Below are 113653 nucleotides of genomic sequence, written 5' to 3'. Positions count from 1 at the left end.
ACACACACGTGCACACATCACACAGATGCACGCGGCAGACGCACGCACTTACGCAGACACGCGTACACGCGCAGGCGCGGGCGGATGCGTGCGTCCCTGCGTGCCTCTGTGTGTGCTTTGGCCCCAGGCCCGTCCCCTCTCTTGCTCTCCTACTGAGGGCTCAGAAGATAGCCCTGAACGGTAAGTGCTGACTCTAAGTAGGTAGCTGGGAGGCTTAGCTCACTGAGAAGAGACAGGTGATTCAGAGCGCATTCCAGGGAAGCAGAGAGAGAACTCTGCAAAACTGAGAGGGCCCGTTTCAAACCCAGCCATTCGCACCCCTGGCCCTGCCACCCGGCGCCCAGCTGCCTCTCTCTCCTTCAGCACTAGTGGCACTGAGCCGTCCCCAGGGGCAGGTCATGGCTTGGGGGTTCTTGACGGTTCCTGATCTCCTTGGGCTAGGCCAGGAGGGAGACCCTGGGCTCAGGGCCGGTGGGAGAGGCCTGGGGCAGCCAGACTGGGGTCCCACAGGGGCTCCTGCTCAGCCAGCTCCGAAATATCCCAGCCCTGGGCCCAGAGTCATTTGTCTGCTCTGCAAGTATTCCTCTAGGAAAAGAGCAGTGAACAAAGAGGGGGAAACTCCTGCTTTCCTAGGGCCGCCCCTCTATTGGGGGAGGCAGGAAACAACATCGGGAAGTGCCAAGTGCATCGCAAGGTTTAGCTGGAGGTCAGGGGCTCTAGGAGGAAGAAAGCAGAGAGATACCTGTCCATCAACAGGGTGGTCCTGTAGAGAAGGTGATGCTCGTGCTGAAACCAAGCAGACGGGAGAGGCCTGGCAGGTGTGTGTGGGGCACGGGCCACGGGAGAGGGAGGAGCTTGGTCCGCCCTTCTAGGGACACGGGCTCTGGCCTTCCTGAGGGTTTTGAGGAGGGGAGGATGGGTCGGCCAGGTCCTTAGGCCAAGAGGGTCCGAGGGGTGTGGGGTGCGGGAAGCAGGGCGCCTTGGCAGGAGCCCTGGCCTGGGGGTTGGGAGGGGCGGGAAGGTTGGAGGTCAGGATGGAGTGCAGAGTCCAAAGCCGTCCGCGGCCTTCGGGATGTGGAGCTTTGAGGGGCAGCCTGGGCTGGAGGCTGGTGCCCTGAGGCCCCTGGCCTGCCCTGCCCGCACGGCCCCTCCCCGTGCTGAGAAGCAGGAAGCACGGAGGAGGCGTGCGGCTCCCCTGGGCACCAGCCCTTCTCAGCCTGGGGGGGTTGCTAAGTCGGTTACCAGAGGGCTCCCTCTCCCCTCCCCAGCAAGAGGAGGGGTGGGGGCGGTAAGGCCCTGTCCCCTCCTTCCTGCCCAGACGCCAGCCACCACGATCAGGCCTACTGGGCCCGGCGGGGGGCTTCACGGGGGCCCCCTGCCCTGCGTGAGCTTGGGGTCTGTCTCCTGGGAGGGCTTAGTGCCCATGGAGTGTCTGTGGACTGGTCCCCCGGCCACTCAGAGCGCAGGCAGGAGTGGGAGGGAGGGAGCAGGTGCCTCCGTGTCTCGGGCGGGAGGGGGTCACAGGTGCGACTGGGCCCTTGGACAAGCACGTGGGTGGCGGGAGTGTGTATGCGGGCGGCAGAGCGCTCAGACGCGGACCCAGGAAGGAAGCATCTGTGAGCCTGGCTTCCGGGTCTGTCCATGAGTTCTTTTTTTTCTTTAAAATTAATTAATTAATTTTTGGCTGTGTTGGGTGTTCGTTGCTGTGAACGTGCTTTCTCTAGTTGCGGCGAGCGGGGGCTACTCTTCATTGTGGTGCGCGGGCTTCTCGTTGCGGTGGCTTCTCTTGTCGCAGAGCACGGGCTCTGGAGCGCAGGCTCAGTAGTTGTGGCTCACGGGCTCTGGAGCGCAGGCTCAGTAGTTGTGGCTCGTGGGCTCTGGAGCGCAGGCTCAGTAGTTATGGCGCAGGGGCTTAGTTGCTCCGTGGCGTGTGGGTTCTTCCCGGACCAGGGCTCGAACCCGTGTCCCCTGCATTGGCAGGCGGATTCTTAACCACTGCGCCACCAGGGAAGTCCCTGTCTGTGAATTCTTACTGAAGGTTGGTGGGCAGGCAAGGCTGGTTCATGCTCGAGTCAACTCCTGCGGAATCCTGAGTCAGACAGGAGACCAGGCCTCCCCATGACCCTGGAGGGGGGCAGCGCTTCTCCCTCCACGTGGCCTCATGGCCACACAGCTCAGCTGCTTTCTGGGCCCAGTGGGTCTGGGATGCTCCAGAGGCCAGATTCGCTGACCTTGGACCAAGCTCTCTGTCCGTGGGACGGGGAGGACAGACCAAGCCGGCAGCTGGTAGGGCCAGGGTGATGGGTCCTGCTGGGCCAGGGGCCTCTGATCTTGCTTGTTCCCTGCCCCTTACCCCCTGCCTGGCGCCAACCCCAAGCTCAGAGGGTGCAGCCTGGCCTGAGCCTGCGGCAGAAGCCAAGGACAGCACGCAATGCCCCCCCCCCCCCGCCCGCCCCCCGCAGGTCCTGGTGCTCCGCCCTCCCTCCCCGACGTTCGCATGAACCTCCCGGTTCGTTCCACATTGCGCACGGTGGTGTCCTGCCTGCTGCCTTTACGTCCATTTGGGTTGGAGTGGGCGCTGCCCAGCCCGGTCACTGAGAGACTGGGCCTCCGCAGGGGAAGGCTGGGCTCAGGTGAGGGGCCGTCACTCGCTGGGGGATCTGTGATGGGGGAGGTGGCCAGGGCAGGCCGGGAGCCCCGTGGTCACATGCTTGATGCACACGTGTGGTGAACACGTGTGTGTTTCAGCGTGCTCCCCCTCAGGCTGACACGTGCACATGTGGCTTGTTAACGCACCTCTGGGCCCCCTCAGGTCTGCACGGGGCAGCACCCCGCCGCCCTGCTGTGTCTCGTCTGCGCGCCCGAGGCTCTCCCACAAGGCTCAGAACCCCGGGAGGGGCCTCTGCCAGGGCACTGTCCACCGCCAGGGCACTGTCCACCGCCAGGACTTCTCCGTGGCCTCTGGGGTCCTGCTGTGGGCGACCCCTGGGGAGGCCTGGTGTCCGCAGGGCTCTGAGGGCCCTGCAGGACCCGATGCTGGGAGGGCTTCTGTGGCAGGAGTGCCGATCAGCACGTGGGGGTCTGCGAGGGGCCACGCCTAGGGCTGGGGAGACGGTACAGGGGGGCAGTGCCGGGGAGGGGGCGGGGCTCGGCCGGGCAGGGGCCCCGGGGAGGCAGCATCCTGGGCTCTGAGCAGGGCTGGGCGTTGGCTGCACAAGCGAGTACCTGAAGGAGGGGTGCCACCAGGACCAGAGGGAGGCACCCGCAGCTCGGGGACCCGGGTCTCCTAATGGTGGGGCTGCCCTGGACGCCCCCCCAGCCCTTGGTCCTGTGCTCGCATGAGCTCTGCTGGGCCACATAACAGACAGTGTTGCCTCTCTGCGTGCCCGGCCCGGGGTGGGGAGCCTCTTTCCAGGGCTCGTGGGAGGACCATTTTGTTGTCACCCTGGCAGCGGTCAGGAGGGGGGGCTGGACCCACCGGCCCAGCTGAGGACTGCGGCTCTACCCAGCCTAGAGCCATTGGCTTGGGGTGGGGGAGGGGCTTCTGGCTGAGGGTCTGAGCTGGCTGGAACTGTGAGTGATGACTCAGGTCTAGAAGCCCTTTGTCCTGGCCCTTTTGGTCGTGTGTCCCGTGGGACACACATCTCTCCTCTCTGCCCGACCCTCCACAGAGCCCTGGGCTGGGGTCTGGGACCACCCTGTCACCCCCACGGTGCGCTCAGCCCTGGGCTCTAGGGAGGCTCCCTTCCTCCGTCCTCAGGGATGGCAGGTGGTGGGAGCTTCCAGCAGGAGAGGACGACCTGGCAGGAGCGGGTTTTCAACGTCTGGAGCTTGCACAGCAGGCCTCCCGCAGCTGTGGGTGTGGAGGTCGCGAGGGCGACTCGACTCTGACTCTCGGCTGGTGCCGGGGCCCAGGTGAGGCCTGGGGCCTGGGCGGAGCTCAGATTTCCTTGCCTGGGACCTCAGCCCCCATCTGGCTCCAAATTGTGGGTCGCAGTGGGGAGGGAGGGACAGCCCCGCTGACCCGGTTGGCCTGGCCTGCTGGGTCCTACAGCATCTGTGGGGAGAGTCCAGCTGCATAGGCCCTGGGCACCGGTTTTTTTGGCGCTGGGGGAGGACAGAGGTTTGAATCCAGACAGGGCAGCTCCCCTCACCTCACCCACCACAATTTTAGCTTCCGTTGGCATCAGCCGGGAACTCGGGAGGGTGGGAAGGCAGCACGTGTGCGTGGGGACGTTGCCTGTGCAGACAGCTCCTTCGTGCCGTGGTGGTGGACTTGGCAGTGGTAGAGAGGAGGTCAGAGGCTGGGCTGGGCGAGGGTGTCTTGGGAGGGGCCAACGTGGTCTGGGAGGGCCCCTGAGGGGAGATCAGGGTCCGCAGGGGCTGTGGGCATGGAGTTCATGGCTCCACCTTGGAGCAGAGCAGAGCCCAGCCCAGCCTGGGCACGGAGGAGCTGGTTGACGTGTGGCGGTGTCAGCCGGGACCCGGCTGCGTGGTGGCCTCTTGCCCCGATCAGGGCCACCTTCTTGTGCCCAGAGGCCCTGCAGGTACTTCAGGGGCTTCTTCTCTATGTCCTTGCCGGACTGAGGCCCGGAGTGTGGCCGCTGTGTCCTCAGAACTGCGTCTGGCGCCCAGGACCTGGGTGTCTTTGCTTCCCGGGCCTCTTCTTGGTGCTCCAGGCACTGCCGGGTCCGGAGGAGGCTGTGGGCCCCCCACCCAGCCCTGCTGAGTCAGCAGCAGGGCCAGTTCCCACCCGCCCCTGCCCATGTGTGGGTGCTCCTGTCACCATGGCAACCCCGTCCCAACAGGTCTCGTTCAGGGACATTTCCCCGTGTCCACTTTGTGTCCTCTCGAGGGCCTCTCTGCCCGTGACCCTGTCACCGCCAATGTCCCCGTTTTGGGACGGCGGGTGGCCGGCCCCCCCCGTTTACCTGTGACTGTCCACGTTTCAGGCCTGAACGTCCACATTCCAGGAAACCCCTTGGTCCTGGACAAACCACTTACCCGGGGGGCCTGTCTCGGGGGGGACGTGAGAGGATGCTGCCCCCAGGGGAGGCTGCCTGGTGTGGCCAGGCCTGGGCTTGGCCAGAAGACAGCCCCTGTCCCCCCGTCGCCACCCAGGCCCGAGGCCCCTCTGCTGATCCCCTTGGTCTGTCTCCTCTGGTTTAAATGCCTGCTGTGTGCCAGGCACTGGCAGAGCCCTGGCACATCCGTGCCTTCTCCATCCCACGGTGACCCAGGAGGCAGGGCTGCTCTGGCCCCACTTCACAGGCGAGAGCAGGAGGCTCTGGTGGGGGGTCCCCTGGCAGGTGCCATCCTTGAGCAACAGGCAGGTGTAGCTCCCGAGGGACCTGCCGCCGTCAGCAGTGTCCATGGGCGGACGCCCAGGGGCTGGCCCCGTGGTGCTCTCAGGAGCCTGGCAGATGCTAGAGCGGCTGGAAACTCCGAGGCCCAGCTTCCTTCCCAGGGTGGAGGAGTGTGGGCTTGAGCAGAGCTGGCACTTGTGCTGTGGAGACAGGTCTCCCCTGAGGTCTGTCCACACCTCCAGGCGACGGTCGGGAGTGCAGGTCTAGAGCCAGCTCTGTCCTTGCTGTTGAGTACCCAGGGTGAGGTACTCAACACCTCTGAGCCTCCATTTCCTCACCTGTCCAGTGGGGATCATACTTCTCCGGCCTCACAGTGTGGAGAGGTTAAGTTGAGATGATGCGGGCAAGGGCTCTGCCCCACTCAGTGCCTTTGATGCTGGAAGGAGCCCCGCCCCGGTCCCACCTGCCCGTGCTGCTCTGGGCCTGGTCCGGGGTTTCAGCCTTGGGCTCCGGCAGCTAGATGGGGGCTTGGAGTGAACTCTGGCCTCACGTCCGCTGTGAGTGGGACAGGAGGCCGTGTGAGGGGGTCACCAGCGTGTGCAGGGAGCTGGGAAACCTGGTGGCCAGCCGCTCGCCCGAGGTGTGGAGCTCTGTCGTGAGGGAAGCACCTCGAAGCCCCCCTCTTCCAAGAGGCCCTCCCGGATCAGCTCTGCCTGACCACGCAGGGGTAGCCATTTTCCCCAGGGCTGGGTGGGTGGGTGGGGTCTCTCCATTTCCAGCGGAGCCGGGTTCTCATCGTGCAGCTCAACCCTGACCCCCAGTGGCCAATTCTGAGCACTGCTGCCGAGGATTTGGGACCGATGGCCTGGGGGGTGACCCAGGGGGATGTCCTGTGACCTAGCCCAGGAGCCTCACCGCCCTTCCCAAAGTCTAGCCTGGACACACCCAACGAAGGCCCCATGGTGGAACCCCAGGCTTGGTGGCAGGGCTTCATTCAACCCAGGTGTGCGCTCCTGTTGAGGGGCGTGGCCCAGGGATTCAGGGAAGCCCCATCTGGAGTTGGTCTTCGTCATGCTAGAGGCTTGTCTGGACGGGCCAGCCCTGAGAGGTGGCCTCTGAGCTGTACTCCTAGGGTTCAGGGAGGGATGGAGGAGCATGAGGGGGAGCGGGAGAGGCTGGGGTGCGTGGCTGGAGTTGGGGAGGGGTGAGGCGGCAGGGCAGGCAGGGCTGCACTGGGAGGAGACCTGGGGCCAAAGAGGGTTTTAGGCAGAGCAGTGACACGGTCACATTGCGTTTCAATGGCTGCTGGACAGAAGGTGGACGGAAGGGTCGAGGCTGGCAGTAGGTGGCTGGTGGGAAATGGAGCTGCTAAGACGCCAGCCTGGTGGGGAGGAGAGCCCTGGCAGGCAGGGCCTGGGGACGGACTGGCTGAACGTGGGGGTGTGGCTTGGAGGGCAGTTGTGGGTGCCAGCAGCCCTGAGGGCAGGAAGAAGGGGAGCCCTGGTGCTGGGAGACCTAGGCCGGACTCTCAGCTGCCAGCTGACATGGTGATGGGGGAGGTGCAGAGGTCTGTGGGGAGGGGCTTAATGGGTCTCAAGTGTCTAAACTAACCTGGGCCCCTGTGGGGGGCCTGGACTTGGTCCCTGCCTGAAGCCTCAGTTGGCTTCCTGCTCAGCTGCGCAGGGGCAGCGGGGAGCTTGGAGGGCAACGCTGTGTGGTCAAATCCTACATTTCCAGATAGCAGAGGAGAGCAGCCGGGGGTCTTTGGAGGCTGGAGAGAAGTCTGGGTAGCCGGAGGCTGCTTGGAGCCAAGAGGTTAGACAGACGAGGCAGGAGCTGAGGGCAGCCACAGGGCTCAGGCCTGCATAGCTTGAGGGGCTCTGGGGACCTGATATTTCTGTGTGAAGGTGTCATCCAAGAAGGGGGGCTCGTGTGGTGGGCACGCAAGTATGCAGAGGCACCTGTGGTGTGCGTGCACGTGCTGTGTGCATGCCTGCGTGTGGACCTGTGTGCGCGCGCGCATGTGCGGTGTATCCACACACGTGCACACACTGCATGTTTTGTGTGCACGCACGTGTGCGTGTGTGTGTGGTGTGGTGGAGTCCTCCCTCCTGCCTCCTCCTAGTCTCTTCCTTTAGTCCCTTCTCTACTTGGTAACGAGCGTGATTTTTCTAAAAGCCGGTAGGATCATGTCCTGTCTCTCTCTGAAAGCCTTTGCAGACTGCTCATGGAAATACTCATGAATGAAATGATGTGATCGTGTTTGGGAATTGCGTCAAGATGATCTTGCGGATGTGGGTGTAGAATAGACGAAACAAAGGTGGCCGGAGCTGATCTTAGAGTTTGGCAATGCCCACGTGGGCGGTACTGGTGTTCTTCTCTCTATTTTTGTGTGTGTTTGAAATTTTGTCAGGATAAATTGCAAAAGACTTTGAAATGTCAAAAAATGTATTGGGTGTCCTGTTGGCTCACTCTTCCAGATTTTTTGTCTTTCATTATCTTTGAACTGTTTTATAGCTCTGCAATGGCAGAAAATTGATAGTAATGCAAACAATTCTTGTTCATAGAAATGCAAATTAATTTTGTCCAGTGGAAAACAATTGATGATTGCCCTTTGGGTACTGACCGGTCTTGCTTGTACTTACAAATTCATTTCAGGATTCTGGGTTGCCCGTGGATGTGTCTGTGGTTTGGATTCTTCTTTGATCTGGGTTGTAAAATGTTACTGGTTTCTTCATTAATGATTGCTGTGGGGTGAATTGTGTCCCTAGAAAGACATGTTGAAGTCCTGACCCCCAGTCCCTGTGAAGGCGACCTCATTTGGAAGTCAGGTCTTTGCAGATGTGACTAGTTGCATTCAAGTCCTTATTAAAAGAGGGAAATTTGGACACAGACACGGAAGACACAGGAAGAACGCCAGGTGATGACAGAGGCAGAGATTGGGGTGATGTGTCTGTAAGTCAAGGAACATCTGGGGTCATCAGAAGCTGGAAGAGGTGAGGAAGGAGCCTCAGCTATAGCCTCCGGAGAGAGGGTGGCCCTGCCCACACCTTGATTTTGGAAATCTGCCTTCCAGACTGTGAGAGAATAAATCTCTGTTGTTTTAAGCCCCCCAGTCTGTGGGCTTCTGCTAGGGCTGGTAGGGGGGCCAGGAAACACAAACAGTGCACGCGCCAGGGTGCTCCAGACAGGGAAGAAGGCAGTGCAGGGCCTGCAGGAAAGGCGGAGCCTGGTGGGAGGTGCAGCCTGGCCCGGGATGGAGGGGGAGGTGGGGGTGTGGTGGGGTGGGGGTGTGTCACTGGGAGGAGTTTGGACATTTTCCCGGAAGGCAGCATGAGGCTTTTGAAACAAAAACCAAAACCCAACTAATTCTAGAAAATGGTAAAGGATAAATTTTTGAAGGTAAAATCTTGGCCCTCGTGTCAAAAGCTATTATTTCACTCGCTGTGTGCTAACTCCCGGGCCGAGAGCAGGGTGGGTGTCTGTGCGCGGAGGCTCCTGCAGGGAGGCCAGGGGAGGCCGTGTGGAAGAAGGCTGGGCGTTGAGGGTGGCTTAGATGTGTGCCTGTACGGACACACGTGTGTTTGGAGACAGATCACGAGGCGGATGCCCCCGCTGTTAGACGCGCTGGAGGACGAGTGCGCTGCAGTGTAGCTGCGTCACTGCGTGCGCGCTGCAAGGTGGATGCATTGGGGGAGGTGCAGGGAGGACGCTCTGCAGTATAGACACACTGGCTGCGGTGCAGACCCCGCTGTGTAGAAGCATGTCTCCCGTGTCTACTCACGGCCGCTCTGAGGCCTCTGGCTGGGCCTGCGCCCCGGGCAGAGCAGGGGCTGTGGGCCAGGGGGGCACGGGCAGCCCATGTCCTCCCCAGCCAGGCCTGCCCTGGCCCCTCTCTCACATCCTGCGGGGACCCTCCTCCTTGCCCGTGCTCATGATCCCCCGGCCTGAGCTCTGTGCTGCTGGAGCCCCGGGGGCTGGTGGGGGGGCGTCAGGCCACACTTCCTCCCCGGGATCCACGGCCGTTCTAGAAAGGTCCCTCACAGTGAGCCCGACCACACAGAACTGGGCCCAGGTGACCCTAACCCGAACCCTAACCCCATTTCAACAGGGTCTTGGGGACCCCCCTGGGTCCCCAGACCAAGTCCCCTCCCTCACCCTCCAGAGGGGGGCAGCGTCTCGCCGCATTCACCCTCAGGACAGCTGCCAGCGTTCTTGGGGCCCCTCTGTGGGGTGGGCGGAACACGCCCGCTAGACTCTCAGAGAGGCTGCCCCCAGCCCCGGCCACCAACACTTCAGAATTACTTGGGGGTCCCCATCCGCAGGCCCCAGGGTCAGAGCCTCTTATCCTGAGTGGATAAGCTAGAGGATTGGAAATTAAACAATGTGTATTTAAATATTTTAATATATTTTATTTTTATTTTTTTGGGAGGGGGAATAGGCTGTACATGCAGATGGTTCAAGAAGAAAATGGCCCAGCAAGGAGGGACGTGGTGAAAAAGAACCCCTCTCCCCCACTTCCCCAGGGACCTGTGGTCCCTCCATCAGTGGCCTGCGGGCCTGCAGGCCGTTCTGAGCACCACAGACAGCTCACTCCCACGGGCCTGTCCACACGGGGCAGGGCAGTCCCGTCCACAGTGTTGCTTAGCCCTTGCTGATGGACATTTAGGTGGTCTTTTTTTCATGGACAGTGTCACCAACGATGTCCCTGGACCTGTGCCTTTGCAAGTGGCGGGCAGGCTTTAGGATAGACTCCTGAACGTGCCGGGCAGTCTTCACTTTGAAAGATCTGCTGCCACATTGCCCTCCGCAGAGCTCGCCCCATACCTGCCCACGTCAGTGAGTCAAGTGGTTTGTCCCCCATAGCCTCCCAGCATAGCTGTGTTAGGAAACCTTTGGATCTTTGCAATCTAAGAGCATCTCTGCTGTTCAGAGTTGCATTTCTCGTACCGTGAGTCAGGTTGAACAACTTTTAATTTATTTTAAAGTTATAGTTTCCCTTGTTCTGTAAACAGCCTTGACCCAGTTTTTTTTATTGGATTGTCGGACCTTGTCTTATTGATTGGACAGGCTCTTTACATAGTAAGGCTTTATCCTTAGATATTTGCAAATATTTTTCCTCGTCTGTTATTTGACTTTTGCTTTGTTTAAAGTAGTTGTGCCATGTAGAAAATTTTAAACCATGTAATTTTACAGTTTGGTTTTGTGAGCTCATAATATGCTCTGCATTCTTCCTTCCGGTACTTTTATGGTTATTTTTAAACATTTACATCTTTGACCCACTTAGAACTTATTTTGGTATAAGATCCGAGTTAGGAATCTGTGTCAGGTAGGGTCCAGTAGCAGAAAGACGTCATCCTGAAATTGGGAAATTTGAGGAGAGCTGAATAAAGGGATTAAGGTGTGGGCAGGGGGTAGAGAAACCACTAGTGAGAAGTGGGGTCCACCCTTAGAGCTGAGGGGACCCGAGAACCTGCCCAACAGGAGCTGAGACCTGGGAGTGAGGCCCGTGCAGGGAGGACGGCGCCCTGATCTCCTGGGGGCTCCCCGTTGGACAGATCCCACCAGCAGCCCAGAGGCAGGTGGTCCACTGGCACACCTGCAGGTCACCTCCGGCTCTGGGCAGGGTGGGCCTGGCAGGACGCCAGACACGTCAGCGCAGGATGGGGAACCAGGTATTGTGCCAACACACTGACTTAGGAATGGGTGGCTCGAGGACTCCCCAGGGGACTTGGACAGAGCCCCCCAGGGTGCAGGGTGGGGTGAGGGGCTAGAGGGCTCGGAGGCCGAGGGGAAGGGCCCGTGTGAAATGAGCTGACCGCGAGCTGGACCCGTCTGTGATGGCCTTTCCTGCCCGGGACTGCCCAGTAATCTGGTCCCTGGGGCAGTGGGGCTTGAGGCTGGCGTGTGGAGATGAACAGAGCAGGGTCTGTGGGGCTGGGGAGGGGTCCCCCCTCCTCCCAGAGGGGGGACCAGAATGAGGGCCCCTTGCTGCCCCCTCCGTCCTTCACTCATTTGTTCGTTCACTCGTTCAGCACACCCAAAAAGTTAGGATGCTCCTTGATGTAAAATTCAACATTAAAACAACGTTAAGCCATTAGTTGGTGTAACAAAGTCCTAAGCATTGACGATTTGCCCCAGGATGACAATTTGGAAACTTCTGGGAGAAAAAGCCCAATTATTAAAACAATTGTTTTTGGCACCCTGCTTTGATAATGCCCTGAACACCGGGCCTAGCTGTTGGAAATTCAGGGTCCAGGTGGGCGAGGTCCTCGTGGGCGGGGCCCTGACGTGCAGATGCGGGGATGGGAGAAGGAGCCTGGGTCTGCTGCAGACGCAGAGAGGGGCTTGACCGTCGTCCAGTAGGAGCTGCTGATGGCGGCGCCCGGGTGTGTGGGGAGCAGGGGACCCGGGGCCACCGAGGGTGGCGCAGAGCAGCGTGGGGGCAGCGTGGGAGGCGGTGTGCAAGGGGGTGCCGCACAGCTCCTGGCCGGGTTGAAGGAGAAGGTTCCCTGGGGCGGCTGTGGGGAGGGTCCAGGACCACAGGAGGCCCACCCCGCAGGCTACCAGTGCCCTGGCTGGGGAGGGCCATCCAAGGACAGAGACTGGTTCTGCTGGTGACAGCAGAATTCGGGGACCCAGACGGCGGGCTGAGGGGCTGAGCCTGGTTTTCCTGGATGGAAAGTTTTAACAGCAGGACAGTCTGGACAAATCTTTATGAGCTGACCACCCCCCTTGTGTATCTTTGTTCTGACGTGGGTGAGCTAAGTGGCAGCTGTCCCACAACCGCCCTCCGCCCCCCGTCTGAGGACCCGGGGTCCTGCGGGAAAGGTCAAAGTTCAAGCTGCTTCCCCTGCCTCAGACCAAGGGACCTGTGGACACAGAGGGCAGCCCTGCCCACCATGCCGCCGGATCCCAGGCGAGGTGCCTGGCTCCGTCCTGCTGGGCGTGCTGCCACAGGGGACCCCCCTTGTTCCCTTGTTCCAGACAAAATCCTCTGCACACCCTGGGCCTCGACCATCATCTGATTTCCACGGTGGCCGTGGCCCTGGTGTCCGGGGCAGTGAGGGCGGGTCACCCGTGCGCTGTTTACCTGGAGCGAGGCTCCTTCCTCCTTGTTGGTACGAGGCTGATTGCTCTGCATTTTCACGGTAAATTTGTTTTCTGAGTCGCTGTTGAAATTCTGGAAGCAGAGAAAATGCATTTGCTCCATCACCTTCCGGATGTGACAAGTCCTATAAAATCTATTAAAGCCTTTAATGAAATCCCTGCTCAGAGCTGCTCTGTGAATGAATGTGGAATGAGAATTTAAATGAAAATGTTTTTGTAGTCTGGAGGCTTTGCCTGGGAAGAAATTAAAGGGGCAGCTCACCTCTGTGCCATCATTCTCAGGCTTGATGAGTGCTGTGCTTGGTGGCCCTCTGACCGGATGCTGGGGGCCTTCCTCAGACCCTCCGCGCAGAGGGGAAGGCGGGTGCACCTGCGGGCCGGTATAGCCACCTGTGGCTGGAGATAAACGCATTTACTTATAAACAGGTGCGAGCCCTGCACTCGCAGAGCCCACAGTCTTGGGGGACAGACGTGTCCAGAATAGGTGTCAATGCCCAGACAGCGGAATGCAGTGCAGGGCTGCTGGGGAGCTCGGAAGGTCCATCTGGGGTGGGGAGGACAGGGGCAGGGACAGGAGTGGGGGTGGCTTGGCTGCGAGCAGATGCCTTCTCTCCCCGTGAGCTGAGTCCTGCCCTGGGGCCCTCAGACACGCTCAGCTCCCAGGTCTCTGGCCAGCCCTCCCCACACTGCACCCTCCTCCAGGCACCCCTGCCTGGGGGGAGAGACACAAACATGCAGAGCCTGCCTCAGGACACCAAAAAGTGCTTGTCTTTCCTGCTTTCTGGGGTGGCAACGTCGCCCCTTTCCTTCTATGATGACAAGTTCTAAAAAACACCCAGAACGTGTGCAGCACAGCGTGCCGAGGGGCAACTCTTCCCAGAGGAGGCCCAGGGAGCCCGTGCTGCAGGCAGGGGGACCGCGTGGGGAGCAGGTCCAGGGGTTAGGGTGTAAAGTGTTGTGACCGAAGGAAAGAGGGGAGCCCCAGCTGGATGTGGAATTTGTTTACCCAGCAAGGGTTACTCCCCCAGTATGGGGAAATACTTACAGATCAACAAGAAAATCACCACTGAATAGAAAAAAAGGCAACACAGGCTGTGCAGAGATGAGCTTTCCAGAGAGACTGGCAGCGGAAAGCTGCTTTTGGGGACCTGCTTGCTGCCTCCGTCTCTCCCCAGATGAAGAAGCGGCCCTACGGGTGCTGAGTGATCCTTGCAACCCTCCTGGGGGGCGGGGGCAGCAATGTCAGTGGGTGTGAAAGGGCGGGTTTGGTGTGCAGAACGTTCCAGGCACAGGACAAGCCTCTCCTGCCCTCCTTACTGTCCTGAAGTCCTGGGCCCTTGGCCGCCCAATCGGAAACTTGAGTGTGGGTCCCTCCCGCCAGTCCCTGAGGCTGTCTCTACAGCTCCTGCCTCACTGGTCACCTGGGAAACACATGAGGTTGGCAAAAGGGACAACTCAGATACTCCAAGTGTGAGTGGGTAGACGTGAGTGGTTGCTGCGGCATGGGGACCACATCTAGCTCCAGCCCTGCAGAGCCTTGTCTGTGCACCAGGGCTACCTGAGGCACCCAGGGTCATCGGCTGCACCCAGCAGCAAGGAGACAGGGTCATTAAAAACGGATTTGTCATGACAAAAAAGTGGACCTGGGTGTCCCTCAGCAGGAAAACACAGAGGTGTGTGTTATTCATGCTGTACAACGCCACACAGGGGTTAAGATCAGCCAGATCAGCCCTGATAGACCTCAACAGCAATGCTGATCGGTAAAGGCAAGTTGCAAAGGGTTTTGTTCTGTGTGATCACATTAACTAATCTGCAAAGAGTGTTACGCGTTGGTCTTGGATATGTATGTAGATGGTAAACCAATGAAGACATGCGGAGAGATGATACAAACCAATTTCAGAGATGCTCCTCTGGGGAGGATGGCAGAGTCCCGAGCGTGTATCGTCATCTACGTGTTGATGGTATGGGGGGTGGCGTGAGGAGCCAGCTTGCTGAAGGAAGTTGACCCCCGGCTGGCGGAGGGAGTGAGCGGGCTGTGGGAGCTGGGCGGAGGGAGGGCTTTGAGGGTTCCAGGCAGCGTTCAGGATGAGGGAGCGCTACAGAGAAGGGAAGGGTACCGGGCAAAGGCATCTGGGGAAGGTCGCGAGGGCCAGGCGGACTGTTGCTGAGCTGGTCACACCCTGTCCTCCAGGCCCACCGGCCCAGTTGGAAGGACACTTTGGGAACCTGGAGCCCAGGGGGGACGTCACCTGCGTCACAGCCCGGCTTCTAGGAGCAGAGGCTGTAGGGGGTCCTGGGAGGGGTCAGTTCCTCTCCGTCCAGGCTTCAGGGGCCTGGTACCGCTCAGAATAGGGCTGGGTACAGAGAGATGGGTTAGAGGGCTGGAGAGCGGAAGAAAGATCACCTTCCAAGGCTGAGAGCGCACTTAATTATGCGTCGCACACAAGACATTTCACCAAGTAAACAGAGTTTTAAAGACTGGCTCAGTCATGGAGAGCTGTTTCCTGTGGCTCAACAAGTTTATAATAAACACAGTTAAACTTTTATTTATGGCACAGCTGCTAATTGCACCATAAACGTTTTTTCGTCAAGCAATTGCTGTTTACTCACTTGCCAATCAGCTCGTTATCTGGCTCTCTCTCCCCGTGCTCCCAATATTCCCGCTTCCAAATCCCGCTGCTTGAAATGTCTCCCTGCAGCTGTCCTCCAGGCCCACCGGCCCAGGGCCACGCCCGCCCACCCCCTGGTGGGCACCCCCTCTCAGCCCCCGAGCCCACTCTGACCTGCCGTCCCTGCCCTGAGGGTCTCTCGTGACCAGGCACAGCGGTGGAGGCCCTGCAGGATGGCCCTGCCGAGCTGTCCCTACGTTCCCCCTCCTCCAGCTCTCCAGCCTCAGAGCCCAGCAGGCCTCGCCTCCTCTCTCTGCCCGTCTTTATCGCAGCCCCTCCGCTTGTCGGGGTCTCCCCACCCATCTCTCCACAAGACCGGGAATTACATAAACCTGACCCCTGGGTCCCCAGCGTTCACCCCTTCCTTAGGCAGTGATCCTGGCGCTCAGCCCCCGCCTTCATCCCCCCAGGAGGTGCTCCGAGAGAGCAGAGGTAGGTCTCACATCTCTTCATACCTTTGTCCCGTCCTGACCACCGCCTGTGTCCTGGGCGTGGTGAGAGCCCTTCTCTAGGCTGGGCCCCTCAGGGGCTCTGGTCCCCTCCTTCCCACGGCTTCTCGGCAGGCTGGCCCCCGGGCGAGCCGTGTGGTGCTGAAGCAGAGTGAAGCCAGAGCTGGTAGACCCTCTGGGTGGAACGGGCCTCCCTGCCATCACGCAGACACGCTGACGCCTGCCCCCGCCAGACAGCCGCTGGGCCTTGGTGCCTGAACGCTCTGGGTGACCTTCTGAGTGGGATTTCTAGAGTCCTCTCCAGGCACCTCAGGACAGGGACATTGGCTGGGTACATCCTGTGTGCAGATCCTCCAAAACCTTCCCCCGAGGGCCCCCCCTCCATGCCGGCGGTCCAGCCATGTTGCAAGGCCAAGCTCGGGAGGGCATATTTGCTCTGGAGGCTCTTGGGAGGAAAGGGAGTGAGGCCATTCCCATCCCACCAACCCCTTCATTTCTTAGATCCAACATGGTTAGAGCCACCTGGATGAGATGGGCGTGTCCAGACTGAAGCTGGCTGGTGGGAAAGGACTCCAGGGCCCCTCCCCCCAGGGGCTCACGCCAGGAAAAGGGAAAGACCAGGTTCAAGACAGGGCCTGGAGGCCAGTGGGTGGTACACGGTGGGGTCACGTGGGGAGCCCCCAGGCTTTGGCTCCGTGCCAGGCTGAAGCTGATCTGTCGTGACCCCCGGCCCTGCAGCAGCCTGGGGCTGAGGCTGCTGGTTTGCGGACCAGGAGCCAGTCCACAGGGCTGTGCAGGTCCCGAGTCCACAGTGACGCCCGGTGGCCGTGACTGGAGCAGCGCCACCTGGGCTGGGGCAGTACTGGGCAGGCCCACCGCAGTTTTGGGCAGTTGGGTGTGCGTGTCTGAGGAGAGGCTTAGGAAGGGAATCGTAGACTGTGTGCTAACCGAGGGTCTGGAGGCACGCACACTCACTGGGAAACAAACCCCCATGCCTGCCTCTGTGCTTTGAGCTGGTGAAGGGTCATTTCCTACCCACTCCCCCTCCCGCGTTTCCTGGTCCCTCCCCTTGGGGTCCAGGGGACGATCTGGCGCAAGCTGCTTTTTGAGTCCCTTGGCTGGGTGAGGGGACAGAGCTGTCACCACCACACCAAAGTGCTGCGGTGAACAGAGGGCTGTGGCGTCAGGTCCAGTGACTGATGGGTGAGGACTGATGCTTGTCAGGGGTGTTGGTGGACCAGGGGTTGGGCTGTGTGTGGCCCCGGGGCCTGGTGTGGCGCCTCAAACCCCCTCGTGGATCCTGCACGTGTAAGGAGACTGGGTCCGGTCCCGTCCAGTCAGCCCCGGCCTGTGTCCAGTTCTGGGGTCGGGCACTCCCTGGGTTTGAGTCTGGCCCCTTCAAACCTGGCAGGGGCTCGGGCTAGGCCGGGGGTCAGGAAAGAAAGAGCCGCCCTGGCTGAGACCCTGGGCGGCTGAGGGGCTTCAGCTTGGCCTGGGGGATGGGCCACTGACTTCTCAACACCATCCTCCCCTTCCTTCGCCCTCCCGGGCTCTGTTTTCAGTCAGTTCAATTAGTACAGCTTTAAAGCAATTAGGGAGAATGGCAGTCAGGCCGCGCTGCGGGCCATGTTGAGTGCGCTCCTGCCCCCCCTTGTCCCCCAGCCTGGCAGCCTGGAGGGTCTGCAGAGGGGAGGGCGGGCAACCCAGGGGAGAGACCCCGACACGGCTGGGACTGGAAGTGGGTGAGTAGGGAGAGACAAGGAACAGAAATCCGTGTCCCCTGGGACCCCGGGGCTGGGCTTGCTTGCAGAGGAGACAAAGTGAGGGTGCTGGTTAGAAGCTCAGCCCCTGAGCCAGGGTGCTGGGTGCAAATTCAGGGCCCCCTCCAATCAACTTCCCCTCCCTCCCCCTCCCTCCCCCTCCCTCCCCCTCCCTCTTCCCCTCCCCCTCCCTCTTCCCCTCCCCCTCCCTGCTTCTCCCTCCCCTCCTCCTCTCCCTCAGTCCCTTTGGGAGGGAGGAGGAGGAGGAGGATTAAACCTCTGCTCTCTGGTGTTGAGGCTGCAGAGTCTGTGACATTCCTGGCTGTCACAGCCACTCAGATTCTGTGGTCTCTGGCCGCAGGGAAGGAGGGTGCAGCAGTTTTCTGAGGAGGGGGAAGTGTACCAGCCTCTGACCTCACTCCATGGCCTCCAGGGGCCCCTTGGCGGGGTGGCCTCTGTTTAGGGCTCTGCACTCTGAGCACCAGGGCAAGTGGGTGCCTGGCCCTGTGCCCCCGCACGCGGCAAAGGCCTTCTGGGCCAGCTCCATGGCCGCCTGGCGGAGGCGACCCCTCGAGCTGTGGACACCCTGCTCGGAGGCCTGGGCCTCCCCTCCAGGTGTGGGGCTTGGCGGGGCGGGGCAGGTGCAGGGTCTGACTGCAGACAGAGCCCTTTGTGTCGGGACCCCTGCCCCCCCAAGCCTTCCGGCCCTGCCCCTCCACACTCCCCCAGCCTCTCAAAGGAAGCCTGTGCTGGGAGCCTCCTCTGGGAGACCCCCGGCCAGCGCGGCCTCCCTCAGATGTGTGTGGAGTCAGCAGTCTACCACGTCCTTTCCTCCTTCACCTGTCTGCACTGGCCCAAGACTGGGCAGGCCCTGAGCTGGGCGCGGGGTGAGACAGGCCCCCGCTGCCCCCTCCTCTCCCAGGAGTTGGATTCTGAACAAATGGTGACACAATACTTGGTCCATCTGTGACAAAGGCCACCAGGAGGAGGGGGCCCGGCCTGGGGGAACTCTGAGGATGCCCTGACCTAGTCTGGAAGGTCCCAGGAAGGAGCTGGGTGGGGCAAACCCTGGGAGGCAGGAGGGAGCCACGCTCCTGAGTATGGCCCCGGCTCCGGCTCCGGGGAGGGGTCCGGGCTGAGGCCTGAGGGCAGGTGGAGGCTTGTGCTTTGTTCTGAAACCGAAGGACCTGATGGGCGGTGGCGGCGGTCAGGTGGGTGCAGGGAGGTGCCGGGCGTGGGCATGGGGAGGGGTGGGCCCTTCCTGTTCTCCAGCCAAGGGAGGGGCTGATAGGCTTCCCTATGGACAGCTGAAATGGTCTGGAAACGAAGGGGACTGGCCACCGCCAACTCTTAGCCTGACACCTGCGTCCAGCCGCCCCGCCCTGCTCTGGCCGTCCACGCCCACACCTACCAGCAGCCTTCACTGGGCCCCATCGCACTGGGCTGGGGCACAGGCCCCGTGTCTCCACAGCTGCCGCTGAGCAGATGCGTGAACCCGAGGGGAGGGCTCCCCGAGGAAAGTATGCTGAGAGGTACAGCGGAGCGGATCTCACAACCCAGTAAAGTTCTATTAGGAAGGGTGGGACCACCATGGCGCTATGATCAGCTCCAAATAGAAGCAGCTCCTTTCTGACCCGCTGCGCCTGTTGTGGGGTTGAGGGCCTCCCGGTGGGGAGGGGCTGCTTCCTGCCCCCCTCTCCACTCTGCCGAGGCTCCTGCACAAACACGGGAAGGCGGAGGGGCCTTGGCGGGTGCCTAATGGCCAGCACGTCCTCTCCCGGTGCTCGCTGTGCCCATTACAAGTGTCTCACTTCCTGATGAGGCAGTTTCCCACAAAATGGCCCCACGTTGCAGGATAAACGTGAGGAGCCGCTAAGGGGAGGCAAGCAGAGGCGACGCTCAGATCCGTGGAAGGCAGTCCGGCTGCAGGCAGCTCGTGGCGGGGCCCTTGCACGGCCTCTGCTCAGGTCTGGGGGAGGGACCCCGCAGGCACCAACAGGCACCCACCCTGAGCAGAGCAGACCAGACGCCTGCCTCGCATGGCCCCTAGCTCAGTGGGAGAGGCACAGAGAGGCAGTGCAGGGGCCACGCCCCGGGGTAGGTGCGGGGCAGGTGCGGGGCAGGGGGCTCTGACGGGCTGGCTGCAGGGTTGCAGGCCGCTGGAGGAGGGATGCTTGAACGGAGACCTCGAGATGCAGCCTGTTCCCTCGCGTGGGCAGTTGGACAGCGTCCCTGCTGTGGCCAGCAGGTGCAAAGGCCCACGGGAGCTGAGACCCAAGAGACCTTGGTCTGGGGGAAGCACATGGCCCATGTAGAGGAAGGCCTCATAATCTGGGGAGGGAGATGTAGGCAACACAATGGGCCCTGAGCTGAGAGGGAGGTGGGCACCAGTGGACCTTGGCCTGAGTCTGGGCGCACACCCACCAGATGGCAGCTGATGGGGGTGGGTCCACAGGGGCCCTCCTGTGGGTGACTGGCTAGACCTGTAGCTTCTGGGCTTTTTTCCAGCCCCACGCCCCTTCGTGGGGGCAGGAACGGTGTGTGCACGCAGATGTGCATGCACAAGCACACACACACACACAGATATGCAAACACCGGTATGCACACGCACACATGAACAGATGTGCACACAGTGAGCACACAACAGACAGGCACACACGTAAATGTGCACACACACATAAATGTGCACGTACTCTTGTGCAAGACGTGCACACTGACATATGACCACAGATGCGCCCATCCAGACGTAAACACACGTGGACGCGCACAACACACTCACGAACGTCCCCTCTGCGCAGCCCTGCTTCTGCCGCCGGCTGTCACTTCTCCCTGTCCTGGGCTCTTGCCCCAGGACAGCGGAGCTGAGGGCGGAGAGCGAGCTCCTGAGGCAGAAGGCCTGGACTCTTCTCTGGGCCTTGGCGCCCTGGTCTGTGGCCGGGGACGCTGGAGCTTGGCTCACAGGTTGCAGGAGGGATTTGGTGCAACAGTGCAGGCGAGGGGCTGGCCTGGGCGCTGGGTCCGGGTCAGGGTTAGGAGGCTCCCTGGGAGCTGAGAACTTTCACCTCTGAACCCTGGCTCAAGAACCAGATCTACGGACCCTTGGAGGTCTGGCTGGGGGTGGGGGCTCCAGCACTCTTGGCTGGGCTCCGGGAGCCTGTCCACCAAGCCCCCGGGATGGCTAGTTCACTACACCCTTGCGGGGTGGTCTGCATGAGGCCACCGTGGGGTCAGGCCAGCAGTCAATCCTGGAGGGTCGAACTGCTCAGGGGTTCAGCCCCGCCACCCCCATGGCGGACACGGTAGCTGGAGCTCCCACCCCAGCCCACTGGGTGCAGCGGCCCCTTGCAGGCCCTGTGCCCCAGGGGCTTGGGGGTGGGGGCAGGACTCACTGCTGTGGGGCTCCTGCTTCCAGCTACAGGAACGTGGACGTGGCTTTGTGGCCACCCTGGGTAGGAGTTGCGAACTGAGACACGGGTGACCCCGAGCATGGGGGTCCGCAGACCTCGCGGTGGTTGGGGACAGTTGTGAGGGGCGCCTCATGGTTTGGGCCACTGAGGTTCCTGTGTCTTGTCGTGGCTTCCTCACCCCTGCTCTAGGCTCCGTGAGGCGCACAGAGGCCCAGACGCTCACAGTGGGTTCCAGGCCGACCTGCCCAGGGGAGCCCTGGGCCTTCAGGAGCACACAGGCCCCTGGTGTGGAGACTGAGTGAGCGCCCGTCTAGGCATGAGGGGCACCGAGGCTGGCCAGGCCCTTCCCGAGGAGGTGCCGGAGGACGGCGGGGGCGTGCCACGGAGCTTGGTCACGGCTGAGGCCACGGGGCTGGGGTGACGGGACTAGTGGCAGGGAGGCCTCTGGGGGGACCCCTAGGGAGCTGGCTGTGGTTGAGGGGAGAACACCAGCACAAGACCGGCCGGGGCTCGCAGGGGAGAGCCTCGGAGCCACGGCAGGACGTCAGGGCCTCGGCCACGGGGGCAGGGGGGAGTGGGGTCCCCATGGGCGGCCGCCGCGGGGCCTGAGAAGGATGGAGTGAGCTGCCCTGAGGAAGCTCGCGGGACCAGTTGGGCCAATCGGCGTCTGTTTGTTCATTTGACAGGCATTGAACAAGTGCCCCAGGTGGCAGGAGCGGCTCGGGGAACCTGGGTCCGTGCCCTGGCACCCTCCTGAGGGGCTTGTGTCTCTTGGGGAGAGCCAGCCACGCACGAACCCTCCAGGCTTCTGCTACGTTCGAGGGTGGGAAGCGTGGCATGGCCAGGGCGTCCAAGGTGCTTGGGTTGGTGAGAATCAGCCCTGTTGGGAGCCCGGGAACACTCCGGTGTGGCTGCAGGGATGGCGGGCTCAGCAGGCTGTGCGGGCCTCAGGGTGACGGGCCTGGGCTGAGGTCGAGCCCAGAATGGGCTTTGGAGTCAGGCCGTGACGGCCCCTCCCCTGCATGGGGGGTGGGTCTGGGCTCATTCCTGTGTTGCCCAACCCCGGCTCCTCTGTTCACAGGACGCTGCTTGGCTGCCAGGAGCTGCCCACCCATCCTTCCAGGGTGAAGGTGGAGGTAGAGGCGCTGATTCCCAGGTAAGCCTCCCGCTTGGGCTTTCCATGTGTGTCGGCCTTCTCCCTGGCATGGGGAGAGCTCAGCTTTTTACAGACGTGATCATGAGTGCTCGGTCTTGCAAAGGGCAACGGCATTGCTGGGACACTGCAGGCTGCCTTGTTAATTTGGAGCCTAATGTGGTGTCTGGAGTCGTCTTTGATTTAGATACAAGTGGCAGCGTATGTCCCGTGTTTCTCGGTCCCCCTCAGGGTCAGGCTGGGGGGCGAGGCAAGCAGCGAGGGCGCGGGGCAAGGTGTGTGGAGCCCTTCCGCGCGCCTTGCGTCTCCAGCTGAGCCTCAGCCCCCTTGAGCCCGACCCCAGGGCTTTGCCTAGTCTCGGGACTCGGTGTGCCTGGCCCCCACCACCCAAGCCCCGCGTGTACACGGTGCACACGCGTGCCTGTCCTGTGCTCCCGTGCCGCGTGGGTGACCCTAGGGGACGCTGGCCTGGGTTTTGACCTTCCAGCAGGTCCACCTCGGCTGAAGCAGGATGGCGCACTGGGCCGTGGCTCTGCTGTGGCTTGATTCCGTGGCCCTCAGAGAAGCCCTCTAACTTCTCTGAGCCCATAAAACAGGTCAGATCAGTCTTACCTGAAACATAGTGACGTTTCACTGGGGTAACTGTGTGGGCACCTGCTGGGGGGCAGTTACTGGCCGCCGCCCTTCCTCCTGCCCCTGCCGGACGTGAACTCAGACTGGCCCATCGCCGCGTTTCCGCGCAGCAAGTAGCTTCAAGGCCACGCAGGGACTGCCGTGCCAAGGTCACTGCAGGCCCACAGTCCGAGCGTCCTGTTCCTCGGCCCTGAGGCCCCCAGGCCCCGGGTGGGGGCCAGAGCCCTCGCTCCTGTGGTCCTGCTCATCCCTTCTGGGGCGGCGCCTTTGGCCGCTCCGAGCACGTGAATGTCACCCCAGGTCGCCAGGGCTCCCCTGAGGCCGCCCTCCTGACCGACACCTTGCGCACGTTGGGTTCCTCAGCCCTCCCTCCCCCTGTGTCTGTGGGATTTGCATACAGGTGCCCCTGCCTGTGCAGCTGAGGGGCTGGGGGCGGAGCCAGCAGCCAGGCCGGGAGGCCAGCAGCGCCGGAACACAGGTGGCAGGACAGTGGTCCCTCGGAAAGCGGGTTTTGTTCCCTTGCCGCCTCCGCAGAGCCGCAGCCGGGCTCCGGTGCTGCGGGAGCGGGTGGGCTCTGGCGTTCGGGGCCTCTGGGAGCCCCTGCAGCGCCGTCACGTCCCTCTGCGGCCTTGTTGTGCCGGCCACCGTCCGAGCCTGGGGACCGGGGAACGGGGCACAGCCTGCACGGGCTTGTGTGAGCTGAGGACCCGCGTCTGCTGTAGACGGACGGCTCGGGGGTCCCTGCCGTTGCAGGAGGACCCTCAGCCCAGGCTGCACGTTCACAGAGCCTCCCCGTGAAGACTTTCTCCCAAATGGGGTGGTGCTCGGCCGGGCAGGCTGGCGAGCTGGGCGGTCCGTGGGCGGCTGTGACGGTGCTGTTGTCTGAAATGTGTGTTAACCCAACACCCGCCTGTGAGAAAGCCGACTGTGAAAGGGATGAGCTGTGAAGGCGGATGTTGGGCACGCACCCCAAGTTCCGTCACACAGCTTCGAACAGCCTGGAGGCCCCCTGCATCAGAGGTCTCCCGCCGCCTGGTTACCGCCGTGGTGAAGAGCTGGGAAGGGGGTCCCAGGCTCACGCACCCCTCCCAGCCGGCTCTGGGCCCTTTCCCAGCAGCCTCTCCTGCGTCTCATATCCCGGCCTGCGCTCCTGGGGCTGGGGTGGCCATGCTTGCCGGCCTGTGCCTCTTGCCTTCCCGACTCAGGGATGTCTGGTGTGTGGGGTTGGGGTCGATGTTGTCACACGGGCCTCTGGCTGGGCAGTGGGCGGCCTTGCCTGGATGTGTCTGGGGCTCTGGAGGTGTGTCTCTGGTGGGGGTCAGGCAGGTAGGGGCACACAGGGTTCTGGGCTCCGGGGCCTTGTGGATTGTCACACTGTGGCCCCCGGTGAGCCATGTCCCCTGTGCCCAAGCCTGGATGGAGCCCTTCCCACCTGTGCTGATCTTCTCCAGCAAACCGTGTGCTTATCCATCCATTCGTCTGTCCATCTGCTGTCCCCCATCTGTCCACCCACCTGAGCTCCATCCACCCACTCACCCACCCACCCACCTACCCATCCATCCATCCATCTACCCGCCCACTCACCCATGCATCCATTCATGTACTCATGGCAGAGTTGGGGCATGGAAAGGTCAGGGCTATTGATGGGCCAATCGCGGTCTCATCCAGTAGGTTCGGGGCTCTGCCTTTGTGTGCACAGGGTTTGGAGGGTTCTAAGCTGCTCTAACCGGTGAAGGCTGGGATATCCAGAGTGTGAATTTGGTTGGGGACCAGGGGACGCTGTGGTCCTGGGGCACTGGGCAGAGCTGCTAGGCCTGGCCTGCAGTCCTAGGTCCTGGAGGCCCTGTGGTCCGTCTTCCCTGTGGTCATCCTGGTGGGCTTCAGGCGCCTGCCCAGGGGCCCCTAGGCCATCTCTGCTCTCTCCCACCTTCTGGCTCTTCTCTTGTTCCCTTCAGATGCCTCCTGCTCACTCCAGGCAGGGACTAGAGTGAGGCCTCAAGACCACTCCCTTTGCCCACCCTCCCCCTGCCCCGTTCTCCCTTTGAAGCCTGGGGTGAGACCTTCCTCACCCAGAGACTTTCCCCAGCGCCCCCCCTTGGGGAAGTGGGCCCCCGAGGTCTCTCCTTGTGGGGCCGAAGGCCCAGACTCTGCCCTGGGGACTTTGGGCCCTCGCGTCCCGCAGCCACGTCTGCAAGGGGGCTCCCCCGCTGCCTACCCCGCCGGGGGCCCTACGTGTGGAGGTGCGTGGCGCCCCGCTCCCCCTCCTCAGGGCATCCTGCCTGGCTCCCTCGGTGGGATTCCTGTGCTTGTTGGGGTGACAGGGGCCGGGGGGAGCTGACACCAGGATCTGTCCCCCGAGAGCAGCTCCGTCCAGGGCTCCAGCTGCCCCTTCTCGCTCTGGGCTCCAGGACCCCAGCCCTTACCCCAGGGCGCTCCTCGACTCACCAGGGAAGCTGCCCCATTATCCCCAGAGTGTGGCGCTGGCCCCAGGCTGGCTTTGGTCTCCGGTGCTGGGCGCGGCTGGAACCACCCCAGCACCAGCATGTCCTGGGCTCCAGCCCGGCTGTCTCGGGATTGAGTCTGGGGAGGGAGTGCTTCACCCGATGTGGCTGGGCTGTCGTCCTCATGTCTCAGCCTGCGCCCACCAGCTCCACCAAGCTCCGTCCTTGTGGCCATGGGGGCTGGGCGTCCAGGTGAGGGTGTCTCCCCGCTGGGGCTCTGCTGGGAGCCCCCCTCCCCAGAGCCCGTGTTGACATTGGTGGGCTGTGCTCTCGTGGCAGCTAATAGGCAGAGGGCACCGGCCCAGCCTGCCATGGCAACCGCTGCGGCCTCGCTCTCGCCCGGGCTCCTGCGCGGCTTTATCTCTGAGGCCATCTGTTCCGGGAGAGAATTCCAAAGCCATTTAAACAGAGCCTGGAGCCCTCTGTCCCCCTGCTCTTGTGCACACACACACACACACACACACACACACACACGTGCACACGCACATGAAGATGAGGTGTGACCCCTGCAGGGTGCAAGGCCTCGAAAAGGACAAAATCAGGGGAGGCTCCTAGCCAGACCTCGAAGTGAGGACAGCTGCCGTCCCCGAGCCCCGGGGCCTGTGGCCTTCTTGCTCCCTCACCTCTGTCTGTCTGTCTGAGCCCGTCTGCTTTCCTCCTCCCCTCTCTGTCTGTCTGTCTGTCTGAGCCCGTCTGCTTTCCGCCCCCGCCTCTGCCGCTTCTCCCTTGTGTCTCCCACCACTGTGCCCATCCCTAACCCTGGCCTCCAGCCCACTGCCGCCTGCCCCTCTTCCCACCCGGTCGGTTGCGTGCTCCTCCTCTTGCCCCCTCGGTCCGGGCGGCACCGAGCCCATGGGAGGCTCTGGTCCCCGCAGGCTGGACGTCCTGCAGAGTCACAGGGCCAGCTGCTCAATCCCTCCTTGGTCTGGGTCCCTCTGTCCCCTCTCTTCCTTCCTCCCCTCCTCCCAATGGCCAGGACGGGACGAGGGGCCACCAGACCTGCTGTCAGCTTCCTGGGGCCCCACGCTTGGGGTGTGGCCTCTCAGCTGGAACTACAGACCCTCACTCTCTGGGCCCCTCACTCTCTGAGCCCCTCACTCTGGGCCCCTCACTCTCTGGGCCCCTCACTCTCTGGGCGCCTCACCCTCTGAGCCCCATGCTCTTTGGGCCCCTCGCTCTCTGGGCCCCTCGCTCTCTGAGCCCCTCGCTCTCTGGGCCCCTCGCTCTCTGGGTCCCTCGCTCTCTGGGCCCCTCGCTCTCTGAGCCCCTCACTCTCTGGGCCCCTCGCTCTCTGGGCCCCTCGCTCTCTGGGCGCCTCGCTCTCTGGGCCCCTCGCTCTCTGGGCCCCTCGCTCTCTGGGCGCCTCGCTCTCTGGGCCCCTCGCTCTCTGAGCCCCTCGCTCTCTAAGCCCCTCGCTCTCTGAGCCCCTCGCTCTCTGGGCCCCTCGCTCTCTAAGCCCCTCGCTCTCTGGGCCCCTCACTCTCTGGGCCCCTCGCTCTCTGAGCCCCTCGCTCTCTGGGCCCCTCGCTCTCTGGGCCCCTCGCTCTCTGAGCCCCTCGCTCTCTGAGCCCCTCGCTCTCTGGGCCCCTCACTCTCTGGGCCCCTCACTCTCTAAGCCCCTCGCTCTCTGGGCCCCTCACTCTCTGGGCCCCTCGCTCTCTGAGCCCCTCGCTCTCTGAGCCCCTCGCTCTCTGGGCCCCTCGCTCTCTGGGCCCCTCACTCTCTGGGCCCCTCACTCTCTGGGCCCCTCGCTCTCTGGGCCCCTCACTCTCTGAGCCCCTCACTCTCTGAGCCCCTCGCTCTCTGGGCCCCTCGCTCTCTGGGCCCCTCACTCTCTGGGCCCCTCACTCTCTGGGCCCCTCGCTCTGGGCCAGTAGCCCTCTGATGCCAGCCTGCAGGGAGGAGATGTGTGGTCTCTCTGGGTCCATCTGGACCCGGGTGCTGAGCTGGGCTGTGCTTGCCCTACCCCGGCTGCCCCCGACCCTTAGCTGAATCTGCTGAGAGCTGCCTGCAGACCCCAGGACCACTGGGCTCCAGCCTCCATCTCGAGCCCTGAGGGTCCTGCAACCTGGAATCTGGCAGTGGCTGCCACCCTTGGGGTCAGTACGCGCAGAGCCCAGCCGCAGTGCCGTGTTCCCAGGAGACGGCTCCTGCCGTGGTGCTGCCCCCCCTCTTCTGAGCAGCGGGCAGGCCTGTTCGTGGCTCGAGTCATCACTTCCGGGGCCCCTCCTGCCTGAGGAAGGTGGGGTGCATGGACCTCTGCAGTGCCGGCTGGCGGCAGAGCCGGCAGTAGGGGAGCCACAGGGCAGACCCCATGGGGCGTCTGGGGCACACGTGGGGCTCTACTAAAGCACCAGCAGAAACTGGTGCCAGACCAAACTGCCCTCCCAGCCTGCGTGCCTCATCTCCCCAGGAGCCCACCACCAGCCCCTGGAGCACATCCTGCTCCTGTGTCACTTCGGTCCTGCAGGGCTGGGGCCTGTGTGAGTCTCAGCTGGGAATATGGCTGAGGGTCCTGAGGGCTTTCCTGGCGCGGGCTGGCTGTGCTCAGCTGACCTGGCTTCTGGTCAAGGGGAGGGAGGGGCCACAGGTGCCCAGAGCCCAAGAGAGGCTGTTGTGACCACCACCCTCGACAGCCCTGCAGGTGGGGAGCCCTCCCGGGGCTGCTGGCCAGAGGTGAACGCTCCTCAGACTCTAAGGGGCCCGCAGGTCACCTGGGGTCTTGCTGGAATGAGGATTCTGACTCAGCTGTCCAAGCTCTTGTCCCGTCTTTGGACTCTCGTGCTGGACCCCCGATCCCTGAGCGCACTGAGTGGGGGGAGGCGGATGGAGGCGCCTGAGGCCCCCCCGAGGCCCCCGGGCCTTCAGAGAAGACACTGACTTTGTCTCACTGGACTCTGAACTTGTCCAAGGGCTTTTATCATGTGCTGGATTATAAGGCCATTTGGTTTCATTAAGGGAAACAGCACAAGTGTTCCGAGGTTGCCCCCGTTGTTCCTCTCGGTAATTAACTCCTTAATTAACTGCATCCAAGGACACATTTCCCCAGGGTTTGGGGACCTGGTGGACTCAGAATCACTCGCTGCAGGAAGCTGGTGTCTCCAGGTTTGGGAGGCCGGTGTGGGAGGTGACGGGAAGTGGTCAGCAATGACTCAGCGCAGGCCGACGGGTGCGGCCCCAGCTGGGCACCCGCAGGGCAATGTCCCTGATGCCCTCGCTCTGCAGACGAGTCAAGGAGGGTTGGCTAATGCGAAGGAGGTAGGCATATCTGTCCCTTCAGATGAGGGACCGTGACAGACATGGAAGGGACCTCCTGCCCAGCTTCAGCATCCCTTCCCCGTTCACCCCTGTTCCCCATCAATCTGCCCCAAATTCCCCCCATCTTTCCCTGTACCGCCCCCCATCTGCCCCTGATCCACCCCACAGCTGCCCTTGATCTGCCCCCGATCTGTCCTGATCCGCCTCTGGTCTGCCCCCCATCTGCCCCTGCCCTCCCCTCTCTCCCTGTTCCCTCACCAGCCTCTCCGCACATTTGCCCCCCACCTTGCTGCCCTTTGGCCAGGTGGCTCACCTTTATTTCTAACCTCATCTTGCCCCTGAGCCTCCGACCGGAAGCCATGTCCTGGGGTCAACAGGGCTGTCAATCCCCACAGACCTGCTCTCCCCCGTCAGCCCCTTTCGTTGCCCCTCCGATGGCTCAGGCCAAACCCTGGAGTCCCATGTGTCCCTTGATTGGCCCCCACAGACCCTCAGCAGCCTGTCCCTTCCCCCTGCCTGCATCCTAACCTGGGCAGCTTCCCCCTGGGACCACCCGCTTGCCCGTTTCCTGCCCAGCTGCCCTCACTGGAGGCCTCACGACAGGCGTGGGTACAGTCAACTGCTGGCAGTCACGGGGCTGTGAGGGGACAGGGGACAGCCCGGGTTCTGTCCAGCTTTCCCTCCTCCTGGCTCCAGGACAGTGAAGCCCGCCCCCCCAGCACGCATCCCTCTAGCTTGCGAAGCAGCCGGGGGTGCCGCGACTCCCACTGGCCTGAGTGCAGCATCCCCACCACCCTCAGGCTTTATTTAAGGGGCGGGTCTGTGAGGACGGGACCAGCCCACCCCCCCAGGGGCCAGATCTGAGGCCTTCTGCTCTAGAGGAATGTCGGAGGGGGACCCTCGGGGCTCATCTGCCCCTTCCCACCTCCCAGGGGTCATCCTCCGGCCCCTTCAAGGCCTAAGAGAGCCCACCCAGCCCCATCTCGCAGGTCTCCCCTAGAAACAGTGAGTGTGGGGTTCTTGCCGTGGGCTTTAGCTGCCGCGGGCTGCATGGGCCTCACCTGTCGGGGGCAGACACCTGCACATAGGCAGGGGAGTACCCAAGCTGAGGGTGCGATGGAGACGCGAGGAAGGTGACACCTGAGTGGCCTCGGGATGAGTGGGAGCTTCCTCCCAGCACCAGGGAAAAGCTGGGAGGGTTCAGCCAGGTCTGGTGATGGCCGACCTGATTGCTCCAAAGGCCCTGGTGTGCGGCAAAGGTTCACTGACATGGGGTAGGGCAGGAGGGGTCACCCCAGAAAGGCCTAGTACATCCCACACCGACACGTGCCCCTCCCCTGCCCCTGTGGGTCCCCCTCCTAACCCCGCATCCCTGAGGGAGTTGGTCCTCTCTTCACCTTCCCGCCTCGCCCCAAGCTTCACACCTGGGTGGTGGGGAGTCCGTTGTCCGGGTCCACAAGGGCCTGCCCCCTTGGTAGGCAGTGTCTGTGTTGCAGGCAGGTCTCAGGCTATCCAGACCTGATCCCACCCCACGTGTCGTGACTGGTCTTTGACTAGGTTTCTAGCCTAACTTGGTCTGGGGTTAAGTGGGGAGAGAGGAAAGTGGGAGGAAGAAGAGGGGCGGGGAAGGGGGACAGGGAGAGAGAAAGGGAGGGGGAGGGGAGGAGAGGGGAAGGGGGAGGGAAGGGGAAAAGTAGGAGGAAGAAGGGGAGGGGGAGGTGGGGGGAGGAGCAACTTCGGGAAGGGCCCCTCCCATCCCTCACTTGTTGGTCCCTTAGTGTGAAGGGGCTGTGTCTTTGCTCCCCCCACCTGCAGGCGGGGCTCATTGTCTGGGGCCCAGGGCCCTTTTGTGTGGGCCAGGGAACCTCATTGGCAGGGCATCGATTTGTGATTATCTGCTCCTTGGCCCTGATTGGCTGCATGAGAAGGGAGCTCTCCAGGGCCCTGGGACACAGAAGTTTGTGTCACAACTTTTTGCAGCATGAAGTGACGGTGTGTACAAGCTTCGGAGTGGAGGTGTGTGTGCCCAGCCAGGATGACACTCTGCGGGACCTTCCTGGGTGCGTACCTCCCCCCTCCCCACACTGAGCGCCCCCCCCCCCACCGGCAGCCCCCCCCCCCCCCCCCCCCCGCCTTGTTCACAGGTTTCTGCCAAGACGCCAAAGGGGCTAATTAGATGTGTGTCCCCATCAGCTCTCAGTGCTCTTTTCTGGGCAGCCGAGGAGGTGACAGACACATGCTCCCTCCTGAGCAAGGCCAGGGCCCTTGGAAACTGATGGTGGGGCTGGCAGGGCCCTGTGAAGCCTACCCTGTCTTTGGGAGGCGGGGGGGCCGTGGGCGGGGTGTGTGTGACCAACGTGTCCACCCAGGACTCTGTAGTAAAATGCTTCTCTGGGGCTGCTGCTGCTTGTGTATCCGTCACAGGCAAAGTTACTCTGTGTGTGTGAGAGACTTTGACACAGTGCAGTACTCTCCCAATCACATGTGTGTTTGTCTGTGTAAGTGTGTACACAGTGTCAAAGGGTTGGTGTGTTTGATATCTGAGCACGAAACAGTCTCACAATATAGCCAGAGTGTGTGTGTGAGTGTGTGAGTGTGTGTGAGTCAGCCCAGGGTGCTGGAGAGAGTGGCCCTCGGTTTTGTTTGCTCCATCTGCCAGAGCCTGCCTGGGGCAGAGCCCCCCCCCCCGCTCGCCCTCAGCTGTTCGTATACAATATTAATGCTGACCATTGCGGCTCCACACACAACGGCCCTAATTGTCGTCTGCAGCTTTAAGGCGGGCGCCCATCTGCAGGGAAGCTTTCAGAGGGAAAGAAGAAAACCCTCACCCCCAGCTGGTCACCGGAGAAGGTGGTGCCAATTACAGATGCAGAAAGTTTAGACCAAAATTACTTGAAAGAGTTTTTATGAAACAAATGAACTGACACTTGGAATGTCTGTGTGCAGATCTGCACAAGTAATTACACTTTATTTGAAATGATCTTACCAGCTAAGCGATCCTTGAGCCTGCCTGCCCAGCTCCCACAAAACACTTCCGAAGCAAGTGCTGCACGTTTGGTTTTGCGCATCTCCCCATTTTCTCCCGTGTGGCGTTTGAGGACCCGCCAATCAGGCAGAGGGTGTTTCCCTGTGGATCTTCCAAACTTAAGAGCCACGAGCGTCCTCCCCACAGATCTTTCATGAAGTAAAGCTTAGAGGAGCAATGCGCTCCTTGCTTAGTTATGGAAAAGAAAAGATTTTATGATTTAATATACTCCTGACAGTTTCCCCCTGTGTAAGAAAGAAGGTTTTTAGTGACACCTTGCTGCTGTCACTTACAAGCAAGGCTGGGAACCTTGGTTTGGAATCGCCTCTTCCGCCGCCGCCGGGGCTCAGCGATCACGGAGTGCAGGTCCCGACTGAGCCGGGAACAAAGGGCCCCCGGGCGAGGGAGCGCTGTCCAACGTGCTGACCAGACCCAGGCTGGTCCGGATCCCACCACTCGTGCTGAAGGAAGCCACCCAACCTTAAAACTCGCCGGCTGAGGCCCTTCCCTGCTCCCTTCCTGTAACTCCTCCTTGTTCTCTTGATGGAGTGGGAGGAAGATTTTGAACCCTTACACATCAAAACCTGTCCTCTGAACCGGCTCTTGCAACTATGACCTCCTTGGCGCGGGGCTCCCAGGGCTTCTCCCCAGGTTCTTGGAACAGGCGCCAATTTGCAGTTGCTGAGCTCGTTCGAATGCTCCCTGAGCAGCCTCACGTGGAGTCCAGAGGCCCCACTCCGGACCAGCGGGCTGCACGCCTTGGGAAGCCTGGTTATTCAGCGGGGAGGCGTGAGAGCTGCAGGCACCCGAGGGTGTGAGCAAATGTAAGTTGCTGCCTGCAAAAACAGCTATGTCATCCCAGGTCTTTTTGTTGCACGTACTGATCTCTTCTAGCTGTTACCTCTGCTTGCTGTTGTTTCCTGAGTTTGACTGCTCTGTATCTGAATTAAATGCTTTCATGAAACCCTGGGTATTGTTGGGGAATTGGCTGATTCAGCACCAGCCCTCCCTTGATTCCATCTCCATCCTGGAACAACGGCGTGCAGGGCTGTCTGAGCCTGCAGCCTGCCGATAAGAGTTTAATAGAATTTCTGAATGCCAAAGGTTTGGGATGTAAAATATCCCAGCACTCACAGCGTGTCCAGAGGAGACAGAAAATGGCTTTTCAGGAGAGCTCTTAACTGAACGTGTCCTTCTATGCTAATGGGTGTGAGCTTAGAAAAGAATAAAAACAATGTTCGGCTGTCATGGCAGGGGCCTCAAGCTGTTCTCATTTGGCTGATTAATATTTCATCCTCAGTTTGACCAGTGAGGGCTTGCCTTTATTTCCTTTTGCTCAAACTAAAAGATCACTCTGAGTACATTTTATTTGTTGAGAATAATGTGTGTGTATAAGAACTGAACATACTTGCTTTTCGGATGAAGCTTGTTGGTTTACATGTAATGTGGAAGCAGCTCTGCAAGTCGAAAATAATTGCTTGTGGAAGGGTTTTAGCTGACCTTCAATAATGTTCTCTTAGAGAAAGCTAAATGTTTTAGTTCTGTCTCATTCACGCTTTTGGTGGCCTGAGCGCTTCAGTGCTAATGAACGTAGGGGCGTTTTGTTCCCGCATAACTTACCAAGAACTGATATTTACTGTCTGTCGCAATCTCTGCACCGAACTTCTGGGCCACGGGTCTCGCTGGCCCTCGGGCTGGCCTGTGACAGTGCATTCTGTGCAGGTGTCTGAAATTCAGCTTGTGTCGTGTTTCACAGTACAGTTTCTGACAACCTGATTGCGATAAAGGACAATTGTTTGCTAGCTTTATCTGTAAGGAAAGGGACTCAATAGCAAGCAGGAATACCCTGGCTCCTGGGTCCTCTTACTGAGGACAGTCCTACACTTACCCTCGAATGTGGAAAACAAATCACAAACCCAGTACCTAAAAAAGCAGACAGTTGGGCTGCTTAAAGAGTGGGTGGGCACTTCCATTGTGCGTGTTATGAATTTTTTTCTCTCCTGATTTTCATTGGCTGGCTCCTTGCAGGCAGTTTGAAAAAAGACTCAAAAAGATAGAACTTGAGTGGTGTGCTTCCCTCTGGCTGGGATAAACTTAGTGGTTTCAGGGTGTAGGATACTTGTGGCTTCGGGAGTGCTCAAGCTTTCTGTGAGAGGGTTTTATTATTTTTAGACTTGAAACAAAAAGGGAATGTGTGATAAAAGCAAAGCACCTTTTCCTGATCTACTCTTTGTGTATGTGACTATGTTTTGGTCTGTGGCCATAGGAACCTTTTATGCACTTTAACAATATATACATATCCATTTAAGTCACTGATACTTGAATATGCAGATGAGCCAATATGTAACCCTCCTGGCTCATCTGAGTAATAAATTCTGCAGTTCGTTCTTTATGATGGTAGGTCATCTTCCTAACCACCAATAAATATTGTAAAGTACTTTCGCCGCAGCCGTGCTAACCCAGGGCATCTGTCATTCCGGTTGCTGCTATTAGGAATTATTGGACTGAACCACTGGTGGAGAAAGCAGAGGGGGGTGAGCCTGGTGACTGTGACGCTCCCTGCCCTTTTGTGTGTTTTGCATTAAAAAAACCCAAATCGTGCTGCATATTAATTATGAATCAGTGTGGGCCAGCGCGGGCACCTTCTGTTGGCTGAGGCTTGGAGCGGGAGACAGGGGCTCTGCCGGCCTGGGCACCTCTCGCTCCCCGTCAGCAGATCCATCTTTCTGATGCTATACTGTAAATTTATTTCACCTCGGAGAGTAAACAGATATATTGGAGCCCCAAGGGTTCATGGGTAGCGTATTTACAAAGGAGCCTCTCCGCCAGCCCGTGCCACCGCTGCTAATGAGAGCGGTCATTAAGTAAATGAGACGTCGCCTTTAGCTGGCTTAGGAGTTCGCACACTAAAGGGAGAGGATATTTAATTGAAACCCGCACACAGGCTTCCCCACATGCGACCACCGGAAGGGAGGCAGCTGCCTTGCCTCTCCTCCCCGAACACCCGCACCCCCATGTAAATTTCATGATTGCTTTCCGTGATGTCATTTTGAAAGAGGACAGACAATAGCTGTGGGGAAAGGTAAGTCAATGTTACGTTCTTTCGCTGACAAAGGCAGATACCCAGTGCTTGGCTTTTCCCCTCGGGTGGAGACGGGGAGAGGGTGCGCAGAGTTAATTTCTGACGTGAAGGCTTTCTTTGCTGGAAAAGCAGGTCTGGGGATGGCTTTTTAAAGCTGCTCTGTTGGACCGAGTCTTTCTTCTCCTCCTGGGTCTGCCCGCGGCCGTTTTCCTCCGAGTTCTCTGTCCCTCCTTGGCTTGCTCATGCGCTTGGCCACTCTGAGAATCTAGGGGACACATTGTGCCTCTGACAGAAAAGACATTGGGGGACCTTGTGTCGAGACGAGAAACTTTGTTTGCTTTTCTGAAAGAGAAACACAGATGTATCTGCAGCCGTGGGACCCAGGAGCTAAGTTCCCCGGGAGAACGCTGGCTCCTTAAGCAGAAGACCTCTCTCTCGAGGGGGACGCCGTCGGGACCTCATGTGTGCTCCCACCCAAGACAGAGCAGAGATGGTCATGTGAGCGTCCTGTCTTCGCGTGTCACGTATTTCTAAACTTAAGGAACAACAACTAGGGTGCGTGTGTCTGCAGGATAGATGCCCTGCAGTAAATATCGCTGTCCCCTCGGCTCCTTTTCTCACTATGTGATCGGGGTCACAAGCGTGGTTGTTTATAGCGTTAGCATAACTGGATTTTTATATTTAAAACTAGAAATCAGGTTTAGGCAAGAAGTCCGTGTGAGCCTTGAATGATGTGATGCCGTTGCCTGTAGGGTGATGTGTTCTGGGCCGTGGACTTTGTCTGCTGGATTCACTTTCCTCTTTGTGAATCAGGAAGATAAACAAGCTGCCAGCGGCTCCTGGGCTGTGGTGTGGCGGGTCCTTGTTGTGAGAGCTGCTCGGAGTCACCGAGGGCTTCTCCGCTCTCGGCACCACCTTTGCATCCGTGGACATCATTGGCTGGTAAAGTTGGGCTTTAATTTCTGAAACAAAACCTCTGAGAGGTGGGTCTGGTAGCAGGATGTGGGCTCTGTCTTGGGCCATCAGACTGTGTCACTGTAATGGCGATAAAGACAGCGATAATTATCATTATCCTTTCGGGAGAGCGAGATGAGGACTTTTGCCCCAGTGGTTAAAAAAAATCAGAGAGACTTGAGGGCATCTCTGAGGCTAGTGGCTGAGTGAACAAAAGGCAGGAGAGTGTTGGGGCGAACCAGAGGAAGCGAGCCCTCCGCCTCGGTGTGAGAGGGTGTGCTTGGACTTTGCCCTTCCGGCCCAGGGAGGCTGGGTGGGCGCTGGGGAGAGGTCCAGGCTCCTCACCACCAGGGCTCCCCTCCCGCTGGCCCATGGCTGTGATTCTCACCTCCTTCCATATGGCCCTGTTAATTAATGGTAAACAAAAGAATGGGAGAGCAGGGATTGGAGTTTTGTGGTGCCAGCGGGGAGAGAAGGCTGGCTGAGGACTTCAGGGCAATTTATTTGCAAAGAGAAGGAAGTAGCTTCATGAACCCTCTGTCCTGCAGAGCTGGAGACTGAGGCCCCTACAAGGTGCCCCTACCTCCTGGGCACTCACAGGGGTGTCCGCTGATCCAGGGGGCTGACCAGGGTCCTCAGAGAGTTGGACTTCGAGGCCTTTAATTCTGGAACCCCCGGGCTCTGACCCTTTTGGACCATGGCCCCAGATACGGGCCTGGGAACTCACTGAGGGCAGGGGGCTGCTTCTGTTTAAAGTGTAACCCGGGGTGGGGAGCCTGTGCGACCCTCAGGCAATTCCCACAGGTCTGGAGGCAGACCCAAATATTCGGAGCCAATGCTCCAGAGCCTCTTGGAAGATTATGGCAAAGGCAGTGGTTGCCTGTTGCCCCGAACGCTCCTGATGCCTGAGGGAGTAGGACCCGCCCTGAGATGTCCCCACACAGCAGGCAGAGGCTTTGGGTCTGCAAAGTGGCTCTGCTCCTGGGGCCACAGAAGGTTGTCCTGGAAAGCCCTGCCAGTGCCCAGAGGCGTTCGGGAGAGGCTGCAGAGAGTGTGCTGGCACGGGACAGCGCTCTGGGCCCTCAGACCCCCAGGCAGCTGACCTGCAGCTGCCCGTTCTGGCTGGAGCTTGGCCTGTGCCCTGGCCTTGGCCGGGGTGGGCGCGCTCCCCGGTGCTGCCCAGAGCCAAGGCCCTTCGTCTCTGGGCCCTGCTGTCCTCCTCTGGCCTGGGGTCGCTGAACATGCCCGCGAGGACCTGGGTGACTCTGTGTGATGGGGGTGGGGCATTTGGGGTGGGGGCAGAGGGGATCTGAGCCAACTCTGGGAGCTGGTCCGGGAGCCTGGGGTGTGTGTGCCGTCCAGCCCCTGCTGGTGGTGCCCAGCCCGGGCGATGGTTGCACGGTTTGGAATGCTGCCTTGCATGGCCCAGCGCTGGCAGAGACGGCAGCACAAGGGGCCTGCAGACAGGATGTGTGAGAAGTGTCCCTGGGCCTCGGGCCGCTGCTCTGATGGCTGGCTGGGGCCGAGCTCCCCCTGGTGCACGAGGCACTTCCACTCGTGTGAAGAGAAGGGGGGGGGAGGGGCTGCTCACCCCCCCCCCCCCCGCCCCCGCTCACTGCCTGGGCTGGGGAGGGGGGCCAGGAGCGCCCAGAGCACCTTGCTCAGCCCTGGGCCCGGAGTGGACGAGGTGGCAGCGGCGAGGGTGTCTGCCGGGTGGGCAGGGGCTGCCTTGTCACCTGACCCCCCAGGCAGGCAGGGCACTGGGCAACCGGTCAGCCTTGCGCGTTGGAGAGATAAACACCGGTCCCAGGCTTGGAAGACCCGTCCAGATCCCCTTCTCGCTGGCGTTTATCTTGTGGAAAGCTGGGCTGGGGAGCCGAGAGGGGCCTGGCTGGGGGCCCTCCCTCCCCCCCACCCCCCGCCAGCTCCTAACCCTCCCGCCTGCTCCTTCCTTGTGAACTCACTCAGAAGTTAGCTGTCTACAGAGGTAATTTTAACAGGAATTTTGTGGTGTGAGTTTACAGGAAGACAGTCTTTGGGAGCCGGCATCACAAGGAGATTACTCAGCCAGGAAAATGCTGTTTCCCGGAAGGAAAGAGAGCAGCTGCCACCGGTGCTGCCCCCGCGTGGGCTTTCTGCTCCCTGAAGACCCCGGGGCCACCCTCTCGGGACCCCTCCCGGCTGCTTGCAGGGCTTCGGGGTGGAATGTGTCCTCGAGGTCCCCGGCATGCGTCCCGTCCTTCACAGATGGCTGAATTCCCCCAAATGTTGCTTGAAAAACCCTCAAAACAAAACGAGGGATGTTTTCCACCTGACTTAAAGTGCTTTGCTCTCAGACGTGTTTGGGCTGGCTCCAGGGGGACGGAGTAGTGAATACTCGCCAGCAGGAAGCACGGCTCGAGGTTGGCCTCCCTCTGTTGGGAGCCTGGGGTCCATACTCCCTCCTTTTTTCATTTTTCAATTTACACTTTAAAAAATGCAGTGTTATTTTAATCAGATGCAATGAAAGTAACTCCAAGGACGGTTTAACCTGCCTCTGTCTAGGATTAGTCCTGGCCGGAGGGGACAGAGCCCTTGCCCAGTGCTGGCTGCTCTGCGTCCCCGGGCCTCCCTTCTGCCGCTCAGGCACCTGGAGGGGCCGTGTGGGGTTGTGCGGACACGTGTGGTGTGTGAGGGGTTATTCGGGACTGCAGCCTGGGAGCGGGGCCCGCGTGGAGGGTGCGCCGGGGACAGGCCCGAGGTACCGCGTGGCGCAGGGCGGCGGGCAGGGCGCAGGCGTGTGTCCATCCGGACGCGCCATCTGGCCGAGCTGCCGCCAGACAAGCCCTCACGCCTGGCTTCACACCTTGATCCCGCTCGGTGTCGGTCTGAGGGCTCCTGCGGAAGCCATCTGGGGCCTCTCCTTTTCCCCCGTTTTGTTGCCTAAAAACTCCACATTAAAGCAGCAGCGTGAGAGAGAGCTCCCCGGGGCTCAGGCTGGACGGCTGCCCTCCCCGCGGCCTGCAGCCCCCGAGCTCTCTCGGCTCAGACTCCGGACCCAGGGCCCACCTGCTCCTGCCTGGGAGTGAGGGGGGTCCGGCTTCTCCGTTCTTCTTTTTCCCCGGGCCTGCTTTCCTCGGTCCTCGAGGGTTAGACACCTCGGGTCGCAGGTCGGTGGCGCGTCCCTAACTTCCTGCTTGCCCGGCGGTGCCCCTTCACTCTTCACACCTACAGGGTATAAAACGGCTTGGCCCCCGTTGTCCCCTACGGGCAGCCCGGTGGTTCCTGAGTGAAGGGGCGGCACAAGGCGTTTCACAGACTCAGAGCTGCACCTGTGACATAACTAAGGTGCTCCGAGTCTGTAACTGTACTAGGACTCCCAGGCTCAGTGGTTCAAAACGGCCTGCTTGGTTACCAGACTGCTAACTGAGCAGTGAATTGGTTTGTTAACCATCAGTATGCGTGTGTAATTATGCAACTTCTCACTCAAGTCCCAGACCTGCACAGCCTGACTGCCCAGCACCCCAGACCGCCCAGGAGGTCATCCTCAGACCACACTGACCCTCACTGCCCTTCTGGCTGCCTTCCCGCTGCGTGGGAGCCGTCCTTGGTCTGTCTCCAGCCTGTCTTCCAACCTGATTCTCCACCCCCCATCTGGGCCACCCCAAGATCCCTGACCCATCTCCTGTCTCCTTTCACCTCCAGCTCCTCTTCCACGGCCTCTAACAGACGCCGCCCGGGCCCCTTGGTGGACCCTCCCAGGCGTCACAATCACACCCTTAGGTGTCCAGTAGTTGAAACATCTCAGCTATCGTATTGGATCAGCCTTGTGGGTGTCCCCACTTCCCTTGCAGGAGGGCCTGCAGGCCACCAGGTCGGGGCCGCCTGGCGGGCAGTGCCCCAGCGTTCGGTTCTGGTCCATACGCAGGTGCTGGCCTGGGTGCCCTTGTAAACGCGGGCACTGAGCTGCCAGTGCTGGGCTGGAGACAGCCAGGGAAGGTTCTGAATCAAGGTGGGAAGAGAGTCCTGAAGTGTTCAGTTCTGAGTTTTCCCTCCACCATCTGTGAGTTAAGACCCTGTTGGCCTGGGTGTAAAGTTAGACTCTGTTGTCCAGACTGAGGGGCGTTTCTGTTATTACCTTTGAGTGGTCTGATTAGGTTCTGGCTAAATTACTTAGATTTTGGTGGATCTCCTTTTATTTCATGAAGCCCACGCCCCAGCCCTGGCTTCCTGGGGTTTCAGTGTTGTTTTCTTTGGCCGCACCGCGCGCGGCAGGTGGGATCTTAGCTCCCTGACCAGGGATTGAACGCACGCCCTCTGCATTGGAAGCACGAGGTCTTAGCCACTGGACCGCCAGGGAAGTCCCATGGGGTCTCATTTTGCACCGAAGCATGCTAGCTCTGAGGTTTCCCCTTCCCCCCCACATAAAGCAGCACTTCTCACGCTGTGTGAGGGTTGTGAGGAGCCGTGAGCTTGCCGCCTTCCTTCACCCTGCAGCTCTGATGCTTCTGGAAATGCCACTGAAGCCATCAGAGAAACCCGTGGAGACCCCGAAGTCAGTGCATCAGCCCAAAGGGAGAGGAAAGGCGGGTTGTATTTGATATTGAATTGCATTAGCAAACTTTGTAGCCCCCTTGAAGGCTACAAACGGGTGTGTCATGGGACCAGCTGCAGACTTCTGGGCCCAGGCTTTGCTGGGTCAGCTGCAAATCACATGTTCATCTTCTGGGTTCAGAACCTGCTGCCTGGTGTGGTTTAGGCCCTGCATGCCCCAGGGTCTGAGCTCTCAAGCTCAGCCGCAGCCTGCGCCTCTGGCATGCGGGGGACCCCAAACGGGCCCTGATGTGAGAGAGTCCCACTCTTGCTGTGATGCCATCCCGGAGAGCATTCTGACAGCTCCTGAGCACGCGTGTCAGCGTGGGGGAGGCGGTGGGGGGCACAGGACCTGGAGGGGCTCTCCCCGCCGCGCCATGCCCCCTCCCGGCGATGGACCCCTTACTGCCCGGAGCCGTTTGGAGGCCAGCTGCTTCTGGGCTGTATGGTTTGTGTTCTCTGCAAATTCTGTTCCGCGGGTCGCGCTCTGCGTGTCGCGCACGCCCGTCCAGACTGGGAAATTCGCGTGCGCAGCCCCCCAGTATTTCTCACTTGAAAGGCAGCCGAGTGGGCGGTGTAGGAGGCTGACAGGTGGGTGTCTCTGCTGGCCACGCCTCCCCCGAAAATCAGCCGCCACGTGGGGGCCATTCTGAGCCCTGGGGCTGGGGCTCCAGTGTCAGCCCCCCGGGGTCGCTCTCCTCCCCCAGACAGGAGTGCTTACGTGTCCTGGAGTTAGAGGGACTGGGGTGGGAGAAGGAGAGCGGGACTGTTGTCGAGCCCGTCCCCCGGGCTTCGAGGCCCCAGAGCTGCTCGGACCTCCTACCCTCCTGCCGGTTTCCTGTCCTTCTGGACGGGACACGAGGCACGGCATGGACAGACCTTAAGGGAGCTGCGAGCAGCTTGGATTTATCCTGTTTGTGCAAGAGGCAGCCCGTTCTAGTCGGGTTAACTGCAAGAGCCTAAGTAAAGTGCGGTTTCAAGGCAGAAGGAAGAGGCTGTCTTCCCTCTCCTCAGGCCGGACAGCTCTGCCTCCTGCAGGGGGAATCCCGGGGACCCTGCGGGGTGTGGGGGGCACGGCGAGGACGCGGTCAGTCGGGTGGGTCAGGGCAGTGGACGCCCCCAGCCCAGCGCCTCCTGTGCACCCAGTAGCCGTGTCCATTTCCCAGGCCCCTTCTCCAGCTTCCCGTCCAGGCCTTTCCTGCTGGCCTGGGGGGTTGAGGGAGGGCCTCCCCCCACCCCCCCCCGACTCCTCGTCTGGGGGTGAAGCACGTGTGCCTGGGTGGGGGTCGAGGTCGGGGTCACCCGTGTTGACCCCTAGTGCTGAACTCCATTTGGGGTGCGAAGGCCCTCTGTGAAATCCTGTGCATCTGCCTGGAGCAGACACTGCCTGCGGCCCGCGATCCCCGCACCTGCCTGGGTGTCGGAGGCCCCGCTCCACGCCATTGTGCCTCTCCGGGACGCGAGGCCCCCCACCCCTCGTCACCCGGGGCCCCTCCCCTGCTGGCCGGCTCCCTGACAGGCCGCCCGGGGAGCCAGTCCTGCGATTGGGTTTGGAAAGTCTTCATTACTGCCTGGCCGTGGAGCTGTTGTTGTTACAGCGTGGGTAAGGTTAAAAGAAATAATAATAATCATATAAGAAAGACCCAGCCACTGTAACTGCCTGAAACATGCTATTTGCATTTTTAAGGAATCACTTCTTTGAGACAGCCTGGGTGAAAGGTCACTATTTGCATATAAATGGAAAAGAAAGTGTACGATGCTGGAAGTTACATCTGTATTATTTTCTCAGCAGTGAGCTGCTGTTGGAGAGATTAGGGGACGTGGCTTGCGTTTGGCTTTTATTGAATAGAGAAAGCACCAGCGAGGCTGATTTAGAAGCAAAATAATGAGAATCGTGCAGAGCGATGGAACTGCCGGCTCCCCTGCCCCCAGCTCTCTTCTCTCATTTTCACCTAAACTCAGCAAAAGCAGGTCTGTCTTTGCTCCACTCAGCAAGTCTTCATTTTACTTCTCTCTGAATTCCAGCAAGAAAGAAAAAAAAAAGGAAAGAAAAAGAGCAAACCTTGCCCTCATTTCCCCATCGGCCCTGTTTGCATTTCCTGCCAAAAGCTGGTGCAGTGGGTGGGACACCAGTGCTGCCTCCAGACCCTGGAATCCAGGTCACAAACAGGCCTGGAGCAGAGAAGGGACCGGGGGAGGGGGAGAGGGGGAACGGGGAGAGGGAGAGGCCGCCCAGGTCCGCGCTCCTGGGGGCTCAAGGTGCCCCACCTGTCCTGTGCCCGGCCTGGGACCCGCAGTGTCCAGGGCATGGGTGCCACTCCCGTTTGGATTTTCCAGGCTGTCAGACTCTCCCCGGGGCACGCCCTGCCGCCGCTGTCCCCGCCTCTCCAGGAGGTCCCTGGGAAGCCAGCCTTGACCCAGGACATTTTTGCCTCGTGATCTTCGAGGAACAGTCCTGGGACTTAGGAAGCGGGAGACGGGCCGCTGGAGGGGCCTGAGGAGCCCCCGGGCCCCGGCTGCAAGCTCTCTTCGCAGAGGCCTCCCCTGACCACTTGTTACTGAAATCACACCCCACACCATGCCATTTTAAAAAATATTTTTTGAAGCAATCTCAAACTCACAGAAACTTTTCAAAGGGTGTTTCTCCTGACCACTTGAGGGTGCGTTTGCCACTCTGTGCCCGTCACCCAGAGGGGTTTGCCACAGAGATGTTCTCTAGAACCACTGTCACCCAGGGTCACCTGGCCCTCAACAGCGTCTCAAGGTGGGGCTCGGAACCACACGGGGTGCTGGTCTTGGTCAGGCGTGACTTCCCCCTCGGAGGGCGCTGGGCGCCGGGTGAATTGTCCTGGGGCCTGGACGTGGGCTGCTTGGTGACGCCCAGGGGTAGCCCTGTCCCCGGGTTGGGGGCTGTCATCCCAACGTCTCTTGCTGCAGTGACACTTTCCCCTTTGCGATGAATAAGTTATTTGGGGGGAAATACCACATTCCTCTTCACACTACCAATGTATTCATTTTGATTGACCTCTGAGTAGACGCACGGTTTATTTTATCTGGTGGATTATAGTTATTATTTTGATGCTCAGATCATCCTGCCGGCCGGGGGCAGCCCGCCAGTGCTGGCCTCTGTGTCCTTCTGATGCATCTGTGACTGTCTGAGCGCTCTGTGCCCTGGACCTGGAGCCACGCCTGCACCTAGCGTGGATGTGCTGCCAGCCTTTCAGCGGACGCATGCGTGGACACGCACGCATCTGGCTTTGTTTCTTGCTGAGAACCACACGTTCACACTGACGCCTCTGACTCCAGTCCCCCGGGATGCATTCTAGATCTCTCCCTTCCCGCGTGAGCGGCTTCTTCCTGCAGCAGTGAGGGGCCCAGTCTCCTTCGTATGCTCACTTGATCAACCACGTGTCTGCGCCAGGCCCCCCTCGCCCTTCCACACGCGCTCGCCTGGCCTGTGGGCTCTTGACACCCACCCCCGGGGGACGCCCCACCCTCCACTCCGGGCCGGGCCTTCATGGGCCCCGTTTGCCCGGGACTGTGGGTTCACAGGATGTGGGGCAGGACAGACCCAGCAGGACTTACGGCCTCAGGACCAGAGTCTTCTGCCACTCCCCACCCCAGCCCCCGGCTGGCTCCCCCTGCGTAATGCTGAGTGTCATCTTCATTCATTCATTTTCACTGCTGCGAGCAGTCACACACACCAAGATTATTTCTCATACAAGTTTTGCTTCTCTTGTAGATAACTTTCCCTGTCCCCTCTACCAACTTTCTTAGTGTCCAGTGGGGAGCATGCTTTTGAGGCTGTCTCTGGAGGTGTTTTCATTCCACTATTTTCCTTGATTGATATTTTGTCTGGGGCCAGAGGGCAGAGGGAGTTGATTTTCAACCTTACAGTTTGCAGGTCTGGCTTTGCTGTTGGAATGCCATCCCAAGGATATCTTCCGTGTGTGACCTTCCCGCTGTGGGAGCTTTCAGGCCCTCTCGTTTCTCCCGGTGTTTTAGAATTTCACAGTGCTTGGCTTGGTTGGAGCAGGTCTTTTTTTCATTCACTGTGTTGGGCACTTGATGGGCCTTTCAATCTAAAAATAGAATTTCCTTTAGTTTTGGGAAATTATTTGTTCTTATTTAGTACATGTTTCCCTCTCATTTTCTTGGTTCTCTCTGGAACTCGGGGGTTGGCCATTAGGTCCTGTGCGGCTTTTCCTCCTTTTCCCCCATCTCTCTGTCTTTTTCTTTCTTTCTTTTTTTGGCTGCCCCGCACAGCATGCAGGATCTTAGTTCCCCAGCCAGGGACCGAGCCCGCGCCCCCTGCAGTGGAAGCGCGGAGTCTTAACCACTGGACCGCCAGGGAAGTTCCTCTCTGTCTTTTTCTTTCATTTACTTTTCTAGCATGTTTCTTTGACTCTCTCTCCCAACTCTTCTACTGGATATTTCATTTTGGTTTTGCATTTTATTTGCCAACTGGGGAAGACAGATGTGACGGTGTGAAGCCTTCTAAAAAAAACCTCGCATACCAATCTCTACCTGCTACTGCCGGGGCCAGGCCACCTCCACTCTGTCCCGCCGTCCCTGGCTCTGTCCTGCCTCCTGCTCCTAGCTGCTGTCTACACTGCAGAGGAGGGGCGCTTCCTACTATGCTTCCTCACTCATCCACTGAAGGTTCCCGGATGCATTCCACACCCCACCCTGTCCAGGGTTCTGGCCCACAGGTCTCAGGAAGGTCCTGGGAACTCCCTTTGACGCTGGAGGGATGCTAAACCTCGTCCTGCAGCCCTGGGAGCTGTGCAACGTGGCCTGGGCCCTCCAAGCGCCTCCAAGGACTTCCCGTGTCTGGGAGCACCGTCTGCACCTCAGGGCTTCGGGGTCAGAGGTCCTCTGGCTTCAGAGGGTAGAATTCTGGGCTGTGGCTCCACAGCCCCCGCTCCCCGGCCCAGTGTCTACTGTGACCTGTGGTCAGTTTTGTGTGGGCCTTGAATTGTTGCTACAATTTTATTCTAACCCTTTTCTTCCTGCCTTTCTGGGCTTTGCCTTAAACCTGAATAGCCGGAAGGGGAGGGAGAATGAGGATTGAGATGAAAGGAGGAGAGAATTTTTCCTTTTAAATGGAAGATGTGTTTATATAGTCGTCCTTGGGTCTCTGCTGGGGATCGGTTCTGAAGGCTGAGGAGGCCTGCCCTCTCCAGGACAGCGGGGACCCCGGCGTGGCGGCCCCACTGATGCACAGGCCGGGCACGGGGCCATGTGGTCAGTCGTGGGGGTGAGGGAAGGAGAGATCGGCTGCAGCCCTGGCTCAGCCGTGAGCTGCCGACGGTCCTGACGTGGCAGAGAAGGGCTGCGTGCGCTGCTCGGGGTCACGGTGTCCCTGCTACACAGAAGCACTTGTCTTCTCCTGGCCTGTGTCCCCAGAGCTGCTGCGGGGTGGGGTCTGAGACGCCTCGCCCTGCCCCCCAAGGCCCGTCCCACACCGCTGTCGTTAGCCGTCCTCTTCCTGCACCCCTGGGCCCAGCCCTACCTCATCTCCAGGTGGGCCCAGGACACAGGCCCACAGAAGCCGGGCTGGGGGAGCCAAAGGCAGCCTGCTCGCACCTGCTGCCCCGTACGAGGGTCTTGGGTTGGGGGGGGTCTCACTGACCAGCCCCAGGCCTCCGGGCCAGTGGCTCACACATCATGGAGGACGCAGTTCACCTCTGGTCCTGCAGCTCCTGTAGTCAGAAATTTATTTTTGATGTGAGCCTCCACTGCATGGATCTCCTGCAGCGCCCAGAGCACACCGAGCCCTCCTGTGGCTGGACGGCCCTGGCAGTCGGGGCATGCCTCGCCCGCCCTGCGCTCCTGGTGTGGACGGGAGCCCCTGCCCTGCTTGTTTCCTCAGGTTTGCTCGCTTGGGCCGACCCGCGGGCCTCCTCCCTCTTAAAAGTCGGTCATTGTACCCGTGTCCGGGTGGGAGTTCCGTGTGTCGAGAGCTTGCCTGTGGGGCTCTCACCATTATGCTCCCTCGTGTGTGCCGTTGACTTTTAAAAAACAGCTTTACTGAAATATAACTTACTCGTCACAAAATTCACCCATTAGAAGTACACAGTTCAGTGGTCTTAGCATATTTCTAGGGTTAGGCATCGATCACCACAGTCTAACTTCAGAACGTTCTCGTCCCCACAGAAAGAGACCCTGTGCCCGTGAACAGGCGTGCCCGCTGCCCCTCCCCTGAGCCCCGGCACCACTAATCTACTTTCTGTCTCTATGTGTTTGCCATTTTTGGACATTCTCTAACTAAGGAACTGTACAGTCTGGGATCTTTTTTTTGTCTGACTTCTTCCACTGAGCTTCTTCCCCTGATGCTTTTGAGGGTCACCCACACTGGACCCTGGACGGACACTTTAACCCTTTTTATTGCCAAATACTATTCCGTCATATCTTGCGTCGTCCGTTCAGCAATTGATGGACATTCGGGTTTTTCCCACTTTTTGGCTAGTATAAATAAACCTGTGATAAAGAGTTGGGTACAAGGCTTTGTGTGGACATATATTTTCACTTCTCTTAGATCTGTACCTGGGAGTAGAATTGCTGGGGCCTATGGTATGTCTATGTTTAATATTTCGATGAACCACCAGAATGTTTTCCAAAGCAGTGCCATTTTACACTCCCATCAGCAACGTATGAGGGCTCCAGGGTCTCCACATTCTCCCCAACACTTGTTATTGTCTGTTTTTAAAAAAAAAAATTATAGCCATTTTAGTGGGTGTGCAGTGGGATCATATTGTGGTTTTGACTTGCATTTCCCTGATGACTAGATGATGAGCATCTTTTATATGTTATCTTTGGAGGAATCCCTATTCAAATCCTTTGCCCACGCCATGCGGCTTGCAGGATCTTAGTTCCCCGACCAGGGATCGAACCCGGGCCCCGGCAGTGAAAGCACCGAGTGCTAACCACTGGACAACCAGGGAATTCCCCTTTGCCTGCTTTAAAATTGGGTTATTTGTTTTATTCTGGAGTTGTAAGAGGTCTTTCTATACTCTGAATACAAGTCCCTTATCAGATATGTGATCTTGCAAATGTTTTCTCCCAGTCTGTGGGTTGTCTCTTCACTTGACTGGTGGTGTTATTTGACTTCCCAAAGTGTTAAACTTTGATAATGTCCAGTTCATCCATTTCTTCTTTTGTCGCTTGTGTTTTAGGAGTCCTGTCAAAGAAACCACTGCCTAACTCAAAAAGTCAGGACGATTTACTCCTGCGCTTTCTAGGCGTATTAACGCAGATGTTTGATCTCCGATCCACTGTGTGAATTTTTACGTATGGTGTGAGGCGGGTCCGCCTTTATTGTTTTGGTTATTCTATGTTCCTTGATCTGCCATATCAGTTTTAGAATCAGTTTATCAATTTTTGCAAACAAAACAGAACAGCTGGAGAGGTCAAAAGTGCTCAGATGCTGGTGAGATTCAGAAAATAACAGGCAGGATTCGGGGCACAGGACAGGCTGCGAGCAGGGCGGGGAGAAGTCAGAGGAGGCGGCGGTAGGACGGCCAGCAGAGCAGGAGGAGGAGAGGCTGGGGGCGGCCGGGAGTAGCCCAGGCGAGGAGGGAGGGAGCGAGTATCGGTGCAGGACGGGCGGGCGGCCAGGATGTCACCGGTGACCCTTCAAGCGCTGCTGCTTTGGTGGAGGGCTGGGAGCTGGCCTGGGAGCAGGGACGGAGGCAGCTTCTCGGGGTCCCTGAAGAAATCGGGTGGTGAAGCGGGTGGAGATGTGGAGCCCCGGGGCTGGGGTGCGGAGTCCAGACAGATTGTGTTTTGTGAATGCGGATGCCTCAAGCTTGTTGTAGAGTCGAGAAGCCCCAGGAAGGGTCCAGTTAGGGCAGGTGAGCAAACAGTTGAGAGGAAGATGGTCTATGGTTGCTTCTCCGAGGACACTTTAATTGGCATTGGGAAGAAGGGCCTGACAAACCCCGGGGGGGGAGGTGGGCTCAGCCAGGATGGGACAGAGCGGGGACAGAGGAAGGCGGGGCATCAGGGGCTGACAGGTCCTACTGGGTGGGGGCATGGGAGAGCCAAGATGGGGGCTCCCTCTAAGCGAAGACCCTCCTCCTTTGCTTGCTGGGTGGAAGGCCGGTAGTGACAGCTCTTGGTTCCACAGGCAGGTCACCGGAGACACACAATCTAGTGAAGACTGAAAACATTTTGACGGGAGTTTCTCTTGAGTCCACAGGGCCTCTACTGCCTTCAGAGCTAAACAATCCACATGCCCAAGTGGCACGTGCTGGGGAGGCCTGATCTGACCCTGAACACTGGCGTCATTAGGAGAGGGACAGACCTGACTGTGGCCCCAGGAGGGCGATGCCGGTTGAGCTCCCGGGAGACTCCCTGCCCTGCGGGCTCGAGGGCGGCTGTTGACAGGCCTGGTGGCTTTTCTGAGCTTGTCTGCCAGCCAGAGTGAGTTTGGGGCCTCCGTGGGGTCAGGCGCTGACGTGACATGGAGCAGGCCGTCCCGAAGCGAGGCCACGGCCAGGGCCACCGGCTCTCAGGCGGCCTCTTTGTTCTGTGTGTCTGGGAGCAGGGCTTCCGACAAGCTCACTAGAGACCTGAGAGCCCAGGCAAAGGGCCGGTGTTGAGGAAAGCCCTCCCCACGTCGGATCCCGGGCGAGGGACGCAGAGCCAGCCTCACGCGGCCGCCGTGTGCCAGGCGCTCAGGCTCCGATGCCTCTTCCTCCTGCCCCACGGCTGGCGGCCGTGGTTTGGGCGTGTGTGGGCGTCAAGTGCGGCCTCTGTGGCAGCCGGGGTGCCGCAGCTCAGTGCGTCCACACAGCGGAGGGCTTGTCTGCGGTGGGACGTAGGCGGGTCTCAGCAGGGGACCAAGGGGGCCCCGGGGTTATCTCCAAGCAAAGAAGAAGCACCGCCACACTTTACTGTGGTGACTATGGTTTGCTACCAGAAAATTCCCGGGAAAAGGAAGGAATCGTGTCAATTACGGACCCACGTCGTGTGGTTCTGGTCTCGGGGCGTGTGACTCCTGCAAGTTCCCTCCGCCTCCCAGGGCTGGTGCTGAAGACATCGCTGGGGTGCTGTTGTGAGGGAGATGCTGGGCACCTGTTCTTTTTACTCTTTTCTCTTGAGCTTTACAGACCATCGTCTTTATTTTATTTTATTTTTATTTATTTATTTATTTTTGGCTGCGTTGGGTCTTGTTGCTGTGCACGGGCTTTTCTCTAGTGGTGGCGAGCGGGGGCTACTCTTTGTTGCGGTGCGCGGGCTTCCCATTGCGGTGGCTTCTCTTGTTGCAGAGCATGGGCTCTAGGCGCGTGGGCCTCAGTAGTTGTGGCACGAGGGCTCAGTAGTTGTGGCGCACGGGCTTAGTTGCTCCGCGGCACGTGGGATCTTCCCGGACCAGGGCTCGAACCCGTGTCCCCTGCATTGGCAGGCGGTTCTTAACCACTGCGCCGCCAGGGGAGTCCGGGGTAGATGTTCTTAAGGCCCTCTTGTGTGGCCTGAGCCGGCGCGGGGCACAGGGAATGCAGGAGAGGCGAGGATTGCCCTGAACAGGGCTTCGCTTCAGGAGAGAGCGGCGAGGCCCCTGGAGCTGGTGCCCTCCCGTCACAGAACACAGAGGCCCCTCGGCACAGACCCGCGCCCTTCACCTGCTGGGCTTCTCTGGGAAGCGTGTGGGCCCGAGAGCAGGAAGACCTGGGAGGGGGGCTTCCAGGACACCTGCTGGGACGCCGAGGGGGAGCGAGCCATCCTGCTCACGGCAGCACAGATCTCAGGCTATGTCCTTCCCTCCAGCTGCCAGGGAGATATGCCCAGTTACCCCACTTATTCACATATGTCACCATGGTAAGAAACTCCGCTGGAGCCTCGCAAATCAGCCCAGGGTGAGGGTTCCTGCAACGTCTTCTCTGACGGGAGGTACGTGTGGAAAGGGAACCCCATTTGTGGCCAGGGGTCTCCCAGCCTGCAGTGTCACTCTAGATGCAGAATTCCTACCACCCGTCTTCAAGTGCGACGCACACCCCGTGGCCAGAGCCATTCTTGTCAGCTCACCTCCCAAGTTTCCTCCCTTCCATCGCCTTTGGAGGAGACTGTCTGCTCCCTCCTCACCGCAGATGCTGTTTGCTGCCTCCTCCTCCGGGGTCCGGGGCCCTGGGCGACCCCTGTTATAGGTTTGGGTGGGTGGGCCTGGCTCCCCTTACAGTCTGCTGGTGGCCGTGGGGTAGCTGGCCCGAGATGTCCGGTTCACACCTCTCTCGTGCAGTCCAGTCCTCAGGGGCGCCCCCTGCAGCTCAGTGAGGGTGAGGCACACAGTTGGTGCACACAGTAGGTGCCAAATTCTGGTGGTATTACCCATTCCTTTGAAGACCGTGCATTAGGCCGTCTCCTTGACAACCAATCTGCTTCCCTCCTGTTCTACTGGAGGTCAGAGGAGGCCCTTTAATGGGATGGAGACGTTTCCAGACAAGAGGGCAGTGTGGCCGGAGCACAGGGCTGAGAGGGGCAGGAGTGGTGGAATTATAGCAAAACAGCATTGGGGATGCACATCAAGAACGTGAGGAAAGAAGGATGATGGGTGTTACAGCAGTGTGCCTGACCTGCCTTCAGCAGAACCCAAACTCACTTCCAAGGAGAGGCAGAGAGCAGAATGCAGGAATATTCATTTCCTGTTTTTATTGTTGGTTACTTCATGACCTTCCTTTGAAACGCTGCAGTTGTAGAAAGCTGGTTGTCATGGAAACAAGGGAGTGCCGTGCACGGAATAGGTACACAATGCACTTCTTTGTCCGGTCCAGCTGATGCCTTTAGCCTCTGCTTTGACGTGTGAATTTATGTGAGGAATTAAATATTAACTGGAAGTATTGCCCTGGAGAGAGGCAGAAACACAGGGAGAGGAACGATGCCGGGAACCCTGGCAAAGGGGAGGCAAAGCGTTGGACCTCACCTGACCTGTGCCAGCCCCCTGGTCCGAGTGGCTGTTAGTGGAAATCCACCCCCACTTCCTGACATGTTCCATGAAACAGTGCAGGAGCTGGGACGATGGTGCAGGGGTGAGGGTGCTAGAAGCCCCTGAGGACTGTCCGAAGCAGAGAGTGATTTTCCCCCAAGAGCTCCTGTCCTTTGTTCCGGAGACGGTCATGGGGCCATGACCTTGGGTGTCTTTCTGGCGGATTCCAGAAAACAAGGATCGTATGAGTGCTGTGTACAAGAGTGGCCCAAGTTTCTCGATTTCTCCCCTTGAGCTGGCACAGCTGGCGTTCATTAGGTTTTCTTTTTCTGACTCTCAGAAAATGAGTTCCGGGGTGAGCTGCTGAGTCAGAGGTGGACGCACGGAGACAAGACCGACAACTGCAGGACCCCGAGACTCTTCCTGGGCGGACACGGCAAGGTGAGGTGCTTGGAGCGCAGCCCCCAACCTGGGGCCCCTGGGTCCGGGCAAGGGTCCTTCTCACTCCTTGGCGTGGAGCATGGAGGTGACTTTTGGTCTAGTCATTATCAGTCTAGATTAGGCAAAGAATAAGTGGAGGCTAGGACCATCAATGATCTTGTCACTTTAAAATTAAAGGAAGAAAAGTGACTCTGAGTAGAGTAAAACTAAAATGTGACAGCAGGTCCCACGTCTGCCAGGTCCCTGCTCTGGGACCCGGTCCCACCTGGGCTCCCCGGTGCACTTCAGTACTTGCTGTTCTCCCCGCTGCTCGCTGGGCAGCCTTTGCTGCAGGGACTCCTGAGGTCCGCTGGTCTGGTTTATTGCAATCTTCCCAAGTGGGGGCCTGTGGTCCCCTGCTCATACCTGCCTGGAACTCGCTGGTGGAGGTGACTCGGGCACTCCACCTCCACAGGGATGCTCCAAGCCCAGATATCACATGCACTCATAGCCACACCAATCCTCTAATTCTGGATGTGCTCACTCCCCATGATGTGCTCTGGGTGAGGCCAGGTCCCCAGGCTCAGGTGACCCTCAGAGATGGAAGTGTGGGTGACAACGGGCTTGGTGGGCATCCCTTCCCAGATCTGAGATTCTGATCTCTCATATTCTTTGACATGTAGACGCTCTCCATCAAGGATCCAAGCCATGACCCAGAGCATGGCCACCAAGAAGTGGCAGCCCAGGCTATAGACAGGCAGGGCTGTGTAGTTTTAGGCGGCAACCTCATTTGAGGGTGCTTGTATTTTACTCTTGAAGCCCAGCATTTTTCTTTTGAATCTGGCGACTGGAATGCACATGGAAGGGGTCTGTCCTAGCACCTCATCCAGCACCTCCACTCACACTCTTATTCCTGTGTGATCGTCAGTGCTCTGCTGAGCCACGTTTGAGCCTGATGCAAAAGGAAAAGACAGTAATGTTGGCCTGGTCTTTATTGAAAGTTTTGTTATTTTGCTCATCATGGAATTTTTGCATTAATTTAGATGTTTTAAAATATTGCATTAAATTATTATTTAATTTGATCACTTAGTTTTGTTTCCCCCTTAAATTTGCACCTGACTGAATGCCGTACTCGCCTCACCCATCTGGCCCTGAGCACTCAGGGATCACGTGACCACGAAGCGACTTGATTTGAGGCCAGGGGCTCTGGGGGCCGTGTCTTCACAGTGGCTGGCGTTGTGTAAGGGACAGGTAGGAAGGCTGCAGTCACCCCGCGGCTCAGGTGTGACAAGCTTGGAGCGTGTGGGACCTGCTGGGGACATGCCCGTGGCCACGCTCAGCTTCTCCCCCAGCGCCGACTGTCTCACAGCTGCTCCGTTAGGGTCATTTCCTCTAGTTGGGCAGACAGGGCCAGAGGTACTGCTCTGAGCAGAGAAACCAAGAAGAGTGAGCCAGAGGAGGAGGGACTATGGGGCTGGCGCGGGGGCACCTTCTGACTGAGGAGGCCGAGAAGGGGTGGGGGCACAAGAGGGCAGAGCACGCGCAATGGCAGGGCTGGCCCGAGAAGGAGGCGGGGGCCTGGGGAGCTCGGTGCCTGGAGGGCAGTGGGGGCAGAGGAGTCCTGTGTGGGAGGTGCTCACAGCCGCCTCGGCCTCTGAGTTCAGCACCGGGCGTGTGGACAGCTCGGAGGTGCGTTTGGAAGGGGATCTTAGACAAGATTAGGTGGTTGTGTGCTTTGTGGGAAGTGCTGGGCATTGGGCTTTTTTTTTTTTATAAACTTAAGGAGAAAAGGAGTAGGTATGGATGGTAGGACGTTAAACCTCTTCTTGACCTTGAAGAATGAGGCATTTGGGCCCCAGATCATGGGTGTTCGGTGGATGACTAGCGATATGCAGCCCAGGGCAGGGTGGTTGCACAAATGCTCAGCGGGGCCTCCTTCCCGCCACCCCAGTGGACGCTCCCAGCGAGGGAAGGAGGTGGCGCCGGGTGCGTCCTCTGACCTGCCTCCTTGGATGTGGCTAGATTTCTACCCTGAGAAGGTGGAAACTCCATTTATGCTGAAGTTTTAGACAGATGGACCCAGGCATGGCTGCTGTATCAGGGTGTCTATTATGTAGCTATAATTTTAATGTAGGGGTTGGAGTGAGCCATGACCCCATGCCTGCAGATGCCAGGAGAGCCCCTCCCAAGACGTGTGTTAAATAATGCTCCACGGGGTGTCCTTTCTACAACCCAAGGAGAGGGCTGGTCTATTCAGCCGCCAGTCGGTTGAACAATGGGTGGAGTGTCAGAGATTTTCAGACACACAGTCAGGCGTCCTCCAAAGGGGACACAGCCGTCACCGCCAGGAACCAGGGGTGCTGTGACAGCTGTCAGGAGGTGCAGGGGTGCGGGTGTGTGGTTTAGCCTCAGCCATCAGAGAATGGAGAGCAGGATGTATGCTGAGGGTCCCTGAGACAGCAGGGCTTCAGCATCTTCAAAGCAGAGGGCTGCTCTTGGGTCTGTCCCTGCTGCGGCTTGCGGGCTGGGCTGGGGGTGGGGAGGGTTCCACTGCAATGCTTGGTGGGAGAGGGAGCAGGGAACGTACTTGAAAGCTGCTCTGAAATCCTTCAGGGGAGCGTCTCCCCAGAGGTAGGAGCATGGATTTGTCCCAACACTCTGCCCCCAGGCTGTGCGCACGGTGAGAGAATAAAACCAGCCCAGACCGTGCCCCTCCTCTGCCCTCCTCTCCCCACGTCACCCCCTCCTTCTAGGCAGGCTGCCTGGTCCTGCGAGTCAGCAGACACTCCCCCTTCTCCGTCTGGGTCTTCCCGGAGGAAAAGGGACGCTATCACCCAAATAATCTTGTGCATTTTAAAGTTGCCCTAAGTCCGTTCTAATCCCCAGCTTTGCAGGCTGTTGGAACGCATCCTAAGTAAAACGGAGCCCTGGCCTGAGTTCCCGGACTTCCTCCTCCAGCCCAGGGCCAGCGTGAGTCCTCTGTGGTCCCAGGCGGCCTGGACTCTCCAGCAGCTTGGGGCTCTGGTCTCTGCTCTGATGGCTCCTGGACACCCTCCCCAGCTCCAGGATCTCAGAGACGTTTCAGATTGTCCCAGTTTGTCTGTCCATCTGCCTGTTTGTCTGACCTTCCACAATATGCCCCGAGCAGTGAATGAGGTCTCTGCAGGGAGACACTGACCTCAAAAACATGAATGGTTGAGCTTATTTCAGATGGAGCTGAGCAGGCCCAGGGGGAGAGTGAGAGAGGGGCTGCAAAGAGGGAGGACACAGGCCTGACCACTGAGAGGTGCTGGCCACCTAAGGGTGCACCGTCTCCACGGGTCAGGGGCACCCGCCCCCTGAGGCCCTCTTCCCTGAATGTCCTCAGGTCCTCTCTGATCCACGGGGCCTCCCCACTCCCACCCAGGCTCCCACGGCTGAGCAGCCCCTTCCTCTTGAGCTCCCCGCCGACGCCCTGACATCTCCCCTTCTCTGGAGTGAGGGACCTGCTGCCTCGGGTCCCATAGCTGGTGCTACTCAGGCCAGGACAGCCTGCAGGGGCCAGAGAGTCAGGCGACGTCCAGGGCTGCTCAGGGCCAGGCTGCAGCGTGGAGTCTGGTTTTCGTCTAGCCCTTAGCCGTGGTGCAGAAGGGCAGGGACGTGGTGTAGGGCGGAGAGGGGGCGAGCTCTTCAGCTGTGAAGGCCCCGGGAAGAACCAAGAAGAAAAGAGAATGAAAGAGAGACAGAGAGAGACATAGAGAGGGAGACGGAGACAGGGACAGAGGGAGAGAGCCAGAGAGAGAGATTCAGAGAGACACAGAGAGACAGACGGACAGAGAGAGGCTGACTGAGCAAGAAAGAGAAGCGGGGGAGGCGCCCCTCCGGAAACCACCTGCAGGCCCCTGAACCTGGCAGGGGGTGGGCAGACCTGCGTTCTGGGGGTAAAGCTGAGGATCGGCACAAAGCCCGCTGGACCTCTGACTGGACGTTCCTGGGGGAGAGGCCACCCTGTCAACTGCGTCACTGGCTGTGCGTCTGGATTCTGAGAGCCCCTCTCACAACCACAGCCTAAGAAGCTGCTGGTTTCAAGGCTGCTCGGCACGTTTGCTCTCTTGGTCCCCAAGTTTGTAAACATCCAACTCGGGAACTCAGGTTTGGCAAGGGTGCCATGTGGAAGGGGCTGGTTTTTGTAACAAGTCATTGTGAGAACCGTTTACATTTAAGAAGAGCTTACACGATTACTCTTGACTTTCCAAAAAATACAAAACAGAAGCAAGCATTGCCACCCCCTTGAGTGAGACCATCACGTGACACAACAGAGCAGATTCAGAAGAAGGGTGAAGAGACTGTTCTCGCTGGTTAAGAGATGTGGTCGGGGCTGCCCTGGGGGCGCGGTGGTTGGGAATCCGCCTGCCAGTGCAGGGGACACGGGTTCGAGCCCTGGTCCGGGAAGACTCCACATGCCGCGGAGCAACTAAGCCCGTGCACCACAACTACTGAGCCTGCGCTCTAGGGTCCACGAGCTGCAACTACTGAAGCCCGCGCGCCTAGAGCCCGTGCTCCACAACAAGAGAAGCCACCGCAATGAGAAGCTCGCACACCGCAACGAAGAGTAGCCCCCGCTCACAGCAAATGGAGAAACGCCTGCGCGCAGCAACAAAGACCCAATGCAGCCAAAAAATAAATAAATAAATAATAAAAAAAAGAGAGATGTGGCCAAACGGGGTGTGTTTGCGTTTGTAAATTATTCTCCCATAGTTTTCCTACTGAAGACAGAACGACTGAAATATTAATTAGAGCGAAGAGCTGGTTTAGGGAACCCAGGGCAGCCGTAGACAGGCCGCTGGTGGCGGAATGCAGTTGGCGTCACAGAAGCAGTGTGGACCAGTTCTTGAGAGATCACTAGCCCCACAGTGGGGGCATTGAGGCCGGCTAGGCCGGGACGGGGCCTTTCACCCTCCAGGTGGGAGGTCACTCAACTATGTGTGGGCCTTTCAGAAACAGACTTGACTGGTTTGTGCTTGGAACAAGGGAAGAATTTTAAAAAATAAATTAATGAAAAATTGGGAAGTGTCTCACTGTCTTGGCCTGTCTTGCTGTGGTGGTGGCAGAAGGCGGGGCGGCCAGCAGGCTGAGCTACCCATCCACACGTGAGGCACCAGTGCTGAGGGTGGGAGGGTGCAGAGAACCACCCTTGGAGAAGGAAGACAGTAAAAGCCCAGTGGAGCTGGCTCAGAAATCAAGGTTTCCCTGCTTGCCCGTCGATGGTGGCATCCGCCTCTTAGAAGCTCATTCTCATATTGAAGCGCTAACCCTAGTTCTTCCTCCCGTGGTTCAGTTTTTTCCCTTTTCACATCAAAGCTCCGTGCACTGGAGAGAACTTCTCACTTATTGACCATTTGATGCAGATAAATTGCAAATGGAAAGGTGCTTGGCAGAATGAATGCCACAGCTGTCAGCTCTGTCAACAGGAGCTTGCAGTGTGCAAGCAGCGCCCGTACGCATCCTGCAACCCTCTCTGTTCTGTGCTCTTTGAATAATTTATCTTCAGGAAATCCAAATTGCCAAGGCACGCTTTAACCTAGCAGAAGGATCGCCAATTTCCTTGGGAAAACTGACAAAAAAAAAAAAAAAAAAAAAAAAAGCTGTAGATTGCATTTCAGCTGAGAGTGGCCTGGCAATCAGCCGCCTCGGCCCCTTTGTGCCACTGCATCGGAAGCCGCTGTGCTGGGCTCAGCGCAGACGACATTTGAAGGCTCATAAATGTAATGAAGTCCCTTTGACACCTGCTCCTCTCTTCACTTTAAATGTGAGCCATTGGTCCATGGGGAACTCTGCTTTAAAAATAGAAATTATAGTAATTGTCGTCCGTGCTGTCGGGAGGCTGTAAACGCATAGCTCTCAGCTCTACCGCCTGGAGTCGACGGCTGCATAAATTACCCCAGGTTGTGATTTCCGTCCTTAACACAGCACATGAATCTTTGTACATTCGTGCTGCCCGGGGTGGGGGGCTCACTTTGCAAGTTCTAGCTTACGAGCTGGGGAGTTAATGGGAGGAGTCCCTCGTCTTTCTTCCTGAGCGGGACCTTAGCTGCTTGCCCCGTGCTGGCCTCTGGGGACTGAAGCCCCGCTCCGGCTGCTCCTTTCCCACCGCCTGGCTTTGCTCTGATGGCCTCTTGGGGGCCTGGGCGGTGGGGCTGCTCCCTCCCCTCGCTGACCACAGGGCACACCTGCTGGGAAGAGGGCCCCTTCTGTCGCCTGCTCCTGCCCAGACCCGGCTGAGGATCCCGTGTGATGACCTGTGCCCCGGGGGCGTCCCTGCCCTCGCGGGGCTCTGCCTCGTTCCCTGGAAGGACAGGGCGTGGGCAGCAGCCCGCATAGAAGTGGGTCTGAGGCAGAGAATGCGGGGCAGGAGCTGATGGGCTCAGGCAGGGTGGCCAGAGGACGTGCGGGGTCTGGACAGTGCGGGGTCCCCGTGCCCCTCGAGGGCCTCCGCTCACTCTCTCCTGGGGGAGTCAGCATCTCTGGGAGGGTGGCCTGTGTGTCGGGTCCAGGTGACACCTCGGCCTGCACTCCTACCAGCTCTCACCCCTGTCTGCTTCCCGCCTCCAGAGCCAGTGCCGTGGCCGTGGGCCCTTGGCATGTGGCTGGTCAAACTCAGAGGGGCCGTGAGTCCAGGACATGTGCAGGATTTCTAAGAGTTAGCACTAAACAAAATCCCGTTCATAACTTTTTCTGTTGATACTGTTGAAATGATAATGTTTCGGAGAGATTGGGCTAAGTAAAGTTCAGTATTAAAATCAATTTCACCCGCTTCTGTTTACACTTGTGACGTGGCTGTTAGAAAATGTTCAACGATGTGAATGGCCTGCACTCTCTTCCACTGGGCAGTGGTGCCTGGAGGCCCCTGTGCTGCCGGGAGCGCCCACGCTTCGGGGTGCCCAGCTCATGTTGAGGACGATCAGGTCCCCAAGCTCAGGCTGCCCCCCTGGGCTCTCCGTGGGACAACGCACGGTGGACAGTGCCGCGCTCAGGTCCCAGGCACCTGTTTCTGACAAGATGACCCTCGAGTGCCGGGGTCACCAACCCCCAGGGGAAGCTGGGCTCTCAGCACGGCGGGGTCAGAGTCTGTGGTGGGTGGTGTCGCCAGGGGACCGTGTATTACGACACCCCGACGTTAATGAAGCCTTGGTGGCTGCAGCTTCCTCCTCGGATGTGAGCCTGGGGGCAGCAGGAGACGAGGGACGGGGCCAGCGGTCTCCGCCCCGAAGCGCCTCTGCCTCACCTGCTGCGCGCAGGTCCGCAGGCCATTCCTGCCCTGTGACCTGTCCTTGTCTCCTGTGTCAGATTCACAGGCGCCGTTGAAGCTTGAGACAGAAAACGCCTGGAGGTGACGCTGCAGACACAGGGGTGGCTCTGCCGTCTTCCCGTTGACAGCACAGTTGTTTTTACTTGCAGATGAGCTTAGAAAATGACGAACAGTTGTTTTTACTTGCAGATGAGCTTAGAAAATGACGAAAAGAGAGCTCGTACAAGATCCAAGGCCCTCCGAGGTGAGTTCCACCCTCCCCTCCCAGCAGAGTCTGGCCTGGGCCGTCCACAGCCTGTCTCTGGCCAAGAGTCCCAGGTCCTAAAGCTGTAAATGCCACTTTCCGCAGCAGTTGTCCTTAGGAGGACAGAATCCCGCAGCAGTGCCTCGCCCCTGGGACGCTCCTCCCCTACACTGGGCACCTGGTGGCCTCAGGCTTCTTCAGCCTCAGGGTGCATTTGAGGGCCACGGCCACTGGGGGGCTTTTGGCCCAGATGCACCTGCTGGGGAGGAGATGAGGTGGCAGCCCCGGCGCTGCAGAGTGGGGAAAGCAAAACCTGGTTAGACCTGTTCTGTTTGGGAAGGAGAGGCCTCCAGCCTCGCACCACCAGCCTCTCTGCCTCCCAGGAGGTTAGTCTTGGCGCTGAGGGCATTGGGATGTTGCTGGGTCGAGCTGGCACTGGGGTGGGGAGAGGGGCTGAGGCCCTGCTTGCTCGGCAAGGACCAAGTCCCGACACCCTGGCCAGCCCTGCCACCCCGACCCCACAGGGCACACACTGCTCCTGGGCGTGGGTGGCCCTCAAGGAGGGGCCAGACGCCCCGAGCTTCTCAAGTGTCTGCCAGGCAGACTCCTGAAAGTTCTTGTCCCAGAGGCCCCATCACTGAGGGACCAGGTGCTTGGGCCACCTGTTCTCTTCTCCAGCCAGCTTCACCCTCTGGGTCCTCTTTCCAGCCAGAAGCTGACCTCTCCCTGAGATTAGAGAAAGAGATGCTGTCCCAGGGAGCCTGTCTTAGCTGGGGCCTCTGTCCGGCTCTGCAAAACCAGCAGCCACCGGTGGGGGGGGAGGTCTGACATGAGCACCGGCTTGGAGGAGGCAGCTCCTTCTGTGAGACCCTGGAGGACATTCTAGGAGGCCAGGGAAAGCGGGGTTCAGGACGGAGGTCGCCCCCGCTCTTCAGTCGCTTGTGCTGTGAAGATACACATGCCTTTTCAGTTCTGCTTCCCACACGAGTTTCCCTGTTTCTCTTTCTCTCACTCAGCTCCCCCAGAGCCCACAGGTGCCGACCTCAGGTAAGAAAGGTTTCCTGCCCGCACCCAGCATGGTGCACGCCTGTGATCCCGTTCGTCCTAAACGTTGCACTGGGTGCTTGGAATTGAGCAACCGCGCCCGGGCCCCTGCTTTCCCTGATGAGGCCCCTTTCTGCCTGGCCTGTGTGCATCTGTCTTCGCCCTGCCTCGTCCTCTCCCACCTGGTCCTGGCGCCACCACGCAGCCAGCCTTGCACGGTGGCACAGATGTGCTCACACCTTGTCACCCCTCGGACATGACTGTCACCATGGTCCTCAGCCAGCAGCAAGGTGCTGTCTTAGTGGCTCCTAGGCCAGAGATGAGGGCACAGGCTGTCCCACGCCCGAGTCTTCCACTGACTTGAGGGCAGGCAGTGGCTTATTTATTGGCTGAGCTCTGTGACTTTCCAGATTCAAGGCTGGCCTCACAGGGACGGGCATCCTGAACAGGAGGGAGGACAGACACACGGCAATTTGCTGGGTTGAAGCAGGAGGGGCCAGGCTTCCTCCCCAGAGGTTGACTTGCCCTCACCTGCTGGCTTCCGTCCTGAGCTTGGCCAAAGCCTTTGTGTGTGTGTGGAGGGGAGGGGCTGGGTGGAGGCCAGAGAGAAAGCCACCCCGATGCTTACATGCTGGACTGCCCCAGCACCACCCCACGTGGCCTTCGGACTGCAGGTTCTGTGGGCCTGGGCTCTTCCCGGGGCTCCCAGGGCCGGCCCCTGGGCCATCTTGCCCAGACAGAGCTCCAGTGAATGGTGTCCAGTGACTGGCAAGGAAACCAGCCTCTCGCATCCCCCCTTTTCGGGCGAGGGGTAGTGCCAATGCATCTGGCTCAGAACACTGGAGAAGGAAGGGAAGGCCCCCAATGTGCCAGGTGGTCTCTGGATGCCCCGTCTAATTTTTATAAATTTCCTGTGAGATGGGGCCAGACTTGAACTGCGGCCAAGGTACCCTGCCTGAGGCTTGTCGGAGGGACGAAGGGGCTCCGAGCCCACCTCCCGCCCCTGGGGCAGCTCTGGGGCTGCGTTCACCACGGTGCTGCTCCGCCTGTGCTGCGGGCTTGGGGGTGATGGCCGCTCCCTGATGGACATTTCTGTGGGCTTCCAGACTCGCGGATGGAGGCAAACAGAGCTTTCTAGTTACTGAGGGTGGGTGCTGTTCTTTTGTGCTCCCTCTGCCCCAGCCTGGAACAGCTCTCTCCACCTAATTGCATGGTTCCAGGGCATAAGCCACTACTACATTCTTAGGGTTGAAGATTCTCACTAGACAGTGAACACATCTGGGGCTGGGACCATCTTATTCTTCACCAGATAGTGGCTGAGTGGATGGCTTTTGCCAGTCAGGAAAATGAGACCCCAAAACCTCCCAGCATCTCTCCAACCTTTGAGGCTGTAACTTGGAGGCGGGAGGGGAAGGACGTGGGAGCGGTGCTCGGAGCCCCACGCATGTGGCGGGCCCTGCAGCGGCTGCACAGTGCCGTCCGATCTCAGGGATTCTCATGGAAGCGCTGGTGGCTGGTGGTGTTTCCCCACTTGTGAAGTGTGGAAACTGAGGCTCGGAGGGTTAGAATTCAGGCAGCCAGAATAGCTGAATCACACACCCTCCTGCTCAAAGGCCAGTCCTGGTCGCAGGGCTGGAGGGTGAGGGGGGCACAGCAGCCAAGCCAGGCCCCTGGGAGTTGCAGGGAGCACAGTGGTCGGCTCCCTGGAGGGTAGGGGTCTGCGGGTGGACCACTGGAGGAGACCCCACATGGCGCTCAGAGGGGCCGCGGGCCGCAGGGTGGAGAGCAGGTCTCCCGGAGGAGGTGCTGCTTCCCTTGGGCTACGTGACGTTCACCTGGGGACATCCTGGGGACAACGAGGGGGAGGAGGCTGGGCACAGGACTTGAGTTTTGGTAACAGCTGTTAATTTTGGCAACAGATGAAGTAATGGAGGAGATTGGAAAGGCAAACCCGAAGGGCTAGGTTTCTCTTGAAACTTTGAAGCAAAAATGACCCAGAGTGGATTTGTTTTGAAATATTCTAAGAGCGGACTTGCCCAGTGTAAGTAAGGGGGTCGTGTGAGCACCTGGATCTTGCCCAGCGTCATCGATCTCTTGGTCTCACCCTGTGTACATGGTGATAGTGAGACCCGCATGCGATCTGATGGAGAAACTGGGGAGAGATGCACTGACGTGTTCTAGCAACGATGTCCTCAGCAATTCTTCCCGCTTCTGAGAATCGGTGCTTAGAGGGAAATCCACGTGGAACGTGCCACTCACGCCTGAGTTCACAACTGCTTGCTGGCCACGAAGCACCCGTGGGGCACCATCCATGGGGCGCTGTGATTGTGCGTCCACCCCGCGGGAAGGGGCAGGCGCTGCGGGCCCGACTCCTGCTGCCAGCACGTGGCGGGCTGTGGTTGGTCCCGGCGGGGCCTTCGCAGTGGGCGCCAGCACAGGGAGAGCGACCCTGGGGCAGACGCGCCGCTGGGATGTCAGAGGAACCCCTTCGGAATCACTTGACGGGAGGACGGGTCACAGGGAAGCTGTACCCGCAGGACTCACTCTGTGGACGAGGGACTTGCACCCTGTGGACCCAGAGTCTGTGGCCCACCGCCCCCAGCGGCCCTTTCCCCAGCTCAAGCAGAGACTCCGGGAGCCGCTTGCCGGCGAGGGGCGGTTGCTAGGAAACGAGCTGAGGAGCGGGTGGGCCTGGACCAAGCAGGACTCCCAGCTGCCTCCTCCCACCCGGAGCCCCTTCAGCTCTTGCTCTGCCGTGAAGCCGAGTCCCTGAGAGAAAACAAGTGGGTCTGGTGGCCTTTCCCTTTGCGCAGTGAAGAGCCAGCAGACCGCCCTGCCCTGCCCCGCCCCGGTCTCCATGGGGCCATCTGCTGTCCACGCTGTGGGAGGTGGCTTACGCAGGGAAGGTGGGCGCCGCCCTCTCTGCAGAAGGGAGTGGGTGGACCCCTCTCGGAGCATCCTTGGGGCGTCTCCCAGTCCCGGGAAGGACGCCCGTCTGCCACGCCCGCGCCCCAGTCCGCAGCCCGCCTGTCCTCACCTGAGGGCCTCCTCTTGAGCCACTGGCCAGCTCCTGCCAAGGCGACAGAAGGGAGTGGGGAGCCCTCTACCTGCCTCCACGGGGCCGGAGGGAAGCCAGTCCCTTCCAGGGGCTCCCGCTGGGGCATGGCTCCTCCCAGCCTCCGCCACGGCCTGAGAAGTACTGTTTATGTTCAGATCCTCAGATCCCTCCGAGCCATCGCCAGGACCCCGCTCAGGCTGACGGCAGGCAGGCCCTCTGCCCACCTCCCTGTCTCTGCCACACGCGGCGCCATGCTGGGGCATTGGGGGAGGGCTTGGCCGGGTCTCCCTCTTCCCCCATGCTGGGGAGGGGCTCCAGAGGCCTGGAACCAGAGCTGGTGCCTCACCCTGCCCTCCGGCCCCGAGCACACAGAGGGCATCCTACCAGCACTGGGGGTGCCCATAGGGTGACCTGCTGGCCCTGAACCCCTGGGGCCCCGGCTGGGTCTCAGGTCGCTTTCAACGGGTACTTCTCTGCTGGCACATGGGGAGAAGGGGTTCTCCAGATTCCTCTCCCAGAGTGGCCCTTGGCAGCTCTGCACATGTGGTGCATGCCTGGCCCACTGCCCTTGGAGGGGCTGGCCCTCAGGGCTGGAGGCCAGGTGCTTCTGAGCTGGTGGGCGGAGGTGTGGCTCGGAGCAGGTGACGTGTTTGGGGGCAGTGCCAGTGCCACAGCAGCTGGCACCTAATTGCCTGACTGACTCAGTGATTAATCGACTAATTGGGACCTCAGCTTCAAATCCCCAATAACAAGGAGCTTTTGTGAAGAGTCTCAAAGCTAGTTCTTGAGAAAGTGACAGCAAGTGTGGGGCATAGATTTCAGAGTGAGAGGCCTTGGGCCGCAGCAAGTCCTGTCTGTCTGGAAAGGAAACGCGCAGGAAAGTTCGCATGTCCCCCCCATCCTCCCCTTCCTCTCCCTCTCCTCCCTCTCGCCTTTCCTCTCTTCTTTTAAACACCAGGAGACGAGCCACGGTGGCCTCATCGTGGGGGGCTGCAGGGTGCGTCCCCCTCAGAGGCCCCGGCTCCCGCAAAGGCCACCATTGAGCTGGGGGGCGCGACCCTGCCTCCACGGACTGTTCTGTTTCTTGCTGATCCGTCAGCGAGTGTGGCCTGCCGGCCGGTGGGACCCCACAGTCCTCTGTAGTCAGGTCCGTGATCGATCAGATTAGACACAGCAGTGTGTCTGGACAGAGGTCCAGAGTGGTGCCCCTCTCTGAGCCTCATGAGCCCACTGGTGTCGGAGGGGCCGCACAACCTTCCTCCCAGGCTCTGGGAGAGCCTGCTTGGAGGTGGGGCACTCAGACCCCGTGACGACAAGGTTGTCCCTTCTTGGATGGGGACACCTTGCGGTGATTCCTCCCGGGAGGAGCTCGGGCTCCCCCTGTGTCCACCACGGGTTCTCCGTCTCAAAAGCCCACAGGACCCTGGCCTCAAGCCCCACACAGGCCCCTTGCTGCCCTGGGGAGCTGACTCCTGGGGAAGTGGGTTGGGTGGTCTGTGCCCGTGACTGGAAGTTTCCAGAGCTTCCCACCATCTGGTTCTGTGGCGAGACAGCTGATGGTGAAGGGAGAGGAGCTCTTGGAGCTGTAAGAGGCCAGGCTTCGCCCCACCGAGGTCTCACGGCAGCTCCTGGGTCATCGGCCCTCCTGGCTTCACCTCCCTTCGTGGGAAGCTGGGATCACACCAGGCTGCAAGTTCTGGAGTGGGGTCTTTGCTGCCACCTCCAGCCGGGGTCCTGTGGCTTGGGTCAAAACTGCACCTTTGCAGAGTTGTTCCTGCCTGGGGGCGTCGGCTCAGTGTGCCAGCGAAGGGCACGCCTGGCAGGGCCCTCGCAGCATCTTGAAGGCCATGGAGGATCCCCGTGTTTGTGCTTTGCACTTGGGCCAGCTTCAGGTGCTGGTTCTGGGGGCGCCCTGGAGGTTCCCTGTTCCCAGCCCCCTGGAAGCCTGGTGGTGGTTTGCCTGCAGTGGGAAAGACTCATTGTGGAAAAATGAAGTCGTCCAGCCTTGATTTCATACACACAGATCTTTAATTAAACACTCTCATAAAATTGTAACGAGCCATTCATTTGTATAAATGGGGGTGAGTTATTTCATTAACTTTTTGCAAACTGCAAGCAGCCATTCTGAGATGAACTGTTTGGAGACAATCTTCTGCTTCCCAGGGTGAGGGTCTGGGCTGGGCCCCGAGATTCGGACCCTCTCCCCATGCCCCACGGGGCCCGCCCCCAGGTGACCCCTCCTGCTTGTCTCCCCCCAGCTGTCCCACTCCCGGATGCACGGGCTCGGGACATATCCGGGGCAAGTACTCCAGGCACCGAAGGTAAGGAGGCTGGAGGGCCCTCAGCAAGGTTCCTGGGAAAGAGGCTGGGCTGCTGGGGGGTTGGAGCTCCTCTCCTGCTCTGGGACCCTTTGTGGGTCTAGAACCTTCCACCTCTGCTCTTGGCTGCCGAGCTGCGGTGGCCTCCCATGTGACCCTGTTACTGGGAGGCCGAGCGCGGCTGTGGCGTGCCTTTCCGGTGTCTCCCCTTCGGGGCTGCTGTGAGGCCGGAGGTGTCTGTGCGGGAGAGCCCAGAGCAGAGCCGGCACACACGGGCTGGCTATTCTCACTGCTGTCATCCCGGGGGTCTGATGGACCTCAGGGGCCCCCGAGTGCGGTGCCAGGTTCAGGGGGTGGGTGAGGGTGCGAAGGGTCTGGAGGCGGAGAAGGAAGGGCCTGGGCACTCCTGACGACCTGCTTGGGGGGCGGTGGGCACGGAGCAGGGCAGCCTGGGCCGGCCCCCACCGCTGGCCATCCCAGGGGGAATGACTCTGGCGTGGACAGGGCCATTGAGGTTAGGCCTTCCCAGAGAAGCAGGAAGTGAAATGTAAAGCACAATCAGGTCCTTTTTAACGCGGACAATTACTGTAAGATTTTGAACACGTCAACCTGCCAGTCTTAAGTCTGGGGCTTTGGCAGAGGGGTGGTGACGAGATGCAGAGAGAGATTTTCAGGACAGGGAACGCGCTGCAGAGGGTGAAGGCCGGGGGCCCGGGCGGTGCTGACAGGGCGGCCCGGCCTCCTCCCTCCCAGTTTGCTGAGCTGCCCTCTGGCCAAGAAGAGGAAGCTGGAGGGCGCCGAGGCCGAGCACCTGGGGTCCAGGCGGAAGGCGCAGCCCCTGAAGCTGGCTCTGGACGAGGGCTACGGCGTGGAGAGTGACGGCAGTGAGGACGCCGAGGTGAAGGGCGCCTCTGTTTCTGGTGAATCGGAAGGAACTGCGGAGGAGGACGAGGCCGCGGCGTCAGGACAGGAGGACATTCATCGCCCCGAGCCAGCTGAAGGTGCTTTGTTGCTCTTTCTCTCCTGAATAAAGGCGCTTAGTGTGGCCCCGGAGAATCGCAGCCTGTGAGCAGGCGGGGCTCCCGCGAGCGAGGAAGCCCTGCTGAGAACAAGCGCCGCTTGTCTGACGTTTGCAAGGCCTCCTGGGGAGGGGCTGGCGCTTGGGGCTCGGGGGGCCCAGAGGCTCATCTGTGGGTGAACCTTGTGCATCTGGGTGTGTGTCTGTGTGTGTGAGAGACAGACGGACAGATGGACGTGGCTGTGTGTCTGTGGGGCGGGGTCTCAGGTAGACCCGCCCTGCGTGGCCTCAGGAGCGCCACCTGCAGGGGGGGCGAGGGGTCTGCTTGGCATTAGGGGGGATGGTGCGGGTGTTCAGGGAAGCTGGGCCGGGCAGCGGGAACTGAGGGGGTCTCCCTGCTGGCACCTTCTTCCCTGTGGGGCCCCCAGCCCTTGGCAAACACTAATGTGAAGGTGGGACACGTCCACGTCCCGAGACCCTGGCTGAGGCCTGAGGCCCAAACCCCCCAACACCTCCGAGCTTCTGGCGCTCTCACCTCTCAGGGCCTGAGGCGGATTTTTATTCCATTTTGGAGCCACTGCACGGAGGGTCCTCATACCCGCCTCCCTCCTGGGGACCCGGCTCTGCCTGAGAGGGCGCAGGGCCAGGGACCCTCGCTTGCTGGGTTTCTTATAAAGGAGGGAGCTTGGCGCTCAGGCATCGGCCCTGGCTCGGCCCCTCCTAAAGCGCGAGCACGTGGGCTGGCCGCTGTGCCCGGGGGTCCTTGTCGATGACCCCCAGGGGCACCCACTACTTCTTAGCCACGGCAATTCAAAGACTCAAACTTCAAAAACAACTTCTGCTGCTTCTCAGTTATGAAACAATTTTTAAAAATCTGATCCATTCTTTAAGCTCCATTTTATGAAATGTAGATTTGCCTGATTTAAGAAAGTACACATAACAGGGAGGACCGTTAATCAAAAATATCAGAGTAATTCTCAACTTCAAAATACAGCGGTGATTTCTCCATCTACCTCTCAACATAAGCTTACTGTGATCTCCAGATCTGGGCAGAGGGGCTGACAAAAACGGCCACCCCGAGCCCATTTCTGGGGGTTTGGTGTCCCCCCGCTGCAGTGGGGCAGGCTGGAGGAGCCCCGCCTGGAGACCTGCCCTCTTTCCCCGTGTACCTACCACACAGTTTCTGATTTTGTGCAGGAAGGAGCCCCGTCAAGGCTCGTTTCGGATCCAATCCCATCAGCAGCCTCACGGGCCCCTCCAAGGGCAGCTACAGCAGCTATCAGGAGATCATCGCAACTTCTCTCCTAAATTTGGGCCAAATCGCTGAAGAGACACTGGTCGGGGCAGACTCGGGCCAGGGGGCCAAGCCAGGTGCTGGCATCGTGCGCCTGGTGCGGGAGGAGGCTGAGGACGGAGCCACCAGCGACGAGGGGGAGAAGGACGTCTTCATCCAGCCGGAGGACGCAGAGGAGGTGATCGAAGTCACCAGTGAGCGCTCCCAGGAGCTGTGTCCCCAGTCCCTGGAGGGCGTGGCCAGCGAGGTGTCCAGCAAGCAGAGGGTGGCCCTGGGCAATGAGGACGAGGACGAGGACGAGGACGAGGACGCGGCCCCTCCTGACGTGATCTGCCAGGACGGGGCCCCCCACGCCCCCCCACCGAAGGCCTCTGAGCCCCGGCGCCCGGCGCCTCCCAGCCCCAAGCCCGCGTTCTCCGTCCTCGTGGAAGTGCGCTCCGACGACGATGGCAAGGACGAGGACTCGAGGTCCCAGAAGTCCACAGTCACGGATGAGTCGGAGATGTACGACATGATGACCCGCGGGAACCTGGGCCTCCTGGAGCAGGCCATCGCCCTGAAGGCCGAGCAGGTGCGGGCCGTCCGCGAGCCGGGCTGCCCACCCGCTGAGCAAGGCCCGCCGGGCCCGGGCGAGCCGGGGAAGGCGGCGAGGCCCCTGGACGCCACCCGGAAGAGCTACTGCAGCAAAGGTAGGCTGGGCACCTGGCCCTGCCCCGCCCCCTCCCAGGGATGCGCAGTCCCGGGCCCAGGGACGAGTCCTGAGGCCTTTACATGCTGGGGGGCATGGGCGGGGGCAGGTGGTGTGGGCCAGACAGAAGCAGCCCGTGGTCGGTGAGGCAGGTGGCCAGGCTGGGCGCACAGGGCAGCGCAGAGCAGGCCCGAGCCACGGAGGACAGTGGGACTGGTTCTCAGGGACCGACTGACGCTGAGGTGCAGACGCCGTGCAAGCCCTGGACAGAGAGGCCGGCAACAGCGAGCCCAGGAAGGCGGGGCCCGGGAGAGGCTTGTGACCCTTAGGGTGCCCCTGCCTGCCTGGTGGTCAAAGGACAACGTCCCCCCATTTAAATCACACAGAGCCCGCCAGGGCCCTGCCCTCGCTGGGGTGGGCTTTCCCAGCGTGGTCTGTGACTTCTGCATTGTGGCTTCCCTACCAAAGGGGACGGACGGCTCCATTGGAAGTTTCTCTGGGACACTGGCTGTGCTCTGGGGACTGTGCGTGTCCTGAGAGGCAGTCCCTCTGCCCCACACTGAAAGTGACCTCTCTGGGCCTGCAGAGGCTGTACGAGGTCAGTAACTGAGATTTGGGGTCAAATTTCTGCCCAGGCCTTTATTAGCTGCTTTGGGTAAGTCACTTAGCCCCTCTGTCCCCGTTATTGTCAAATACAAAGGACGTGTCCTGGCAGAGACCTTGTCACATAGCTCTACCTCTCTGTGCAGAGGCCTGGCTCCCCCCCCGAAGCCAGTGGCCGTCGCATGACATTAGCAGGACAGGGCAGAGGTGCCAGCCGCCAGCCGGGGGTCCTCCCTGAAGCCCTGCAGGTCCCGCTGTTTGTGGCTTGCTGCGGTCTGTGGGCTTTTCCACCCAGACAGCCAGCGTGGACGGTCTCTCCGGGGTCCCCGTGCGGTCCAGCCACGGTCCCCTCTGGGCTCGTGGGAAGTCTAGTCACTCGCCTCTCTGGACAGCCAGAGTGAAGGGTCGTGAGCTGCCCTGCCGCCGCCCTGCTCACCACCTCCCACCCAGCTTCCTGGCCGCTCCCTGACTGAGAGGCCCTGTGTGTTTAGATCCCGCAAGAGCTGAGAAGCGTGAGATCAAGTGTCCGACCCCAGGCTGTGACGGCACCGGCCACGTCACTGGGCTGTACCCGCACCACCGCAGCCTGTCTGGCTGCCCGCACAAGGACAGGATCCCCCCGGAGAGTGAGTAGCTCTGCGCGGCTCAGGCCGCCTCTGGTGTTTGGATGGTGTCCACATGGAGGGGTGGCCACCCAGGTCCCTGTCCCTCTGGACTGGCACGTCCAGAAGCCCAGACTTGGGCCCTACGAGCGTGGCGACACGGAGCACATGCCCCGTTATTCACCCTGAGACGGCAGCCTGGGTCAGGGCCCCTGGAAACTGGCCACAGGCACGGGCACACAGGAGGGGAGGCCGGGCCCTGGAGCTGGGGAGCGGCCACTGTCTGCGTTCTGAGGCCTCAGGAGGAGAAACGCTGTCCTTGCTTCTAGGCGAGGGGCAGTAATCGTGACCATTAAGTTCAGAGGAGGGAGGTTGTAAGGCTGAGCTGGTTTCTGCCTCAGGGAGGCCAGGGCCGCCATGGGAGGGGGCGTGGCCTGGGTGAGCCGGGCCTGGGGCTCCGGCATCCCCCCACACCCGGCAGGTGGTGCTCACCGGCTGCCCCCGGTTGTCTTGCAGTATTGGCCATGCATGAGAACGTGCTCAAGTGCCCCACTCCTGGCTGCACAGGCCAGGGCCACGTGAACAGCAACCGTAACACGCACAGAAGGTACGCGGCTGGGCTGGGCTGGGCTGGGAACGGTGAGGGCCATGGACGGGGGTTCCTGCAGTGCATGCCCCAGCCTGGGACACGATCTACCTGTGTGCCGCCCTGGGGGGTGAGTGCAAGGTCAGGGCAGACCTTTGGCGGGAGCAGGGCAACACCTGTGCCACTGTGAGTGGGGGTCCCGAGAGACCAGAGGGCGGCTGGAAGAATGGGCGCACGGAGGGCGGGGAGGCCTGCAGCCTGTGGGGAGAGCCAGGTAGAGACCCTGTCCTGCTGAGGTCCGGGAAACCTCTGGACACTAGCTTTTGCTCAAGGCAGAACCTCAGCAGCCGGGACCGAGCCTGGCTGCTCTGTAGGGGCGCTGAGGCCCTGGTGCTTGAGTTGCCTGCTGTCCTCTGGTGAGAGGTCGCCGTATCCCCCGCCCTCGCCCCGAGCCCTGGGTAGCTGCAGCCGTGGCGGGGCGTGAAGTGGCTCCAGCAAGTGACACTCAGCTGGAAGGATTGGCCAGAGTTTTTGAGGTCCAATCACTGAGAAGAGGCTAAATTCCCCAACACGGCTGGGATTATGTCACCTCTCCTGGCTGATGGCAGTTTCTCAGTTCTGACAGTCGAAGCTGCATCCGTGGGTGCTTTCCTGGGAAGGACCTGTGCCCTCCTCGTGTGACCCTGGTGGTCCATGTCCTCCAGGGTCAGCAGGCAGTTCGTGGCCCGTGGGCTGATAGAATGTGAGCAGCTCTGGTTGGTGGTGAGGGGAGAGGAGGGAGGTGAGAGGCAGGCCCATGCCCCAGACCCACCCAGAGGAGGTGCCTTTGCTCAGAGCCTTGAAGAACTTTAGGGTGCGTTTTGTCTCTGTGTCATTGGCTTAGAATTTCCGAAAACAGAAGCTGACTGAGCAGCAGGTGCTTTGAGGGCTTGAGGACAGACCTGGGGGAAAGGCCGCCTCTATAGGAAAGACAGCCTTCCCTGAGCTCCTGCTGATGCCTGGCTCCTGGCTCAGACGGGTGGGGCCTGGAGGAGGGCTCAGCTGTCCTCCCGTCCTTTCTCTAGTTTGTCTGGGTGTCCCATTGCTGCTGCCGAAAAATTAGCCAAATCTCATGAGAAGCAACAGCCACAGACGGGAGATCCTTCCAAGAATAGCTCCAATTCGGATCGGATCCTCAGGTGAGTGAAATGAATCACAGACCGGGAGGGGTGTTTTCGAACCCAAGTTCATGTGCCTGATGTGCAGTGAGGCCAAACAAACCAAAACTGGGTCAGAGTTTGGAGCAGAGAAAGGTTTATTACAAGAGCCGAGCAAGGAGAACAGGCAGCCTGTGTGCAGAAGACTCGACTCCCCGATGGCTTTCAGGCAGGGTCTTGACAGCCAGTGTGAGGGGAGAGGGTCCAGGATGGGTGATCAGCCCGTGAACCCTCTCCTGATCGGCTGATGGTGAGGTAATTGGGTGACGTTTCGGGAATCTCAGCCTTACGGTTCCAGCCAGTCTGGGGTCCACGTGCTTGTGGTCGGCATGCCATCCCCACCCTCCACCGGGTGGGGGTCTTAGTTTCTGCAGAATGACTCAGAGATACGTGTCAGATTGTTACCTCTGCCTCTTCAGGAGGGACTAGGAGCCCTGTGACTCTGTTGTCCTGTTAACTGATTGAACCTGCTCTTTGCAACTGGGTGGGAAGGCCTAGGGGATGTAAAGACTTTTTTTTTTTTCCTACAAACAAGAATCAAGGACACGCAGGGGCATTTTTACCCGGGAAGGCCCTGCAGGGTCCTGCTTGGCTTCACGGGCTGCCTCCCCAAGTGCCCAGGGGGCTTCTCGCCTCTCCGCCGCTGTGTGTGTGTCCATGCTCGTGTGTACGTGCACGTGTGTGCTGGTGTCTCCCAGGGTGGACTTGGAGGGTGGTTTCGCGGGCACCGACACCCGCACGGATGCTCCTGCCTTGCTCTCCCCAGGGGTGTCTGATGTCACCGCTTGGGATTGTTCAGGGATTTGTTTGTGGAGTCGCGGGTCCTGTTTGGAGAGAGGGGGCTGCCCCAGCCCAGGACCCCGCTGTCTAGGGGGCCCTGGGAGCTGCTCACCCCAGGATGGACCCTGAACCGGGGAGAGGAGTGGGGGCCAGCGGCACCCTCCGGAGTGCCGCTCCCTGTGACCCTTGAGGTGCTGTGTGTTTAGGTGCATATGCACACGTGTGAGTGTGTGTGCACCCGTGTGTGCGTGTAGACGTGGCTCATCAATGAGGGGGCTTCTGAAAGACCATTCAGGACGAGTCTGCTTAGTGTGACCTCACCCGCAAGGCCCTGTAGGTGCCACGAACAAGGCCAGAGGCTGAGGAGCTTTCCCAAGGCCACTCACCCCCCCGGCAGCCTGCCTTCAGAATCTCCTCCCAGTGGGACCGGTTCTCCGGCGCCCACCATGCTGGGGGACCCTCCCTCACCCCCGTGTCCTTGCTCAGTGGACTCCCTGCTCCCTCGTCTCCGAGGAGCCAGAACTGACAGGGCGTCCCGTCTAGACTGCTGTGCCACGTCTGTCTCCCAAAGGAGAGTGTGGGAGACCAGGGCCACTGTACCCTGCCCAGGCCCGGCACCCGGCAGCCACGAGCATGGGCGACGGCACAGACCACGGTCTGGAGGTGGGCGGGCCACCTCCGTCCCCCACCTGTCCCTTCCCTGGCACGTGCCTGGCGGGGCCTCTGCCTGAGGAGCGTGGCCTCCCGCCTTGGCCTCAGCGGGTCACGTGCAGGCGGTCTCCGGGCCCGGCCTCGCCCTCCCGCCCTGGGGAGCCCTTGCGGCCCTGTGCTTGGGGCGCCCTGCGCTCCAGTTGGCTTCGTTCAACCAGGGGGCGCTCACGATGGTGGAAACTGTTTCCCTCCTCCATCTAATTCCGTTCCTTCTGGCGTCTTGTCGGTTTTCTTGCCTTGATCCAAGTCACTGACAAAATGTCAAACTGCCAGGCAGGTAAGGCTTGGTGAGGCCAGGGTGGGGGCCAAACAGGTGCCAAATGTGGAGGTTGTGCCCCAGGAATGTGACTCAGTTTGTTTGCCTGTAAAAGTGGGACAACAGCGTTATCGACTTCAGAAGCTTCTCCTGAGGCCTGAATGAGGCAGTGACATTTTGTTTCCCGGGCCCTCGGTGAGGAGCCCAGAATGGTAGCGGTTGTGGCCGGGATGCAGACCTTTCCACCCAGGCTCCATGTGTCCCATGGGGCCGCGTTTCTGGATGTTGTACCCCAGGGTGTGGGGAGAATCTTTGCAAAGCTTTGTGGGCCTCACGGACACTGAGTCTGCTGCTGGCGGAAGCCCTGGCTGAGGAAGCCACCAAAACGTGGCACAGACATTAAGTTTAGGACTTGTCTCCCCCCAGGGGTGCCTGAGCACTCACCAGCAACTTCTCAGATGCCACTGCCTGGTCCAGAGGGCCCCCTGCCCCTCCCGGGGAAGGAGAGCCGCCCGCGCTCTGGTGCCATCGGTTTCCCAAGGCCCTTCGGAGCCGCCTTATCGTGGTTGCAGGGCCCTCCTGGCACTAGGCTCCTATTTTCGGGTCACAGTCAAGTTCTTATGATGCCTGGCACCTTGGGGGCCTCACCACTGGCTCCTTCTTAATTCCGCCCACCCCCCTGTTCCAGACTGAAGTCACTGCTTGGCCCTCCCAGGCCTCCTCCGCTCTTCTTCTCTCTGAGCTGACTGGTACACAAGCCGCTCCACAGAACGGTACAGAGCCTGCGGCCTTTCTCTGCCAGGCTGGTCCCCTCCTGCCATGGCTGCAGTGCTGTCAGGGCTGGTGTCTTCGCACCATCTCTTGTGCACTTAAAAATGCGAGCTCTTCCAGAGCTTCAGTAACAGCGACCGAATGCTTGCAGCGTCCGTTCCTGCCTGTCTCTAACCCCTGCAGCAGCCCCTCCGGGGGCATCTCAAGTGACTTTCAGCAGAAGACAGTGGAGGGCCAGGCCCCTCGCTGCGAAGGGCTGGGTCGGCCCGCCCTGAGGCTGATCCTCAGAAACACCTCCATGTCCCCTCCAGGCACCCCAGCTCCCTCCCCTCTGGGGAATTGTAAGTTGTTCCACCACCAGAATTCTGCCTTGGCTGCCTGCCGCCCTAAGGATGCTCCTCTAGGGCTCCCTACAAAGGGCTCAGAAACCTGCTCTCCTCATTCCCTCCTCTGTTGACGCGGTCCGCAAGGGGACACGCACTGTTTCTTCAAGGCTCCTAGCGCTTCTTCCCTGTGGCAATTCTTCCTGCACATCGGCCCCTAGGCACCCTGCAGTGGTGGACATGCGGGAGGGCCTGCCTGGGTCTCTGTCCACGCCGGGGTCTGAGGCATGGCTGGGCCAGGCCGTGGCACGGGGCACTGGGCTGAGTGGCACAGAGTCCTTGCGTCCTGTCTTCGTGATTCTCACCTCCGTCTCACACCCCAGGCCCATGTGCTTCGTGAAGCAGCTTGAGGTCCCTCCGTACGGAAGCCACCGGCCCAGCGTGGCCTCCACCACACCCAGGGCCAACCTGGCCAAGGAGCTGGAGAAGTTCTCCAAGGTCACCTTCGACTACGCAAGTTTTGACGCTCAGGTTTTTGGCAGGCGCGTGCTTGCCCCAAAGATTCAGACCAGCGAAACCTCACCGAAAGCCTTTAAATGTAAGTTGGGGAAAGCTGCTCCCAGAGGTGTAGCGTCTGAGGGGCAGCGGAGGAGGAACCCTCAGCAGCAGCGTGTCGGTCCTCTCCAGCCCGGGGCCCAAACCGTCCCAATCCCCGCGGCGGCTTTCTCAGAGTCCGTGTCTCACCCACGTTGCTGCCCACACGCTCACCATCAAACTGGACGTGTCTCCTCACTACGCGCGACACAAACCCAAGTCCATCATGCCGTGCGTGTCCGCAGACTTAACAACGTCGCTGACATGGTTCCGCCTACGAGCGTGCCCTCCCCTGGCCGTCCGTTCCCAGCCAGTTTATCCTAGCTCGAGGGGTGGGGGTCCGGGAGGGTCAGACAACCGCTGTGCCGAGCCTGGGTACCCGACAGATGCTTCCTGCGCGGGGACCATCTTGCTGGATACAACCTGCCGTTTGTGATATTAGCAACAAACTTTCTGGGTGTTCGCACTGACAAAATTCATTCCTCCAAACCTTCCAGAACAAGCTTTCCTGTCTTTTTTTTTTGGGGGGGGAGGGGTCACTTATTGCACTGATTTGTGAGTTGCAAGCCTATTAGCCCTGGAAATACAAATAAAATGGAAAAGCACCCCAGCGTACATGAGATTGGACCTGGCAGCCCCTGGTGGTTGCTGTCAGCCCCCAAAACTGGCAGTGATGAGTTTCCTACAAGTTAATAATAGAAACGCTGATCAGTACAATGGCCACCTGCAGTGCGAGCGTCTCTCCAACTTGTTGGGACTGGGGCTTCATGCCTTCCCTCAAGGTGCCCACTTACGCTGGGGAGCTGGAAATTTGCCGGCGATATCCTGACTACTCAGAAATCATACCTGAGAGTGATCTTATGGTTATAGCACAGTTACTAGAAAAGATAACATTTTATGCCTTCATGTATCATGTTTATTTGAACAATAATGTTATTCACCGAAGCTGTGGCTATTGGCGGAGGGGGCGGGGGGGCGACACCGAAATCAGTCTTTTGAGATGTTGTGATAAAATTTTCCTCCTTGAATGATATTCCAGACACTCCTCCTATTTGCAGACTTTAGTCTCTCAATAAGCATTCACCGATAGACAGCTCGTTTTGTCTGCAATATCAGGGACGCTAGAACGTCTTTGGAGGCTTTGCCCTTTCTGCCCAAGTTACGGTCAAGATGGAAATGGCCTTCTCCGCACCCGACAGGGGTGGGGCTGGGTGGGTGTGCAGGCGGTGGGTGGAGGGCCCAGCCCTGGGCCCACCTTCACGTCGCTGCGCCCGGTGTGCTTGCCCCCAGCCACCCCAAAGTACCCCCCCACCCTGTGTCTGCGTGGCCGCCTCCCGTTCAGGTTGTATATCAGCCTGCTGTTGTTCCCTTTTTGCAGCCAAACCTTTCCCAAAGGCCTCTCCCCCCAGGCCCAGCCCCTGCACTTCGTCCTCTTCTACAGGCTTCGACTACGCCCACGACGCGGAGGCCGCACACATGGCCGCCACGGCCATCCTGAACCTCTCCACGCGCTGCTGGGAGATGCCCGAGAACCTCAGCACGAAGCCGCAGGACCTGCCCAGCAAGGTTGGTGTGTCCCCCGCCGGGAGCCCCTTCTGAGGCAGAGCAGGGGGTTGGGATTTGCAGTCAGAAGCACGTGCCGCCTGCACGAAGGGGGCTCAGCAAACCCAGGGTCTGCTAGGTGATTACCACTCTTTCCTCTTCTCCCTCCTGACCGCTGACCCTGCTGGGCAGAGACATTGGGTGGGTCCCCTCCGAACTCCGTGCACTGTGCCTAAGGGGGCCCAGGTGCCTGTGCACACGCGTGCTCCCTTGTCTCGCCGAGTCTGAGGGCCCTGCACGTGTTCTGGGGCCCACACGAGCTGCCGTGTCGAGGGTCTGGTGTTACGGTGCTGGAGGCCTCGAGGGAGTGGGCAGAGTGTAGGCCACATCAGCTTCAGGACGCTTTCTTCTCACTGGCTTTTCTCTTCCTGTTCGGCTCTGCTTCCCTTGGTGGGGAGACACTGTCTGGGCTTCCGGTGAGCTGAGTAATGGACCAGGAGGCGCACGTGGGAAGGGGGTGGTGTCTAACACAGACGTTGCCTCGGCCCTGCAGGCCACGGACATCGAGGTGGATGAGAACGGAACCCTGGACTTGAGCATGCGCAGACACCGCAGGCGGGAGAACGCTTTCCCCGGCGGCGGCGGCGGCCCCGGCGTGGCCTCACCTGATGCCTCCCAGGGCCAGAGCGTCCCCGGCGCCCCCAGCAGCTCCGTGACCTCGGCCCCGTCCGGCCACGCCTCCCGCCAGGACGAGTGGGACCGGCCCCTGGACTACACCAAGCCCAGCCGCCAGCGAGAGGAGGAACCTGAGGAGGTGGGTCCCGGGGTCCCGGGCTGGCGGATGGTCGAGCAGGCGCTGGCGGTCGGTGTGACTTCCCCGCGGGCGGCGTGCCTTCCCCGCGGGCGGCTGCGAACGCACTTGCGCTCCGGGCAGAGCCTCCATGCGTCCTGCCCCTTTCCACGCAGCGTCCTGCACCCTTCGGGCAGCTAAGCCCACCTTCTTGGAGGGGTTTTCACCGTGGGGCCAGTCTGTGGCCTTGTCCCCTCCGAGAGAGAGGTGGGCTTCTCCCCTCGGCAGAATCAGTGGTCAGCACCAGAGCGGTTCTCCGAGAGCACGGGGAGGAGAAGGGCTTTTGTTCAGATCCCACGGGGGAGGATTTGGGAGTGGCTCCGAATTCCTCGTTTTTGTGGGCCTCCCACCAACCTGCTGGTGTCCAAGATTAGGGACACCCTGAGCTCTGGCAGCGGCCTCTCCTCACTGTCCCCAGGACACTTCAGGCGCCTGGCTCCCGGGACGGGGGCAGGAGAGAACTCCTGGACTCAGGAGGCCCTTTGGCGGCCAGTGGCCAGAGCCCCAGCACAGCGCTGCCTGGTAAGGGGCAGCAAACCAGGCCGCTGTGTAGGAGCTGTAGTCCGGGGGCAGTGGAACGTTCCCTCCCTGTTACTCCACCCACCTGAGATGGGGGCCGCTGGAGGGCTTTTCCCCCCGGAGAAGAGCCTCCCGGACAGCAAAGCCCTGCTCTGAGGGCTCAGAACCACGTGGCCTCTGCACGGTGTGGACAGGCCTGTGGGTGCCCTCCCAGCCCTCCCCTCCTTGCCAGCCCCCACTCCCAGGAGGGCAAGGGGCGCAGGTCCCTGTGGAGGAGGAGGAGGGGGTGGTGAGGGTCCCTCTCTGAGAGCCCAGCCCCTCTGAAGTCCCACCCTCAGGGCCAGCTAGGGTCCCTCTACAGATTTCGCATGCAGCCCCACTTTACAGAGGAGCCAACTGAGCCCCAGACCTAGGTCTTCTGGCTCAGTCACATGGCTGCAACTCAACGTCTGGCCTCAGAAGAGGGGCACCTCTCTCAGGGGGAGCCCGCAGGGGAGGGAGGCTGGCTGAGGGTGCCCACCTGGGGCTGGCAGGAGGGTTTCTCCCTGGCCGGTGGGGCCCCAGTCCGAGCCTGGTGAGGCCCTCCTGTTCCTGTTCTGGGCCACCAGTGTAGTGTCCCCACATCTGCTGTCACCCTTATTCAGTTCCGCCCCCCCGACCCCTGCTTTGGCTCCTTCCCTTTCCCTGCCCCTTTCTTTGACCCCTGGCTCAGGCTGGTCTCTCCGGCCACGTTGCCCCGCCCCCTTCACATGCCCTCTTCCTCATCCCCTCCCAGGACTGTCATGTCCTCTGCGGATGACCCTGGTCTCAGAGGTCCTGTGGTCCCTGCCCACAGAAGCCTGCCGCTATGCCCCATGGTCGACAGTCCACTCTCCATCAGGAAGCCTCAGCTGACCCCCAGGCCCTTTCTCTCCTCCCCTGTGCCCTGGGCACAGGTGCCCACGTCCTATTGGGTGACCCCCAGAAACACCTCCTGGATCCGGCCTTCCCATGGCCCTGGATTCCCTGCTCAGACTCTCCTTCTAGCTCTGTCCGAGGCTCCTTGACCATCCTGGGTAGGGCTACTGCCCCACTCTTTAGCCTTACCTCACCCAACTCTGGCAGCAGCCCCCCCTCAGGTCCCCCTAACATCCCAACACCCCTGGTCCCCGTGTCTAGGGGCCTCCGGGACGCGCTCCCTGCTCTGGGGCAGCCTCTACCCCTATGCTGCTGGGAGGCCCCCGTTTCTCCTGAAGGCTGGGCTTAAGTTGAGGGACTTCGTCCACCCAGCTGTGCCTTGTTCAGTAATAGTAACGGTGGTGACAGTGACAACAGCACAACATGGTGCCATGGGCCTTTCCTCCTCCCATCCCCAGACGTCCTGGGACGGGCTGCTATTTTCCCCAGTTTAAAAGTGTGGTGCCCAGGAGGCCGGACAGCGTGCCTGGGACACACAGCAAGTACCAGTCCTGAGATCCGAATTGCGATCCACCACGGGGGCTGATGGTCTGCTGCAGACCGACCTGTAGGGCACTGACCTCCCTGACTCTCGTCGACTCCTTCCCTGCGCCTGGACGGAGGGACTGGCCTTGTTCACCCCTGCATCCACAGCACCCGGCCCTTGGGTGGCGATTGAACACTTCCAGGCCCCGCATTTGAGGTCAAAGTGCTTATGAAGTGCCTGCTGCGGTCAGGTCATCATGCTGGCTGGGGGCGGTAGGGCCACATGGTCCCGAGGTCGCTGTGATTATTTGTTATCATACTTTGTACATTGTGCCGTCTCATCATCATAGCATTTCAACAAACGCTTCCTTAGTGCCACTGTCTACTGAGCGCATGCCGAGCCCCAAAGGAGCTGCACTCGGTGTACACCCTGGTGTGTAGGTTGCAGCCCAGGGCGGGTAGTTGGAGGTGGCCCGCCTGCCTGAGGCCGCGGAGGGCGCCAGAAGCGGCGGTGCTGGGCGGCGCCCGGGCCTCCTCGTTCCCGGGCAGCTCAGGAGCAGTGGCCGAGGTGAGGGAGCACCCCAGCCCCTCGGGGTGCTGTTTCCCGTGTCTTCCTCCTGCTTCCAGAAGACAGGAGACTCCGGAAAACACCTCTGTGGACGTAGCTCTGAAAGGCCCCTCTCCCTCAGCCCCCGGGTCGGGCGCCCGGCCCCCCGCCAGCTGGTTAAAACCTCTCCCTGCTGGTTTTTTGCAGTCAGAGCCAGCAGCCCATTCTTTTGCTTCTTCTGAAGCAGATGACCAGGAAGTGTCGGAGGAGAATTTTGAGGAGCGGAAGTACCCCGGGGAGGTCACCCTGGCCAACTTTAAGCTGAAGTTTCTCTCCAAGGACATAAAGAAGGAGCTGCTCACGTAAGTCCCCACCTTGGACGGCAGGGCCCCTCAGGGGACCGCCCCGGTCTGGAAAGGAGCGCGCCTTGGTGGGAGCCCGTGACGATCGGGCTGGCCCCCGCGCAGCCCCGTGCTGACCGTCCTCCCGGCCTGGCTGCCTCGGTGGGCGGAGGCTGGGCCTCCGCTGCTAGGACCCTCCCGGGCCGGGCGGCGGGGGAAGGTGTCCTCTCGGCCCTGCACCACGCTGGCCGCTAACCCACTCCTTCAGGCTGATAAAGAGTGAGGGCAAGCCCCCGTCTGGCCCTCAGAGCAGACAGGGCCGAGGGGAGTGGACCTCTCCCGAGCGCCCGCTGCGCTCCTGGCCCTCGGCCCCCAGGCCTGAGGTGCGCTCTGCCTTGGGCTCCGTGTCCTCAGCTCCGGCAGCCGAGTCAGTTCACCCAGATGCCACCGGGGAGGGGGCAGCTACTGGTAGACGTGAGCCACCCCACAGCCTTCTGGCCAGCCCCCGCTGAGAGCCACCTCCCCTAGGGGACCGTGAGAGGCCTGGCCCGTGCCCCTCAGGTGATCCAGCCCCCAGCGACGCTTAGAGCTTGTTCCTGGGGTTCCTCTTCCTGCCCCGAGCCCCGCCGGCTGCCAGCTCCCTCCTGCCCTGCAGCGGGCTCGCCTCAGGGTGGCTCTGGTCTGGGGCCCCGTCCTCGGGGAAGGCCCTGCCACGTCAGGAAGGGGCTCCCCGCACACCCATCCCCCAGCACGCACACGTGTGCATGCACACCACGTTTGCTTCAGAGGCACCCCAACCTTAAGCCGAGCTTCATGTGGGTTCCCTTTGCTTCTCGAGTTAAGCTGTGTGGGAGAAACTTGTAGTCGGAGAGGCGAGGGCCCGGCTCTGAGGGCTGGTGGGGAGGAGTCGCTCCTCGGCTCTCGGGCGAGCCGGAGGCAGGGGCCAGCCTGGGGGGCGGGCCTGGCGGGGGTGCCGCGCTCTCTGTTCTGACGCTCTGTTTCCTTTGTCCAGCTGCCCCACCCCCGGCTGTGACGGCAGTGGCCACATCACTGGGAACTATGCTTCCCACCGCAGGTTCGTCCCCACTCGGGTCCGGCCCGGCCTGGGTGCCGCGCGGTGGGTCTCCCTCCTCTGCTCCGCTGCTCCCCTCTTGGCTCACCCCGATGTCCCATCTCTTCTCTTTCAGCCTCTCTGGTTGCCCTCTTGCTGACAAGAGCCTCAGAAACCTCATGGCTGCCCATTCTGCTGACCTCAAGTATGTCTGCCCTCCTGGCCTCCCGTCTCTCGGGTGGCTGCCTTGCTCTGCTCGCCCCTTCCGTGAGGCTCCGGCCGAAAGCAGCCTTCTCCAGGGCTCTGGCCCAGGCCGGCCCCAGCCAGAGGCACGGGGCCGCGGGGCCGAGAGGCAGGGCCACGGAGGGGCTGATTCTGCTTGGCTGCGCTGTCGCCACTGCTGCCTGTATCTCCCTGCTCTGAGCGCCGCTGTCTGCCTGCCCCCTTGGGCCCAGGGCCGCTACAGGCTCCCGTGCTCCCCTCTGAGGGCCGAGGGCCGGGAGGGCCAAGCAGGGGTAGGGCCTGCCTCTGGCTCGTGGTGGCCCGGCCCGTTCTCTCCCTCTCCTGAGGACCCCTGACGGGCTGTCTGGGCCTGCTTTCCTCCTGCCGTGGAGGTTCGGGAGAGGTCCCGAACTGGCTTTGGCTTGTACGTCTCCCCGTGGCTCAGAGGACTACAGGCTGTGCAGCTCTTGCTAAGCGAGCTGGATGCTGGTGATGGCAGAGAAAACTCTGTGCTCCTCTCTCCTCACGCACCCCCTTCCAGCTGCTTCCGTCTTGGCGCCTCGTGCCCTCCCCCCGCGCCTCTCCCCCACGCTCACCCCTTCTTTCTGCTGCGCCCTCTCTCCACCTCTGCTCCTCCTGCCCTGACATCTGGGCAGGGCCGCCCTGTGGCACCAGCCGCGCTGCTTGGTAGCCCTGCTCAAGCGAGAAGCGAGCGCCCAGAGGTTTCCCGGCTCTCAGCGTCCTCTTGGGGCTGGACCTGGGGACTGTGCCTTTGGTTTCATGCCTTCAGCTCAGCTGAGCCCTAAGCCCCACGGCGCTGGCTCTGGGTTTCCAGGCTGAACCGAGGCTGTGGAAGGAGGGCCCCCTCTTGGCCCCTCAGGTCGCCCCCTCTTCACGGGGTTCCTCCCTGGGCCTCTGTGCGGGGGGGCCTGAATCCAGGCCGGGTTTCCCCGGCTCATCCCGATCTGGGGCCAGAGAGGAACTGGGGCTCTGGCGCCTCTAAGGTGAGGAGGCATGGCTGCCGTAGGCTTCCGGCGACCTGAGCTGACTCAGAAACGGGGCAGGAAGCTCCAGTTCTCTCGGAGTGTCCGGCCCTGCCGGCCTCATTTCTGTGGCTCTGGGGAGCCCGTCTGGTCCCAGCAGCCAGGAGAGGCGTGTCGTTGCCTCTTTTACCAGTGGGGCCTTCCGTTCCCGCAGGCCAGGCTGGGCAGGGTTTGTGACCAGAAGCGTCTTTCTGGGAACTGTCGGCTTTGACACCTGCGTGTTCTGAGGCCCAGCCCGTCGTGGCAGATTCACACGCGTGCTCACTCACCCCGCGTCCAGCTCCAGAAATGCAGTGACACCCTCAGTCCTGTAGGCTCGAAACACTCTTCCCCATCCTCCTCTTCCCGCTTTCCTTCCTCTCTTCTTTTACCATCTTTCTCACGATCCTTTCTCCTGTTATCTTTTCCAATTCGACTTGCTTTTCTAACTGATCAGTTTTCATGGTTTTCCAGTTTGCAGGCCTGCCTGAGTGGTGGTGGAATTCTAGAAGTGACCACACACCCTCAGTAGCCCTTTTCCTGCAGAGCAGTCAGTCAGGGCTCCTGGAAGGAACACGCAGACTTGGTCTGGGTCCAGAAATGTGGCCGACAGGGAGGGTCAGCGCCCTTCTAAGACTGAGAGCCTGTGAAGAACTGCAACCCAAACTTGTCTGGGAGTTAGCAATGGAGAGTTTTCCTTGTGTGAAGACAAATCACTCCCTAACTCCCCCCGACGTGCTTCTCTCCCCCAGGGGTCCTTCCGTGGGGCCCACTCCTTGCTTCTCTCAGGCCGCAGGGTGGATGTGGCCTGGCTCCCCCATGCTCCTCTCTCCTTCCCCCGCTCGGTGGGGTTTGGCACCCTGATCAGCCTCGTGGCAGTGTCGGCTGAAGGTGACCTGTCCACGGGGGGCAAAGGCACCTGTGCCATGCCTTGCAAATGAAGCTCTTTTGGTGGCCCCCCCATCAACACCTGGTTTGCAGTGACAGTTGCAGGCGGTGTGTTTTCTGTGTTTAATCAACTCCCAAGGGCGTCTGCTTTTCCCATCCACGTGCCCAGTGTGGTCAGGAGCCAGGGGCTCGGCTACCTTGGGCTGCACAGCCCACCCCACGTGTGGGCGTTCAGAGTGCAGCCACGCGGCCTGCAAGGGCGTGAAGGGGGAGCGCGGCACAGGCCGGGGGACAGCCCCCCGCCACGCCGCCCCGGCCACGGGACAGGGCTGGGGGTGGGGTGACGTCTGGTGTGCGCCAAGCTGCATGGACCCCCCGTCTTGCCCAGACAGCGCACTCAGAACAGAAGCGGCGAGGGTTCCTGAAGCCGGCCCTGGGGTTACCCAGGGCCACAAGAGTAGCCAATGCTACGGCGCCCAGTGCAGACACCTGCTTCTCCAGCCGGGTGACGTCATCCTCTCTTGGACATGACTCTTGGGGAAAAGCCGTTACATCAGGCCAGCAAGGAGCGCGGGGCTGCCCCGCCTTCCTGGAGCAGGAGTGCCCCAACGTGCGTGTCCTCGCCAAGTCGCCTCCCCCAGACCTGAGACCCACTCACAGGCACCGCCGGAGGCTGCAGCTCGCAGGGGTGTCACCCACAGACCAGAGCTGTGCTTATGGCCACAGAGGCCTGGGACTGCTGTGGACCCGCTGTCCTGGCCACTGCCTGCAGCGCCGAGCTTGTGTGTTCCGCAGCTGCGAAGGAGCAGGAAGGAGAAGCTCTGTCCTTCCAGAGGGTGTCACAAGGCCTGGGCCTCAGCGCAGAGAGCCATGCGAGGGACACCCTGGTACCCTCAGTGCAGCCCAGAGGGCCTTTCTGAGCAGCTGGCGCCCCGGGACCGCGGACCACGCAGAGACGCAGTGTCCGAGTGGGAGGTCCCCGCAACTGGGGCTCATTTGAAAGGGTGACGCTTACCTGACGCTTACCTGGACAGAGGTGGTGGGCGGTTTCCTTTGAAACACAAAAGCCTCTTTGCCCCAGATGTGGGGGTTGGAATGCGACCACACGTGACGGGCGGGAGGCGTCCCAGCCTCAGTGGGGCCTGAGTTACCCCAAAGCCCGACAGGAGGGAGAGTGACCTGTTGGCCGCTGCCAGGCCAGGGAGGCGCTGATGTGTGGCACTTGGGGCAGGGGTGAAGAGGGGGCCCCAAGAAAGTCCGAGGGGCCAGGAAGGAGGCTCCTGGGCATCTCGCCCCTCGTGTCGCCACGCCAGCCTGAGGTGGGCGGGCAGTGTCGCCCGCTGACGTCTGGGAGGAGGATGCAAAGGAAGGGCCTTGGACGCTGCCGGAGCCTGGGCGCAAGGGACCCCTCTGTTGATTGACGGGCCACCCGTGTCCTGCCCGGCTGGCGCTCGGCCCTGTGTCCTTCTGGGTCCACGTTTGAGTTGAGCCCTTGGCTCCACAGTTCTCTCTCCGTGTGAGGATGAAGCCGGGAATGGCAGATAAGCACCCAGTGAGTGCCGGGCTCTCCAGATGCAAGCACCAAGGTCCTGCCGGGGCCCACAGGACGAGACCACGCCCTCACGAGGGGCACGGCGCAGGCGGCAGATCCACCCGGAGGAGGCCTCCTGAGGACCCACCTGCAGGATCGGGTGCTCTCCCCACTGGCACCGGCAGGAGCGGATTCATTTTTCTCCAGTGGACATTCAGGGAAAAAATAAGAAAACCCAAGCTGGTGTATCAGGGGGGAATTTTTACCTTCTACGTGATATATTCATCAAACCTTTTGGGTGTATACAGCTGGGCTTTTGTGTTTTGTTCCTCCCCTCCCTCCCCTCGGCTGGTGCCAGCCATCCCTCGAAAGCCTGCGTCCGTGTGGACTCGGTGCTCACCCAGTAGGACTCACGCCCTGACGTCGCCACTGCTGGGGGTGGCGCGTCTCAGGTGCTCAGTGCTGTCTGTTCGTGCTCACGACGGTGGCGGCCCTCGGTGAGAATAGGCCGTCTTCCTCCAGCAAGCTCACGGAGGAGGAACCGGTCCTAGATGTGAGCTTTGCATCCTGAGCGCTTGTTTAAAGGCCCACATGTGTTCTGGAACCTTCTAGTCCAGCCTAGTCCTCTGCAGGAGGCTGAGTCAGGAGCCCATCATCCCGCAGTGGAAACGTGCTCTCCTCTCCGCCCTCCTGGGCCCCCATGGGGAGAGTGGGTGGCCAAGCTCTGAGGCCCGGAGGTCGTGGCAGCAGGCCGGCCGGGACACACGTGGCCGTGTGTGAGACCTTAGTGGGTGGACTTGTAGGGGGCTGAGTACAAAGGCATCTTCTGTGGCCAAGTGACTTCCGCGGCTCTGGTCCCAGCTCCGCTCTCCTCCGCAGGTGCCCCACACCCGGCTGCGACGGCTCCGGCCACATAACGGGGAACTACGCATCGCACCGGAGGTGAGCCTGCCGTGCCCCGGGTGCCAGGCCGGAGCGGGTGGGGGCGGTTTCCTCCTCAGACGAAGTTCCAGGCTCCGAGTAAGACATTAACGTTGCTGCGTCCAGAGACGGTTTCGTCCCTTTCATCGGAACTGCCAGTGTTCCCAGAGCCCGATCAGGGCGCCCTCTGACCAGAGCTGGGGGCTCACGGTGCTGCTTCCTGCGTGTGGCCCTGCTGCTGGGACCCGCCGGGGCTGCTGTCACAGAGCTTAAGGGGAGGGGTGAGGTGGGGGGTGTGAGATTTTGCTGTCTTTGGACCACGGTGGCATTGTTTCCTCTTTCAAAACCAGCTTGTCAGGCTGCCCTCGTGCCAAGAAAAGTGGAGCCAAGGCTACACCCACGAAGGATGACAAGGAAGACCCTGAGCTGATGAAGTGAGTCTAGGCCCTGCTGGCCTCTTGGCTGCTGTGCAGACTTGGGGTTTCCCTGTATTTTATAATTTTAAAAGCTCCTTCTAGATTCTGTTTGCATTAACATAGCCCATTAACAATGCCCATTTTTACAGACGTGCTCATACCGTGCACGGGGACGCCCTTGCAGGCGGGAGCCGTGTGCATTGTGTGGGGGGCACATGCGGGCGCTGGCTCCTGTCTGGGCCTCTCAGGTTTGCGGTGTTTGACGGGCCGGGAGAGGCAGAGTGCCCTGCTGCCCGCGCACCTGGGCACCTGGGCATGGACCTCAGGGCCTGGCAACCCCAGGCACTCACGGGCATTGCGGTCTGCACGGCTCCCGGCCTGGTGGGAAAGGTCAGCTGCAAGAGTCAAGGGGGAGAGGGCGGCTGGAAAGACAGCAAGGCTTTGAGTCACGCGTGCGCGCGCCCACACCTCTGGAGGGAGCTGACGTGCAGTGAGGGAGCCTGGGAGGGTCACCTTGAACTGGGACCTCAACAGACCTGTGGGGAGGAGAGAGGACATCCTGGGCCTTAAGTGATTGGAGTGCCTGAAACCCTCTACTGACCTTCTCACTGGGGGTGCCTGACATGTCATGAACCCTGACCCAGACCCCGACTCGCCTGGTGGGGGCTGGTATCGCTGAAAACTGATCCTTCTAGGAGGGACCCCCCGAGCTCCCGACTTGCAGGTGGGGGCAGGGCTGTGCCACAGGTGCAAACAGGGTGACCCACCACCCAATTTGCCCAGGACTTTCAGAGCTGACACCAGGTAGAGCAGGCAGTGGGTGCCCCCAGGCGGGTGAGGACTGGAAGAGAATGGCTGGCTGCCCGGTGGCCCAGGAACTCGGGTGGCTTGGCTGGGGCAGGGCACGCAGTTCCACGGGAAGCAGGTCTGCCCTGGGCCCAGGAACTCGGGGGGCTTAGCTGGGGCAGGGCATGCAGTTCCATGGGAAGCAGGTCTGCCCTGGGCCCAGGAACTCGGGTGGCTCGGCTGGGGCAGGGCATGCAGTTCCACGGGAAGCAGGTCTGCCCTGGGCGCAGGAACTCGGGGGGCTCGGCTGGGGCAGGGCACGCAGTTCCACGGGAAGCAGGTCTGCCCTGGGCCCAGGAACTCGGGTGGCTTGGCTGGGGCAGGGCACGCAGTTCCACGGGAAGCAGGTCTGCCCTGGGCCCAGGAACTCGGGTGGCTCGGCTGGGGCAGGGCACGCAGTTCCACGGGAAGCAGGTCTGCCCTGGGCCCAGGAACTCAGGTGGCTTGGCTGGGGCAGGGCACGCAGTTCCACGGGAAGCAGGTCTGCCCTGACTGTGTTCCCCGTGGACCAGGAACAGCTGCACACTCACCTCTGTAGAGGGGATCAAGCTGGCCCGAGGTTCCGTTGATCCTCCTGGGAGCTCACCCCAGCTGCGCCCAAACATCTGCTTGGCCACAGAGGAGGGGCCTAATTGACCAGCATTATGCCCTTCAAAGGGGACAGCCCCACCGGCTGTTTGCTGTAATAAGGCAGTGGCTTGTTTATTTAATTTATACAGTAAAACTGTAATGAATGCTAAATCAAAAATGCAAAATACATGGTTGTTGGTATTGTGAATGCTGCCTACTAAATGAGAGGGTGGACAAAGAATATTTTTTCTTCTGAGAACCTAGGAATTTGCCTGTGATCATACAGACGCGTTGCTGTGATGGGCTTAGCCAGGATCCTGCTGGTAGGGATGAGCAGTGAATTGTGCTGCACTTGCAAATGATTAAAGTCAAGATCAGCGTTTTTCAAGTTAACGGGGAAGAATGGTTTTCCTCTTCCTGATGTGCTGTCAACTTTGCTTTAAAAACAAACAACAAGATTTTGCAGCCAAGTGGAGAATGTGACTTGTAGAAACAGTTCAGCATTTACAGGATGAATGAAGTTTCTAATGGCTCCGTGGCAAGGAGAGGGGGCTGCCTACTTAGCACCTCCGTTTTATAGGGTCTCCTCCCTAGCCATAGACTAACCGTATTTATAACTGACGAGCATCTTAGACAAGGGCAGGTGGCCGCAGAAACCTCCATCGGTGCACCAGGCCCTGCTGCGTGGCGTGACTTGGTCGGCAGGCACTGGTGCGGCTGCGGAGGGACCCGTAGAGGAAGAGCTCCCTCGTAGGCGTCTCGTGTCTGCAGCGTTTGAGTTGGTCGGCACGTTGCAGTAAATCCCTTTGGCCACGACTGAATGACTGACCTACACAGTCTGTGGAGGTGGCGGGTGGGATGTCTTGGGAGACTGGGATTGACACATACGCGCTAATACGTGTAAAATTGATAACTAACGAGAACCTGCTCTATAGCACAGGGAACTCCACTTCGCTCGCCGTACAGTAGAAACTAACACAACATTGTAAAACAGCTGTACCCCAATAAAAAAAAAAAGAAGGAAAGTCTGTGGAGGTTCCAGCGTGGTGGGTTGGGAGCTGCATATCCATTGGCCGTGGAGAGGGCTCGGCTGCCCCCGGCCGCCCTGGCACCTGACCGAAGAGATGTGCCTCTGACTGGGGGGCCCCTGGGTGTGCCACACGTCTTAACGTGAGGTCACCTGACAGCTCTGAAGATTTGGGCCTGGGGTGTGGAGGGAAAGACCAGCAGTGTTATTGTTGACATATCTGAAACACTCACCATGAAGGCAATTACCGGGAAACATCAGCAGTCCCTCCTGAGGAGAAGACAAGGGTTTTGCAAAGAGAGTGGGAAAAAGCGCTTAGATTCAACTGTGTGTGGTGACTTGAAGAGCTGCCTCTCACTTGGCCTTTTGATCTTGTAATGTCAGGTACCTCACAGGTACCTCAGAGGGCCGGGCCCAGTGCTCCCCCTGGGACCCCACAGTTGGGAGTGGACACAGAAGGGAACCTCCCCAAGTCCCCTGCAGGGGCCCCTGGCCGTGACTCCGCTCTGGATCGGCGGTGGAGGTGACCTTGGGCTGGCTCGGTGGACAGCCCACGTTAGGGCCCACGTGGCTGGGATGAGTAAGAAAGGAGTGAGAGCCGAGACAGGGGACGTGTGAGGACGGGCCCGGCTGAGGAGGCCGCCTGTGAGATGAGTCCGAGTGTGCGGGCCACGAGGCAGCACGCTGTCCCCCAGCCCTGCCACCTGCCAGGGGCTTCCTGCCTCTGACGTGTCTGCACCCCAGCGAGCTCTCTGTGAACTGGGTCCTCTGTGCTTGCTGGGTCTGTGGCACGTAGAAAGCGGTGACAAACGGCTAGTGCTCAGGGCAGGCTCCCAGCAAGTGGCCTCTGGGGTGATACAGAAATGATGCTGGCCACAAGGTCCAGCTGTGGACCCGGAGGCCACCAAGAGCCAGCCCCAGGCCCTAGGGGTCACTGCTGCTGAGGGACGGGGCGAGAAGGTGGCTGCTGACCCCCCCGCTGTGCAGGGGGTGCGAGGCCAAGGCTGGGGAGGGAACACGAGCCCTTCGCTGGGGAGGCCCAGGTCCTTCTCTTGCTCCAAGGCCTGGAGTCCATCCAGGATACCCCGGCGTGTCTTAGGGTCTGGCCTGGGGGGTCTCTGGGCTCCGGCGCCTGGGGCTCACCTCTGACCTCTTTGTGCCCAGGTGCCCAGTTCCAGGCTGCGTGGGGCTTGGTCACATCAGCGGCAAATACGCCTCTCACAGAAGTGCGTCGGGCTGCCCTCTGGCCGCCCGAAGGCAGAAAGAGGGCTCCCTCAACGGCTCATCTGCCTCCTGGAAGCCCCTGAAGAACGAGGGGCCCACCTGCCCCACCCCAGGCTGCGACGGCTCCGGCCACGCCAACGGGAGCTTCCTCACCCACAGGAGGTGACTGTCCCAGCCTCCCTGCCCCTCCGTCACCCAGGAGGGCCCCAGCTGTGGGGCTGTGGGCGAGGCTCCCGGGGAGGGCCAGGCCAGGGCTCAGGTGTACATGGTAGTTTCTCGAGGAAAAAGATAGACCCAAACTGGTAGCCCATTCATTCCACAAGCCATTACTGGAAGTCCATCAAATATCAGTCTCTGGAGATAGATGGTCTCTGGAGAACGAGAGGACAGCCAGCCCTTCCTGCAAACCAGCACATAAGTTAAATACCTAGTTTGGTGAAGGATGGTAAACACTGGGGGGAGATAGCAGCAGGGAGGGGGTAGGAAGTCCTTTCTGAAAAGGTGGTGTGGCGCTTGCCCCGAGCCGTCCGAGGGACAAGACTTCAGGGCAGTGGCTTGAGCTGGGAATGGCCTGGGCTGCTGAGGATTGAGGGAGCCTGGAGGCTGGAGTCGGGAGCGAGGGGCACCGGGGATGAGCGACGACACTCCAAACAGGATCCCACCAGGCCGCCAGCTCTCACTGTGACATGTGACCTCAGACTGGCCCGTGGTGCGTGAGCTTGGACTGGCTTTTCATGTGTGACCTTTGCTTCCAGCTTGTCTGGCTGTCCCAGAGCGACCTTTGCTGGAAAGAAGGGAAAAGTCTCAGGGGATGAGCTTCTCGGCACGAAATTCAAGACGAGTGATGGTAAGGCTGCCCTCCTGCAACCCCTGCACGTGGCCTTTGCAGCCAGAGTGGGCGGGTGGCACTGGCGAGAAGTGGGTCGGGAAGCAAAGCCGCCCTGGAGCGAGTCGCGGTGGGGACCGAGCTCTTGAGCTGAGCCGCTGGTCCTCCTGACCTCGGCTCAGAGCCTCTGGCTGCCCCGTGCCCTCGCGTGGCCATTACGGCTCTAACCTGGGGGTTGGTGAGCCCTGCTGGCAGCGATGGAAGCCATAGTGTGGACCTGTGAACTCACTCAGGCTCAATGAAGAGGGAAGCTGAGGAAATCAGCACCATCTGGAAAAACTTCCATTTTTATCTCAGCAATTAACACTTGCCCAAGAGGCGTCTATTTCCCCACAAAGACCCAGGGCCAGGAGGCAAACAGCTGACACACGTCTACTAGTCCTGAAGGCCACCTTTCCCAGCCTGAGATGGGGGCCATGAGCCAGGGCTTCTGCTCGGGAAGGGGGTCCATGGGTCCATCTAGAAATCAGGCCTCGGCTGACCCCCACTTGCGGGAGCCGCGACTGAGGTTTCTCTCCGGGGCAGTGCTGGACAACGACGAGGAGATCAAGCAGCTGAACCAGGAGATTCGCGACCTGAATGAGTCCAACTCCGAGATGGAGGCCGCCATGGTGCAGCTGCAGTCCCAGGTGGGTGGTGCCTCCTCCCTGCCCCGCCCCGCCCTCCCACCCCGAGGATGTCCGTCCCACCCTGGGCCTCCTCTTCTGGGCAGTGTGAGGGAGCCCAGCCCCTCGTCACAGTTCTGCTCCGCACGTGCTCCACTCAGCAGCGTCAGGAGTCCTGAGGTGCCGTCGGCTGTCGGTCCCGTCGGTTCGTAGGAGCAGAGCCCCAGTGTGGGTCCTCAGAGCCCGGCTGGAGCTGGGTTCCAGCCCAGCACTGCCACAGCCCAGCTCAGTGACCTTGTGAACCTCTTGTCTGATCCGTACGCTGATGTCCTCCCAGGTAGAATGGAGATAATAAGAGAATCTACTGCATTCATTTGTTGTAAGGTGAATGCACTTCTACGAGGAAAGCGATTAGCACAGTGTCTGACCCAGAAAGAAGTGCTGTGCTGAGGGGCAGGGCTACACCTCACTTTAGGTGTCTGCACCCTCTCTCTCCGATTTCCCCAAAACGAACATTTGCAACCAGAAAAAAAAGAACAAAGACCCACAAAGAGCGGTGATGGTCTATTTTGAAAATAAGACCATGCCCTTCCCTTGGCTGCTGAGTGGGGGCCGGAGCAGAGCTAGGGGCACAGAAGGGGAGGCCGCACACAGCCATGTCCCCAAGGACGAGGAGGTGACCTGGCCCTGCGGAACTGGAAGGCAGAGGGGATGGGTGGGAAGTGTGAGATGTTGGGAGTCCACGTGACCTGTGCCGCCCCTCCTTCCCCTGGCAGACGGGCTTTTACGCTGACCTCCTGTTACCCAGAAGCTGGTGTAAAAATAGCATCAGCTCATGAGGATCAGGAGGGATTTTTGTCCTGCTGTGCAGCATCTTCTCCACGTTCACAGGCAGTGGAAGCAGAGAAGGGGTGCAGGGGCTGTCTCTGGGGACCGAGACACCCCCCCGGGTGGCTGTGCCCCCATACCTCCCTGCTCCTTTCCTTCTCAAAGTCCAAGGGATCTCCCAGTGTCAACACCCTTGGGAAGCACCTCTGATTTCTCTTTATTTGCCAATGCCCACCTATTTATAGACAGATTATTCACTATCGTCCTTTTGGCAGGACTTGGAGTCCCCTTTCCCGTCCAGGGAGTTTTGCATTGTGTGCTCCGCAGGAGGGCTCAGGCAGAGGAGGCAGGCTGCAGAGCTCTACTCAAAACTTTCAAAGCCAAAGTCTTGCCACTAGGTGGTGAGAGAGTGACGCTCTTCAGCCGCAGGGCACAGAACCGCAGCCTCCTAAGAGGCGGCCCACCGTCCTGCACCTGAGCGATGGCTCGGTGTGTCATACACGCTGCGCGAGCTTGCCTCTGCCCTGAGGCTCCTTTCAGATGCAGTGAGGCCGGGGGCTGCCCTCCCAAGCGTGCCTCCTCTGGGCCCGGCCCCGGGGTGGGCTTCTCGTCCCTTCCCCACAGGGTGGTGACCCTCTGCACAGGGTTCTGCTCACCCTGAGACTCATGTGGTGCCTGTGGCACCTAGAGCAGGCGAGACTGCCCGTGGCCATCAGCCCATCAGTCATCACCGTCCTCTGCTGTTCCACGTGCAACCCTTAGAGCCCCCGGGAGAACTTCCAGCCTCCCTCCTGGTGCCCTGCTGGGTCCAGAGGAGGAGAAGTGTTTGTGCCAGAAACCCCAGGATGCTCTCTGGTGTGCTGGAGGGATCATCGGCTGGTTCCACTCAGCCGTGAGTTGCAGAGAGCTGCAGCGGCCTGCTTTGCTTGCCTTCACAGCTTTAATAAGGCCCTTGGCTGGTCTTTCTGGTGGGGGAAACCCAAAGGCAGGCGGACCTCCCACAAGGTGTGTACAGTGTCCCTGCCAGAGAGGAAGAACAGGAAGCTAGTAGCAGGCTGGGACTGGAGCCCAGGTGCCTCAGTCTGTGCTCCTCTCCACCCCGTAGGACAGATGGGGCACGTAAAGCCGCGGCACCCCCGCCCTGGCTCAGTCATTGCACCCCCTCCTCCGCCCAGGGACCGGGGTGCTGCCAGCCCTCACTTGTGGCAGGGCCCCTGCCTCTTCGCCCTCTCGCAGAGGGACGTGCGGCGTGGCCCGGCGGGCCTGCCCCGCGTGCTCCCCGGGGGATGCGTCAGAAGGCAGCCCCCGTCTCTGTCTGGCGCAGATCTCGTCCATGGAGAAGAGCCTGAAGAACATCGAGCAGGAGAACAAGCTCATAGAGGAGCAGAACGAAGCCCTGTTTCTGGAGCTGTCCGGCCTGAGCCAAGCCCTCATCCAAAGTCTTGCCAACATCCGCCTTCCGCACATGGTAAGTAGCGGCCCTGCGGCCGCCACAGCTGAGCTGGCAGCCACGTCCTGGGGCTCTTGGGAGGGCGGGCACCCCTCTGCCTCTGGGGTCTTGCTGGAAGGGCCCCGACCTGGGGATTCTGCCTGGGCAGACAGCTGGCCACGGTGGCTGTAGCATCCTGAGCAGCCTGTGCCGTGGTGGTCTCAGCCCGAGTGCTGCCCGTGGTGGGTCCGTGGGCTTGTCTCTGGTGGCGTGGGCATGTGGGTCTGAGACTTCCCCCATCGATTTCCCTGGCTTCTGGAAACCCTGGGGCCCCCTGCACGGATGGGCCTCGCTAAACTGGTTCTGTTCTCTAGGAGCCAATATGCGAACAGAATTTTGATGCCTATGTAAGCACGCTCACCGACATGTACTCCAACCAGGAGTGCTACCAGGACCCCGAGAACAAGGACCTACTCGAGAGCATCAAGCAGGCCGTGAGGGGCATCCAGGTGTAGTCCTCCTCATCCGAGGGGCCATCGTGCTGAGCCGGGGCACCTGGGGTACCCCGACCTGCCTCCATCTTTTACCTCCCTTGCCCTGCCCTCCCAGTGGAGATTCCCAACTCACAGTGACTTCTAGTTGGCAGCCCAGGGCGGCCTCGGGGGGTTTACCCAGAGAGGTGCCTGGAAATGCGTGTCTCCCTCGATGCGATGCGCTCGCCGGGCCAGAGGCCTTGACCTCTCCACACGAGTGCGGGGCGTGAAGTGTTACAAAGTGATTTATTTTTGCTTCTGAAAGCTCGACGTCTCCAGGGGAAACTCAAGGACAAGGTTCTCAGGGAAGTTTTGGAGCTGCAACCTCAGTACTCCTTTGTCTGTCAAGGCCGAGAGGGCAGCCCGGCCGGGCGGTGGTGCGTGTGACGAGTCGGCCTGGAGCGGCCAGTGCGCCTGCGCGGTGAGGCCGCGTGGCGAGTGTGTCTCCTGTTGTCCTTTAATTCAGTTTGTATGTTAAGGGTGGACGAGAGCAGCGTTCCAGAGGGTAGGTTAGGAGTAGGCCTCGAGGAAGCTGGCCTGGGACCCCCTGAAAGACGGCGCCAGCTCCACGTGGAAGCACCCCCGGCCGGGCCTGCAGACCCTGCGCTCAGGGTTTGGCTCCCTCCAGGCTGCGGCCTTTAGACCCACGGGGCCTCTGGCTCTCTGTGTGCCCACATGGCCCGTGACCCGCCCGTCACCCGGGTCATGGCTGAGCTTTACCGAGGTGGGGACAGCGTCAGCGAGGTCAGGGGGTAAATTCCTCACTAGAGACCACCAAGGTGTCACTTCTTTTTAGATCCATTCGAGATTCGAAAGAAGGTAAATTTTGATTTAATGTGTTAAAAACACAACGTTCCTAACATGTAAATAGAGTCCAAATCAAGTGTGACTGCGATTCCAAGTTAGTATTTAAAAGTAGAGAAATTGCACTTCCTGGAAGAAATAAGAAAGTAGTTAGTTTAATTATTCTGTAAATTATTTAATTTTGTCAGAATGTAAGTATTTATATTCACAACCTCTTATGTTAACGTTTGCTATTTATTTAACATTTTTATTTATTAATTTTATACTATTTTACCTAGACCCCACACCAGGACACACGAGAGGGAAATAAAGGAAATCAAAGCAAAATTAACGATTTCACTATGAGATAGGCCATACACAAAAAATCTTGCTATAACTTCTAGTTATGATTTTAATGCAACTGAGTTATTTTTTATATATTTTGTTATTTATTCTTTTAATAATGGAATTTTAAAAAAGTATTTTGTAACAGGCATTTTGATAATTTGGGGATATTTCCCCCTCGGTCCAATGGAAAGAACGAGTTTTTGGTTTTCTTCATCCCTTTTGGCTCCCTTTGTTTCAGGCGCGGACGACAGCAGATGGAATTCTGTATTTATTGTTTATTTAAGCGTAGTGCAGATGTGTGTGCTCTGGCGTGTTTCTTGTGTCGCGTCTGTGTGCCGGTTCTTGATGGCTGAGTCCTGTCGCTGCGAGGGGTGCTGGCCGCAGGCCGCCCTGAGCAGCTGCCCGCTCTAGGCTCCCGTCCCTCTGACAGCTCTGATACTGTGATTCTCCTTCCTCAGGAAACATTGAACCCACAGCACAGCTCTTCTCAGTGTGTCTGCAGGGTGATTTCCTAATAAAAGTCCACTCTGACTGTGAGTGGGAGCTGTGTCTGGTGAGGGTGCCGTCTCTGTCCCGAGAGCTCTGGGGTCACCTTCCTCGGGAGTGGGTGGTGGGTGGGCTCTCCCATCTCAGGCCTCTCCTTGATGCTACACGTGGAACCCACATCTCCTTTGTGGAACCGCCCTCCCCCCCACAAGGTTTGAGTCACAGACCTGCATGTGTAAATCAGAGTTTTCTCTTAGGGTCAGAAGAAGTCTTCCTGCTGGGGTTGCTAGACTCAGGGTGTGAAATGGGAGCTGCCCCAGGCCACCTCTCCTGGCTGCAGGAGGGAGCCATCTCTGCAGAGGAGGGAGTTTGGACATTTAGGAGGGAGGCAGAGCTGGGAGGGGGAGAGAGAAAGGTGGAGGTGGGAGGGGGAGGCAGACAGAGCTCCTGGATTCAGCCATACCTGAAGGCGGCGGTAGTGGCTCCTCACTGTTTTACCCTTTTGTGTCAGGTGGGGCTCTCCCAGGTAAGACTTAGGTTTGGGGCTTCTGGTCACATTCAACCTGAACTGTCAACACACTTTGACCTCACTGGGAATCTGGCCCTTGAGGGCAAACTGGAGCTCCCACCTGACTTGAGAACAAAGGGAGATTCTTAGGAATTCTGGGCCTCACTTCCAAGACCTGTCCCAGCTGGACAGTTGAGGGTCTGGAGGGCTCCAGCTGCTGGCTGTGGGGACCAGAGCATGTGGCAGTGCATGGAACCTGTGCAGCCTTGAGGAGGGGCTCCCCGGGGGGCACAGGGGACCAGTGGTCCAGGTTGGTACTCATCTGTGTCAGCACGCAGATGCTGGGGTGACAGTATTCTGGAGGCATGAGAGTTGGCAGGAGACGAGCAGAGGCCAGGACTGCGGAAGAATGGGTGAAGGGCCACGTCCGTCCCACGTGTGACATCCTGCTCCCACCCTCTCCCAGGGCTTCGCCCGCTCCCTGCCGAGGGTTTAGCGGGCCTCTTAGCCTCCTGACTCTGAAACATTGCGCTTCGGGGGACCCAACTTACCGCCCCCCCCACCTGGCACCAGTTCAGCCAGAACCTCTCCCCAGCGCCACACGGCATGGCCTCAGCACAGATTTCCAAGGCCTCCAGCAACGTGAGAAGAACTGGTGCCCGTGGAGGTGACGGTTGGGTGCCGGCGCACTTGCCACACTGGTCTCTAGCTGGCTTCGTCGCGGTAAGCTCTGCCTGTGGGCCCTGCAGAACCTGGTTGGTCCAAAGAACCACAAAGACAACACGGCTGGGAAGAGGGCCCCAGAGGTCAGCCTCAAGAGCAGGTGAGTGTGCAGATGTGCGGGGACAGAAGGGCTGTGGAGGGTGGGGACAGGGGCGGGCCGGAGGCTCCCTCCACGAGCCGCATCTCAGTGAAGTCCTCTGTGCATAGTCGGGGGACAGGTGGGCCATAGCGAAAGGAGAGCCTGGGGAGAGGTCAGTTCCAAGCCAGCCCTGGACTGGCCCTGGGCCTGGGCTCCAGCGAAGATGGACTCAGCCTTGCCCTCAGGGCTGCTCAGGCCCATGGCTGGCCGGGTGGGCCGAGGACGTGCCCCTGGAGTGTGGGATCTCGGAAGACCTCTCAGAGAGGCCGTGTGCGGAATGTGGCAGGTGGATTGGAGGAGAGGGGGCACCGTGGGCACGGATGCCGGCGTGTAGGACCCTGATGTTGAAGAACCACAGCACTGAGGCGGCTGCTTTGCTCCTATAAGCCCTGTAGGTTTTCCAAACTGTTCTCCGGCTCCAGGATTCTGGGAGGTACTAGGCAGCCTGGCCTCGGGGTTCTGGGTCCTCAGTATCTCTCGGCTTCCATCCACGATGATATCCTGCGCTTCTGAGGCTTTGTCCACTGTGGGGTCAGCAGACCTGGGCTTGAATGGGGCTGTGCATTTACCTGCTGGTGTTGCTGTGGGCAGAGGGACCACGGCAGCCCCTCTGGCTTCAAGCAGATGCAGCATCACCGTGATGCTAGAAGGTTGCGTGGTCCCACAGTCTGCTGATGACATTAGCTGTTCACCCCCCAAAAGCCGCTCCCACCTCCTGCTTGGAGGGTCTGCCCCAGCCACCAGCCTCCTGGGGTCCAGGGTTGGGGGAGGGTCTCGGTGTCATTGGCATATGCTCTCTTAGGATTTATTTTTGGTGTGGGGACCTCATCCACAGCCAGGCCTCCTCTCCCAGCCTGCAGACCCTTCTTTTACCCCCTGCAGAGAATAAAACTCAAGGCTTTATCCCCAGGGAGGGGAGCGTTCCCCAGCTCTCAGAGACACTTGCCACCAGCCATCTTTGTTACGGGCCCTTCCTTCCTTCTCCAGCATCACCTGAATCTGCCAGTTACCCGGGTCCTGAGGTGTGGACGGCCTTGGTTCTGAGCTTCCCACACTCTGGCCGTAATTCAGGTTTGGGGTCTGCTAAGTCATGCACTGCATATCTGTGTCTTTTCTGCCTTCTAAATCACATTGTTGTCTCCTCTTCCATCTTCCCATTCCTGCCAGTTTATACCTTTTTTTTTAAAAAACATCTTTATTGGAATATAATTGCTTTACAATGGTGTGTTAGTTGCTGCTGTATAACAAAGTGAATCAGCTATACATATACATATATCCCCATATCTCCTCCCTCTTGAGTCTCCCTCCCACCCTCCCTATCCCACCCCTCTAGGTGGTCACAAAGCACCGAGCTGATCTCCCTGTGCTATGAGGCTGCTTCCCACTAGCTATCTATTTTACATTTGGTAGTATATATATATCCATGCCACTCTCTCACTTCGTCCAAGCTTACCCTTCCCCCTCCCTGTGTCCTCAAGTCCCTTCTCTACGTCTGCGTCTTTATTCCTGTCCTGCCCCTAGGTTCTTCAGAACCATATATTTTTTTTGATTCCATATATATGTGTTAGCATGCGATATTTGTTTTTCTCTTTCTGACTTACTTCACTCTGTATGACAGACTCTAGGTCCATCCACCTCACTACAAATAACTCAATTTAGTTTCTTTCTATGGCTGAGTAATAGTCCGTTGTATATATGTGCCACATCTTCTTTATCCATTCATCTGTTGATGGACACTTAGGTTGCTTCCATGTCCTGGCTATTGTAAATAGAGCTGCAATGAACATCGTGGTACATGACTCTTTTTGAATTATGTTTTTCTCAGGGTATATGCCCAGTAGTGGGATTGCTGGGTCATATGGTAGTTCTATTTTTAGTTTTTTAAGGAACCTCCATACTGTTCTCCAGAGTGGCTGTATCAATTTACATTCCCACCAACAGGGCAAGAGGGTTCCCTCTTCTCCACACCCTCCCCAGCATTTATTGTTTGTGGATTTTTTGATGATGGCCATTCTGACTGGTGTGAGGTGATACCTCGTTGTAGTTGTGATTTGCGTTTCTCTAATGATTAGTGATGTTGAGCATCCTTTCATGTGTTTGTTGCCTGCCAGTTTATACCTTAAAAACTGTCACTTTAGCCAGGTTTTGAGAGGGTGCCGGTGTAGATAGGCGTGTCTACCTGCCCTCCTTACCTGGACCCACAGGTAACGCCCCAAGTGGGTGAGCATCGGGCCGTGTGTGGAGGCTGTGTTGACGCCACCCCATGACTGCAGGAGAGACTTTCCCCTGAGCCGCTGCACCCCCGAGGCTCATGGCTCCGTAGAGGCTGTTACAGCTGTGGATGTGGAGTGTTTCCTAACACTGGGCGATACGGGTCCAGACCTTGCCGTACGGGTCTGCAGGGGTTATAGGCGCTGCCTTCCTCTTTGCTCCTCCTTGAAATAGGAGGTGGCTTCTCCGAGAGGACCCCAGCCCACACCTCAGCCAAGTGCCCATCAGGTTAAAACACACAGGGGTGCCAGGGGATCCACGATTGTGGGCACACCACCAGTGCTGGCAGCTGACCCTAGGGACAGGCCCCTGTGGTCCCTTCTGCCCCCCAGACCCCGCCCCTGCTAGCCTTGCCCCTCTCCCTGTCCCCTCTGGTCTAGGCTGTGTGGGCCACTGAAGCCTGGCCGCTACCCTCCCAGCGCCTTTTATGGCTCCCTCCATCCCTCCCCCTCTGTGCCCTCCTCCAACCTGTCCCCCTTGCGCCCCGCAGAAGCTGCCCTGGGTCTCCTCCTGGCCTCTCCCCTCCCTTTCTCACCATCCCTACAAGAGTGTGCCACGTGCAGGGAATGCCCACACTGTTCCCCAGGCCTGCCTTTCCCAGTTCTAGCACCTTCTGGGTCACTTGGATGTCCCACCTGCCACAGGAAGGCTGAGCAGGGTGCCCCCTAGCTCAGGCCAGAGTGGGGAGAGGGGTAGCTGCACGGGGCAGGAGGTGGGCCCAGGGCCCAGGCTGTGAATTAGGAAGATCCAGTTGTGCCCCTGGACACCTGGGCTAGGAGCAGCCCACAGGTGGGAGCCACGCCTGGCAGGAGCCCCAGGAGCTAAGAAGTCCCCAGACCTGCTTGGACCGTCAAGGGAGAGACCCTGAGCCTAACCCTTCCTGACAGGTGGCCCCACGGTGAGCTCCAGAGGAGTTCTGGTCCCTCCTTCCAGGGCGCTAAGCTCCTGAGAGAAAAGTAATCAGTGCTCCTGATTTATAAATAACTTTGATTTAAAACGGGAAGGAGTGGCTACAAAGAGAAAGTGTTTGTCTCCCTTCACCTCGGGCTGATTACAGACTGGGTCTTTTTTTTTCCAGAATGAGGAGAAGGCTCTTTGCAGATCAGCTTGTCTGTAGTGTGGCCCCAGGTACCTGACGCCCCAGTGCAGTGTGGGAGGAGCCAGGAGGACGCTGGCCTCTGTGTCTTGGACAAAGCGGGTGACGTAGCCGCAGGGGGCCCCACCTGGACATAAGGGGTCTGGGGCCACCGGGCCCAGGAGATTCCCTCCTCAGCTTTATTTCCAGGCTCACAGAGTCCATGCCCTCCGACGGGAGGAGGACGGACCAGCCACGTGTTCTGATCTCCTCTTTCTGGATCCTGCTGGAGAGGGTCCTCCTTCGCTGTGAGCCGGGGATGGTGGCGGCCACCAGGCAGCCCAGACCTGCTGTCAGAGCGGCCCCTCTCCAGTTGTTGTCTGGTGGGGATTCACTGTCACTGGAGCAGCCGTGGGTGTCCCACAAGGGCGGCCAGGCTCGTCCAAGATGTCTTCTCTGGACGCCTAAAGGCGGCCTCCGATGCACACATTTTCAGTCAGAAGCAGAGAGGAGTAAGACATGGTCCTTGCCCTGGGACCACGTTTTCCAGAAACTTCCTGATCATTCCGGAGCCACCTCGACACTGTACCCTCCCTGGAGGCCCCTCCACATTCATGCTGTTCACAGAGGTTACAGCGGCCTCATGGCCTCATCCCCTGTGCTGACCCTGGGTGGGGGAAGGTCTGTCCCACATGATTCCTGCCAAGCTTGGGCCTGCGATCACGACCAGACCCTCAAGCGCGTTTCCTTCTTAAAGTGCTGAGTCTAGGGGCCTTTTAGAGTCCAGACAACTTTAAATTGAGAAACGATGTGTGCATGTTCAGAGGGGATCTTTTCCTGGCCCACAGCCCGCCCCGAATCCTTTAGTGCGGCAGGGACACTTCCCAGCTCACAGTCTCCACGTGTCCTGCGAATACAACACTCAGAGCCGTCCAGGCCCTGGGCAGGTCGGCCCTCTGTGCGGCAGTTTCCTCATCAGTTCAGGGGGCATACGCGCTGAGACACGTGCGTGCACTGCAGTGGGGCCCAGGCTGCTCTGGGACATCTGGACGCCCCACCCCTGCCATCGCATGTCCCCGGGAAGCCAGCTCAGAGGCATCTGTGAGAGGGGTTCATGGTGGTGGCGATCTGCTCCAGGCCCCAAGGCTCGCCCCCGTCCACAGAGCTCGGCCCCAGGGGCCATGCACACCCACCCCGCACTCATGCTGGAGGGGCCCGAGGGCACCTCCAACAGCTTTATGCGCCCCTGGGTGGCCAGTGGTGTGGGGGAGAGATGCCCTGCACGTTGGAGCCCTGCGTCGGGACTGGCGGTCTTCAAACGTTGCTCAGTCACCTAAACCCTTTAGGTGGAGCGTCACCTGGAGCCCCCACGCTGCTCTGGCGGAGGCTGAGGGTCAGACTGGTGTGGCCGTGGGCGGCCAAGCACAGAACCCGTGCGCAGCAGGGTGGGGGATTTGTAGGGCTGGAGGAGGGCCCAGGAAGCGTGTCTGGACAGTGGTGCGGGGCAGCACGTGGGCCCGAGTTAGGGGTGCTGGACGAGGCGCCCCTCACGGGGGCTCCTGGCTTCTGACACGTTAGCGCAGGTGCCGGCTCTCTGGCTTGAGTCCAGGCCCGTCTCATAGCTGGGAACCTTGAGCAGGACGCTTCCAGCCTCTGTGCCTCAGTTTCCTTCTCTGTAAAGGGGTCCACAGCACATGCTGCTGAAGGAGAGTGGGAGGGAGCGAGCGGGAGCCCAGGCCCCGGGCCACAGACCACCCCTGACACTCTGGGGACACCCTCTAGCCTGCCTCTCCTTCTTGCACCCCCCATCAGCACCAGCCACCACTCCTGGCTCCAAGATCTGCCCCTGGTGGGTTACCAGACACCTGATGTCTGACCACAGCTGCCAGCTAAGCCCTGGGTTTGGAGGCACCCCACAGGGCACTCCTGTCTGCAAAGTCTAACTGCCACCCACCTGGTGCCCGCAGGGTGAACACGACTGCTGCCGCCACCTGCACTAGCAACTGGTCTTGTCCACTGACAGCTGCAGCCAGAGGTTCTGGAGTTTGCTCTTCCCAGGCTGGCCCCATGTCTCCAAGGCTGCTACCCGCTCATGCTCTCCCCCCAAGCTTTCCCTCTCATAAGTCATAAAACACAGAGGGAGATGGCTAAGGGGGAGGGGACCCTCGAATCCTGGGAACGGCATCCTAAGAAATGCGGGTGTCAGCCCCTCACGGTGCTTCCACCCCAGGTGTCCTGTAGAGACCTCTGGACCCTGATCTGGCACCACTTCTGTGTCAGGACCCTGTATTAGCCAGGGTTCTCCAGAGAAACAGAACCAAGAGGAGATACCTATATCAGCTATATCTATATCTATACCTGTATCTGTATTTGTATCCATATCCATATCCGTATCTGTAGCTATATCCATATCATGTGTATCTATCTATACCCATACATCTGTATCTGTATATGGAGAGTGGTTTATTTTCTGGAACTGGCTCACACAATGTGGGGGAGTAAGTCTGCAATCTGCAGGGCAGGCCAACAGCCTGGAGACCCAGGAAGAGTTGATGTCTGGAGGTGGGTGGCGGTGAGAGGGTGGGGAGTGGGAGCTCCATCTTTGCTCTTAGGGCCTCAGCTACATGGCTGAGGCCCTCCTCCATTCTGATGGGTAATTTGCTTTATTCAAAGTTTACTGATGTAAATGTTAACCACGTTTAAAAAATACCCTCACAGCAACACCTAACTGGTATTTGACCAAATATCTGGGCACCATAACCTAGTCAAGTGGACACATAAAAGTAATCATTGCAGATTCCTGTGCCCAGGCATTGCTAACCTTTTATTAAGGTGGTTTGTTTTAAGATGAGAAGTTATTTTTCAGAATCCCTTCCCAATCATTTTACTTATATGAATACATTTGAGTTCTCCAATATTTTCAGATCAACATCAAACTGCCGTCACCATATAGTACAAATAGCAGAGAAGCCTCAACTCATGTCTGAAACTGTGTTAATTCCACCACAAATGGCTTAAAATGAAGAAGAACAAACTTTTTTCTCTTTTCAGATGACCTAGTTTGGGCGCTCTCAACACAGCAGTGCAGCGGCGACGCCTTGTGGTCAATATCGGGTCTCGTCATTGCCATGGCCTGGCCCTGGGATGCGGATCTGTCCTGCCTCACTTCACAGATGGCCAGAGGCAGGAGAGAAGGTGCAGGTGTAACAGCGTTCACTTGCGCTGAGGCCCCCTCCTTGACCCCGCAGTGGAGTTTGATGCGTCTGTGGGCAGTAATCTCACTCCGAGGCCCCAGATGCGGAGAGTGGATGTGAGCCCTTCCCCCTCCGTTGGAGGAGACGTTGGAAGCGGGTCTGGGGGTGGGGTGGGGTGGGGGAGGCATGTTTTAGTTACTGTAATTGCAAAAGCAATTCTTGTCCATTGTAAAAACAGCACTGAAGTAGGTAAAGTGAGAAGTGACATCCTTGTCCAGGACTGAGGCACACTAAGAAATAATCTTATGTATTTACCCACAGAGTTATCATTTCCAGGGCTCTTCATTCTTTTGTGTAGATCTGTATTTCCATCTGTTATTATTTGCTTTCTGCATGAAAAACTCACTTTATCATTTCATGTGTCAACTTAAAAAAATGCACAACGTGAGAGTTGCGAGGTAAGTTTTATTTGGGGCAAAATGAGGACTGCAGCCTGGGAGACAGTGTCCCAGATATCTCTGAGAAACCGCTCCAAAGAAGTGGGGGGGAAGGTCAGTATATACGTGATTCTGGTGAAGGGGGAGTACATGCAGTCGAGCACATATTTTTTTGCAGAAGGTTTCTGCTAGTCACGAGGAGCAGTTGTCATCATGATGGATTTTAGTGCTTTTCTAGATATGAGGAGATATAGGAACTGGGCTCATAAAATCGGCTCCCGAAAATATCTAACTATCCGAAGACCTGTTCTGCCGCTTTTTCCCAGAGCACAGAGTGCCTCATTTCTGCTCTCCACCCTGAACTCCTTTCAGGGGGTGTTGAAAGTCAGCAGCTGCAGCTGCAGGAGAGCACATGATTTAATCTTTGTAGAGGTAGCTGGCAAGTGCCCATGGCAAGGGACGATTTGTTGTTGACACATGTTGTGTGGGTCTGCTGCTGCTTCTAGCTTTTGTATGTCTGAAAAAAATTTCATCTCCTTTTAAAAAAAATTAATATACTTCATTATTGTGAGTAGTTTTATGTTTACAGAAAAATAGGGGATAGTACAGAGACTTCCCGTATACCCTCTCTCCCCTGCACACGGTTTCCCCTATTACTAACATCTTGCATTAATGTGGTACATTGTTACAACTGATGTACCAATATTGATACACTATTAAAGTCCATAAGTTACATTAGGGTTCACTCTTGGGGTTGTACATTCTGTGAGTTTTGACAATGCATATGTCATATAGCCACCATTACAGTATCACACAGAATAGTTTCACTGCCCTAAAAACCCTATGTGCTTTGTTTATTTATCCCCCCCTTCCCCCAACCCCATCCCTGGCAACCACTAATCTATTTCTACAGTTTCGCCCTTTCCAAAATGTCGTATCATACCGTATGTACGTAATCACACAGTCTGTAGCCTCTTGAGACTGTTTTCTTTCATTTATTTAGAAATAGCATAAGGTTCCTCCCTGTCTTTTCATGGCTTGACAGCTCATTTCTTTTTAGTGCTGAATAATAATATTCCATAGTTGGGATGTACCACAGTTGTGCACATAAATTGGCAATTATGAATAAAGCTGCTATAAACATTCGTGTGCAGGTTTTTGTGTGTACATAAGTTTTAAACTCCTTTGGGTAAATACCAAGGAGACTGCTGTATCTAATAAGACTGTTTAGCTTTGTAAGAAACTGCCAAACTGTTTTCCAAAGTGGCTGTACAATTTTGCATTCCTACAAACAATGAATGAGAGTTCCTGTTACTGCATATTCTTACCAGCATTTGGTGTTGTCAGTGTTTTGGGTTTTAGCCATTGTAACAGGTGTGTAGTGTATCTTGTTGTTTTAATTTGCATTTCCCTGATGACATAGGATGTTGAACATCCTTTTATATGCTTAGTTGCCATCTGTATGTCTTTTTTGCTGAGGCATCTATTCAGGTCTTTGGCCCATTTTTAAATTGGATTATTTGGCTTCTGTTGTTGTTGAGTTTTAAGAGTTCTTTATATATTTTGGATACAAGTCCTTTATAAGTTATGTGTTTTGCAAATAGTCTCTCTCAGTCTTTGGCTTATCCTTTCATTCTCTTAATAGTGTCTTTCACAGAGCAGAAGTTTTGAATTGTAATGAAATCCACCTTACTGGGACTTCCCTGGTGGTGCAGTGGTTAAGACTCCGCGCTCCCAATGCAGGGGGCCCGGGTTCGATCCCTGGTCTGGGAACTAGATCCCACATGTGTGCCACAACTAAGAGTTCGCATGCCACAACTAAGGAGCTGGCGAGACGCAACTAAAGAGCCCGCCTGCCTCAATTAAGATCCAGTGCAACCAAAAAAAAAAGAAAGAAATCAACTTTACCAATTGTTTCTTTCATGAATCCTGTCTTTAATGTTGTATGTAAAACATCATCGCCAAGCCAAAGATCACCCAGCTTTTCTTCTATATCACCTTCTAGAACTTTTATGTGATAATTGTGAGGTTTGTGTCTAGATCCTTTTTTGTGTATCTGTATGTCCAGTTCTAGCACCATTTGTTGAAAAGACTATCCTTTCTCCATTGAATTGATTTGCTCCTTTGTCAAAGAACAGTTGACTATATTTGTGCAGGTCTTTTTACGGGCCCTCTATTCTGTTCTGTTGATCTATTTGTCTATTCTCTCATCAATACCACACTGTCTTCATTACTGTAACTTTAAATTAAATCTTGAAGTCGAGTAGTGTCAGTCTCCAATTTTATTCTTCTCCTTCAATATTGTGTCGGATATTCTTTTTTTTTTTTTGCCTTTCCACATAAACTTTAAATCAGTTTGTTGATATCCACAAAATAGCTTGCCGGGATTTTGACTGGATTGCATTGAATCTACAGATCAACGTGGGATGAACTGACATTTTAACAACATTGAGTCTTCCTATCTGTGAACATGGAATATCTATTCATTTATTTAGGTTTTCTTTGATTTCTTTAATCAGAGTATTGTAGTTTTCCTCTTATCCATCTTGTACTTTTTTGGGTTAGATTTATACCTAAGGTTTTTTTTGTTTTGTTTGTTTGTTTGTTTTGGTGCTAATGTAAATGTTGTGTTTTTTATTTCAAATTCCAATTGTCCATTGCTGGCAAATAGGAAAGCGATAGATTTTTGTATATTAACATTGTATTCTGAAACCTTTCTATAATCATTTATTAGTTCAGGAGGTTTTTGTTTGTTTATTTTTAATAGATTTTGGGGGTATATTCTATGTAGACAATCTTGTCATCTGTGAACAAAGACAGTTATTTCTTCCTTCCAAATCTGCATACCTTTTCTCTCCTTTTCATGTCTTATTGGATTAGCTAGAGCTTCTAGTACAATGTTGAAGAGAAGTGGTGAGAACATTCTTGCCTTATTCCCAATTTTATGGGAAAGTATCTATTTTCTCATCCAGTATGATGTTTGCTGTGGGTTTTCTGTAGATGTTCTTTACTAAATTGAGAAAGTCTCCTTGAAAGCAGTCTCCTTGGTATTTACCCTCTAATCCTAGTTTGCTGAGAGTTTTTATAATGAATGGGTATTAGATTTTGTCAGATGCTTTTTCTGCATCTGACAAAATCCAATTTCATATCCAAAATTGATATGATCATAAGAATTTTTAGCCTGTTGATGTGATGGATTACTTTGAAATGTTAAATGCTTCCCTGGAATAAACTGCACTTGGTCATGGTGTGTAATTCATTCTATATATTATTGGATTCAATTTGTACATATTGGATTTTTGTGTCTATGCTCATGCGAGATATTGGTTTGTATTGGGTTGGCCAAAAAGTGCCTTCAGTTTTTAAGTAAAAATAAAAGACAGATTTTTCATTTTCACAAAGACCTTTATTGAACAATGTATTCACTCTTTTGTTCCACTACATTCTGCCATTTTTCAGGCAACTTCATCATTCCATCTTCCCAAAACTTTCTGTCATTTTGAGCAAAGAACTGTTCCAGGTGCTTTTTACAGTCTTCCAGGGAATTGAAATTTTTTCCATTAAGAGATTTTGTAAAGACCTCAATAAATGGAAATCCAAAGGTGCAATATCTGGGGAACATGGCAGATGAATCAGAACTTCCCAGCCAAGCTGTAACAGTTTTGCCTGGTCATCAAAGAAACATGTGGTCTTACATTATCCTGATGGAAGATTTTGCATTTTCTGTTGACTAATTGTGGACGCTTTTCACATTTTGTTGAGTGCTGCTTTCAGTTGGTCTAATTGGGAGCAATACTTGTTGGAATTAATCGTTTGGTTTTCTGGAAGGAGCTCAGAATAGAGGACTCCCTTCTAATCCTACCATATAAACAACATCACATTCTTTGGATGAAGACCAGCCTTTCGTGTGGTTGGTGGTGGTTCATTTTGCTTGCCCCACGGTTTCTTCTGTTCCACATTATTGTACAGTATCCACTTTTCATTGCCCGTCACAATTTGTTTTAAAATGGAACGTTTTTGTTATGTTTAAGTAGAGAATTGCATGCGGAAATACGGTCAAGAAGGTTTTTTTTTCACTTATGTGGAACCCAAACATCAAAGCAATTAACATAACCAAGCTGGTGGAAATGATTTTCAATGCTTGATTTGGATGTTTTGAGTATGTCAGCTATCTCCCGCGTGATATAACATTGATTGTTCTCAATCAATGTCTCTATTTGATCCCTGTCAACTTCAACTGCTCTACCTGACTGTGGAGAATCGTCCAGTGAGAAATCTCCAGCGCGAAACTTCACAAACCACTTTTGACATGGTCAATTAGTCACAGCACCTTCTCCATACACTGCACAAATCTGTTTTTGCGTTTTGTTGCATTTTTACCTTTCTTGAAATAATAAAGCATAATATGCTGAAAATGTTGCTTTTTTTCCTTCCATCTTCAATATTAAAATGGTTACACAAAATTTCACCAATTTTGATAAGTCTTGTTTTAAATGCACGCTGATATGACAGCTGTCACATACAATCTAACAAAATTGCTTCGAATGAAGTTAAAGACAGCTAAGTGCTACTAGAGCAATCTTACAGAAAAAAACAAACGAAACTTCTGGCCAACCCAACACTTTCCCTTTCTTGTAATGTCTTTGTCTAGTTTTGGTATTAGGGAAATTCTGGTCTTGTAGAATGAGTTAGGAAGTGTTCCCTAGGTTCTGTTTCATGGAAAAGATCAGATAACTGGTATCATTTCTTCCTTAAGTATTTGGTAGAATTCACCAGTAAACCCATCTGTGCCTGGTGCTTTCTGTTTTGGAAGGTTATTAATTATTGATTTCTTTAATAGATGTAGGACTATTCACATGATCTATATATCCTTGTATGAGTTTGGTAACTTGCGTCTTAGAAGGAACTGGTTCATTTTTTTAGATTATAATATTTGTGAGCTAGAGTTGTTCACAATATTCTTTTTTTAAAAAATTAATTATTTATTTGGCTGCACTGGGTCTTCGTTGCTGTGTGCAGGCTTTCTCTAGTTGTGGCGAGTGCGGGCTACTCTTCACTGTGGTGTGCGGGCTTCTCATTGCAGTGGTTTCTCTTGTTGCGGAGCACGGGCTCTTGGCGTGTGGGCTTCAGTAGGTGCAGCACATGGGCTCAGTAGTTGTGGCGCACAGGCTTAGTTGCTCCGCAGCCTGTGGGATCTTCAAGGACCAGGGCTCGCACCTGTGTCCCCTGCATTGGCAGGTGGATTCTTAACCACTGCGCCACCAGGGAAGTCCCCACAATATTCTTTTATTATGCTTTTAATATTCATGGGATCCATAGTGATGGCCCTTATTTCATTTCTGATAATTAATAATTTGTATTTTTTTTCTTGGTTAGCCTGGCTAGAGGTTTATCAGTTTTATCAGTCTTTTCAGAGAACCACCTGCTGGTTTCACTCATTTCCCCTATTGATTTCTTGTTTTCTGTTTCATTGATTTCTGCTCTAATTTTTATTATTTCTTTTCTTCTGCTCACTTTGGATGTAATTTGCTCTTTGCTGTGTCAGTCCCAGCCTATTGATGGTGATGCTCTCAGCTAGGAACGCCTGAGGCACTTTCTGGGCCTGTATTACTTGTAGTGAGCCCCGGAGACATTCCCCCCTAACCCTGCTACCGGGGCAATGTTGTGGCTGGACTGGCCCTTGTGGTTCTTATTATGATCACTGGATGCACTTTAGCAAAAACCGTGAGGGAACTCTGAGGAACAAGATTTATTACTCACAGGTGCTGGAGGGTACATGGCACAGCTCAGGGCCACACAGCAGGGTCAGAGGGGGAGAAAGAGAGCCTGGGGCTTTGCCTTTATTAGGGTCTGAGGGTGGGGTGCCTAGGATCATGGGGTCACGCATTATTGGCAAGCCTGGAGCATAAGGGCAGGAATTAGGGAGTAGGCAGGGTCATTCAGGTGCTCAGTTTTCCAGGTCTCCCAGGGTTTTCTGAAACGGGAGCTCCATGCAAGGGGGGAGGGGAATTCCCTACCTGATTGTTTTGCTAGTAGTCGTGTCATACAGCTGGTCATATGTTTATTCACGAGCCATGTCATCTGATATGATGCCTCGGTAATCAAAGCTTCACGCCAGGCACTTACACTACACTCTCCTCCCCTTTGTTTTTGTTTTTTAATTTATTTATTTTTGGCTGCATTTGGTCTTCATTGCTGTGCACGGGCTTTCTCTAGTTGTGGCGAGTGGGGGCTACTCTTCCTTGCGGTGCGCAGGCTTCTCCTTGTGGTGGCTTCTCTTGTTGCAGAGCATGGGCTCTAGGTGCGTGGGCTTCAGTAGTTGCAGCATGTGGGCTCAGTAGTTGTGGCACACGGGCTTAGCTGCTCCGTGGCATGTGGGGTCTTCCCAGAGCAGGGATCAAACCTGTGTCCCCTGCATTGGCAGGTGGATTCTTATCCATTGCACCACTGGGGAAGCCCCTCCCCTTTGTTTTTGAAAGCTAGAATTCTAGGGTGGCAGAGTTTTGTTCTCCCTTTCAGTATTTTAAATAGGTTACTTCACTGTCTTCTTGCTTGTATTGTTTCCATGACGAAATCTGCTGTCAGCCTTATTTTTATTCCTTTGTACATAATGTGTCTTTTTTTCTCTGGGTGTTTAAAATTTTTTTCTCTCTATCACTGGTTGAGCAACTCGATTGTGTTATACCTTGGTGTAGTTTCCTTCATGTTTCTGAGCTTGAGGTACATTGAGGTTTGTAGTTTTCATCAAATTTGGAAAATTTTCAGCCTTTGTTTTTTCAAATAATTTTTTCTCTCCCAACCTGTCTTTCCTTCTTTCTGGGACACTAATTACATGTATATTAGGCCTCTTGAGGTTGTCCCACAGTTGTCATTGAGGCTGTTAATTTTTTATTTTCATTTCTCTCCATGTTTTATTTGGGACAGTTCCTATTGCTATCTCTTCAAACCTTTCTGCAGCAATGTCCAATCTGCTGCTAACAACATCCACATATTTTTCAACTCAGACATTATAATTTTCATTTCTAGAAGTTATATTTGAGTCTTTTTTTGTAACCTCTATGTCTCTACTTAACTGTTTTCAATACTTGATATTGACTTACAGCACCCATGTTAGTGTCTTTGTCTACTGATACTAAGATCTATGTCAGCTCTGGGCCAGTTTCAAGTGCTTGGTTTTTCTCCTCATTAGGAGTTGTATTTTCCTCCTTTGTGTACCTGACAATTTTAGATTGGATGCCAGACACTGTGAATTTTACCTTGTTGAGGGTTGGATATTTTGTGTTCTTAAAAATATTCTTGAGCTTTGTTTTGGGATACAGTTAGAAGGAAATAGTTTGATTCTTCCAAATCTTTCTTTGATTTGTTAGGTGGGGTCTGTGCAGTGACCAGTCTGGGGCTAATTATTCCTCACTACTGAGGCAAGAGCCTTCTCCGTCCTCTACCTAATGTCCAATGAACCAAGAGGTCTTCCAGTCTGGCTGGTGGGAACCCGCACTACTTCCTGCCTTGTTACGGTGCGGGGCGTTACCTCGAATCCTTCTGGGCGGCTCTTCTCCCAGACTTGGGTTGTTTACTGACATGCATGTGCTGATTAGTTCTCTGCTGAAAATTTGGTGGTGGTGGGGGTCTCCTGCAGATCCTCAAGTTCCTTCTCAATGTCGCTTTCTCCTCACCAGCTGTGGCCTCTAGCTGCCTTGGCTTCCCTGAATTCTCAGTTTTATCTCCTCGACTCAGGGAGTCCTTCTGGCTCTGCTTGGGTTCCCTTTCTCTGCACTGCAGCCTGGAGATTCTCACAGTGGTAAGATGGGGGCAATTGCAGGGCTCAGCCCATTGGTTCTTCATCTCTCAGGAGTCACTGAGCTTTGTTGCATAATGTTTAGTGTCCTGAGAACTGTTGCATCACGTATTTTGTCCATTTCTTTGTTGTTTCATGAATGGGGGCAAGTCCAACTCCTGTCACTGCATCTTGGTCAGAGCTTCAGAGTTTCTTAGTACAGAGTTTCAGTTTGGAATTGTGAAAAAATTCTGGAGATCGATAGTGGTGATGGTTGCACAACAATGAGAATGTACTTGATGCCACTGAACTGTTCACTTAAAAATGGTTAAAATGGTAAATTTTATGTTATCTATATATTACCACACACAAAAAAAACCTTAAAAAAAAAGGGCTACCTGAACAAAGGGAAGTCCTAGTACTGTTCTTTGAAGATGACAACACAACCCCGCATGTGGCTCCAGCCTCGGGTATGCTCCTGCCTCAGGCCTATGCATGACCACCCCTGTGCCTGGGGACCCCTCCTCCAGATACATCAATGATGAGTGGCCCACAAATCACCCAACTCAAGCCTACATCTTTCAGTGAGCTTTCCCAATACCTGTTAGAGACACCCCACAGCTCCCCATGGTGTGCCCCCCACTCCCTGGGACAAGGAATAATCCCAGCTCACCCAACTACAGTGTGTCTGGTGGCCTTGGCAGGGCACGGACATCTCTTTTACAGACGGACGAATTCTGCATGGGCTGGATGCAGTCAGGAAGCAGGGGTATCTAAATGAGTGACGCCTGTGAGGGCAGAGGCAGGCTCAGCTGTGCTGACGGAGGAGCAGGCCTCATTGCTGTGGGCTGGGAGAGGGCACGCTGGTGGCAGAGACCTGGTTTTGGCCTCTGCCTGGACACAATTATGACGTGGCCTTTGTCACAGTGCAGCTCTTCTGCCAGATGTCTGTGTCCAGCAGGACAACCACGGGACCACCTTGCTGTGAGCCCAGGCCAACTCCCATCATCAGGGCTGCTCTTCTCCTTCTTCGAGAGCCCGCTAATGTCTACTCCAAGGAAATAATCTCTGTAAAGTGCTTAGCATGATGCTCTACAAAGACCAATACTGATGGTATGTTGTCTATTATTTATATTAGGAAGACCACTCGGCAGAGCAGAGGGAGGGGTGGTGAGATGCGAGGCTACAGCCTGGCCCCATAGAGATGAGGGAAGCAAGGCCAAGGCAGGGTGGGGTGGATGGAGGGCGTATCCCCTCACAGCAGGGAGAGGGTCAAGGATGGCTCCAGGGCCTCTGTAATTTGAAACAGTCACAGACTATCACAGGCAATCAGGTAGGAAGGGCTCTGAGAGCCAGTGTGACCGTCACTAGGTTGGCGGCAACCACAGGGACACTGATTCGGGGCTGTGGACCACCAAGAGAAGCAAGCCTTCCCTGGAACATGGAAAGTGGTGAAAACTCTGCCCCCAAGTGGAGCTCAAGTCTGGGGAGGAATGTGGGGGCAGGAGGGACCCAGGCAGCAATGCTTGCAGCTGTTAAATGTAAGGGGTTCCTTATAGGACTGTGTCTAAAGAAAGGGTTCTGCTGCTAAAGACTCAGTTGGAAAACCTATGTGAGGTTTGGGCAGATTTCACAAAGTTCACTGGGTAGGCCGGGCAGGTGGCCCACAAGGGATGTGTGGCATCAGGGGGCAGGAGGCCCCCCCGCGTCGGTGGGTGGCTGGGGAAGTAACACCGAGGATCTGCCAGTGGGCCAGGACGCAGGGGCAGGCCACTTCTGAGACGCAGAATGATCCTGACTGATGCCCCGACAACTCTCACAGGAAGGGCTGACCAGGATGCGGCGTGGGAGGCGGCAGTGAAGCCAGGGAGGGTGGGCGTGCAAGTCGGGGCTGCGTGGACCCCTCGCAGGGGTGGGCATGCTCCTGCCCACTTCAGCTCTCCCTGGCCTGAAGCCACTGGACCCTCTCTTGGCACAGCTGGATCCTTCCTGTCCTGCAGATCTTCGCTTGCATGTCCCTTCCGTGTCACCCAAGCCACCGCAGCCACCGCCGCCGCCAGTTGCTGTCTATCCCCTGTGTTTTCATTTCTTCCTC

At 58.3% G+C, this 113653-nt stretch overlaps 1 protein-coding gene across 9 annotated transcripts; it reads left to right on the top strand.

The window, feature by feature from the left end:
* Window positions 1-29937: 29937 nt before the first annotated feature.
* On the top strand, window positions 29938-95488 carry MYT1 (myelin transcription factor 1). 9 transcript variants are annotated; one of them, XM_082430443.1, is made up of 23 exons: window positions 29938-30306; window positions 51147-51247; window positions 58704-58758; window positions 59775-59805; window positions 65119-65181; window positions 65932-66179; window positions 67394-68179; window positions 69273-69407; window positions 69900-69990; window positions 71034-71147; window positions 74390-74604; window positions 75979-76166; window positions 76696-76956; window positions 79688-79842; window positions 80834-80896; window positions 81009-81077; window positions 85415-85477; window positions 85807-85890; window positions 89480-89701; window positions 90295-90386; window positions 90951-91054; window positions 93183-93326; window positions 93662-95488. In XM_082430443.1, the coding sequence occupies exons 1-23, from the start codon at window positions 30282-30284 to the stop codon at window positions 93800-93802; spliced, it is 3450 nt and encodes a 1149-aa protein (XP_082286569.1). In that variant the 5' UTR covers window positions 29938-30281; the 3' UTR covers window positions 93803-95488. The 9 variants fall into 9 exon arrangements, with proteins under 9 accessions (XP_082286569.1, XP_082286572.1, XP_082286574.1 ...); XM_082430441.1 differs by lacking the exon at window positions 29938-30306 and adding an exon at window positions 49571-49776 and having other exon boundaries at window positions 76042-76166; XM_082430440.1 differs by lacking the exon at window positions 29938-30306 and adding an exon at window positions 49571-49776.
* Window positions 95489-113653: the final 18165 nt, after the last annotated feature.

The sequence above is a fragment of the Balaenoptera physalus genome, assembly GCF_965194825.1.
Source record: "Balaenoptera physalus genome assembly, chromosome: 16".
In the NCBI taxonomy this organism is placed as follows: domain Eukaryota; kingdom Metazoa; phylum Chordata; class Mammalia; order Artiodactyla; family Balaenopteridae; genus Balaenoptera; species Balaenoptera physalus.
This window is presented reverse-complemented; position numbering and strand designations above follow the sequence as displayed.

Bases quoted from the DNA above. Each gene is read 5' to 3' on its own strand.
- MYT1 (XM_082430440.1), top strand. From the start codon at position 49,638: ATGTCCTTCCCTCCAGCTGCCAGGGAGATATGCCCAGTTACCCCACTT. The intron at 71,148-74,389 runs GTGAGTGAAATG...CTCACACCCCAG, and splicing joins AATTCGGATCGGATCCTCAG to GCCCATGTGCTTCGTGAAGC. The intron at 93,327-93,661 runs GTAAGTAGCGGC...TCTGTTCTCTAG, and splicing joins ACATCCGCCTTCCGCACATG to GAGCCAATATGCGAACAGAA.